Here is a 122668-nt window from a genome sequence, read left to right as displayed (position 1 = left end):
AACGGAAATTTATTGGTCATTAGCTGAGATATCAATGGGCTAAAACGAAGCCGACTTGTTCAGATTTCAATGGCAATAACGACGGTAATGCGATTGAAAGAGAGAATATAAAAAAGCAGGGAGCATTAGGCCAATGCAAACACTCACACTTTGTCATTGCACTGCGAGTAGTTGGCTGCTCGTTTTTCTTTTTCGTTTTTATTTTTTTCTCTCTTTCTTTTTTTAGTGCTGCCTCAGCATCAACAAGAGCAGCAACAACAATGGCAATGTGTCATGCTTGTTGATTTGTAAGGATGCATCGCAGCGTTTGTCAATTGTATTGACCGGAAAATCATAAAGCTCTTTGTGCCCGGTATCTGGCAGAGAGGAAGTCAAATGGAAGCGGCCGCGTCATGCCGTGGACCGACCTCGTCTTGGCCCTTGGTCATTTTGTTTCATCATCGCAGTTGTTAGTTCTTATATTATTTTTTTCTTCTATAAAGTCGGACCCTCCTTATGTGCGAACCGGAAATGTTGCCCAGCGCATTCAATCTTTGCTGCTCTTCGATTTTCTATTACATGATTATAATCCTTAATTTTTTACTTTATATATATTTGTTTTTTTTTTTTTTTTTTTGGTAGTTTTGAGTTTTGTATAAGGTCACGGCATGTTTCCGCCGCAAAAGTTTTTCTTTATTATGGAAAACTGTTTATAAGTTGACAGGCAGTAAACAGGATTTGCTCAGACGCAATCGGAAATGCTAAGACGCCGACCTCATCTCAAAGGGGTCGCTGATCGAAAAATTAACATTCAATTTCATGACAGGAAGTCAACTTTCTCGAATTTGTGTAGCCAACTGGCTGGGTCTCTCTCTCTCTTTTTTGGTTCTGGGTGCGTGTGGTCTGGTTTATAGAACTGGAGCAAGTGCAGCAATTGTGTCAAATATTATTTTAGGAGTGTCATGAGAAATTTTAAATAGTAAAACTAAAAATGTTAAAAGTGGACAATACAGTTTTGTAAGGTTTTTGATTATCCCCACCATATTAAATATCTTAATATGTATATATATAAGTATATTCTGGTTCAGAATATCAATTAGCCTGTCATTCGTAACTATTAAAGGTGGACATACTAAAATTGTGATGCATTTATATGCGACTGCTTAAAGACTATTTCCATCGATTCACAAGACGACTCTCGCTCACTTTCTATAGAGCTAGAGCTGAGGGGACGATTGGTTGATCTTGCAATTTGAATGCTTACAATCTTTTAGATAGGACACTACTATTTCGATTATGCTCCACTTTCGTTGAGCAAATGACCCATAAATGACAGCGCCCATATGAAAGGACACGCACACAAAATCATTTTGCTCGAGCTGAGTGAACGCCGGCCCATTCAGGCAATTGTCGGACCTGCCGAACCACCGAACCACCGACCCAAGCATATGGCAAGCGCTTATCCATTTATGAGTGCACATTAGCCATTATATGATGCCGTTATGATTTACGCCCCACAGTAAGCAGTAAGCCACCGAGAAACCCACCCAAACCACCGAACCAGTCCATAAGCGTCGTCCGGTAAGTGCCACCGTTGTGCAGCTAAGTGGAAACTATAGATAATATATTTATAGTTGCAGTGTGAGGTGCATTGTCTCTTTGTCGACTATTTTGTATATTAAAATGTTGGCGCATTGAAATTTATTTGCCGATTTCTTGATTTATGACTTCGCATTTCTTTTATTTCACCGGACTCGACCGCCTAACAACCCAACTACCCAACTGCCCAACTGGCCAACTGCTCGTCCGTCCGCTGGTCAACAAATGATGCGTCAGCGCTTGTTCATGCCTCGCCATGTGCCGCACATTAAAAGATACACTTACTTTGATGCTTGCCCCGCCACAGCCCATGTCCCACACCCCTAGAAGGGTAATCGCTTAATTGAATGCGTTTCTTTGTGCGGTTTCTCGTAGTTGCCGCCTGGGCTACCTGGTGGTCCCTCCAACGGTCTGTCAGTTGGCCAGTACGTGTTGTGGCCAGCAATGAGCAGATTTACGTTTCTGCATTAGATCTTGGTGACAATTAGGCCAAAGTGTTAAAATTGCACGCAGATAACGAAACGGCTTTCTGAGTAAATCAACTGTTCATTTAATCAACCATAAAAATACAATTTCATTATCCCAATATGCATCGCATATGTTCAATATTAAATGGGCTAAGTGAAATCAGATAGTTGCATTTTGAGGCAAAAATAAAGCAAACGGGTTTCGCATGTTTTGCAATCTTAAACCATGAATATGTATTCTGCTTAAGCTTAAGAATCAAAAATACAATATTCTTCTATATGCTTAATTTTCCGTAGCTGGACCAATACACTGTAATTGTGGGTGTCCTGTTAATATATTATAGTTGTAAATCTCATTATATTAATTAAACTGACTTCTCCAAGTTATTAAAGTAGACTATGAGCATACCATATGCCATATCTATATCCCTTCTTAAGCATTTATTTGCCGAAATCTGTATATATTTTTCGGAAAATACACTGCCCTGTGAAAAGGGACAGAATTTTCGTTCAATCACATTTACATTAGCTAAGTTCTTAAAAAGAAATAAGTACAATTTCATTCAATTTCGCGTAAGGATGGGAAGATTGTCATTTGCTCGCCTCAGATTTTCAAAGCTCCTGCAATTTTATAGCTCTTAATGAATAATAAATATGTGATTCACCCTTACCGTAAAATCCACTCCCGTCGGTGGAAAGTGAGGAGCAAGCTTGAAAAGACTTCAAATGAAATTTTTCCTCGATCAATTTGAAACCGTTTAATTAATAAATAATAAAAATAAATTAATATATATGTGTACTTTGTTCCAACCATTTGGAAAATCTACCACGCGTGCAGAAAGAGTGCGGAATAAAATTAATTTAAACCTTTTCTGAAATGCGATTAAAACGTGATTCACAAACTGCTAAAATCCACAAAATCCACATCTACCAAATGTGGAATCTACAACTTAAGCCTGGCAAAAATCGTGTATCATGCAACTGATGGAAGATGAAAGAAATAATCTGTTCAAGCTATAGTTAGACTGAGAGCAGAGCATCTGGCTGTCGGAAGCTGCCGACTATACCTTATTTAGTTGTGTTTTGCATAAGGCTCTTAAAATGGGAGTAATATTCATTAATCTGTGTGCATGAGCTTGTTCGTCGGACATAAAGTCGTTGGCTAACCAATCCCATAGCAGGATATTTGTTCCTGTCGCCTCTCGCTATCTCACTCTGTGGCCTCACTTTGCCGCACAGCAACAAACTGGCGGACACTTATTAGCCTCGAGTACATCAATCATCGGCTTGTTTTAATTTTAAAAAATCGCACGCTGTTCAGCGTATCGTCCTGTCGTATAATGTTGGGCCAGGCCTCTGCCAGGGGGTTGTTGTGCGCAAGTTTTAGCACTTAATTAAATGCCGCACGCCACCGCCCCCCGTTGGGCGTCGTCGTCGTGAATGGAATCCCGCCCACTGTGCAGCATGTGCGGTATCTCTTTCTGGCACAAGCGCCTCTATATGTATTCATGCGTGTGTGTGTGTGTGTATCCTTGGGAAATTTCCGAGGCGCAAGGAAATTATTGTATCATGCTTAAAGAACGCCATTTTCTTTTCGTCTGTCTGCTATGTTTTTCACTCGAATTCACTTGCTGTTGGGTTTCTCGTGGCTTGGGGCTCGTGGTTGGAAGTCGCTCAAAATTCAACTTAAGCTTCTTCCTTGTGGTCTACAGCTTGGTTGCCAAGGGAAACAGAGGCTGGGTGGGCGGGGCGTTACTGGCATGTCTGTCGGCCCAAACATGCTTATGTTGCGGACAAGATTGATCTGTTTAATAAGCAACCTTAAATTTTTATTATTAAAAGTGTAAGCCTTTTTTAATCTGCCTTTATATCCGCCATGAAAATGTTGTTATGAATACAAATTCCCTGAGCCCAGCAGGCAAAAAAATAAAAATTATGAATCAAACTCGGCTGAAAGCCTTAATAACAGCCCAGCAAAGACTTTTATTATGTATACGTGTAAGATACTTGCAAGAGCAGAGCTAATGAAATATAATGAAATTCCGTGGACTATTTTTGAGACTTGATCATGAACTGATATATTACGATTTACATATTTCACAATATGTGAAATATTTGAAGCTTACATGTCGAACATGTTTGCTATTCCCTTTTGCACATTTTGTAAGAAAACGAACTATCTAGTTAATTCAGCTAAAATCTTTTCATTCAGCTTAAGCTATAGAAGGCAACATTAAACAAAATTATGAACCCATCTTCGTGTAAAACGCATAGAAATAGGAGAGAATAGAAACGCGGTCTTAAATCTCGCATCAGTCTGAGGTTGTTGTCCAGACAAAGTTTTGCAACACATTTTTAAACCCTTGCAGAGGGTATTGTAATTTTGTCGTGAAATGAGTAACGCATAGAAGGAGACATCTCCGACCCCATAAAGTATATATATTCTTAACCAGCATCAACAGCCAGGTCGATATAGCCATGTCCGTCTGTCCGTCTGTCTGTTTCTATGCGCACTAGTCCCTCAGTTTTAAAGCTATCTTAATGAAACTTTGCAGAGCTCCCTCTATCTGTTGCACGCAGCACATATGTGAAAGCCAGCTGGATCGGGCCACTATATCATATAGCTGCCATAGGAACGATCGGTCGAAAATTAAGTTGTATGAAAAAACATTTTGTTTATCAAGATATCTTGACCAAACTCGGCATTTACTATTTTCCCGGTACTTCTTAGATAGGGGCGAAGCACTATGAGCATTATGGAAAGGTTGAGTCTGCAAGGGTATTAGATCTTTGGCGTGCTGAAGATAGCCCTTATTTCTCGTTTATTTTAACTTACGCTAGAGCTACGAATTTTTTTATAAATTTTTTTTAAGTCCATTTGCCGTTTTCTCCTTAGCTTACACGAGCTACATATCATTACACTTATACAAATTGCTTTGCAACGCACTTTGATGTACAGTCGAAGTCTTAAATACATCACAGTTATTTGGATATAAAATGTTTTTAATTTACAAAGCTGAAAACTGTGTTGTTTGTGGCCTTATTATCTTATTTTTCCTTTGTATAAATGAGATTGGGAGAAACCCTGAAATTAAGTCAACCAGAACAAGGCAGTTTTAATAAAAAAATCAATATTCAAACGAAAAACGAATAAATTTGAATATTCGCGCCAATTGGATCTGCGCATGCGATGTGATAATCACGGCATTGCCAACGTAGCTCAGTGAATTGTTGCCAATCTAAATTTAGCATAAAATCCCTTATTGCCTCCAGGTTGAATAAGTTAACGGACAGAGTTTAGTTCAAATTATTGACATGTCTTCTTTTTATCAGAAATCATAACAGATATCAAGCTTTGTTCTTAGAGTCTGGGTACGAGGTATTTCCCAGTCGGGCACTCTCGACTGAAGCATGCTTACTAATATAAGAAGATAAGACTGATAAATGAAACAGTTACATATACATATGAATATATATTCATCCTCTATACGTAGACAAATAAAACTTAGGATATGTGGGCTTCTAAAGCTGCAGGTGCTTGCGGCATTACCGAAATATTCCAAAGCCCTAAGTTAAAGCTCTTTCTAGAATTTTAATCCATCAAACGTGCGACTTTATTCAGTCAATTGTGGAATAAGTTACCGATTCTGCATGGTAGTATAACAGTGTGACCGACAGTTCCGTTCGGAAAGTATGTTCAGTTTAAATCTTGAACGATTTTCGTCAAATAGAGCAACTCGCATCGTGGAGTGTTAACACTTAGCCAAGACACACTTAATTTCCCTTCTCTCTTAACGAAAAAATTCGAATGATTATTGTAACGCGATAGTTGCTTTAACGAGCCCCTGATAAAAGTTATTTTAATTATTGGCCACCAATCATCGACTTTATTTACTTAATTTACAAGTTTATTGCAGTAGCCGCAAAGTAGTATAACAGTATGGCGACACATTGTTTCGTTAAGTGTGCGCAAGTCACATATTGATCGAATATCGGGATATATTGGCTCTCTTAAAATTACTTAACGACAGTAAAAATATGCTTCTTGTGACAAGAAGGCTCTTTTAACGAGCCCTTAGCCAAAGTTTTTCCTAGAATTATTATCCAGCAACCGTGGGACTTTATTTAGTCCATTGTGGAATTTATTACAGGTACTGAAACTAGTATAACAGTATGGCAGTTATATATTGAATGAATTTCCTACTATATAACAAATCGCATTGTAAAGAATTAACCCTTAGCCAAGACACACTCTGTATCGGACTTCTCTTTTAACGAAACCAATACCGTTTTCCTTAAACAAATAGCTCTTTTAACGAAACTTAAATCTAACCGGTTAGAACATAGTTCAGACACACACCAATAATTTGGTATAAGCTTTTGCTGAACTTAATTCAAATCTGGTTTTAAACAGATTTTTGAGTGTAACGGTATAAGTAAACCGGTGTAAATGGAGAAGGATCAATTATCCTTGAAGATCCGATGTCCAAATATCCTTTAACACTTGTGGCTTTTGGAACAAAATTGTATTGTCTATAGAAAGCGTTTATTTTAGTATATCGATTTGAAGAGAATAACATTTCCATACAAAGATTTGTTTGTCAACCGATTCTGCATCTTGTAAATGCATCTTGCATCTTGAAAATGTTCATAAAGGCCAAGATTTGAAAATATAGTCAAAAGAGAAAAATCTGCTCATACAAGAACTCAATTTTTGTCCGATCGCTTCTATGAGAGCTATATGATATTGTGATTCGATATTGCTAAGATGTGGCATATCGAGGTGGCATACTGAAACTTTAAAATTCCGAGTTTAAGTAACATTTTCATAAATAAAAAGTTTTCCTATTCGTACCCCTTTAAAACCAATAAGAAGTCTCTGCCGCCTCTACTCAACATCCATACTAGTAACTGACTTTTAATGAGAAAAAAAAACGATTAAAATAGCAGCACAGAAAAAAATACAATCGCAATTGCAATGCTGTTGATAGAATTGAATTGATTGAAAGAAGGCGCGCATGAATGTGCTATAGAATACTTGTGCATTCTCAAAAAGTCAATTGCATAAAAATTGTGGTTTATAATGATGGGTAACAAAAATTGGTTTCTTTACTTGATGTATGTGTAGCTACGAGTTATCAGCGAGGAGGTGGTGATAGCTATTAAACGAAAGATAGTTGATTTATATATATACTATTCTAGAAGGCATATATCAAGTTTAACTTGCTCAAAAATCAGGATCTCGATTTGATATCGGAGAAGGTTATCGATTATCGGATACAGACTCGTGCTGCGCATGGACTAGGAAAACCTACAGCTAAAATTTCACTCTCTGTCTCTAGCCCATATATGTTCTGAAATCCTTGCGTTCATTCATATAAACAGACAGACGGCTAGGTCTAGAATATATATATAGTTTATTTGGTCGAAAACTCTTCATTCTGCCTGTTACGTACAGTTGCACAAAATCATTATATACTTTTTACACATTTTCATTGGGTTCAGGAAATAACAAAATGTATATTGCCAGAGTATTATAGTCTGTTTCGAAATGGAAACCTAATGATATTAACTGAAGGCAGGAGGGATAAGAGACTCTGAGTGAAAGTGGCAACAATTTAATTAATTAATAAATTACTTATATAATTAAAATTTTAATTTCCTTCACATTTTTAGAGGCATAGTTAGCTGCACTATAGAGAGAAATAAAACCGCAATATTGCGCATTTTGCACATTAAAATTTATTTTGTAGCATTAGACAATTATTTTTTAAATTTTTTTTTGTATTTTACACATATTTTCACACACACAATTATAATTTTTACTTAATCAAAACTATGTTTTATCCTTTTTTTTTTTTTAATTCTTTTTCAATCCATTCATTAATTCATTTTTATGCTCCGTTTTGAAGTTGTATCAGAGCCATTTATAGTTTACATACAATGCTTGCAGTCGTTAGTCGTATGCGTGCTTATGCTAGTCAAAAAAAAAAAAATTATGTATATCTATATATTTATTCAGATAGGCATATAACATCTAATAAAAATTGTAGTAATTTTTTTTCTTTCTTCTGTTTCGCTTTTTGCTTTTTGGTTTTTGTTTTATTTTTTTTTTATACTTGAAGTATGCGTTGCTCGTTTACAAAAAAATTTGCTTTACAAAAAAACTATAGTATTATCCAAAGGCTTATTTATCTAGTAGACAATTACGAGTAAAATACTTGTAATTTAATTATTGTAGTAAAATCGCTAAATCTCTGACAAGTGAAGAACAGCTCGATTTGGAGCCGCCTGCGTCGCTTGCTTGGTTAGTTTTGCTTATATTTACACAATTTCACTAAAGTCGAATGAATTAAAAACTAAAGAAAAGTATATATATTTATCTCAACTCATTAGCCAAAGCTAGGCTTTAATTTCAGCTCAAGTTAAACTTTATTGAAATTAGATTAGCTAAGTGTGCTTTGGCCAGAATTTGATGACAACTTAATGTACAGAAACTCACATTTACGATAGCATATGTAGTATTATCCAAAGCCCGCAGCATGTCTGTGCAACTTTGCAGTTTATGAACAAGAGCTTAAGGTAAAAAAAAAAAAAACTAAAAAAATAGAAGCGTAAAAACAAATGTATTACACCTCGCTGCTCAATTGTTCAACATTTCTAGGATAAAAAAAACACCTGCTGCACAAATACATATGCCCAAATTGATGAGGAATACCACAAATAGGTATGCATGCCGCATGCCTCTATATATATATATTAAACTTGGGCCAGCAATAGGGTGTAAAAAGCGTAATCAATTTTATATTATTATCGCCCCTATATGGCGGGTGCAGCAAATGCTTTTAACATTTGCTCTTGGATTCCACATGAATTCGGTCAGCCAACAAAAAATCAACTGAAAATGGCGTATAAAAAATAATTGTAATAATGAACCAGCATATTTTTTTCGCTCCCTCTCTGCCCCTCTCAATTGCCGTCAAAAAGTAAACCCCATACAGGTTAACCCAGGTTACGTGTTTTTTTAGCAAGTAAAATGTAAAACGAAACATTTTTCCATATTTTTAATGAGTTTTGCGGTCAGAGAATGAAAATTCTATTTGATGCTGGCATTCATAATGTGTCCAACTGTCTCCGCATTTGAGCCAGGTCGCCTTTTAAGCATATACAAAAATTATCTAACGCCTGTGACTTTGCCTCAAGTGAGCGCAGACCGTTTGTAATCACCCTCTAATCCTGCTAATGATTTGTTCTTCAAAGTGCAAGGCTGCATGACAAGCGCATCAAGTTAAGAGTAATGAGTGGTTTTTGCCATTGAACCCCTCTGCCCAGCCCACAGGGCAATCGGTTCCTAATCTGTTATCCCTTGTCTCCTATACCTCCCTAGCTCTCGTGCTTATCATTGGCCGTGTCGCTGTTCGTCTTTCAATTCAATCAATCAAATTGCTTGGCATTTTTGGCATTGTACCGGGCTATCGGCCACGCCCCTCTGCACCGCAGCCCCTCAGCCACTGCGACCGTCTGTTCCAACATTCAAATCTTTCAATTTTTCAAAGCGGAAAATTCCTATTTGGAAGAGCTTGAATTATGAATTATTTATGTAGAAGAAACATTGATACAAATATTTTCAAATTGCTGACAAAGTCATCATTGTGTTTCTTCTTCTTAAAAAAAAGGTTTTTCTTAATCTTAACATTCTTAAAAATAGTATTGTTTTTAGAAATTGCACCAAACAATTTCTGTTTGTTGTATCCGTCATGTATTCTTTGCGTCATGTATTCTTTCAGTTCGAAGAACTAAATCGTTTAGATATTGATGCTCATTTCTCTAGATGAGAATTTAAATAGAATTTAAGAATATTATTTAATGTTAAAATAAGATAATTGAAAATTATATGATACGAAAGAGTTACAAAAATGCTCGACGAAAGTGAATGCTGGAACACGTCGTGATGGGAATTTTTCGGCTTCAATTGGCGCACTGTGAAAAACGTTGACCGCCAACGCAATATGGTGACCGTGCTAATTGTGAGTTGACAGTTTTCCCCCAACCTGATGGAGAGTGAAAAGCGTAAAAAGCAGAAATAAGCTACACTTGAACGCTTGAATGAGCTTGGTTGGGGCGATGTCGATGATGACTGTGCATCAAATTCATGAATTCAGAACGCAGTCCGAGAATCAAATTGACGTTGAAATATGTGAGTCTGTCCAATTAGCAGTTGTCCTCATCCTGCTGGGTACGTGGTTGGGGGTAGTTGCGGGTGGCGTTATTAAAAACAATTTAATTAAATGATTAAAACATCTCTCTACAACAACATCTCTCGCAACAACTCTAACAAGGATGAGCTGAGAGGGGAAATGCACAGAAAATCACTTAAAAACTGTTTTCACGCAAATTGCGGCAGTGAGTGGGCAAGGGGAAGGTCTGGGGAGAGGTATAGAGAGGCTAGCGTGCTGCACGTGCACGTGATGGATGGACTCTGTCTGCTGACCCACTCCCTGGACCCGGGCCTGTTACCCGGGAATTGCTTTGCGACGGCAACATCGCCATCGCCATCGCCATCGCCGTGTCACGTTCGTCATGCATGTAAATGAAGAAGAAGTTTCTGAAAGCCGCAAGTTAAGCAACAGGAGCCTGGCTGGAGCAGGGCTAGGAGAAAAGGGGAGGTTGACTATGTCGAGGCAACAGAATGCAGCTGACAATGTCCACTTGGTGGTCAACGTTTGTGTGTAAATTCGAGTTGTCGCTGTGGCTGTTCTCGTTGTTGTCGTCGTCGACGTCGTCGTCCTGGCACATGTTGTTCATACGCCACGTTGTCAAGCGTCTGCTTAGTGTCTGCACGTATGCGAGCTAAACATGGCTCTGGACAGCAGCGACTATTTATATACATATACATGTCTTCTAAGTGCTCTCTGCTTGTGTGTGAGTGTGTGTGTGTGTGTGTGTGTGTGTATGTGTCTGTCTGTGTCTGTCTGTCCTCTCATTGTTTTCGGCGAGGAACTTGCTGGCGATTTGGTTGGCAAACAGCAAAGAGGCCGAACGCCCAGCTGCCGGCGCAATTTGAGACAATGTTGTGAGCCGAAAGTGGGTGAAAAACAAGCCGAAAGAATTAAAATTACCTGGCTTTAAAGCCAAAAATGCATCTGAATGCGACACTCGCTTCCGGCCGGAAACGTGGCGTTTGCTATTCGTTTGCCTGATTGCGCCACGCCGTGTCCATGTCCGCGTCCATGTAGGTGTCCGTGTCCGAGTCCGTATCCGTGTGCATGTCCGTGTCGTGTCAACGGCGCCGCTGTGGCTGTGGTTAATATGCCAGCCATTGTTCCGTTGTTTTTGTCCACGCTGTTGTTGCTCTTGTTGTTGCTGCTGGTCACAATTGTTGTTGCTGCTGCTGTTGCTGTTGCTGATTGGCGGGCAATCCTTAAATGTCAATGGGACGTCATGATAATCACGTCTGGCGCTGAATTCCGTATGTCGATGAACACTTTGGACTCTTCGTTCTTCTGCTGTTTGCCGGCAGCGGCTCCTCCGCCCGCCTTACTGCTGGGCAGCACCGTCTGGCCATGCAACTGGCCGTGGCCCTTCTGTAGCTGCATTTGCCGCGTTGCAATGTTCGGTGGCTGGTGCTGTTGCAGTATATGCTGCTGCTGGTGCTGCTGATGTTGGTGCGCAGGATGTGCATGATGTGAGCGCTGTTGCTGCTGCTGCTGCTGCTGCTGCTGCTGTTGCAACTGCTGCTGCTGCTGCTGGTGGTGCTGCTGGTGCTGATGATGATGGTGGCAGATCTCCTGCGGCTTGACAACGGAGGCCACTATCACGCCATAATGCGACCGCTGGCCCATGCTGCCCACGCCGCTGTGCCGCTCCTCCAGCTCGAGCGACTCGTGCTGCGACGGTGCCTGCTGCATGTGCATTTGGCTGCGACGGGCCAGTGTGCCCAGCATCTGTGCCGGTGGCGGTGGTGTGGTCGCTGGCAGCGATGGCGACACGGCTACCAGGCCCGGTGCCGTGCCCTGCTCATAGCCGAATGTGGAAAAGAACCGCGGCGGCGGCGGCGGCATGGCAGCGCCCGCTGCGCTGCCACCGCCCAGCGATGATGAGCTGGACTTTTGTCTCATTAGCGTCGCAACGGCGCTAGGGCTGTTCGCAAACAGCGATTCCCTGTGGGGCGAAGGTAAGCAAAGATAAGTGAAACATTTCAATATTTGTCTTTCATGTTCCTTAAATAAACCCCACACCCCGTGCAGCACTCGTCGCACCGGAGCTCAATCAGTGCGTCTGTAGCGGGCACGGGTGCAGGGGGGGCTCCGCTCCCATCATCAGCCATATGGTCGAAAGCATGCGCGAGCCCCAAGCTTGAAGCAATACAAAGTCTGTGAACTGTGATTGTCACCAATATTCTGATTGTAACTGTTACTGTTACTTTTGCTGTTACTGTTTCTGTTGCTCTGACTGTTTATGTTCACGTTACAGATACTGTTACTGCCTGATAATATTATAGTTTATTCAGCTGTTGCTGAGACCGTGACAGTTACTGTTAATGTAACGAATGTTGCTTTAACTCTGTTACTGGCGCTGTTATCTATTCTGTTACTGTCATTAGTTAACTTTAGTTTTTTACGTGAGATTTTAAATGTTACCGGAACATTTATTGTTACTGCTCATGATGTTGTTACTCTGTCGAACCAGAGGTCTGTCTGCTACCTTACAGTTGCTATTGCAAAAACCTCTGTTGCCCTACGTGTGTCTGATAATAGTCCAGTTACTTTTACTGTTAAAAAATATATTTAGCCTAGGCTTAGTTAGTGATACCATTTTACAAATACTTTTTGTTGTTTAACTGTGACTGTTACTGTGTTGCTGCTGCTATAGAAGTCTGTTTACTTCGCTCATCTTAATGTAACTGCTACAGTTTTTTTTTTATTGAGTCATAGGTTGTTCTAGGAATGTATGTGTGCCTGTCACTGTTATCATTCATATTAGTGACTGTAACAGTGCTAGCCTCTGCGAATCATACGTATAAAGTATAAATGTTTCGGTGACTGATTTTCCAAGACCTGGCATATGACCATGTAAATTAGCGTCTATTTGGACAATGTGTAGAAAATCCTCTTCGTTAATGCTGCTTTATCTGACAATTGTGATTTTCATGTTGTATTTCGTGGCACTGACTCCGCTTCGGGTAACGCTCATCTCTGTCGCGCGTGCTTGCGTCATGTTTGTGATTGCTGTGCTACCTCGTTGCGCCCTAGACCCTACCTTTCCCATATGGGAGCTCTGACTCAGCTGTGTACAGATGGCTCCGGCCCAATGAAGACGCATGCAAATACAAATATTTGCATCGATTTGTGTTGTACAAGCATCAGGCACTGTGTTTTCGGGTCTTGTACGCGTTGTCTTGCCCATGCTCCGGCTCATAGCCATTTATATAAACGTACTGTCCCTTCATTCCATCATCAGCCGCCTCATGAAAACATTTTCATTGTTTTTGCCGTTTGCTCGTCGTTGACTTTGCAATTTGTATGATAGCTTGGGCGCGTCTAGTGTAATGCACATATGCTGATGATGATGACCACGCCAGGCCACGCCACGCCACGCCCCGCCAGGCCAGGCCATGTAATGCCAGCCCTGCCCAGCCCATATATCCCCAAAGTCCCCCATACATTTACCTCGTTTGACAGCCCATATCGCAGGCATTAACCGGTGCGGTCGCAATAGCTGCCTTTGTCATCATCATGTCATGCGTTCCCGTAGTCGTCGATGAGGACTCGCCATCGTCGCCATCGATGCCACCGCATAGGCTTGTTTGGGTCATATCTGGATGGCGACGTAATATGCTATGCTCCTTCTCCTTAAAGTCAGCCTTGCTCGACTGTGTAGATATGGGCACCGCCTCGCGATAGTAACGATTCGAAACGTCATCGAGAATTTGTAATGATGTCTGCGAATGCTTTTGTCTGCAATGCATAAAATCATAAATCAATCAATTAGCTGAAACGATCTACATAAGTCAAATCAATAAAATAGCTACAGATATGTAAATCAGCTGAGACTAATACGAGCTTAAAACCTAGCCCCTTTTTTAATTGACTGTACGAAACTGTAACTAACATTATTAAATGTTACTCTGGGAAAGCCAACTTTTAATTCGTTTAAAACATTTACAATTAGTTCAGTTCACCGGGAATTTCAAAGTCTTGCAAACATTTTACATATCTGCGTAATGAATGTTTTTCCTATTCCTTTTTTAAAAACAGTTCTCTTGTATTGTTGTGAAATTTGAGAATTTATACAATACCAGAATTGCTCTACATTTCCCTTAAAATTCTGGCAAATGAATTGGTTCATACTTTTAATTAAAGCAAGTAAGGAAATATTTATTTTTACTGTGGCACACATCATCTGGCGGTCATCATATTTCACCTGCAAACTGAAGTCTTTGTATAAATATTTAAAATGCTGCCTTCATTTGAAGTTGAAATTATTTACTGTCTTTGTTTATTCTGTAACGTTTTAAGCTCGCAGCTTTTGTCTTCTTGAATTGTTGTTTTATGCCGCAGTCGTTGGCTGCACACAAAATACTTTCGCAATAGGATTTTTAATTAGTCATGCAAAGCAGCTTCTTTAACCTTTTTTTCTGCCTTGACTAGTGCAGTTAATGTGCTCCACTTATTTTTTACGGTGAGGTGCGAAGCAATGTAGCGCAGTTGGTTATTCGGTATATACTCACCTTGATATGTTTTCGCGCGAGCGCGCCTTGGAGTTGCGACCCACCTCGTCCAGTTTGCTCTCCTTGGACTCGCGTATGTGCTCCTGGAATGACCAAGAAATGGCAGCGAAATGGCCACAGAAACCAATAAAATGCATGAGAAAGAAAGAAAGAGTGATAGAGAGTGAAAGGAGGAGAGAGAAAGAGAGAGACGGCAGCGATAACGAGATATGTATATACCCAATATATAGGTATAATAAGCGTAATAATAAATATTTTCAATTAATTTTGCGGGCCTGATGGCTTATGAAATGCTCTGGCTTGGAAGCGGGGCGCAGAGTAGCAGCGGGTAATGGGAAGCCATAAACAAAGCCTGCATTTCAAACTGTTTTAAGCAAAAGAGCTTGGTGGATGTAGCTTGGCTGCTGGCTACTGCCTGCTGGCTGCAACTGGATGCTGCTGCTGCTGCTCGATGTGTTGTTGCATTTTGTGTACACCGCGGCGTATGCGTAATATTAATTTTCAGCGCTTTAACGCTGGCTTCGGCTGTCAACTGGATAACGGGGCAGCAATTAAGTGCCCGCCACCTGATTCCTGATGCCCGACACCCCCTTCACCAGGCCATCCAAGTGCCATCCCCCGCCCACCACTCAAGACAACTGGCCATCGCCGCAGTCGATGTCATTAATACGCCGATTGTGCGCGTGGAATCGAGCAGCACTTGAGCGTGCATAAAAGGAAGCGTAAATACGCAAATACTACATAATAATGAAGGCGCTGGGTCAGGACACAACCGAACAGGGTAGGGTGAAACGGAGCTGTACGGAATGTAGCTGGCAGGGTTGAAGGGTATCAGGGCAGGTCGGGCAACTCGAGCAGGACAGTGTGCGGCTGCCAGTTGCTGGCAGTTGGCCAAGCTGAAGGAGTCCTAGCACTCCTTGCCAAGATTGCCGCATTGTGGTCGCCATTCGACATCATTCCAAACTGCATTCATAATAAAATATGCAAGTCAAACATTTGATCCACGTTTTTCCCCTTTTTCTCTCTCTGTTTATTATACAATATTCCATTTCCATTTTGTGTCCATCATTTTAAGCTGCTTGCAGTTTGAATAACTACGACTAAAACTTCAATTATAACAAAAAAAAAACTCCAAAGAAAGTAAAAGATAAAAAAACGACTGCAATTTTCAATTGATTGAAACTGAGGTTACAATATGCAAATCTCGCTATTTTATATATATATATTTATATATATATATATGTATATATATATATATTACCTTTATGGACTTTTAAAGTTTGTCTTTTTTGAGTAATTGGTATGGGTTTTTTGATTACCCTTGCGCTTTCGCAACGTATTTTTTCTTACGGTCACAACTTGGTTTAAGGTTTACTGTGTCTTATACCCTTGCAGAGGGTATTTTAATATAATCGTCTAATATTTTGTGGAATTTTCCAGATACGATAAGAAACTAAGCAATAATTTATCATATTTCAAGAATGATTTATCATTCAATGGACATCTATTTTTACGTTTAGTAGTCTGCAAGGGTATTCAAATTCGGCAGGCCGAAGCTGGTCAGTTTTCAAGTTGCACAACAGTTTTTGGCAGCATTTCCAATTTGCTTTTTATGCCCTGTTCAAAATTTGAAATAGCTTGTATGCCTTTATGCCTTTTTGTTGGAATAACGCATAAATAGTCGTGTATACCCGCGTTGGCGCTTCCCACCCAAGAGCGAGTCGAGTACGAAAACATTTTCAAGAAAATTTGGCGTATTCACCAAATTAATAAGACTAATGATGTCCTAAAACCCTTCTTATAAGCCACAATATAAGCCCTTTTAGCCCATTTTCATTTGCTTTTGGAATGTATTGTGCAGAGTATTGTGCAGTCGTTTCCAACTGGCTGCAAAGTTTTTAATTATTATTGGTTGTGACTACAAGTATTTATTAAATAGCTCTAGGGCTTATTGCTATAAAGGAAAGATATAAAAGCCAAAGCAGCATTTCAACATTTGAAACTAACTTTTCTTTTGCTTAAGAAATATGCGTTTGGAAATTACAAGTAAATAGATTTTAGTAAATGTGCGTGTGTTCTTGGTGTAGTTGTTGTTTACACTTTAAATAATTGTTAACCATTCACTTTGTGGCCCAAATCGTAGCTTAAAGTGTATTTGGCTAATTGGAATATGTATGAAACAAAAGAAATGCTACTCTGAATTAAAATCTTGATTGTGTGTGGTTCTGCTTCTGTCTGAAACAATTCATTTTGTTGTCTCAAATGTCATTTCACAGTCGTTAAATATGTTTTCAATAAATATCGCATTGAGTTCATGCGCATTTATTGTTATGCAATCTATTAATTAGGTAACTAACACGATATTCGATATATTGACGACTAATTTTACTTTATGGACTATCTAAACTAAATGCAGCTTATTTTTGTTTATGCTCATGCATTGATCATTATAATTTTGTAAATTTTAGAAGGGGATCCCTTAAGGTTTATATATTCTTGATTAGTATCAATAGCCGAGCTATTTTTTGAGCTTTCTCGGCCAAGTTCAGCTATTACGAGCTTCACAATTTTTCACGTAAGTTGCCACGCAAATATTATGCCTCTCACTTAAAATGTCATAATAGTTTCTTAAAATTGAACAGATTCTCCTTTAATTTATAAATTATAAAACGTAACGAATAAACATGAAGGTTGCATTCTGATCTTATTCGACATTGTTCAAATAAAAAGACAATTGAATTTTCTTTCAAGAGTTCCAGTTGAGTCGCAAGCACAAAAAGAAAATATTTCCAATTTTTGTCCGAATGAAAAAGGAGATGTAAAATACATCTCTTTAAGCGAAAAATACATTCAAGTCAAAATGAATTGAAAGCATTGTGACAACAAGGATTCTTCTGAAAAGAATTGTATATTACAATTTGTTGCACCTTTTAATACCTATGCTAAAGCAAGCCAATTGAGAGTTGAGTTGTCGGATGCGGGAAAAAGCGCGGGTCTCTTTTCACCAGAAATAAGCGTCAAATTTATCAACAAGGGCAATGACAGTGCGAATGGGGAAAATGAGATCGACTGATAGCAACCTGTTCCACGTCCACGTTTACAACTACAGAGGCCGCCAGAGAAAAGAGGGCTGTGTGTTTGTTCTTCTATAAAAGGGAGTGGGTCAGACGCCAATGTGGTCAAATGATTGTGTGTGTATGTGTCTGTGTGGGATTGATTGTGCAATAGCTTAGTCATTTAATGATGCACCAGCCATGCCCACATCTCTTCAGTGTCCAAAATGGCACGTGCTAAACGATCAAAGTTTTATGGCGACAATCTAGATGATTTTATTAAAAAATTTCAAGCCTTTTTTGGCTTTGAGCTTCGACTGATGCAGCTGGGCCGATGGCGGCGGCGGTGGCGGTGGTGGCGGAGGTGTTAGCTCTGGCAGTATGGCATCCGTTTCGGTGGATGTTGACGATGAGCACGCCGTGCCCGTGGGGGTGCTGCACTGCAACGAACTGGTGTAGGAATTGCTAGAGCTGGGCAGCTCCAGTCGACCACTGGTAATAGGCATGCAGTGGCCAGCGACCAGCACGAATTCATCATCCTCCGGCACGGTGGCACTGTCGCTGTCACAACTGAAGCCAATGCCATCATCGTATTCATCGTCCTCATCCTCCTCCTCCTCCTCCTCCTCCTCATGCTCCTCTTCATCCTCCTCTAGCTGATCCTGCTGCTGATGCTGCTGCTGTTCCGGCTGCAGCTGCTCGTCCAGTTGCTCTGGCTGCAGCTCATAGTGACAGCCATCGTCGTAAGCCAGCGTCTGCTCCGGACCATTGTTGCTGTCACATTCGTAAGCGTAATCACAATTGGAATCGCAATCATAATTGCCTCCCAGCGGCGCCACCTGCTGCGGCGCCTCAAACTTGCACTTTTGACTACTTCGGCTGCAGTCGCTTCTGTTGCTGTTGCTGCTGCTGTTCAAGTTGCTCTGCTCCAGGTCATTGTAATCTTCATTCGAATGCTGCTGCTGCTGGAGCTGCTCGAGCTGCTCGAGCTGGTTGCGCTGCTCGTTCTCGAGATTGTATGCGAAGTCGCACATGAAATCGTTTTGTAATCCCACGAAAATGGCGCTTTTTGGAGCGCCCAAGACAAAGGAGTCGATGTGATAGACGCTATCACGCAGGGCTGGAACATCCTGTGGATAAAACATATAGAAAACAGAAGAACAGAGAGAAAGACAGAGAGAGATAGAGAGAGAGAGAGAGGGAGAGAGAGAAAGAAAGAGAGAGAGACAGACAGTGTGTAGAGAAGATGGTGTGAAAGAGTTAAGTACCGAAGGTGGGAAAGAGAGAGATAGAGTGTGTGTGTGTGTGTGTAATAGAAAGAGTGAAAGAGATATATACACGTACAGACACAAGTGTAACGAAAGAGAAAGAGAGAGATAGAGAGAGAGAGAGACAAACGCGAGCGAAAGAGATCTAGAGTTGTGCCAATCTATGGCTAAATGTGCGTGCGTCTGTTTGTGTACGTGTGCGACAGAGACAGACCAAGACGATGACAGTGAAAGAGAATGAAGGAAGGAGACAGACATAGTAGCAGGCGACAGGATACAGGAAGTTGTGGCAAGTCTAAGAGTGCATCAAATAGTGGCGCATGCATGACGACTCTACCAGCAGCCACATCACACAACAAGCATATAAAGACAGTTATCATAAGGATGTTGCCACAAAATGCTGCAAGCCACATCGGTGAAATGAGCAAACCCGACAACATATCGCACCGACCGCAAATACCCAAACACAATCTTATGCCAAATGCTTTGGGAACCACCTAAAAAGCTTGTACAACCACTACAAAAAAAAAAAAAAAAAATAGAATATATAAAAAATGCGACAAATAGAAAGCGAAGCACCATAATATAATCATAAACGAGAAAAAAATTATAATGATAAGTTTTGCGACGCAACGAAGCTTGAATATATCCGCTTCGAAATGGCTTAAAAATATATTGAGACCATCTGCAGTAGCCCTAAAAAAATGATATATATTATTGCTCGACTCAGAGATATCCTGTGACTCGGGAGTTGGTATCCAACGTCAGCCAAATTTGGCGTCTTTGTTCCTAGAAAATTGTTGTCACAAAATCGATATTTATCGTATGTGTTCCATCTTTCAAGTCTGACGATAATACTGATCAAGAATGTATGTATATTAGTCTGCAATACAACATCTTCCTGCCCTTTACACTATAAAAATAATATCGAAAAGAACTTCAATATTAGTTGCCCTTTGCTATCCTTGAGCTAAGGTAATGTCCCTCAGCTGCTGAGCTGACTAAAAAGTGGACTTTCATATCAACGGGAGCTATCTGGAATCCATACTAGCACACATACTCACCAATGTATACGAACGAGTATACATGTATATGTGCATAGCATTTCTGGCTGTATTTTGTGCCCATTTATTGATTGGCTTCGGCTTTGGCTACAACTTGCATAACTTGCCAAGAGATAAGGTCATTGCGGCTTATCAGAATCTCAATTAAAACACACAAAAATCAAAAAATAAATACAAGTAAACAATTTTCCATCTAAAGGCTGACGACAGTCGCATCTAAGCAACCGTAGATGTACAGGCGAACTAAGAAGCAGTTTGATTTAAGGGATACAGCAGAAAATCATGATAAAAGCTCATAACATATTATTTTTACTTCCAAATAATTGGGAGTATTCAAATACGTATGCTAGCATTTAAATGCGTGCTACAATTTACTCTCAATTGTTTCAAATACCTTATTGATATATTATATTGAGGCATGCGGAACAGATGTATTTATTCGCACTGTTGCTAGCTTTATTTTCTTACTTCCATTTGTTAAATATTTGTGAGATACATGTAATTAATGGGCAACTTTGGAACTGGAATTGAGCTGCAGATGGAGTCTACAATGCTTGCACGCACACCAAGGCACACACACGCACACACATAAGCATACAAACACTTGGAACTCTTTTTGTACATAAAGAGACAGACATGATACATTGAGCCCTGGGCTCATATGATGATGGACGTCGTCGTCCTTGGGCACTCCTTGTTGAGCATTTTGTTTGCAATATTTTTATATTTGACTTGGCTTGAAATGCTCTTGAAATTTTCGTATATAAGTACCATCTGTTGTTGAATTTAAACGTACGTCTAGCAGTTATTCGGAATTTTCATTGTTTGACCTTTTTGCTTGACACATTCTTAAAGAAATTCCCATTACTTTAGCTCTAGAGAGCCAATTAGGGCAATATTCGTTGCGGCTGAGTTATTATTTTTTTGTGTATATATTGTTTTGTTTACAATAGTTAACTGTGATTTTTTCAAGTCAATCAAGTGTCATTCAACAGTTGCGAAGACTGTTTTTAGGTAAGATTCTTAAAACAAAACAAAACTTGTTCTTTTGACATACTCGTGAACGCTAGCTGAAGGGGGACTTAACACCCTTTAACCATTTTATAGATGAAAGTTATTTTAAATTGAGATATATGCAATACACCGTCAGTTGGTGTTGCCATAGACAACAGGGCACTCGCATTATGGCAAATTGGGGACCCAGCTAAATGTGGGTCAACATTGATCCGTTTTCTGGGAATACGTGTCCGCCTTCTGGCAATTTCTTTGCTATTTACAGGCCATCAAATAATAAGCTAAGCTTCATGGGAGAGCCCGGGTCGAAGAATATTAACATTATCTGATTATTATTTTACTGCACATCTTGGTGCGCGAATACAGTCAGATTGAAGGGTATGTTGAATTGTGAGCATACGGAGAGCCATTTTTGGTTGTTTCCACGCAAGCCACACAAAAGCCACACTTCGCGCTTAGTTCAGGTTCAGGCAAACAGTGCATGAACGGAAAGATAACTTTGAACAAAAAAAAAAAAATACATATATATTTCTGTTAAGCTGGATTGGATGGATACTCGGGTTGGTCTTTTCTTGCGAATAATTCAAATAAAATGTAAATTATAATCCCTCATGGTATCTACAGGGTACTTCCTCGCCGTTGCCACTACATAAACATGTTTTGCTTTTTATTATATTTTTTGGGCCTCTTCCTTCTGCTAAGGTTGAGCATGGCTGCAGTTGGTAGACGGCTGCGTCTCCCTCTGCGAGCATATGTATATATAATCGAATCACATATTTGGATTTTAGTTGGGGCTGTTGTGGCATTTGTTTTCAGTCTTATTAGTGTATGCATATGCCGTGGAAATTTGGAAAATTAAATTGAGATGCAATTAATTCGATTTCGATTTGGCTGCGCGCTGAGTTTGCCGAGTTGAATTCCAATTATTGGCGTTGCCTGCCGCAGCGTTAATTGAGCTCCTATGTAAATGTTTGGCTGCCTAATTCATAAACACTCGCACACACATACACACATACACTCACACGCTTATGCAGTTCTAGTTTATTTCTTATTCAATTCGATATTGGCCACAAAACTGGCGCATAAAAATCATAAATATTTGGCTCATCTCTTTTGAGTTTCGAATTATTATTATTCAATATTTGAATTAGATAAAATAAAAATTAATTTTGTCGTTATACCGCAATTGCAATGCGGAATTCTCGGCAACATTTCTATTCATTTTCCATTTTCCGTTTACGCATGAACTGTTGTTGTTGCTCTTTATAGTTTATGGCAAATATTTCACAGTTTTCCAATGTATTTAATGATTTCCATTTCGATTTCTATTTCGATTTCTATTTCATTTTTATCAGTTATTCGTTTATGTATTCATATAAAATGTATTTTTATGGACATGTAAAAGTTTTGGATCAACGCTTCACTGACTTTGCTTTGCATACAAAAGTTTGGCATTTGTTTAATTGGAATTTCCCACAGGTGGAAGAGGCTTTGTCGAGAGAGAGAGAGAGAGAGAGAGAGAGAGAGAGAGAGAGAGAGTTTAGCTCAAAGGTTCCCGAGTTCTTTGTGCTGTGGCAAAAGGCTTTGGGCATTTGAAAATTAACTTGCTCATCGCAAGCCACTTGTAAGAGAAAAAGCTTGTTACCTGCATGCAGCCGTGTTGCATGTGGTATGTGGGATGTGGCACGAGCATTCGTACAACTTAAAGGGTCAATCGCTGGCCAATTGAGCTCTATTCACAAAAATCTGAATGCTGAACTAACTTTCGCATTCAATATTTGAGCGATTTGATTTGATTTAATTTGATTTTATTATGCACACGTGTAATAAACTACATTCAGCTTAGTTTTTTGTACAACTCGTTGCGAAATATTTTGTATGCCACTGTGAATTGCAAATCCATGATTTAAAGTGTTTGCAGCAGTTTTCAGTCTGGATGGCAAGTGCACAGTGCGAGCAGAGCATCAAAGCAATGACAATAACGATATGTGCGAGCATTGAGTACTTGTGAATATGTGTGCAACTCTCTTGAGTGTCTACACACTGTCCATTTTTCGTATTTGCAAACAACATCGCTTTATCAACGGAATGGATAATAAAATATCCATAAGTAGGAAGTGATTCAAATCGAGGGTACTCTACAATGAATACACATGAGTGTGAGTGTATGTACGTATGTACGGAAATTAAGAGAGAGTGAGAGAGTGCGTCGAAGATGCAATGCTCTATAAACATATATAGCTATTCGGGGCATATGTGGTCGTAGCCACAGAATTCCCACTCTATATCTAATATATAAATATAAGCATTGATTAATCAATTTTCATTGAACTTATTCAGCTCTCAATATTACAACAAAATATGGTACACAAAAATAGCTAGGTGCCTCAAAGTTCTCTGTACAATTTGCTAAATAGAACCTGATACATATGCTCAACAATCATTGAACGTTGAATTGTCTGACTGACTGACTTAGTGAGTGTTGTCTGATTGACAGACTGATGGCCGGGATCATAGGATGACAATAGCAGCGCCACGCCCACTGGGACGCAGTGAGAAGGATAGAAACACCCAAGTGTTAAGTTAAAGTGCAGCATTTCAATTCGCATTAAGCCAAAGCTTTTCACTTTTCGCTTTTCACTTTGCCCATCTTACGAAACGTCGCCGAGTGGCATCCTCCACTGGGAGCTAAAGAGAGAGCTACAGCTGCTGCTACCCAACCACCCCCACAGCTGCCCGCCGCCGCAACCCCTCGCACCACACTCTTTGTATTATTTTATGGCCGTGGCTGTTTCTTTGCGAATTGCATTTCAGCTTGATTTATTTCATTTCATTTCATTTGGCCCCACTGCAACGAGCGGGCGGCCAGGCCGGGAAAATTGATGTGAGCGAAGAAATACGGTTAGCTACATAAGTTGGTTATTACTGGTTGCTTAAGCCAATGCCCATGACCATGCCCATGAACAGGCTTCCCATCCCCCCGTTGCCACCACATGCGCAACCACACCCACATCAGCGCCCACGCCTCATCACTTTGGCCCATTGGAATCTGTGTGCGAATTCAGTTTCAAATAAAATATTGCACTCCCAAATGCAGGGCAGGGCCCGTGTTAAGGCAGCGTGTATGTTAGATAAACTTATAGAAGAAGAAAAAGCTTCTTAATACCCGATACCGGGTACGAAACGCACAGACATACCCGTTCCCATGGTTTGGCTCTCAACACGGATGAGCGGCGTCTGCTCGGAAATGGCAGTTTTTCCATTACGTTGCTGACTGCCTGTCTGCCCCTCAAGTCTATCCCTGCCCCGCCCCCATCTCCAGCCACACACTCACTGTCACAACGCTTCGTACGAGCCGCTAGCCAATGCTGTTTCGCACTCGCTCTCGCGTATTACTTAATTTATATGAAATATGAAATGCCCGTTTGATACATGAAACAATAACAGACCAACAGACAACGAGAGTAACTGAGAGGGGGTGACTGGTGACGTGGGTGGGGGGGTGTTCGCGCATATGTAGTGCATAGGGATTTGAATCAACCATCAAATTAAGGTTAAAATGCATTTGTCAGATGGCGTCCTGACAGCAAAATTGCTAAAATAATAAAACTATCAGACAAACTTGTGTACATAAGTGAATGTACACATATAGACAGAACTGTGCTTGTGTGTGTGTGCGCGCATACATGTGCGTCGTTATTCTCGTAAGCTGTTTATCTTTAAGACGGCCGCCAAGACACGGAGTAGAACAACTGGCAGCACCGCAAAGTGTCCCCTTGCCACGCCCTTAACCCATATTGCCTCGTCTGTGTTGCCCATTGCGCATCGGAAGCAGCAACAACTCGGTTGCAAGCAGGCAACACTAAAATATCACTCAAGGCAATATTGTGTGTGTGCATGTGTGTGCCCTGTTGGCAGAGCAAATATGCATTGCGGCTGTTACCAAATTGGATGCAGTTATGGCAAGTGCAATATGCACCAAGGCGACGCTATCAAAGAGCGCTGCATTTGATGCTAAATTTAAGCTCAAGCTTGTCACAAAGCGTTCCGCCCACTTCATTGCGGGTTCAAAGTGCGAATTCGATGTGAACCGTAGTGCAAAAAGGGCAACAAAAACTTCATTTCAATTGTAACGCGCAAATGTGTTCTGGATTATGAGCCGATTCGGAAGTGCTTTAAAGATATTGAGGGCGCTCGCAACTAGTCTTATAGAAGACCTTTATAGCCTTATTAAAAGCTAAAACTAGCTTTGAGCCATTACGGCCAGTTTCGTATGACAGCTGACCTGACCTATTGCTTTTTACAAAAAAGGTTTTACCTCTGGAATCACCTTGTTAATTTGTATTAAACATTTTCCTTAATTAGTTAAATGTCCCGTCACGTGGCGTATACGCTATTTTTATAGTGCACCCTGAAGCAGAAATCTGCGACCACATAGCGACACGCGTGATGTGAAATAACATTTGTTTAACATTGTGAATACAAGTAGAAGTAATGTGCAGGTTGGGTAGATAAAGCCTTTTCATCTACAAGCAATATCCAACAAATATGTAAGATCAACTATGTTTTATTTTGAGCTACAATTTGTATTTTAGATTAAGACAATTTTCTTCAGGTTCGAGCTGTACTATTAATTTGTAACGATGTGCATAGAATCATCGCTAGTGCCGGTAGTGTTGCGATACTGACAAGCACATTGACAGCCAATATTTAGCCTTTTATTTATACTCTCCTCGTAGCCCCCCTCATGGCTTACAAGTTGGTTTTCGAAAATAAAGTCTATGGAAATAGCAGAGGGATGAAGAGAGGGAGAGAAAAAAATGTATTTATTAACGAGCGTTTGTAGATATGCCAAGTTTGGCGCTAAGGTCATAGACAAAAATACAGTCTGGTTAACTTTTGGGGCAGGGTTGCGTTTGGCAGTTGGTAGTTGGTTGGCTTAGAGCGGCTCTTGCTGCCAACAAAATTGCGTGGTGTGTGTACACACGAGTGTGCAGATACTTTTATCTGCAAGTATAAGCTAAAAACTAAGTGGTAAAAGAATTTTTGGTCAAGAAATTGCACAAAGTCTAAGGCCATAAAAAAGCAGCAGCAGCAACGGATAAAAGAATGAGCGGCATGCCGCAGGGGATGCGCGGGGCAATGCATGCGCGCTGCATGCAACGAACGACCCCAACTTGTAAACTGGGAAACTGTGGGATATGGAAATACATATAAAATATGTATATATACCATTTGTATACGAGTTTAATTTTGTAACCCTCTCCGTTCATCTTGCCCGACTTGTTGCATCAGTTGGGCCGTCATTTAGTGGCATATTAAAAGGCTATCGATGGTATTGCCGCAAAGCAATTTCTTTGTGGCTTGTCGACGCACAGATATCGCACCTCACACACACAAACACACACACACAAACACGCGCGCGCACACGCAGCCCCTCAACCGCCCAGGCAGTAAGCCGCCAGCTCATCCGTTGAACATCGATCGAGCTGCTGAATGATTTCATCAAATCCGCTGACGTTGAATTGATTTGATTTGATGTGCGCCTTGTGCAAATTTATTTGATGCAGTTTCATAAATGCGAGCGACCATAAAAAAGTGCGGAAGTTTTTACTTTGCGCCAACGCTGCCCGCTGCATTTGCCATTTTTATTTCCATGCCCATCGATGGAATAATTTTTCACGTTCTAGAAAACTGTGTGGCCTAGGCGGGCTGGGATTGGACCCGCCGCTCGAGGGCGACCTCCAAAAAGGTAAGCCACGCAGAGCATCAATGCACCTCCCTTTCACTCTCCAGCCCATTCTAATAGTCACACACTTGAACCTCTGCCAAGCACTCGAGGCGATAATCAGATTGCCAAGCTTTCCCCCCAGACCCTCGTGCCAACAACCGTCACCACTCCCTCGTGCAGGTGCACGTTTGAGTGTCAGCGTGTGTGTTTGTGTTTGTGTTCGTGAGTGTCTCTGTGTGTGTGTGTGTGTGTGTGTGTGTGTTAATTGAACTGTTCGACGTGCATAGTCAGCGCTTGTTTTACAATTCGGCTGGATATGTCAGCCTTTAAGAGTTGCAGGCATCAATAACCAGCAATCCAGCAGCCATCAGCGCCAAGCCCCACCCAAAAGCCATAACCCACCGCCCACCACCCAACGCTGTTTAAAGCTTCTGTCTTATTCGAGCATTAACCATACGACAAGTCTTCAAATATTGAGCGCTAGCTTTAAATTAATGCGATAGGTATGATTAAATATACCCATATAATCCATTGCACTGCGTTGCCAATTGATGCGGAAACTTTTCCACAAATTGTTGATTGCCATTTAATTGTGTACATGATTGTGGGCGTACCACTGTGCACAGTGTGTAATTCAATTAGGTTGCAAAAAAGTTTAAATTGAAAAACATCACACGGCCCATGTAATGGCGCCATTGTACATATGCCTTATAATATACGAGTAACCCGAAACCTAGACTGATGCCTTAATTTAGAAATAACGAACTGATTTCCTTTGATTATTATGATTCGGGCAATTTAAATGTGGCAAGTGCCTTGCTGTGAGATTGTATACTTCAATGATTTTAACATTTTTTAGCTGCCACAGATATATTCTCAACAAATAAGGATTGGCTTTCCAAGAACAAAAATAAACAAATAATAAATGTAAGACAAGACTCGTCTAATTGCAAGAATCAGTTCTAGTGCGCATATCTTACAGTGGGGGCTTTGTTGTGTACGTTCGAGTTTCTGCCCGATGCATATGAATTTTCATGCTGTCTGCAAAGCAACTTGTTTGGCTCTTCAAAACTCCTGTTGCCATTTGCATATTGCATGGATGATACTTGAAATCAATTGGTAAGCTTGGCAATAACTATTATTCCCATTATGAACAGATACAATTGAACTGCTTTGCGCACTGCATATCTGCTGTGAAATGCCACTAAACAATTTTAAATGGATTTATTGCCTTAATAGATGCTCTAGCCTTGTACTGTCCTCGCTAGTCCTTGAGCACAATGCTGCATTCATTGAATAGTTGGCTCAGTTTAAGAGGCCTCTCAGCTCCTATTTCATTAACTCTTGAGCACAGTGATGGGCATTTCGAAACAGTATGTGTATGAATACAGACTGAGTCTAGGGATACCCTGTAACAGACAAGATGCTTTTCATACAAAAACTAAAACTTTAATTGGCCCAATTCAACACACCTGAATACTAAACAGATAGTTCCGTCTGTATATTTATATTTACTTATATATATTTAAGTACTCTTTATTCGCCTACTAACGGGCACAGGGTATTTGCATGTAGCCAATATTCAAAGCAATTCGAGCTGAGGAGTTGGTAATTAACAACTGATATGAGCTGAAGTACGTCAATTAAAGCTCCAGATCTACATTTCAGGTCAGATTGAGAGCCAGTGCTAAAGCTAAGGCATGTTTGCTATGGGCGTGGCTGGCGAGGCAGCGCATTAGTAAAACAATAATAGGTTGCGTGATAGGAATCTTGTCGCCTTTTCTCGTGCCAGGACAGCGTCGATGCGAACGCCCTTTCATATACAGCTGGCAGGAATTTAATAGACCCGACGACGCGTCATCGTTGTTGACTCCAACTCCAAATAACATCCTTGCGTGGGACTGGTTTCGCCTGGCAGCTTGGCAGCGTGGCAGACTGGTAGACTCGAAATGTAAAACAAGAGACTTTGTCTTTAAAGCCCCACACAGACTGCAAACACTCCCCCCCCCAACCCCTACACACACACACACACACTGGGCCAATTCAAATTGTGTTTGGTAGCTTAAATTGGCCAAAAGGTGTTCAGCATTTGGTTTTACTTTTACTTTAGCTTCTTATATTCAGTCATATAGAAAACAAGCAAATACACACAAATCACAGCTAAATAGAAAGAGGGGGCGTGTCTTGCGGGTCGCCTGTTTAATCAAGCGGCCTGCCAACATCTGCGCAGCTGGTTGCGCGCCCTATAAACAGGGCCAGAACTACGGTTACGCCCTCACGCCCACACACACTAACTTAATTAACTTGTTGTAAAGCAGATGCAGTATATTTTTGGCCATGTCCAGAATGATATTCAATTTAAGCTCCAGAGCGAGCTCTGTTCCGGTCTCTGGTTCTGGTTCTGTTTTTCATCAACGCTAGTCGTCAATATTCCAAAAGTCAAAGTTAAACTGAATCTCTCTCGTACTATCTCTCTCTATCCATCTCTGTCTTGCGTTCTCGTCGCTTTTTGAGCTGGCTCAGCAAGTAATGCCCCAGGGAGCCACAGGGCGGCTGACGATGGCAGTGCATTGACAGTAAAATGGTTCCCAAACCATAAGGTTGCTTGTTGAGTGCCAAGAGCCAAGCAACTGGACCAGCTGGCCAGGCAGGCAGGCGGACGATATCAGACGAATTGTATTGAAATCGACAGCTAATGAAATGTTGCCCCAGATAGCAAACACGCATCTGCAGCGGGCAGCTGCTTCCCCATGGAAGCAGCTCCGTAAGCCCCAAGGCGAGTCCAACTAGGAGTCAAGACATTTGGTCCAGCTCTTGTCCTTTCTTATGCTAAGTGCCATAAATTGTAATTACAATCTGCAACACTGGCAACACAGCTCTGATTTTCAGAGTCAAGGTCAAACGGCTCGTCACGTGGCGTATACGTTATTTTTATGGTGCAGACTGAACTAAATATCTGTGACCACATATTGACACTCGTGTTGCGAATGAAAAGCACATTTGATCAATATTGCGAATACGAGTAAACGTTATATGCAGCATGGGTAGGATGAGGCAGATAAAAGCTCTCTTCTGCAAGCAATATTAAATATAGATAACAAGTGACCATACCCGATTCAAATCAAAGAGATGGCTTTTAAATTTTAATTATCGAAAAACTCAATTTGTTCCATAGTGCAGACGTTAGGCCTAATGAAAGCTGTGTTGTTATAATTATCATTGTACACATACTGGGCCTGTTTTAAAGTAATTTTCGTGTAACGTGTTCCCCAGTTAGAGCTTATTTTTATGATTTTGCTAATTTTGAATTAGGTCCGAGAGAAGTTGAGATACCCTGTAGGCAATAGACTAACGGGGCTCACTCCACGGAAGCTCCAGGAATTTGTTGTTATCACTGCCTCACTCAATTAAAAATGTATTCACAAACAACTAATGTGGTTATTGTCAAATAGTTATAAAATTCAAGTGTCTCCAATGCTTAAACATATATATAAATATATCGATTTGGGGATCATAAAAATCTTAATATTGATCCTTGTCTGTATTTAGGAGAATACTCTCTCAGACAGATATACGGGCTTCATATTTATACATATATACATATATTTGACGGGGTGAGAGAGGCCCCTTCTGACTGACGCATACCTTTGGAAAGTTGCTATACCTTCTTTGCTCATTTATAAAAAGAGGTATATAAAAATCATGCACATCAAGCGTACATTACAGTCGTACAACTACACACACGCAAACACGTCCACACACACATTTGCTGAGCATTAATAAGCAAAGCGAAATTTTGGGAAAACACAGGCTTTGTTTTGGTTACATTTTGCATATCTGGTCAGCTGGAATAACTACAAATTTTTACAATTTACATACATTAAAATTTTGTAAATTGTTTGCTTTTGTGCGCTGCATTATAAAAGAATTCACCGATATGCATTACCAGCTATAACAAAATCTATATAATTGCATAATTTTAACATTTAAAAACTATTCGCATCGACTAGTTTGTGGGCTCTACTCAGCTTGACACAGAATGCAAGGGGGTATAGGGAGGTAATATGCGTACTCATGGTGTGGGGGAAGGCAGTGTCAAGAGCGAGCAGGGCAAGCACAGCGAGTAAGAGGGCGTGAGTTCCAGAGTGTGTGAGCAAGGCAAATAGATTAAATAGGCAAGGACAAAGACACGCTAAACGGGAGTGGGGCGGGGAGCACTAGATATGCGCGCCGAGGGCTGCCTAATTACAATCAAGCAATATTACGATACTTACGCGTATTATCTTCTGATCCCGTATGATCTTGCGTATGCAATTGACGATAAAGGTGATGACCATGCCGCCAAGTATTAAGCCAAATACGATGATGATGATGACCACATGCTCGGATTGGCCAGTCGTTTCACTCTGTGAATACCACGAAACAATAACAATATATTATTAATTAAATAGACTTATTTTTCAATTATGATGATCAATGCGTTTATCTACAGCAGCGTTCACTTTATTTTCGAGTTTTGTAATTGAGCTACGAACTTAAGATGTAAATTTAAAAAATAACGCTGACTATATTCATATATACTTATAGTTTTATAGTCAGAGCTTAGTTAGTTTCGTTATTCATTTGTTTGTTTGTTGTTCATACCCATCCACATTTATATATAATAATACAAGGGAGATATGGAAACCAAAAAAATTATAAGCTCTCGCACATACAGGGAAACAGATAGACCTGGCTGGATCAACTGAGCTTGTGTTCCCAATTACAATTCCTTCTGTCTGTAACAGAATTTTGTACAAAACTATTATACCCTATTTGGCTATTATTTTTCTGAATGGCTGAACGTATAATACGAATTTTTTGCGCAGCTTGAAAATTGTATAAAAAGGTTGTTGGCATGGTTTAAATGACGTTCCATCATGTAAGTTTTTGCCGTTTGTTTTTCTTCTATGAAACAAGTCGACATATAAAATGACATAATTTTAATGGGTTACGTTTTTGTCCAATCTCTTGTATAGCCCACATGCACAACTAGCTTTAATTAGACGCTCGATGAAGCTGCTTTGGCAATGTAAACTCGATGAACACAATTAACTAAAAATCGTGCGCCAATTTGACTGTGAGCCAATTAAATAAACATAAATTGTGTATGCGCTTGATTGAACTTTCGATCGAGCCATTGGACCAATTATGAAGTGTCCAAAAAAATAATGCGATTTATTTGGTAATGCATTTACATTCGAAACCAAAATTAGTAACATCAAAAATCGCCTTATTTCCTAATTTGACATACGAAATTTTCAAATCAAATACGCTTTTTGTTCTCTAATGTTTGATACAATTAACGCAACTATCAAATTAGTTTATAAACAAACAACTATCATGGCGCAGGTTTAATTTTTCAAAAATAGTTACAAATGCTTGCATTAGAATGTAATCTGTGCCATTAACTGTAATTGCCAGTTGGATTCCATTGTATTACAATGGGACGAACCTAACATATGCGGGTGTGATAAATTTTTTATTTTTTCTCTTGGATTTTGTATGAATTGTTTATAAGTAGTAGGCAAATAACTTCCTTTTTTTTTGCTAGGTAAAAAAAAAACTTCCTCTTATTTATAGGTCTATCTTCTTGTTGCAGACGCTACATATCGGAATCGGATGGATCGAAAATAGTTCATAAAGATATTCTTGCTAAGACGATAACTTGACAAAACTCAGCAATTACGTGCCTTACTGTACCCCTAGCATATCTGCAAAACCGTCTCAGATCGGATTACTATATAATCTATTAAAAGCATATGTTGGAAAGTAAGGTTTTCCTATAAAAGCAAACCTACAAGGGTAAGTATATATTTTATTTTTGCGTTTACTCAAAACGTTACACAACTCCTCTCAATAACACAACACCCTTTACAAAGAGTATTCAAATTTTGTAAGTCGTAAAATACCCACGTTCAATGTTTGCCGAGTTTTCAAGTGCGCGAGAGAAGCTTCGTGCTGTTTTTCGAGCTTGAACAATTAGCTGAGCTTTACGATCGCAACAAGATTTACAACAGAATCGCACATTATTTGGGGGCAATAAAAGCCCCAAGAAATGCAAACTATTTGCCGCTTTTAACTTAAATGAGTCACAAGGGAATATGGTTGAGAGGGCTTTGCTTTGGCTGGGCTGTGACCCTATCAAATCTAATCATCTACACAATTGCTGAACCAACAAAAAAATAAAATAAAAATAGGAAAAACCAAACACAATAACAACAACAAGCGGTGACAACACAGAGAGGGAGTGGGGGGGCACGCCTCGAATACAAATCTCAGACTTTGGCAACAAAACTTATTTGGCCAACTTTATGTTTGTGTACGTGTCTGTGAGCGTAATTCTATGTGTGTCTGTGTGTGCGTGTGTGTGTGCTGCCACTGTGGCTGAACATAGTTAAAATAAAAGGCAGGAGTATGCGGCACATTCGTTTGCCCATAATTAGATGCATGTACGAAGTTTGGCCTACATAATGATAGGGAGATGCTTTTCCTCTTATATTTGTGGATGACTTGAATGGTTGAATGGGTAAATAGGTGCACGTACTACGGCCGGCTGTGTCTATGGGTGGGTGGGCTGTGTGGGTTTATGGTTAGTTGATTTCTCACTTACCGAACACTTCTCCTCGTCCCAGCGAAATTTACAATTGTCCCGCTCATTACACTTTAAATCGCTTGATATGCAGGTCGCGTCCTCGCAATCGTACTCGTCGTCGGTGCAGGCTGTTTTTTTGTGGTAGGCAAAAATTCATGATTAGAATTTAACTTGAATTGCCCTAAAATGATACAGTCGGCATCTCACCGACTGCGCTATACTCTGTTCGCAGTGTTATTACAGTTTAAATTAGTCGAAAATACTTTTCGTATACTGACTCTATGACTGTGATCAACCGTAGTATAGTATATATAAAGCAGACTTTATCCTTGGAAGTACGTACAGCAAGAACGACTGTTTACAAAATCAATGCTTGCAGCGGCAATACTCCCGTTAGACATTCTATAGGGTAAAAAAATGGCCATCAGCAGCAGACACAAAAGCAAATAGACATAATCTCAAGCACAAATAGTCCTGCAGCAACAATAATTGCAATGCCTCGGTAACTGGCAGCTAAAAGTACAAGCTTAGACTTCGGTCTCTGCCTCCTGCTCAGCTTTCACCATAGCCTGAGGCTCAGTTTCTTCCCAATGTCTCGGCTGCAGGCTCAGTTTTGGCTGTTACCTAACAATTGTTAGCCTTGGCTAGCACTGGGCTGGGAGTTGTTAACTGTAAAATGCCAAAAAGAGCTCTGGCAAAGTTAACACAATGCCAGGAACAAAGGACAATCGTTGAATGACAAAGGAGTGCTTAGCCTTTGGCAACAGGCGGCAATCACGCAAAACTGGGCTAGGAGGCTGACAAACAAACAGACAGACAAACAAACAGTTTGGCGGTAAATGTTAGTCTATAAGCAACAACGAGATACATACATAAGTAGTTAGCAAGACAAAGGCATGGACAAGGCCGAGAGACAGTTGTTAGTCAACAGAAAAGGAAAAAATAACTGACAGCCAAAAAGCCGCCCAAAAATCCATTCAAAGAGCCGTCGCCGTTTGTGGTGTTTGGGTGCAGCTGAGGGATAGCGTTAGCTTAGCACAGGATTGTCCAGGCTTTGCCCTATTCCATTGTCCTGCCACCACTTCTACTACTGCCGCTGCTGCTGCTTGCTTTGAGACGTTCCGTTAACACACGTGCCGCAAATTTGAAGGATTTGCTGCCGCAACCAACGCCACCGCCAGCATAACTTAGTGTGCGTTGAGTTTTGAAATGTTTGAAATGGCCTAGTTAAAATTGTAAACTTACTTCCCGTTCCACGGTCCCGGAATGCTGTGTACAGAATTGCGAATGTTGAATTAATCGCACTTTGTTCCGCGTAAAATCGCATGTGCAGAATGTTCGACTCCGCCGTAATGCTCTCGCCCGCCGAACCACAAAAGTTTTTCACTCTGCAAACAAAAAAAAAGAAGAATTTAACAAACGATGAAGAGGGGTAGAGGTTAAAAATACAGATCAAATAAAAGAAAACATGGCATGGCAAATATACAATCAATATTGGGGTGTAAAAATGCTTTTAGCTTCGTTTCGCAGCATCGCGGGTTAATTTAAAATTGTGCACTCTCATGCTTGAGCCTAAAACGAAAAAGCTAAAGCAACACCTGCAGAAAGCTTCGTAATGGGTTATATATATTTAATTTAGACATATTTTATCCTTTCAGAGTTCATGAATTTATGAATTATTTATCATATTCTATAACTCGATGATGACTTAGGTAATTTAAAGGTAATAATATTTGAAGAAACCAATCAATTTGGTAATCATGTTAAATTGCTAGACTACCTTATACCCAACTTAGTAGGTCTTAAGTTTATCATCAGTTTTCATAGCTTAGGACTATGTTCAGAATGTGCCAAGCATAAGCTTAAAATTGTGCAAATTGACTTTCGGTTGAAACTTAGCTAGGTTCACATTAAAGCACAATAAAACATTGTCATTGATTTGGTAAACTGGCTTTTCGCATCTATGAGCCCAAGTTTTGATTCTCAGATTTTGTACATTGTAATTATTTTGAAACAAATCATCTGTAACATTTTTCCAGTAAAGTCTCAGCTGCCGTTTGAAATTTGAGTTCATGGTAAAAAAAAACAATTGCAATGCCGGGCTTAAATATATATATAGAATCCACTACATATTGCCAAAGAATTGAAGTTCATTTGAATCTAATATACTCCTTATGTACGCTGGTTTTTTCGATCCACACCATGCCATGCCCATACTTGAGTGAATGTTTAGGTTGATATGTTGCCTGGCCAACACGTTTGCTAAATTGTTACGAAAAGTGAATTTAAATAGAAACCGAGGGGACGTCGGACAACAGAACCAAGGACAATATCAAAGGTATTGCCAAAGGCAATGGCAACTAGAAAAAAAGCAGAAGTAATTACCTTCGGTATGCCGACATTTAAATACTCTTCCATTCTAAATAAAGTGTCTTGGTTATAATGCATGTGCTTTTGAAGAGTCAAGAGCTAAGAATTTGACATATTTTTTATACTGATAACTGCTAGATGATGATATTCAATTGAAGAAGTGCCTTCAACATGAAAAGTAGCCTGCAGACATATGTGTCTTTCTCAGCATAGCTTTGCTGTTTGTGAATTTGAATACCCTGCGCAAGGGTATAACAAGCACCGGATCAATCGACCTGACCGACAAGACAGGCAGCCCCAGCTAGACGGCCAGTCAATCACATTGAGTGGTGCTGTCGTTGCCGTTGCCGTTGGCGTTGCCCCCGACGCCAGCATCGGCGACATATTCCCATCAGTGTGCACAAAAGCCGGAACCCTATAGCTGGCCCCAAAATCGAATGGCATTGCAAGAGTGCGGCTGAGAGGGAGAGAACAGGAGAGCTGGGACTGAGGCGCAACAAGTGGAAATATGTTGGCGTGTTAAAAGAGGGATGTGCCCGACTGAATGGCACATGGCGAATGGCAAATGGCAAATGGCAGATGGGTCGCCGTCGGTTGGTGGCACAAAACAATTCCAGTTGGACGAGTCAAAGGCGCCGCCGCAACTTCCGCTGTCATACAATTTACTTGGGCTGGTAATAAATTGAAATTTTGCTTTACATGCTTTGATCTTTACAGCGTTAGAAAATGCTTTTTGGCTGGCTTCACATTGTGGCGCATTCGTGAAGCGGAAATTGGTTTGTGGCACAAAATTGCGTATACGCCACCCATCGGCAGTCATTGGGATAGCTCTTAACTCTTACCTTAATGGCATTACTGTTTGCTCTGGGAATATATCCAGAAAGTTGGTCTCGCAGTCATTCGGCTTGCTCAGATGGAAGTCCAAAAATTTCAAAAATATCTTAAAAAGAGAGGGAAAGAAAATTGTTGTAAGAAGTTGCGTGTATATGTGACCAAAGTGAAGCCACACCCACCTTCCAGTTGTCTTTCACCTGTATGCGCCAAATGCAGTCAAGAGCAATCTTATCGCGTATCACCTGCTCCCTTATGTCAGCTGGGACATCTGTTGAGTTGATGAAGCCCTCGTAGCCGTCCTTCTCAATGGTGCAATTGAGGTCCGTGCTGGGCGCCTCTCGATTTCGATCGAGATACTCGTAGACGGCACTGAAACCTGTGTATTCGATGGTGTCGTCTGAATGGAAATGCAGCCACAGATACCGCTCTTTCGAGGTTATTTCCGGTGGGAAATCTGTGCCACAGAATTTGCCAATTAGTGTTGAGAAACCGTATTGTCCATCGCGTATCTGGAAAAGTCAGCGAAATAGCTTGAAAAACTTGATCAAAACTAAAAAAAAAAACTAGGCTAAAACTTGCAACAGCATTTATTCTTATGATTGTGGTTAGCAAAAGTAATTAATATTAATTTGAGAATTTTCTTTACGAAAAGCACCCTGTGGCCTGCCCGTATAAACACCGTTTTCTCATGTCATAACAGCTCGGGGGTTTTCTTTTGAAAGTGAGCAGTGTCCAGCTTGTAGTTATCCCGTTTTCACATGTCATAACAGTTCAAGTCCATTTATGTTGACAAGCTGAACTTAATCTGGAATTCATATACTTGTGCGCAACTGTGGCAACGCTGCATTGCCAAGGTGACAAACACCTCTTTTATAAGCATGGCTGGGCAGGGGTCGCGTAATTTAAAATGTCATTTACGACTGTCAAGCTAACTGATCTGAAATGCGATGCCCATGTCAAATTGAATCCGATGTGATTAATCAAGCAAATAAAAATGTATATGGCAAGGTGGCAACATCCACCGTGCTGATAAAAAGATATGGAATAACAAATGTTATCAGAGTATTATATATTTCTTATGTCATAATGAAACCTGTGACAAATTAAATCTAAAGCGAAATACAATACAATAAAAATATGCTGCATCACGTAAGCCAGTTATATCTTGATGGGTGACAAAGTTCATTCGAGCTAATTAGGAGATGCTTATGGACATGATGTGGCAAAGAGACAGAAGCATTAGCCTGTAATACTGTTAAAAATCTTCATAAATATTAACACATGCGAAATGCCTAACGCAGTGCCTAATGTAATTTTAATTAGTTTTTGCCGCAGACCGACAAATAACTTGTTTCGTTTCCCTTTAATATACATAACTGGCTGCGCGCCAATTAAAATTATTTTCTAATTATCAGCTAGCACAAAATGTGCAAAGTTTTATCATACATGTATGTGCATAGATGTGCGGATGTGTCGTTAAAGTTTATAGGCTGGGTTGGCGGTCACTTTTGAAATAGGGGGCGGCCACTTGAAAGTTGCTTGTTGAATGACGTTGCGCATACGACATGTGGGCGGCAGCTGCAACAATCGGCAAGGAACTGTCCAATGTCAACTTTCAATTAAAACTTTGGCAGATAGAGAGGGCCATTTTGTAAAAACGGCCATGCAAATACGTCTGCATGGAGAAATGCCAAAGGCTTGTCTGCCTGCCGCTGGCAAAATGTAAAGAAAACTATTCACAAAGTTTTTGCCAAGAACCGGACTAAGGTTTGTTTAGCTGCTGCTGCTCTTGTTGTTTCATTGCCTTTGCTTTGGCTGGCAACAACATTGTATCTATAATGCGAAGGCATTTTGTTGTTGTCCAATAATTGCTGGACTTACTTACTTCGAGAAAATCAAATTTGCACTCCTCCTTGGCCTCAATATTAAACGAGTTGCGAAAGTCCAGCCGTATGATTTGTCCCTTCGGTGCTGTAATTAGAAGCAAATAAACAGTTTATATCTTAAGTAATGTGTGCACGTAGTGATGAAAGGAAGAAAACGATCTGTTTATTTATTTATGTTGCCCCAATGTCAATCAGATTAAAGAAAATCCTCAGGCTAACAACAACAATTTGTTTAACAGACTTACTCTATAAATATGTAAAAATAAAAAAAGAAAACATTTCCGCGCTGTTTTAACACAGCCCTGAAGCCAACACACTGTGGTATTTGTGTCAACTATCACCTGTTTAATTACATATAGAGGAGCTGTCTGCAAACAAATTTAAATAACGTTAGGAAAACTCATGTTCCCGATTTAAAATTCGTGAAAGGTAGTGCATAATTATATTATGCTTTTGCAGCTGCATAACGCTATGCTAGCTCTAGTTAATCTCCGAATCTAATTTTTTTAACGGAAGCCATATAATATTTATAATTGAGGCAAAGCTTTTGGCACAGACTATGTTAATGAAACACAGCTAATGCTGTGTTTTAATACAAAGTTATATGTTCAATAGATTAAAGTTTAAATTTTCGATTCCATATAGTGTATACATATATATATATATATATATATATATATTCCCTGTCACCATCAACACGCTTGAAGAAATACCCAAATTTGTCTAGTTTTTAGTATTTTGGGGAAAGTTATATAAATGAGACTTTAATGTCTGCCATAGACACAATCTATGACAAAGGGGCCTTCTTTGACTAAAATCGCAACATGACTGCGATAGGGTATTAAATAATTGCTGGAGACAAATGCTCCAAACCGCTTTTGGAACACCGAATGAAAGGATGTGTTCTGCATAAAGCATATATATTCTTGATCAGTAACAACATTCGGTACACACATGTCCCTCTCTCCGTCTGTCTGCTTCTATGCAAACTTGTCGCTCAGTAGTAAAGATATTATCATGCAACTTTTGAAACGTCCGTGTTTCTATATCATAATATAAACATAGCATCGATTTGCTTAATATAAACTTCTTGTGCGATCAACTTATTTGTTTTTTAGGATATCTTGGCCAAACTTAGCACTTTTTAGATTCATTATGCTCCTTGCATGTGAACTAACCCATTTTAAAATCCTATTACTTTGTTATACAGCTCTCTTTTTCAAAATACTTTCACCGCTCATTATTGTTTTTATAGTAGTGTAGGAAAATGTTTAAATAATTAAATTAGCTAATGTCTAAAATTCATATGTCTTAAATAATTTGTTTTTCAACTAAGATGAATCAATATTTGGTTAGAATATTTGGTTATTATTTTTTAAGTGATTAGAATTCAGCACAATGAACTCTGGTGCTGAAAAGATGCGTCTGCGCCGAGCTGACAAATGGGTTAAACGGCTGATAACGACCGAAACCTTAGAACGCATCAATGGCCCAGCGTATAATACTTGAAAAGGCGCACGCACACACAGTAACCCATAAAAGGATCTACAGCTTGTGGCGGCAACCGGGCTAACCACACCAGGCTAGGCTAAGGCCTTCTTTGGTATACATAACATAATGGAAATGTAATGAAAGTGTAAATCACAGAGGTTTGGTCAAACAAATGCGATGTTTGTGCTAGCTCTGAATGTGAATGGGGATTTTCACTCTGATTGGCCTTGACACAAACACTAAGAGAAAATAAAATGAAAGAAAGAAAGCAGAGCTTCTATCTATGGTATAAGCGCCCCTGCTGCTCGGTCGCCCTGCCGGCGCATGTGAGCTGGAGCATCAATTTGGACTTCTGAATAGCATTTCCTGCCCACGCAGCTCAACACAAATTGAAGACTAAATGAAAAACTAACCACAAAGCTGGCAATGCCAATTGATAGACGAACACAAACTCATTGTAATTACATTACGCAAGCGTTTCAAAGAGCTGCTTCTGTGACCCAAAACTAATTATTTGCCATACTGTATACTACCTGTGAGGCACATACCTATGTGCAGGTCAGGTTTTGAATCAAATGGTATTTTAGACAATGCAAATGGAAAAAGATTTAAGCTTCTTATGTGCAATCAGCACTTTACAATATTATTCAATATATATATATATATACGTGTGTGCATTAAATAGCTAGCAGGTATGTAGCGGGAAGTTAATATAAGGTTGGGTTCTTTGTTTGTAACATTTAAGTTTTGAAAATCTAAATGAAATATGTCAATATTCCGGATCTATAAGGATCACTGTGATCAGCATCAGCAGTTTCTGCTATCTTTGTCGATACTTTAACGCTATCGACTTCGATTACAAGAAACTTATAACATGACCTTTTCAGATTTATTAGAGGAATTATAAATGAACGTACATATTTCAGATTTTTGATCACTCTTTCTCCCTCTATTCTCTCACTCTTTTCCTGTCTCGAAAATAAGATATTCTTATGGCAAAATTCATGTGGAGTCATAAATTGTAGAGGTGGTTGTTTTGTATGTGTCACAGTGGCCACAGTTCTGGATTTGAATTCCAAGCATTTTCTCTTTTATTCTTCTACGTCTAGACTACATATACCTTAATCTTGTATTTTTTTTATATTTTTTGTATGAAATGTGTAGAGGAAAATGCTTTAGAAATCAGTTGCACAATATTTGTAGTTGGGAATTAAGATGAATGAATTAACAGCAATTGACTTACATAACTGAGAAGTCGTGTATCCTTAACGCTTGCCACACACACACACAAGTACAGACAGAGATGAATGGGAGTAAATTATACACACACACACGCTTGATACTAATGCAGCCGCTTAACATTTGGATCGCTGGCATCAGACAACCGCCAACAGGCAACATGTTCGTACCTCCCTCCACCCAATTGGTCCTCAGCCACTGTCTATCGGCCGGCTCACCATATTGTTATGCAAATGAGCCTGCCACTCCCCATGGCAGTCAGCCTATCTTTTTCTATCTATCTATCTTTCTAGCTGTCTGTCTAAGCTAACGCACATATGTAAAGTTAATACAGGACGCAAGCACAAACACACACACACACACACACACACACACACACATATGCACAAACTCACAGAGTTTCTCTCTGTTACTCACTGAGACGCAGATACTGCTGAATCCGATGATGGTATCCGCTGATGCGTGCCTATAGAATGTCAATCACTTCATACTGTAGGTTTTATCTGGGCTGCTCGCTCCGCATGCAGTCATGTTGTTCGCATTTTGTCTTAACTGACAAATGATTTTGGCCCTGTTTACAGATAAGCGTCAAGTCAAAAGCCAGTGAAGCGCAACTAGCGCAAATATGACGACTGCGCCTTGCCACAGGAAAGCCAAATCCTAATCCAAAGCCAAAGCCAAACTCAAACCCAATCTTAAACTGAAACCCAGTCGCTGCGTCAATTCAAATCGCATTTGGAGGCCAGCAGGATAACATGCTAAAGCTTTTAATAGGAAGCGTTAGCAGATGGCTTTCTCCCTCCCGGTTCTGGCTCTGGCTCCCTAAATTGGCTGACTGACTGACATCTGAAATGTCAACACAATGGTTTTCGCGCACTGCATCTTGGTTAAGACTTGCAATTATTTGCAGTAAGTGGCATCAGCAGCAAAGTGCTTGCCATATAAACTTTAACGAGACCTTTTCCCACCCTCTTTCGAGCGGCATTCACATGCCACAGGAAGTTGGCTATGAACTGTCTTGCATAAAACTATATTCCAGCGATTGCCTGCAGGTTGCACTCATACTGCAGCATGTTTAAACTGAGTAATCATTTTGAATAAGATGAGTTTTCAATAAATGCCAGCTTCTGTGCACGACTTACTCATATCGATGTATACACATACTCATTTCAGAAGTGTACATGACAGTGCCTTCGATTAGACTGACACTCATTGAAGATGCCTATTCGCATTTTATAAATAAAAAACATTTTTGAATATAATGTGAGTTGCTTAGTAGTAATAAAACGAAAAACCTTGCTTAATAATAAGAAGAAAGAACGTCTCTCCATGACGCACCGAAGAACAAATTCCCTTGTAGAACTATTGCAAATATTCAAGAGCCATTTGTGTAGTTCGTGTTTGCTTAGTTTCAGGAAAATATCTTGAACATACAAACACTAATACATCGATCAATTCTTCCTATAGAGCTATATAATAGAGTAGTCAGGTCTTCTTAAGGTTTTGTCAATATGTAAAGAGCTTTTGAAACTTTCAAATTTGGTCAAGATATCCTGAAAAACAAATAATAATAACCAATTCAACCAATCCCCCCCTGCTATGTAAGCTAGATGATATAGTGGTTCGATCCGGTCGGTTTCTGCAACAGAGAGAAGGAGTTTATAAAGTCGAAAACATGTTTTCCATCCATGCTAAATGAATTTCACGAAAAAATTATAATACAGTTAACAAAGCTATTAAAACTATAAAATAAACTCCTGTCTTTAGAGTGCTACCTTTGCGTATTTGAACTTGTCAAGCTAAGTTCTTATCTGCCTTGTAGACTTGTCGCAAAGGGTTTTCAATTGGAATTTGTGTTCGACTATTTATCGAGTTATCGATTTACGCACTGCAAATAACATACAACATAACACAAGTATTCATTAAATGTGACTCACCTGTTATCACTCTCGTGCAGTTAATGTTCTTTGGATATAGGTTGGGATATTCGGGGCTGTAGAGCTCGTTCTTGGTGGGATCTCCCTCAACGAATAGCCTGCAACGGTCCACCTGATCCTCTTCTACCTGGCGCTCATAACGGCCCGCCCGCGGCGTCCGGAAAATGGTCAACGCCTGCTCCTCATCGTCTAATTGGCTTATGGGCGTGGCAAATGCTGTGCTGTTGGCGGTGGTGTGCACCTCAGCTTGGTGGTCTCGATCGCGTGCCTTTATTGTCAGTGGGGCCAACGTTGTTGATTCGCTTGGGTCGGCTGAGGGGGTTAGAAAAAAAGTTGGAAACAGGGCTTAGACACTGCTGTCAGAAGATGTCAGCTGGACTTATGCGAGATGCGTTTCGCATATTTTTATAAAATTTACGGGGTATTATCATAAAAATAATCATGAGGATTAAAATGTATGCCAGAATAGCGTTGCTTTTTATTAATAATGCGCATAACTTTTACTGCAACAGCGAATAAATAAACTTTTCGCTGCACCTATGCAGCAGCTGCAAACTTTACGCACTTGTGACGGCAACATGAATTATCCCACATCCGCCTTCCAGCTGCCAACCGTCATCTGCCGCCCACCACGGCCCATCAAATGGCCCCAAAAAGTAGGCAATGCACATTTTTAAAGCCTCAACTCTTTCAATTCGCACTCGCCTACACAAACTCAAACTGGTACTCGTACTCGCACTCATACTTGTGTATACTCATAGACTCGTTTAAGTATATTTGAACTGTCGGGGCAAGTAACAGTGCAGTTGCAGCTGTAACGCAACTGTAACTGTAACTGCGTCTAAACAACAATCGTTAAGCCCATGTAAAGTGGCCCAAAGCACACACGGCAGTTACAGCGTTTATATGTGTGTGAGTGTGTGAGTGTGTGTGTGTGTGCCTCGAGCACCTTTTTGTAGGGCATTGCCATTTGCAAGCCAAAATAGTCTATAGAGAGTGTAAGCGACCTTTAGTTGCTCTTTAAAGCAATAAATATGTGTGTAAGTAAAACTGTTTTTCATGACTGATTGATTGACTGACTGACTATGGAATGCTATGGAAAGGATCCTGTAAGCTCGAACTACAACTGTGGAAAATTAATGGAAATGGTTGTTGAATCTAAGCTTTCATTATCTCGGATCAGAAAGGCAACTTTTTATATATCATCCGATGGAAATTAATCGTATTATCTAAGAAAAATATAAATAAAATAATTATAATTGAAAGCATTTTAACAAGCGAAGCTTAATTTAATTTTATTTTAATGGAAATTTAAATTTTGTTTTAGATAGTATAGGTTCCCATTAATTCATTTGGGCCCGAATCCTGTAATAATTAATTAAATTTTCTCTTGTTGGCCTTTTGTTACCACAAAGTTCTTTCATGCTATGCAGAGCTGTGTGTGTGTGTGTGTGTGTGTGTGTGTGCGTGTGTATATGCAAGCGCCTATACTTATATCGTTTATGGCTCCTTTTGCTGCTGGCAAGTGTAACATGCATTTGCACAAAGTTTGAATTACCTCAGTATACGTTTTATGAGGCGTAGAGTATTAACGCCCAGTGGCACACACACACACACACACATGCGCACGCATATTAACAGTACACTCTCTCGGTGTATGTATGTGTGTGTGTTTGCGATTGCCAAAGTGTTTGCGCCGCATTATATGGCTGCTAGTGCCTAATGATGTAGCAACAAATTTAATAAACATATTAAGTGTTGATGTTTTTGTAATCGCACAGCCGGCTCCACCCACCCGCCCGCTACCTACTACGCGATGCCACTTTTTGCCGTAGGTTGATGTTATTGCTCTGTGCGCCGCATGTGGCATCTATGGGTTAATACTTGTTAAAGTATGCATGGGTGTGCGATAGTGTGCGTGTGTGTGTGTGTGTGTGTGAGTGGCATCCATTTGCCGTATGTCAGAGCTGCTTATTTCCGTTGCCTCTGCCGATGCTGCTGCCACTTGTCGTTGTTAGCATCATGCGACAATTTGCAACATAAATTAAATTAAACGCAATTTAATTTTAACAACAATATTAAATACTATTTCTCATATTGCTTTTATGTGCATATACTGCCAGTATGTACATATAAGCTATTGCTACTTGCATCCATAAATCACACGAGCAAACCGATTTTAAACTTGTTCTAAACTCTCCAATTTAAACATGCCTTATTTTAAGACTAGCAAAATGAAATGCTTGCGTCTATTTAATTTGATCCCATTATTATTAATGGCATGTCTATGGTGTGTGTGCGAGTGTGTGTGTGTGTGTGTGTGTGTGGTTGGACATGTGCGTTGTTTACATTGTTAGCAAAATTGGAGACCATTTAGTTGCCAACTACTTTGATGTGGGTTTTCGTCTATGGCTATTTGTGTGTTTTGGTTGATTGGATTTATTGACTACCTCTGGCTGCGTTACGGACAGTCTAATTAAATAGATGCCTGCATCTATTAATTAGTATTTCCATAGTCTTAACCATAAATTTTATATGATACTTTGGTATCTATACGTATACATGTAATATTTATATACCAATAAATATATTCATGATAATTCATGTCACATGATATTATGAAATTCGCATAGAGGAGTCATGTTCAACAAAATTAAATGCTCGATTGATTTTCTATTCAAGCTAAAAGTGTTGTCGACTCATGCTGGTTTTTAATACAATCTTGAGCAACTCGCTCAATTAGTACACAACTTATTAATGTATATAACTTTTAATTACTTATATGATTCTCAACCTGAACAGCTTGAGCATATTGTTCCCATTTATTGGAGCTGGCGCCCTTTCGTTAAGCCAGCACTGTGTAAGTTTCGCCTGCTCATTGGCAGGCTTAATGTTTGCTTCGGGCTGTTTGTCCTTTTTGGGACACCTCATCAGAGACTGTTCCTTGATGGGTTCGCACTTTCGCTCAGTTTGTGTCTTTAATTGCGCTTTTAAGTGTGACTGATTGTATTGACACTTGCAGCCCGGGCTGCGCTGGCACTTTATTGAATTGCCTCGGCAAAGAGGGAGCCGTAAATGGTATGCGAGGGCACAACCTGAGCAGGTGGCGACGCGAAAAGCCCATTTGCCACTATGTCACGGGAGCTTAGCAAATGTGTCTGGTGGTGTGGCGGCGGGTATCGGAGGTTTTGCGACTGGGTTGCTTAATTGTAAATTTAACACGCTTCACCCTACCGCCGCTCGCCCATCGCACATCGCTCTCGCCCCTCGCGCGTTGTCCGTCTCTACGCATTCCCTTGAAATGCCACACACATTGTCGTGGCCTCGTTATTACCGCACACAGCAGCTGCGCTTGTTCACACTTTTGTTTTAGTTGTAATACCCTTGTCGATCTGCTTTTGCGCCCATAAGTTTAACTTTCAACTTTTGGTATCCGCACCCACGCACACACACAAGCACACACACGCGTGCGAGCACACACGCACACACTTGATTTAGCCGCGCTCAGTCGCTGTTCATTTATATTCATATTTGCATGAGTGTGTGTGTGTGGGTGTGTGTGTGTATTGGTGTGTGTGTGTGTATGTGTGTGCGCGTTAGCTGTTTGGCATTTACGTATCTTAGCCCTGCCACGCCCCATATAGCCTCCGCTGCCGCTGGCATCCGCATGTATCGCTATCGTCGCCGTCGTCGTCGTCGTCGTCGTCGTTGTAGTTGTTGTTGCATGTATTTCATTCGCAGCAGTTATTTGCTTTAATACACTCAATAGACTTAACACATTTTGCACGCCTCACTTCATCCGGTGGCAGCGGCGGCGGCAGCGGCGGCGGCAGTGTAGGCAACACCGAAACGCATACCGCCCCTCGCTGTGGCACAACTCACCGCCCGCTGTTCTGTAGTTTTCTGCAATAAATTTTGCATTTTGCTTGCAGCGCCAGCGACAACCAGAGACAAGGAGAGGTTGGAGAGAGGGCGGGGCTTTGGCATTGCTTTGCCTGCGACATTCCATTTTTGTGTCAGACAGCTCCGACTCCAGCTTATACGATGTATGCATGTGTTTGCCCCTACGCAGCCCCCCTCCCCGCCCCCTGGCCGACACCACTCGGTAACTGTGACTTGTCCATGACTGTGTGCATATTTATAGTTTTGTATTGTCTGCTGCCGTCGACGCTATTATCCAAAACAAAAAAAAAAAAAAAAAGAAAAGCGAAACTCTTATGCGACGACGTCGAACATTTTATATCCTTGGCAAGACGTTCTGTAGGGACTTTCATTTCTGGCCCATATGCCAGGGGAAGCCATAAAATATGAAGCCTTGGGCACGGCAAACTGGTTTCAAGTCGATCTCATTCAATAATTCTTAGTTTTTATATTTCTCTAACCAGCAAATAATCTGAATAGGATATGGTAAAGGGTGGAAGTGCAAGTATATGAGGCAGATTATCAGCATTGTTGCAGTAACATATAAAATTAGGCTCTCGCGAGTTTTTACTGCCTGTAATTCTCAAGTGGTTTTGGCTCAAGCTGGGGAAAACGGCTGGCAAACCTAGAGTTCGGTAGCAAAGTCTGCTGGCTATACAAATGTTGACAATAATATTTTTTAATCATTTTATATGTAAATTAAAAGTGAATTTATCAAAATGTTTCAAATATTTTAATTGTCAAAGCAAACGAATCATTTTTAATTTAATTAATTTGCTTACGTCCAAGAGTTGCATTTCATATATTTTTATTAGAAATTTACAGTTTGACAAATATTCAAGTAATTCATATGGTAAAATAAATAATAACGTAAACAGTATTGAGTTACGTTAGCGAGTTGCTGATAGCAAGGGGTGGGGAATAAAAAGGCTTCAATGGGGAAAAGCAAGCCATTGTTAGCTGCATAAAATGAAACTGATAAGGACATCTGCAGATAAAGTTATTATTATTATTAAATGCATGTGTAACTGCAGCAGGAAAACATAATATCCGAAAGAGGATTGCCTGACAGTTGACTTTGGCTCCGGCTCAGCAGTAGCTGCCATAAGGGGTTGCTAAGTAAACAAATATTGTATTGTGTCTTAGTTTTACAGCAACAGCAGCATATGCCAAAGGACCTCCTTAACAGACAAGGATCTCTGTCATAAGTTACTAATTGGTTACGCTAGCAGCTGTTGAGCCAATGTCTGCTGCTAGTTGAAAAACTCTTAAACAAATTAGACCCTAATGCATATATATAACATAAAGAGTTTAATACTTGCATAATGAGATGAGAGCCAGAAAGCTTTCTAAAAATCGTGCTTGGCGTGTGAGGGGGTATATATTTGAGAATATTCTGCGTAACTCAGGAACGGAACTCAACATAGTTGCGGCATTTGCCATTTTCAACAATGCGAGCATTTAAGCTGGCAGCTTCTCGGCACAACACATGTCGTGTACGCCCTGTTGTCGTGCGTTTTGATGGATTTGCAACTGGTTTCGTGAAATGCCAGTTTCGAGCACATTTGATTTTTACATTAAGCATTTGAGGCTTAGAAAATCATTTGTGGGGGCGTCTGCCGTCGAGTGGACAACACGTTGCGGTTGAATGAAGCTTCTCGGCTCATAAATCATCAAAATTTGACAAAAATTTCACTGATGATTGATAACAACAGACATTCTTTAAATTGGCCAAACAAATGAATTTCCCAAGAATTCAATTTGTACATTTATTTATATAATATTTTATTTATATAACTTTGGCATTTCTCGCAGTTGCGACTGACTTTAAGACACGTTTCTGTTAAGCACTGCAAACATCTAAAATTGTCATATAACATTGTGTCGAAATGAATAAGACTATTTAACTATTTGACTAGCAGTAAATTAAGCATAATATATATTAATAATTATGAATTTCCAATTCAAATAGAAACTGCGTCAAAAATATGAACTGCTTGTCAAGGAGCATACACTTGTGCAATTAAATTGACTAGAGTTGCCTCTTGGTGTGACTCAGGGAGTTTCCGGGAATGATTACACTCCAAATTGGCCCCATGCTAACGCTGGGCAAAATTTTGTGCTCCTGCTGCATGCTCGACTGTGAAATGTGCACTGTGCAACAGACGAGTGCAACTGCGGGCCGCTACTCGCAATTAACATTGAAAAAGCTGCACTTAATGACTTGCGACTAAGAGGCCAAATAATTACCAGAAACAAACAGACAGAGCGTGGGTGTATAGATAGATATATAGGGGGGAGTGGAAGCAGCGAGCGAGAAAGAAAAAGATTTGCACAATTTATTGTTGTTCTTTTTGTAGCGCAAATACCTTCGTATTGTGCATTTCAACAATTTAAAGCTTAAAATACAAGAAAACAGCTAAAGTTGAATGCAATTACAAATGAAATGTTGATGTTCGCAGCTGAGCGAGAGCAGTTTACATTGTTTGCGATAAAACTCCTTCGAACCACACTTAATTAGTTTAGTGTGCCGCGCCAGAGTTCGAACTTCGGCTCGTAAATGTCAAAGGTTTGGTAAACGAGGCTGGACTTTGCCTCGAGCCTTCAGCCGAACCACTGAAAAGTTTTGTTGGGTTTATAGGCTTGACATATTCTTGGAAAATAGAGCAAAATTTTGAGTACACTTTTTTTCATCCCACTATTTTGGGAAAAGCCCAAGCTTAACTTTGTTAACTGCCCTTGTGCGTAACGCTTAAGGTGAATCCGCCAAAAACACAGCGATATGAATTTGTTACAAATTTTCACGGCTGACGGGCCATTATTTGTAAGTGGCAAGTACGTCGTTCAGAGGAACTTCAACAACATCATCGTCATCCTTAGCCTGGGAGCTATTTCTGCCGTGCATGACGATGTCGACTTCAATATAATGGGCCAAGCGCAACAATAACTGCGTGGCAAATGCGGCAGCCAAATGCAGCTCTAAAGTTTGCCAGCATCAAGAGAAGATGTGGATGTGGTTGTTGATGTGAATGTGGATGCGAATGGGGATGCGGATATGTGGCACGAGCATGGCAAACCCTTCTGGCAAAACGCCCCGATCAAGTGATTCCTTCATGTTTCTGAATTTCCATTTGCTGTTGTGCAGCGCCCATAAACAAAATCTGTTTTATTATTTTCGGCATAAGAAGCTGCCAAGTGTGGCGCACTCAGAGACGCACAAACTTGGTGGCAAGCCCAGCCCCAGCCGCAGCTCCTCTCTCGCACCATCTTGAGACTGGCTGTCACTCAGTTACGTGCTCGTTTCGCCACAATACAATCTGATGTTGCAATTAACAGTAGGACGTGCAGTCTGGCAAGTTTTGGCATATATTGTTTAATTACCCAACATCGACTATAATTTGTCATAAATTTAACAATTATTCCAGCTGATAATCATATGTCTGCCTGTTATAAGATTGACAGGCCTTAAATTATATAGAATGCTAAGGTAAAGTCACAAAGAGAGCACTCTATTGTTATGCCTGGGGCTCCCCAAGTGAGCAAGAGTTGAGGGAGAAGCTGCGCAGACAATCTCTTTTCCCCCTCGTATATTGGCTGCACATTCAGCAACAGCAGCTGCTGCTGGCGACAGTCTCAGCAGCCTGCCATAAGTTCCGAGGCTAACCTTTTAGAGGAGTTGGCCTGAACTGCAGGTTGGCTATTCACGAAGATATTGTTGATGGTTGCCGTTAGGTCCTTTTCAAGATATCAACTTGAACAAACCTCAGTGGAAATGTCCGTAGTTCCCAGAAACCGCACTTGAGCAACTAATATAAAAATATATTGACTGGATTACCGTTTAAAATCGTTTTGATTACATGTAGACTGTTGTTTGAACACAACCATTTTTCCTTTTTTATTTTAATTTTTCAGAGTTTTAGTGCGATATATTGCCCAGCTAAGATCAAAGCACAATGACACATCAATTTTTTTATTTAGTCAATTAACCCTTGAATCGGATTTACAGGGATACCGCAGATGAAATTGACCTGAAGCTATTATATAGCTGATGTTGCATATTAAACAAGGTAAACGGATGAAACAAACACAAACACAATCCTCTTATCCAGATATCTCCCAATTGAATTCCAATTGATTCGCGCAAAAACCAATAAATGTGCAGTATGTGCATTTATTGAATAAACCATTTTAGGAATGGTTCTGCTCTATTTACATAATTCAGAAAGCATTGAAGATTACCGTTTTGCTATTTGAGCTGGGCACATGTCAGCATTTCAATTGGGATTCAATTTAATCGGATTGACTAGGTTTTTTTTTTTGGCGATAAGCTCTTGAAAGTTGTAGGTAATATATTAGAAAATGTTTATTATGTACATCAATATGACTTTGAACCCAATTGTGGTTGTTTTGAGTGCTTAATGCGGGTACTTTTCTTTGTGTTTTGTGCATGACAAATGCAATTTACAATAGGGACTCGTCGATTCGGACAAAGCCCAGTGTCAGCCAACCCACCGCAACTAGTTGATCCGCTTGTCAATCTGTCAAGCCAAACTAAATATTTACGGTGGAATAATTTTCAAGTGCATGGCGACAGGATGCCAAAAATCAGCCAAGTGTATCGCATGGCTAAGTAATGACAGACCAAAGGACTGTCAGAGCCACAGACTCGATGCCAAACAATAATTTGCTTATGTTGTGGTAAAAGTAACTCTTTTTTTTCTTTTCTTCTTTTTGCTTCTTTGCACTTTTCCGTCGCGGCAAAAAATTTTCGAAATTGTTAAATTGAAATGAAATGCCCGACAATTGAATTGCGCCAAGCAAATGGAGAGGCAGGCTCATGTCAAAGCCAACGGCAATAGCAAAGGCAAATGGCAAAGCGAATACGAAGCGGCTGGCTAGGGTAGAGTGCAGTGTAGTTGATACGGCATAGAGGCACAGCAAAGCCGCGACAACGCCAACAACGACGACGATGACGACGACGACGACGATGATGATGATGATCTATTAACCCCAACTGCGTCCAAGTGCGATTGGATGGTGGAGGCACATGGCGTCGGACGTGTTGCCAGTGACGTGGCCTGCTACTGCCGATGCCACCGTTGCTGTTGCCATTTTAATTTGCGTGAAAGCGCAAAAAGATTTCAAAATTAAATCAGTGTGCGGCAGGGAGGACAACCCTTCCCCGTCAGGACAGCTAGGCGTGCTCACTGCAATTGAGACCAGCAGAAAACGTAGCGTAACGCACCCGACGGAACTCTTTTTAATACATATGAACTGCACTCTGCCCGAGCTCCATGAATGTTTCCATGAACCCAACCGCCCCCAAACACTCGTTCTATGTGTGTGTGTGATAGAGCCCAAAATGAAAATCTGTAGGCAAACAGTCAATGTAACACGGCAAATTTGATTTGGATGGGCTGCGTTTCACACTGGCTGCTGCTTTTTATGTCCGCTTGTTGAAAATTCGCAGCCCGCCCCCCATCTGAGTGACATATATCGAACACAACAGGTGAGCAAAAGTGCTACCAGCTGTCAGAATACTAGATGACACTGGGACTTACACAGCACAAAAATATGAATATCGAGCGTCAATGGCGACAAAACCGAACTGCTCGACATATACGCAATAAGCTCGTTACACGCGTAAATGGGGAAACTTTATAACACGCATATTTTATCAATTTTTAATGTGTTTGAGGTATTTAAATTTTAATTAATCATATTTTTTCAACAAAGCGGAGCTATAAAGGAAATGCTTGTATCGAGCATATTTTCTTAAATTAGTCAAAAATATGAATGAAATATATATATTATTTATTGCTCATAACAATAACTGAAATGGAATAATTGGTTACAAAAGGTTTAATTAGGTTTAAATATAACCATAACCGAAACGCAAAGTTACCCACAAAAGTGCCTAACTTTTGAGCTACTCTCAGCCTCAACGTACTTGTAAATATCTTTCGTGCAACCAATTTTGATTAGACGTCATCTTTTATTTTCATAAATATATTAAAATGAAATTATAAATTAAAGCAAATTAAGCCCGAATCTGGCAATTAAAAACGAACATGGCTTCAAAATATTCAGTTAAATATGTAATTAACAATTGTTCGTTCAATTGTTTCATTGGATTTGTGAAAAAATATGGTAAATCAGGGCTTAAAGATTGGGTTTAAGATTTTCTTAAAATTAAATTTACTTTTTTACCATTTTATATACGCCTCATCTATTTGCATGGTCGTGCATGGTTGAAAGGAACAGTAAGTTAAGGGTCTAGTCGTTGACTAAATGGGTACAATCCGAACTGTGGTGGCTATCCGAAGTGCGCCTTAGAGTACTCTAGGGTGTAGTCTAGGTTGTAGACGTTATACTCTCCATCGTATCCTATTGCTGGTCACTTCAGAGACAAGTCGGTTAGATTGAGTCCGCAGTCTGTCTGGACTGGAGTGTCTATTGAATTAGGCACAGACTGGAGAAACGCTCAGATCTTTGTAGTAGAGTAGAGTACTTTTCGGACATACCTGGAAGCGCCCGACACATTTTTTTTATAGCGCTTTGGGATACCCCAAGTCGAAGCGGGCACCACTATGTTCTTCTTAGGGGTCAGTCAGATGTCAGCTTGCGTGCTTTAAAACGAGCTAGTTCTTCTATAATGAACCCGTTTTTAAACACTATTAAGATCGATGTTTGCTTGTTTAGCGGTTGTTATTACCGATCCAACGTCAGCAGCAAAAGCACAGCTCATTTAGCAATGTTTACTCGTCAGCTTATGAAGCTGTCTATCTATTAAAAAGTAAGCAGACATAGAAACTGATAAATAAAATGCATGGCCAAGAATAATAGCCGCAAGGATTGAGTGTTACCAGCGAACTGAACAACGCCAACAACAACCAGAGCGCAGCTAAACAGTAGAGCAGAAAAAAATGAAAACAAACAAAAAGAAAAGCCAAAGAAAATATTACAAATAAATAAGTGAAGAGGACAGCAAACATCCTGCACGCAACACAATGTCCATTGGCACAGAAAAACTGTCTGTGGCGGGGACGAGAGTGTGAGGGGCGGGGATAGACGCATTGTTGCCAACTTAGATTAAAAGTGATAGCCAGCAGCGTTCGCAGCGTTCGCAGCGCGCCAATTGAGAAAGCAATCACAAAAATGCACTGAGGCCGTGGGTTGGAGAGATTGCAATGCAGAGGCGGCCTTCTGAGACTGGGAGATACCCTGTAAGCCGATCGAAAGTCTGCTCAACATTATTTAACAAGCAACTGCGAAGGCATACCCCATCTTTATGCACTTTTCAGAATAGTTGCACTATGGGACACCCTGTGTGATAATGCGCTTAATATGCAAGGAAAAAACCAACGATGATAGGGTGGGAAAACTGGAGAAAACGGGAAATAAACGGAAAATGGGAACGCGAACGGGATAAGCGACAAAAACTAGCGCGCTGGAGAAAAACAATTTATAATTGAAATCAGTGTCAAGACAGAGCCACAATAAGAACAACAACAATGACAACAACATTAGCAAAACAAGCTAAACCAAGAACAAGAACAAACAAGCATGTTGCTGCAAGCGGCAATGCCAATGGGGCAAGCGTTGCGGCACTTTACTCAAATGGCCAACAGCTGAGAAAGAGAGAATGGTAGAAAAAAGCGCTTTAGCTGCTGAAATTAGAGACAAAAATAAAAACACAAATTAGCTAATGTTAAATAAAGCCAATTTCGTTAAAGTTGTGCAAGCTGCTGCTGCTGCTGCTGCTGCTGCTGCTGCCGTTGCACGAGGGGCACTGTCAGCGACAGCGGACCCAGGCACAGATATGAGCCCCCAGGGGCAATGGCAATGCGTCCCTTCACAATTGGGTCAACTCACATTTGGAGCAAAACTGGCAAATGCGACGAGCCGTAAACAGAGAGAGAGGCATAAAAACAGCTTCGAATTTCAGATATTCTTAAATGCCAGCCAACTCTTCCAACTCTCGCTCTAAACGCTTTAAGTTCCATTAAATTAATTGTCAATTAGATGGTGGGCGGGGCGAATGGACGAGTGGCTGAAACTCAAAATAAAGTGGCATCAATAATTAAAGGCTCTGGCCATGAATGAGGAAAATATTGCTATGCAAAGTTTAATGTATTGCATAGCAAAAAGACAATTTCATCCCGATTAGGTAATAGATATATGTATATCTTTATATTTATGTACATATTTGTCTACAGCTTACTCGATGTCTATACGATGAATCTTTTCTACTCTTGCTCCTTAGTCAAGCACTCACTTGTTTTCTTTTTTTAGAAACTGTCTTAATCTTACATCTGATCTACAAATCTTAAACCCTTTCTCTCTGCAATCTCTTGTTAACACCCATCAAGTAATTGTGACCTTGCAGCACTTTTCTTAATGCAAATGGCTCATTCGATGTTGAATGCAGCTTAAGGACTTGGTAATGCACTAACTAACCCATTAACATGACAATATGGTCTCGTTAGAAGGACTAATGAGAATGAGTGCCGTTTCTCAATAGATATCGCTGCCACAGACCACGGACCAGCTAGCAGTTGAGATAAATGATGGTAATAAACACATATCTAACTAAAAGTTGTGGAGCTTAGAAACAATTAAATATAAATGATTGATGGACTTAAGCGTTATCCTGTTCCGCTCGCTAATGTGGTAACAATTTATTTCATATGCACAAACACAGTTTGCGTTAACATAGCATAATATGTACTTAAAAATTTAAAGTCAAATAGCTCTTGATTTGGCTAACAAAACCGAGCTTTAGGAGGGGCCTAATTAATGGACCAGGACTGGAATGGGAAGCACGTTTGCCAGTTTCCAATTTCAAATAAATATTTAAAGCCAACAAATAAATAATTGTAGGGAGCAGCAGAAATTGACGCTCCAGTTGATATCCAGAGGCGATGAACCGAATTTGTTTGTCTACTGCCTTTTAATTCGTTTGGTTTTCAAGGAAAACCCAGCCGGAACTCATTATTATGCAATGCAATTTGATTAAGCTGTTGAAAATGTTGTTGTTGGCATTTCAAGTTATGCATATTTAAATTGAATTCAGCTTTTTGGTTAGTTTTCGATATTCAATTTAAGTGCCACTCCCCCGCTTTAATGCCAGACATGACACGTGAAGGGCGAACCTTTTACATTTTTTTCTTTATTTTTTCTTCGATTTTTAGATTTCCGTTCAGATGCTCCTGTGACGAAGCTTAGCATCTTCTGAGGATTGCAAATTATTCCGGATCTGGTACCATTTTTCATGTCAAAATTATTTAATTATTGGTGAAGCGGAAAAAAAATGCAGACAGGAATGTTCAAAGTAATCAGCCTAACGTCTAACAGATACCTCGCAGTCACAAAAATATATAAAATATTTTAATTGTGCGTAAATTTGAATTTCAATTTCATCAGATATGTAGCTGACATCAGTAGATTTCCGCTATTGCTGATGTTTGATGTTCAATTAGACGTGAACATAAATTAGGTACAAATTGATAATACTAGTTCTATTTTTCAATAATATTTCCATACAAGTTCTGGTCAAGACCCAGGATAGCATATATAGCGCCCACGTTGATTGTGTAAACGTAAATGTATCCCAATGTGATGCTCCTTCTATTTTTCTGCTCTGGGCTGTTGTATTAAGGTCGTGTTTTTGTCATGTATTAATTTTCCGTCAATCCGGAATAGGAAAAACGGTCGGTCGGCGGGCGGCCGGCGGCCAGCAGCTGTTATTGTTATCCTGAAAATTCGATCTCGTCTCCTCTATCATCAGCGCCTGCCAGGGGCCAAAAGCAAATCTGAAGAGGGCCGTTAAGTGGGCTTAATTGTTATGGCTACAGTTGTGAGTGATGCTTAATTCGCAACCGGAATAGTAAACATTATTGCTTTTTCCAATTAAGCTTCTAAGTACATCGCCCTCGGTTGTGCCTTTAAAAAACATGTTGCCCTCCCGGAAAGCACTTTAAATAAATTAGATTTCAAATATCGAAAGGGCTCTTTCATTTCTTTTTATTTGTTTAATTTCGTTACATTTCGTACATTCGCAATACTTTTATTACGTTGTAATAAATGGCCACAATATTTGCAATTAACAAACAAAGAAGCCAATACATTCTTTTCCCAGCAATTTTTGTTGGGCAACAACCTTGCTAACCTTTGACAAATACCTTTCACTTGACAAGGGCAAATCTCAATTAAATTTATGGAGTGCGATTTAAAAATATTTACGGCTTGTTAATCCAACAGAAGCACGTATAAAATGACAAAATATTCTGAGAAATATTTCAATCAGTGCATTTGAAATATATGCAAACTCCGTCATGCACATGTGATATACATATTTGCAAACAATTTCTTTTACCCTTTGCGCTCATATATATTAAAATTCATTTAAGTGTAAAAATATCATATTTAAACCTCAACTGACAAGAATTTTTTAATAACTTTGACGTTTATTTTTTTTTATTATTGAGCTGGAACATCAATATTGAAAGGTCAGTTGTGCAAATTTATCTCTCCTTTATTTTTTTGCGTTTGTTTACTAAGTTTATTGATGAAATACTTGGACTTTATTCAAGGCAATATCTTTCATATACATTGTTGGCCAGAAGGCAGCAAATAAACTGGATCTACTAGTAATTAAATCAGTAATAAAAACGGCCAGTAGTGAATTTATCTCCTTTTCTTAAAATTTGGAAAATACGAAAATGTGTGTAATTCATGATTGAGCAGTTTATTGATGAAATACATTTACTTTATTCAGTTTATTTATTTCAAACTTTGGCCAGCAAGGAGCAGATAAATCGGATTTACTAAAACTCAAAAAAGTAATAATTGTGTACTTTTATCTCCATTTCTTAAATTTTGAAGAAAAAAAACGGAAGAGTGTTTAGCCCATGATTGAGAAATTTATTTTGGAAATAAGTACTTGTACTTTATTCAAGGCAATATTTGATACATTTTGGCTAGAAAATTGAGCAAATTAAAGTGGATCTACTAGTCCCTGAATCATCAATTCTGAAAAGATCAGTTGCATAATTCGCCCGCTTTTTGTTTTATTTTGGAAAATACGGAAAGGTTTTTAATTTATGATTGAGAAGTTTACTGGTGAATTAGTTGGACTCTGATATCTTTGCATATCTCCGACATATTGGACAGAAAATTTACCGGATGTAATAGTCTCAAATTTCTGCATAGCTTCATCGAATAAGCGCGGCCAAATTGAGTTTGTACCAAGAAAACTCTGGCTGTACAGTATTGCCACCTTTTCTAATTGTTTTTACTTACTTGACGACAAGCTAAACTTTTTATACATGAATATTAAAAAATTTCACTGAAGCCTATTGACGCTAAGTAGTAATATTTAATAAAATCGATGATTTTTATATTATTTAGCTTGCTATATGTATATTATATATATATTATGAAGAGATATATACTATATTTCGTTGACCAGAATTTGGCTGCTTGCCACATGCGACAATTTGGCAACGGGGAAAAGTTTTTCTTTGCCGCATGACCTTGACTGCAGAGAATGCAACTGTCGGCCATTTCGGTCACGCATACAAATACACATGCACACACATACTACATACACACACACTCACACGCACAGACGTAAAAAAAGTTGTTTGGCAAAAGTTTTGAGTTGTTTTTACGTTCGATGCGAAAATGCGAGTCAATTAATTACAGGCCAGCGAGTATAAAAGTATACCAAATCTCTAGCTCGCTTTCTGTCTCTGCCTCACTCTGTCGCCCCCTCTCTTTCAAGCTCTCTGTACGTGTTTGGCAGGTTACTTTCGGAGGCATTCAATTCGTGGCAGCTAGCTGTAAATAGAACGCCGCCACGGACTTTGGGCGATATTTTAGGGATGCCACACAAAAACCCCAAATAAAAATGTTTGGTTTTTATGCCGGGCAATTGGAGACATCAGCCAAAGACATGTGCCACAGATGAGCTGAAGCTCTCCGTCAGTCTATGTGTGTGTGTGTGTGTGTGTGTGTGTGTGTGTGTGTGTGTGTGTGATTGCATAAATAAGAGGGATAAATGAAAGGCTAATGAGGTCAAGCGGGCAGCGGCAATGGAATGTTTTATATTCGACACATTCACTTTTGCCCCCAGTCGAGAGCCACTTATCTCAATTGTTGGTCTGCATGTGTGGCTGTGTATGGGTGTGTGTAAGTGTGTGCGATGACTCTTGATAAGAATCGAGCTATGTTAGTTGTGTGTTTGTGTGTGTGAGTGGAAAGAGCACACTTACCATAAACAGTCTGGCCAACAATTAGCAGCATTAGCAGCCAGCAACTAGGCTGGGGCATAATTCCACATAACCATCTGCCGATGCTCCTCATTTTGTGCTGCGTCTGCTGGTGACAGTCCAGTTGTTGTCTTTGTGCTATCAGCAGCTACTGGTCCACCGCTTCACGGAGCCGCAAAACCCACAATGCAGCTGTAGTTCGGACGACACCTGCAGCTCCCCGGGTCTGGGCTTGCTAAGCGCGCACGCCTTCCAGCCGTATCTGTAATGGAAAGTTTTTATGAGATATTATAAACTCGACAAACTAGTAACCATACGTTAAAAAACATTGTCACCGTTTGGATGTAAGTTTGATAAATGTATGTTTAAAATGATAATTGGCTTAAGTGAGCTCTTTATTTAAAATAGTTGAATGAACTTTCATTTTGCTCGCTTTGCTGTTTTTGCGTATCTTTACGCTTGCTATTCCCAACAAGCTAAAGTTTCGACCAGCTTAATATAGATGTGTATTCATAATAATTTATTTTTGACTACTTTAACATTAGCTGGGTGCTTTTTCAGAATAACTTGGCGCTATTTAACAGCATCTTTTCATGTTAGCAGTATATCGCCTGAATATTGGGTTGAGCTTACTGCACGGGCAACTTGTTCGCTTTGGAAGCAGTTATCCAAATGGATTGTGCGCCTGTTTGTCTACGACTATGGAAATTTTGTGAGTACTTAACGCCACGAGCCGCTTGCTAGGGCAAGTGAAGCGAAAAAAATGTGAAAAACACAACCACACCATAACTCCTCCTCCATCACCAAAAAAAACGCACAGTTGAGGCGTGTAATCAAAGTGTCTGATATCAAAGCAAGAAAAGCGACGACGACAAAGTTATGCATAAATTTTGGACGCCAATTCGACTGAGCGCAAAATCAATACAGGAAATAAATTAGTTTCGGCTCAAAAGCCAAAAAGCCAAACGAAAAACAAAACAAAATGTAGGCGTGTTGTACTCAAATTCCGATTCGTGTGCGGTTGCGAATTCAGATTCGGGCACACGGCTACGGATTCGCAAAAGCGGCAAAAAATAAAACACGTACCAAAGGGCGCTGGTTATCTACTGACCCTGGTGGCATCAAGTGAATGACAATGTGCTGTTATTTTTGCTGTTGCTGTTGCTGCTGCTACTACACTGCGGTCGCACGACCATTGTTTTGCCAGCCTGTGCGCCCCTGGGGGCTTACTGCTGGAATGGGGAAGGCGGCTCTAGAGCCTAATAATAGCCGCACATAAAATTTTATTAGCCAGAGCGTAACAATTCAATTGGGTCATGCTTTATGGCGCCACTAGCCGCATTTTAAAACCAGCCATCGATGTGGGTCAAACGGCAAACGGCAGGTGCCGCGTCCACCTGTCACCAAATAACAAAGAACAGCCTAAAGAATAAACGAAAGTAAATAAACCCTGTGTAGTCACAATTGAACTCTATAATAAACTTAAATTCAATTTCAACTTCAATTCAAATAGGGAACTCGTAGCCAAACGACAATTGGACATAAATTGCATTCGAATGTTTGTATGCAACTCTTAATGCACAGAGCTTCGATCGTCTACTTGATTTTGCTCATGTGCTCCGCAACGTTTTCAACAGCCTCGTTTCTTTTTAAACAAAAATCAGCATCGCCTTTCTATGCAATTTTCAACAAGATGTTGATATTATAACTATGTATACATTCTGTTAAATGGTACATCGCCTTTGTATCGCCTTTTGGGCCAATTAATATTCGAAGAGTTCTTCGGCATGGACTATTGCTTGTCTTGCGCGAATGTGTCAAGGTTCTCAACCGTTTCCTTTGTCATCAATATGCAAATATTTATGCAGATATGTAGTGCTATCAATTTCACATAACCTATTGCTTATGCTTATGTTTTTCCATATGTTTATATCTTGGTCACCCCATCCTCTGTTTAAGCGAGCACAAATGTCTTGTTCTTTATAGCGCAGGCGACACCGCATCTGCCATAAAGTGTCGTAAAGTGCATTAGAGCGCACTTGGCACAACGTAGGCACACACACAGCCACACACACACACTAAACAAGAAAAGAAAAAGCCGGAAATCAGCATGTGAAACAAAAGCAATGCAGAGGCCGCCCTTGAAGCTGGAAAAGAAACGCCTGTGCATAAATATTCATGCGCCCACGCCCACAAGAGCCAACAACAACAGCACCTACAAGATCCGTCAGACCCAGCACCCAGCACCGTAGCCACCGTTGCCACCGTGGCCAGGGGCAACGGCAACTGGCAACGGTGCAAAGGCGCCGCTGATTCCGCATACTTTATGCCATTTCTGATTGTTTATTATTGCGACACAGAGAAAACACAGAACAGACGGTTTGTGGGATGGGCTGCATATGGAAAGAGTTCCAGCTGCCAAAGCAAAAGCATTTAAATGCCTTGGAACATTTATTGGCGTGTTTTACGCGCCATAAACTGAAATTCATAAACATTTTATGCACTACATGTGTAAATGTGTCTCCTCCGTCTACCTCGATGTTTCTGCCTCTGTCCGCGCCCCGCGTCCACTAGCTGCACACTGCAGCTGCATACATGAGCAATGCTCTCTGGACCAACAGGGGCATATTTGTAGCAGTTAGCCAATGAGAGCCCAATGCGAAAAAAAACAACCAAAGATTTCAACTTCGACTTCTGATTGCTCTTGCGAAAACAAGTGTAACACTTTTTTTGTTTACCAAGCGATCGTATTGAAAATCATTTACAATGCAGCAGTTGGGCTTTTCTTATTGAATATATTGGATTTTCAGATGCTAAGACTTACAATTAATTCAACTTATTTTTTATTCTACATAATTAAAAGACTCTACCTACTCACAACCTAAGTGAATATGCTCGGTTCGGTTCGATCTACACACTTGCAACATTTACCCAACGGGTATCCCCCCCAAAAAAAGGTAGCATACTTATGGGCGCAATGCTGCAGGCATTGCGAAAATGCGACATAAAAATTCATTTTATAGCTTGCGTTTTTATTGCCAACAGGCATTGTTTCCGCTGCTGATGCCACCAGCCGCAGCCACTAGGTAATTGTTACAAGCGTTGCCGCTGCTGCCTGCTTTTTGCTGCCGTTTTGCAGGTTTCACACAAAACGTTGCGCATACGCCACGCGGGCCTCATGCATATGCAAAGGCACTCGTGATCCGCTAACAGCAAGTGGCTTTCGCGTGTGTGCGTCGCAATGATAAGCGCATTTTAAGCTTGACTGGCTTCGACTGGCATTGCCGTTGGCCCTTGACATTGGCATTGTCTCCAGGCAATCGCCATCTGCCATTTGGTTATTCGATATCGCTTTTGCAGTCAATTTTGTTTCAAAGGCGCGATAATTGCCCTGCAGGATTTCAATAAGGTCAAAAGGGCATACCCTATGTATGAATATTTTGTTTTATAAATATGTGTATATAATTTTGTATATATATGTATTAATATTTATGCACCTGCCACTCACTCAATTGAAATTACGCTTTCGTATTTGGGACTCCACTTTTTTGCCATTTCATTGAGCACCGACCATGAAAATTGTTTTCATTTCCAATTATTATTTTTATGTGCATTCATTGTCTTTCGCCTTTGGCCTGCGCCTGGTGCCCACGCATGGTTTTATATCCCAATGCTGAATCAGCAGAAATCACAAGTGCCCTTCAATGTACTTGATTAATTTGATCAAGTTCTCCAGACAAGGGGCTAGAAACTCACTCGCCAACTGCCATAGCTGCCACCGCCCCCAACTCCAAGCATAATCTTGACTTCATCGTTATCCCAATTACCTTCCTTAGCATTAACAACACAGTCCCATCTTTGGTAGCCTTCCTTTCTTTTCACTTTTCCCATCTCTACCCATTGAAAGCTGCCTTCGCAGTCGCATGACTTCATGCCGCTTACGTGTCGCATCATGTGGGCTGAACAGAATTGAAACAAATTTGAACATGGCCCTGGCCATTGCGAATGCCACAACCTTCTCCCTGTTCTCTCGCATCTACATAAAAACAACAACAACAACAAGTCAAATCAGAACATCGGTTGGTGGCAGCGATGAACAAGGGAGCGGGCAAGAGCCTTTACAGTGGCAAAAAATACTGAAATTGTTAAAGATGAATACGTTTTTTTAACACCATTTAATCACATTCAAGGTAAGCTTCTCAAGTGCTGCCAAATTTTGTTTGACTAGTTTCGCTCTAAAAAAGAGCGTGTTGCATATGGACTAATTCGCAGCTCCGTGTTCCACTGTGCGTTTGTGAGGCGTTGAAATTAGCTCCTACTCCGAACTGTGTCCTGCTTCGACGTCGACGTCGACGTCGCCGTCTGTTCAAGTGGCGCTAGATAAATGCTGAATTCGTGTCTGGCAGGCGCCCAACATTATTCGTTGGGTGGTTTTGTATCCGTGGGTGGTTTTTGGCACCGCCCTCTCTCCGTTGTCGAGTTGGTAACACGCTTTACTGCACATTAAGACTTGTTTACGAATTTGCTTGTAACATGAAATTAATTTGTAAATTTAAAGGTTGCCAATGGGGCGCCATCAAGCAGTCTCCATTTCCATCTTGCGACTGGCAGCTGCCACAGTGGGACACGTGATGGTCCTATCAAACCACATGCACGAAATTTTAATTATTTGTCTTGCTTTGACATCGTCGCGACCAGGGCAACCCAGCCAGGGAAACTAACCAACCAATCATCCGCTGGCACTTTCTGGCAAGAAGCTGTTGACAAGCTGAAGCAGCGTTGCGGTTTGCCATTCCATATTGATTCATTTATATAATATAGTTGCAGTTCTGTTTTGAACCGGAACAATATTTTGTTCTATTTTAATGGCCACAAGTTTATACACAAATATATTACTCTCAAGGTAAACAAAATTTGCGGGAATCGTTTGACAAACTAAATTAATGATTGCCAACAGCATTCTTCTCAAGCGAACATAAAAAGAAAGATTGGCTTAAAAATAATTAATGCAATCGGTAATTCAAAGGCAGTTTTGGCAGCTCATCTTGAGTCGAATGATTCATTTGAAAAATATTTCAAGCTGTCAAATATTTCAAGGGATATTGTTGTTTAGCTCAACTAAACTCGAAGGATTCGTATTAAAATAATAAAATAAATAAGGCAATCAGAAATTTCAAGACTTTTTTTTCAAATGTAATAAAAGTTCTGCCAAAAATTGTTTAAGACCATTTTAACAATGGCAATTTAAGCACAATATATGTGGTCATTGAGCTTATGTCGCAAAGCATAATAAATCTGTCTGCTGCTGCTGCTCTTAGCTCTTGGCTCTTGGCTCTTGGGTTTTGGCAAGTCAATGTTAATTTAAAGGCTTTTGTGCTGAATTTCTGATTTAGCAACGACTTTTCAGTCTTTTTGTTTGACTTCATCATCGACGTTGAGTTTGATTTCATCAGCGACTTTGATTTGCGACTGTTGCTTGTTTTGGACTGTCGCTGATTTAAATTAAATTCACAGCAGCCAGTTACAACGGCGTCGGCGTCCGCGTTGGCGTCTGCGTGTTAATTCTCCATGTGCGCCTAAAAAGCAACGCCAAATAACAACTGCCTGGTTGGCATTTTGGAAACTTCCGGTTTTGTTGGTCGACCAACTTTTTGGCTTCTACAGAATATGTACAAGTTTATGTGTACATATACATATACATATATACATATATATATATATATATATATATATATATAGACATATATTGAACCAGCAGCTAACACGAGCCTGGGCACGCTCGACGCTTCATTAAAAGCGACTCACGACTGACAACTGTGCAGAGGGGCTTGGGCTGACGTAGTGCGCCGGACGGGGTGGCATCTCTCTTTAAAGCCTTTGCCCATTTATCAACTGATGGCCAAGTTTGCGTGTGCCGTGCATAAAAACTAACTACATGCCGTCAAGTTTTTGCTGCTGCTTAAGCTGCTGAAAGCGAACTTAATACATGAAACAAATCCCCAACGAGCGCCTTTTGGGGGCTGTGACAGCAACTTAAAATTGGCTGCTCGCTGGTGCCACTTTTTGGGCTTAAAAGCAAAGTTGAAGCTTAATTTGTAGAAATTCTTGAAAAAAAGAAAACACAATGAGACAAACGGTTAAATGATATTTAATTCATCTCGCCCTTAATTCCGAGGCGCCTGTCCAACAGGCTCCGGTTTATTTTAGGCTCCCTGTTCTCGGTTCTATCCACGGAGTAGTCGACCCGTCTTGGAGAGCCTTCGAGGCGCCCCTTCCATCTGGGAATCGCTTGTTCCTTTATGCCCCCAAAAGCCGCGTCTTATTCCCGGAGAGCCCCCGATTCACAGAAGTTAGTCCCGTCCCGTACAGCTCAGCCCGAACCGAAGCGTCCTCGTTTTCGACTGTTTGTCCCGCGGTAGAAGCGTTCGTCCCCGTCCTCTTCGCCCCGTTAAGTCCTCGATTCCGAGGCGTGCCCTCGAAGCGTCCTCGATTTCGCTCGCCGCGTCCCAAGATCGCATGCCACGATGTCAAAATTTCAACAGCAGACAATGTAATATAAGGGAAGACTAGCGGCTCCATAGCTCAGCTTGGCGCGTATTAAGTTCATAAATCATTAGACTCGATTGTAAGTCCAGGGCACACACTAAATTAATAAAGCAAAAAAAAAAAAAAATGCCCAAACTGAGCTCAAAAAAGATAATAAGCAATGAATCTCAAACGTGTGTGTGTGTGTGTTCTCTCAGTAAAATTTATTGCACGAAATACCTGATGCAGAAAGTTGTAATTTTTCATATACTAACACGCAAAGTTTGGTCATCCAAGATGCGAGAAGACGAGGGATTTGTAGCGATAATGCAGAAAAAATAGAAAGCATTTTAAAATAAATTGCAAATTGATGTACACTTAAGAACAGAGCCAGAAATTAAGTTTAAACTAGATATTAAAAAAGAACAAGCTTTATTTAAAAGCTTATTTCCTCAACTAACAACATTTTAGCAGCATTTGCCAGCAGGTGGTGAGTGTGTGTGAAATTTAAGTACTTCAATGAAAAAGGATAAGCTGCCTTGCTTTTTATTCGGATGCAGCACGCGGTACATTATGCAAGATTAATTTGTGATGTCGTTATAAACAAAAGCTTGAGCACTTTATAACTCGCTTCAACTTGTCTAAATGACGGCCACGCATTTGTGTTTTTTGTTAAGTTTATTTCACAATACCCTATAAGCAGCAAAGTGGCAAACGAGGAACAGAGAAACCAGCAACAGCCAGCGAAAATATCAGATTCGTCGGGGCAAAGGTAATTGGAGGTGGTCTTTAAACAGTCCTTATAATTAATTTATTATCCCCATTTATTTGGGTACATCCTCTTGGTGTAGAGGATATTACGTAGTCGCGCACACCCGACAAGGCGCATACTTTACTTTATATTTCACTGGCCATGCCAGACTCCTGCTTGTCCTCCTCACATTTTGCACATTTCAATGTGGCACACTCGTTCTGGCTTTGTCGACATTGTGGTCGGTTAGGTAATATGTGGCGCTTACGGGTCCAGCGGGGACTGTCGATGGCCAACGGCATGACCAAAGAATAATGTTGCATTTTATTTCTCTCGACAGTAATTCGCGCACGGAACGCGTTTTGTTCACATAATCGGATTTGCAGACAGCAGACACACACACATTTTGCCGTGTGACTGAGAAGTCACATTTATTTTTTTATATATATTCATTTGTCGTTATGCTTCCACTACACATATAGTGTGATACAGGGATGAAGAGAGAAGGCGATAGAGAAAAAGATAGAGATAGCAAGCGAGAGATTCACAGCTGGACTGCAAAATAGTTATATTACACGAAAATCCAATTACTTATCTGCAATTCAGAAGTTTTAGAATGAGAAATACATGAATATTTTCAAGCACTTCAAAAGCTGGCAGCAAAATTAAAGTATGTTATTTTGAAAATAATAACATTTATATATTCTGAAGACATTTTAGTAACACATCAGCCGGCCCAACTTTTCCTCTCAACGCTTGCTCTCATAGTGCTGATCGCGTGACCTGGCTTATGTCAAAAGTTGATAGTTACCTTAGACGAGTAAGATTTTATTAATATACTGATAGGTAATAAAAGTGCACAGGTGTCACAATTATAAGTCTACTTACACCTTTTCTATGTCATTCAAGCTTTTTAGCTTACACGATTTATGTGCGCTGGGCGCATAAAAAGTTAACAACTATGGCACCATTTAAAATGGTATAAAGGGAGAAGCGCACCCGTGTAAAATTCAATGAATTTTCAAATATGTATCAAAATTGGGCGCTTGCCCATTGTCCGGCTAGCTTGTGTGTGGGCAGGGATATGAATATGGAATTAAATTTGGTGGTGCATATTTATGCAATATGGAAAGGCGATGGGCAAACTGAAACCAGACGGGCAAATGAATACAATTACAAAGGTGTCTCGCCTGTCAGTTGCAGCAGCAAAGGACCGAGCGAGGACTCGTCGGTATCAAGGACTAAACAGGCTATCAGAGCCAGCGTTCATTCAATTAGCCCGAGTGTGGATATCAATCAACGCGCTGTAGTGCCCCGTAACAGCCATAGTATAATCAATGATGGTGTGTGGGTGTGAATGAGTGTGCCTGGGCCTGTGCCTGTGTATGTGTGCGCGGCTGAGCATTGACCACGGGACGGCGCTGTGAACCAAAGGTGGGCGCAAACGGGAGCAAGACAAAGCAAAAGCATGTGGGCGACGAGAACGATTTGCGGCGAGAGGGGAGAGCTTGGTGGACCACCTGCCGACCTGATGGCACATTCAGCACTTTTGCAATTGCAGGAAAACAGCATGAAATGAAAGACGAGCTTGGCAAGCGGCAAAACTGTTCTCCACTGCGCCCACACACACAAACACACACACACACACACACACACACACACACACACACACACACACACACACACACACACCCATATACATACCAATATACCGTCTCTTGGCCCCTATCCAATATCAACTTTTGTTATTGCGCTCCAAGCACGTCCCCTGTGGAAATTCTTGTTGCATTTATCAATTTGTTTGCACACTCATCAATATGTTACTATCTCGATATTAAGGTGTTTGCGTCTGTGTCTGCGTGTGTGTGTGTGTGTGTGCTCTTCATTAACTTGGTATCTTTTCCGCAAATGAGCAGCAACACTGCATGCCATAGCACACTTTGCAGCGATTTTAATTAAAGGACCATGTGGCAATTACTAGCGGTGATTTAATTTGCTAAACAAGGCAGTTGTTGTTGCTGACCAGTGCTAAAGAGATGACCTTCAGTATGTGCTCGATTGGCTAAGCGGCACAAGGAAAATATTGCGCATACGTCACGGATGCTCAGAAGCAAAGAAATTTATAGGCGCTTTAGAAAAATATCCACAATAGCCTGCCGCGCAAATTTTTGCTTTATTCGAACCTAAATCGAGCCCCAAATCCATTTGTCTAGTTTGGCCCGTCACGCAACAACTTTGGCAACTAATATTAGGAGTGCAAAAAGTAAGACCACCTCATACCCAACGCACTTAACGAGTCGTCGACAACAATGCCACGGAAATACAATACAATGCAAACCAAGTTCAAACTGGCCAACACAAAGAAAGACATAACAAAACACACAAAATCGAACAAGTTGAGGGTCGTATTTACATACACCTGCAAACGAGTAAATAACATTTTAATATTATTCATTGTTGTGTATAAGCAAAGCTTTTAACAGTGCAAAGTTAACTGCGAGATGTTAACAGTGGATTTAACATTCGCGAACAAATAAGGTGAAAAGTTAAATGAATAGAAATGAAATTCAAACGCAATTTGTAGCTGAGCAGAATAAAATGTCGCAGATAAACAACAATAGTTAGACCAACTAGCTTCCCACCCTATATTAATAATCCTGTCTCGGCAAATATATGTTATGCTAAGCAGGAATACAAGCTTGGGATGTGCGTTGATCAATCAGTCAGTCAGGCCAAACAGTTTTATATATAGAGATAGACAGATGCAAAATATTTCCCATGCATACATAACTATATGTCCAAGTACACAGGATATTTTCAGTAAAAATAGAGAACACAATTTTGTTGAACAAACAAATTTATGGTTGCAACTGCTGCAGCTTACTTGATTTTTAATTTATTTTTTGCACATTTAAGACTCATTGAATGCAATCCAGTGGCTATTGTATCTGTATGTGAAGTGCAGCAAATCGCTTGTTATTGTTGCACATAACACAATGCTGGTCGGTGCACAGCTGGCCCTGATCCGCCCCCTGCTCGCTGCCCGTTGCCAGGGCCCAATCCTCGGCTAACTGAGTGCTGTAACAGAAGTTTAATTGCTTGACTTGGCCGCTCTTTTGTGCTAATGCCGTCCAGCTTTGTGGCCTGTTGCGGGGGCACTCATGCAGTCGTGGTTTTTGTCTCGGATATACGCTCTCGCCGGATTGGGCGCACTTTACGCGCACTTGAGTCGAGTATTTTCGAAACTTTTGGCGAACATTTAAAGAAAACAAAATGCGAGGAGCACACAAAACGTGCCAAACGTGCAGCTCCGCAAATACAAATACGACAAATGAAGCATAAAAAAGTTAAGTAAAATGAAAAAGTGTGTGTGTATGTATGCGAAAATACAAGGAACCTATGCGGCAATTCGAGCAGTTTGATAATAAAAACTAACAACTTGCAAATTTGCAATGGGACATAGAACGCGAGGCTGGCGAGGTGGATGGCGGCAAGTGAAAAATGGAAAAGCTGCAATCACAACAACGACAACAATAACAACAACAACAACGTTAAGCAAAATGGCAACAGAAACAACAAAAAGCACAAGGGCAACAGCAATTATTCAACAATTTGTACGGCTGAAGTGCTTCAAACTTTTGCTCAAATAATGTGCACGAAAATTGTTGAATATTTTTTTGTCGAAAGTTAGAAGGTTTCATTTTTGGTCATTTTTTTATTTTTGGCCATAAAACTATTGAAAAATCTTTTTTGATCAGCCAGTAATTGCCACACGCTCTCACAATGTCTTTGTGCAGGTTAAAATGGAATGTACAATTTTCCTATTTTACTATGGAAATACATTTTATTACGATTTAACATTTTTACTCGACTCTGTGTATCAGGTTAATTAACAAGAAAAAAAAAACACAACACATTTTCTGATCACTGATAGGAATTTCATTTTGTAATGTTTTTCGGAAACAAAAGAGATGCCATGTAAGAGATACGATAGCGTGCTTCCACCTAGCTGATGCATCCCGCCATAGTTCAGGCTCAATTCAAACAAGTCTGCACGAAATTACATTTACAAATAGAAGGCCAAGCTGCCGCCCAATCAGCCTAAACGGTACGTTGCGGCCCTCTACACACGCCGTAAAATGCCCAAGTCTCACCCTGGGCAGCAGCCTCAATTGGCTGGCTTAAAAGACTGAACTGGCTTCTCAGCAACTAGTCGAAACTCAGCCTGTGTAATAAAATTCTGTTTTGCAAGGCCAACCTCAAACCAATATGAGCAGTTGGCATGCAAGTGTGCGGCACAGCCTCCACAAATGCAAATTCTGCAAGTATTCCAAAGGCAACATTTTTTTTTGAGAAATCGGTCATCCACAGAGACCCACGAGTACTCTACATCAGACAAGAAATTCAAAGATTTAACTGTAGCATCAGACTGGAAAACTAAAGCGCAGAAACTTGCTTCACACGAGCTCGCAGCTTGAGCCACCCGACTCAAGAGGAAGCAGCCGCAGGAGCTACCCCCAAGACTCCTCCTGAGGTGGCCAAGCAATGGTATGGTCAGAGTTGTCTAATAAAAAACTAGCTTCAGAAGGGCCTGCTATTGATTTTAGAGGATTATGAGCATTTGCTATAATATTGATCCGTAGGTTAGTGAAAAGAATACACCTGTGTGATAACTGCCCCATTAGTTGTTTACAGGGTATGACCTATTACCACCCAAAGCCCCATTGAGAGCCACCAGCTCCGCGCGTTGTGACACAGTTGTTGCCAGTACATTGTTTTTTTCTATGCCTCATTGCATTATGCGATCGCACTAATCTTAAGCTGTTGGGCTTGCTAAACCAGCTCGTTTGTTTGCCTGCTCAACAGTGCCTGTCCATGTTCCTGTCCACTTTCTTGTTTACAGATTTCGCAATCGCTTCTCCGGCTCCTCCCAACCATCCACCTGCTGGCAGGGCTTAAACTCAAACTTTGTCCAGCAGCGTCAGCTATGCGGTGATTTTGTTTTTCTTGTAAAATATGAGCTTGAATTGTGCACACACACACATACAAAGCCAATCAGCTTTGCAAAAATACACACACACGCCGAGCAACAGAGGGGGTGGTGGTTTGTGTGTGTGTGCACACATACAAATTTGCGCAAAGTTTTATATTTTCTTGCCGGCAGATTTTGGACAGCAGAAGAGTAAAAAAAAAACATGTAAATTGTAAAACCTACAAGCAGCCAGTGTGTGTGTGAGTGTGTGAGGGGAAGGTTAAGAGAGTGGGCAGCACATATGTCTCGGGTCCTGTCGGGACTTGCTCTTTCTAGCGTGACACTGAAGGTGTATTTGTCAAATGTGCACTCATTTTGTTGAAAAATTGAACTATATGCATGACTGCTCCACTGGCCAAGTCTATGCACCATGTGCGTGTGCTCGTGTGGGTGTTCGTAAATGTGGGTAAAGCTATGCAGATGTGAGAATCCTTTTAGTGTCTGTGCAGATTTTCCAAGATTTCCGGTCACTTCACTAATAAGTTTTACAATGTGTAGAATAGAAAAATTTGTTGACACAACGCCTGCACACACACACACACACACACACACAAGTACAGCAATGCTTAAGTGTTTGTATGCTTGTGTTTGTGTGTCTCTGCAAGTACTATGCTTAATTTAATTTCCATTTTCATATGTACACAACAAATTGCCATAGAGTCATGTCCTTGTTTGTCTTTGCGTTTGCGTTTGCCTTTGCCCCAGTCCCATCCCAGTTATCATTCCGGCCTATTACGGCCCAACAAAACTTTTTCAGTACTTAATTTGCACTCCTCGAATTCATTTACATGCGCTTGCATCAACTCCAAGAACTATGAAATTCCGAAAGACAACAGCATGCCCCGAAAAGAGAATTCGGCAGGCATACTGTTGCAGTCTGCAGCCAAGGTAATAAAAAAAATATATATATAAAAATATAAATAATGCTTCCCTCCATAATCAAGTAAGCATAGAGGCCAATCTTGGCAGGGCTTGAATAATATACAAAAATATATATCTTCTAGAAAAGAAAGCACAACAATTTCGGCTTAAATAATTGAATTGTTCAAATTAGCTTTGTATAAAAATTCATACAAATATTTCAATATTATTATTCATTATTCTAATAACAGAATTATTTGTTATGAATTTATCCTTTGACAAATGATGGCTCAGTTTGTATTCAGGTGCAGCTCCTCTTTAGATTTTTTCACTAAGGTTTGATTTATGGCAATTAAAGAATGGGTATATCGGGCGTATACATATACACATTCACGAACAATTGAAGCACTCTTTAATGTTAAAACCATACCAATATTTTTTTATTTTTAAATAACTCCATCGAGTTATTATGCAGCCTCAGTTAAATAAAAAGCAGTTAATATAAAATTTATTTCAATCATTTTTTAATCCCATCTAAGAAAAAATGTAATTTAGTCAATGGAACCCAATATTATATTTTGTATGGCACAAGAAAAAATTCAAAGAACATGAAAAATACCACTACGCAATGAAATTTCAGTATATAGTACTGGTAATGCGGAAATTGTTGAATAGACTGAGCTGTTACTGTTATTTGCACCACTTTTTTTCAGTTGGGTTTCTATATTCGTCATAACTCTCGAGAAGTTCGACCGATTTAAAAATGTTTTAGACCGACAGAAATTCAAAAGATACAACAATAATTACGTAAATTATATATATACATATATTTAATATTTTGGGAAATTGAAAAACTGGAATAAATGTAACATTTTACCGGGATTTGTTGAATTTTAAATTTCGGGAAAAGGTTCAAAAGGTTGGTAGACAAAATGTCAACTGGTTCATAAGGATACGTTGAAAATGCTTGTTAAAATCTATGAATAAACAACTTAGCTTCAGACTTCCAAGCTAACATGTTTGAACTCAAACTTAGGCTATAAGATCGGCATGTTCATGCAGACTGACGGACTTGGCTGAAACGAGTTGGCCGTTAAAGTAGACCAATAATAGAAATGGATAAACCCAATCGGGTCGAATAAGTCGTCCCTTTAAGTCAAGTCACAAATGCCTTTGTCAATTCGTTTCACAATTTCAACGCTGTCCCAAGAATACAGACATTTAAGCTTATGATTCCTCCAGCCCAACATATATTTGATAATTAATGGAATGGAACTTAAAGCATTTCGTGCGAGTGTAGAATAGTTGGCTGACATTTTGGAATATCTGAGTTTTGCAAAAAATAATCAGCTTAATCGAAATCCTGCTTGTTGAAATCGAAGAAGCTTGGTATAGCCAAAAACGGGAACATTATCAATGGATTTAATGAGCATGAATCAACGGAATGTCAGGTGAATTTACGACAGAAGGTAATCAAATCAAATGTTAAATATATTCAAACAATTGCAATATTATACGAACTTAGCCATGTTGGACACAGCACGAGCTTATAAAATCGTTTGAGATTGGATGCTTTGCATTGTGGATGGCAGTCAATGCATTATGACCACAAGCCTTATTCCAATTGAATCAAATGCTGCCAATGGCCATCTGCATTGTCTGCCGGTATGCCGGCCACACGCGGCGTATGACTAATGCAACAATACCTCAGATGGCACGTGGCATATGGCAAACAGCTAAATCGCGGCAATGCTAGCTATAGCTACACAAGCCCAGCGCAACCAGACGAATAATTCAAAAATACACAAGCAGCATAATTTATGCATTAATAAAAAATACAACAGCGAAACATTCGCAACAATTGTGGGCAAAAGTTGACCCAATCACAAACATTTCATTATTATTTTTGCGCTTTAAATAAATAACTGCTGATTGTCTAGCTGGCATATACTTATTTTGGTCGGAGCAGCGAATTATTATACTCTTAAAGGCATAAAGAGCTCGTGACTCGCATTGATAGTTCTTATGCCTGTTCCGCAAAGTAAAGAATATATTCATTTTGTGGATCGATAAAAGATGTTTTAATACAACTCGGCATTGCCAGGCTATTCATTCAGACTTAATGCTACTTGGCTGCTGAGTTATATGGACAACATTCTTCAGTTAAGCCTCCCGACTTATACAGCTCAGCTCAGCTCCACTCAATGTCTCAGAAGCTTTACAAATCAGTTGGCCAGTGTTGAGTTGCGAAAGGCAAAAGCCCTGCGCCAATACAGCTCTCTGCCATAAGCTGGGGGAAAAACATTGCAGCTAATAGCTAAAATTCTCAACAAGTTTAAGTTAAGGGGCAACATTCATAGATCAAAAATGCCTTGGTACACTAAACGCTTATCGAAGAAAAAAAAAAAACTTTATTACAAAATGTCATTGCCTCTGCGCAAAATTCTAATTAAAAGCTACTCGAAACTATCAGTACGGGTATCTAAGCTTCGTTCAAATCAGATGTTTTAATGTGTTTTGTTTTTTGTCGACGTGCATTGTAACTTTGGTTTTGTCTGTGCATAAATTTCAGCGGCCGAAAAAAAGGCGTTGCATAAATCTTTGCTGCAGCAGCCACATTTAATTACAAAACTTTTCCAAACTGTCGGACGTTATGGCATAGTTCTCGTCCATACAGTTTGCAACGTGCCAACTGTTTTAAATCAGCGGTATTTTGTGCCACAAAAATTATGACGCACACACACACACACACACACACTCGCCCCCGCAGCCGCAACGCTTTGGGCACACTGGCATTTTAAAGTGCACAGGATTTTTATCGGCTGCCAAATGGGCGACACTTGGCTACTTGTCCACTCAACTAACCAACCAACCAGCCAACCAACCGACTAACCAGCTAGTTCTTCAGCCGCTCATTTGTCCATTTGGCCTGACAATTTCTGGCGCAGCCATAAAGCGAGCTTTCCACTTATTTTGTACCGCTCGCAGCATTGTCCCGAAATCAGTTAACAGGCAATTTTAACTATTTTACAGACTGTGTTCGGCATGCCAAATGACCGGCGCCAAATGTCAATACCATCAACGAGCTAGGCGAGCCCAAGTCGTGAAATAACCAACAGTCGAGGGTCCGCAACGAGGACATCAATAACTGCAAATTCTTTGAGCTGATTTTGTTTCCTTCTTTTTTTCATTCTTTGGCTCTCCATTTTTTTTTTTTTTTTTTTTTGCCAATTTCCGTGCCTCTTTGCCAAAACGGAACGGTATTTTCTAAATACCATGACAACATCTAAAAGCACATTCTAAAGTAAGCTGATTAGCTAATTGCAAAAGCTCATTTCAAATAATCAAAGACAAAAATTTGCAAGCAAGTTTTTAGCTATTTTGAATGCAGGTGTTTCAAGAAAATAAAATGGCATTTTTTGTGCCCAATTTGTCTTATGCGAACTCTTATTTGGTGTAAGAAATGCAGCGCGTGCTAAAGACAGGAAAAAAAAACGGCATATTGCCAGTTTACACTTATTAAAAACATATTTAATTCATTTGCAACGCATTCTTATCAAAATTTAATATCTAGGCCACAAAAGTCAAATATGTTAATATGAAAAGTTCTCTTTTGCTTATGTGATATAAAATTTACAAAAGCCAGCACACGGAAGATTTTGTACCCTTGTATACATTTGCCTTTTAAAGATTTGTGAGAATAGAATAGATATAGAATATGCCCTGTAGGGTCGGAGACTTCTCCTTCTATGTATAACACGTTTCGTGATAAAATTGTGATACTCTCTGCAAGCCATAAATATTTGTAATGTTTAATGCGTCACAGAACTCTTAAACAAATTATTAAAGTAAATAATTTGCAGGCAAAAATATTGACTCTGACAAATTGTCTTACAATATTTTTATCTTTTTTGTACCTTTTGCTGCTGATCGGTAAACAAACGTAGTTAATTTGCTAAAAGCAAAGAGTACTCTGACAACTTGCGCCTGGCACTTGCCCACGCTGGACATACCAGAGATTTGCAAATAGTCGAGTATTTTCCGGCTGATAAGAAACTCAGTGGTTGGCTATAAAAACCGCCAAACAGCAGCGAGAAGACAAACACATTTGATTTAAACGCAGCAATGAATGTTTGTGAGTTTTTTCCATTGCTTGAACGGACGTATTCCCTTATGAAAGGATCATTCTGTCGATATTATTTTCAGATATAGTGTACCTGTTCACCGTTGTGATCGCATTTGCTGGCTCTTGTGCAGGGCATGCGCCGCAATCGGAGCCAGATGCACCAGAGCCCTGTATAACAACGCCACCTTGTACCACGACCAGGCCGCCATGCACCACGACCAAGCCACCCTGTACAACAACTCCGCCGCCTTGTACAACAACTCCCCCGCCTTGTACAACAACTCCGCCACCCTGCACAACAACTCCGCCTCCCTGTACAACAACTCCGCCTCCCTGTACAACAACGCCGCCACCCTGTACCACAACAAGGCCACCCTGTACCACAACAAGGCCACCCTGTATCACAACAAGGCCACCCTGTATCACAACAAGGCCACCCTGTACTACAACAAGGCCACCCTGTACAAGAACGCCACCTTGTACAACAACGCCGCCACCCTGTACCACAACGCCACCTTGTACAACAACGACACCCTGTCCCACAACAATTCCACCCAACAGTGATATATGTGTATGCCCCCCCGAATCGAACAATGTTTGCCCCGAATGCCCGAATAATCAAGAAGAGGCTAAGTCCCTGGTCACAATTCGTGACTGCCGTGGCTTGGAGGATGGCACGCTCTTAACAGATACCAGGCACTGCCGTCGGTACTACGTGTGCCGCAATAGCCGTGCAAGACGACAGGCCTGTCCATCTGGCCAATGGTTTGATCGCACCGCCAAGGTCTGCCTCAGTCGCTTTAAGGTGACCAACTGCTTGGCTGGCCGTAACTAAAAGTTTGGACAGTGAATAGCACCCTGTGCTTGAACATTTTACGCAAGCACTTCAATTCCGGACTATCTCATGCATACATTTTTTTTTTCTTTTTTTTCCGAATAAACTAAATACTGTGAGAAATACTGTTCCTAATTCAACTCAAATCCGCAGCTAGAAGCTGATAAATAGTGCCGTTTACTCGTCTATTAATGTCGTTCTGTTAATAGAAATCCTGGTCTAAGCTGACGATTAAACTGTCTGACTGCCAGAAGCGTCTGGCCATCCATAAGCTGTTCCAACTGACAGTTTTTGGGCAAGATGCCCTTCACGGGCTGCCATCAATTTGCCAAGGGGTGCGGCTGAAAAACGTTGAAGCTGTGAAGAACTTTCAGTCAACCAACAAATGGTAAAGGCAAAACAAGGCAATAAATTTGTCAACACTTTAGGCCAATAACCGCGAGCGAGAAATGTGAATGTAACTATAACTTTGACTGTCACCCTCTAAGCTTAAGTGTGGGGCCGAGCGGGGACCTAACGACAAGCGCTCTAAAGTGTGCTACAGTTATAGGATCTTTTTTTCACATATATATAGGCGTCAACTTTTGGGCGCCAGAGTGCGGCGTTTGTGAGTTGTTGCATCTGGCATTATAATGTTTGGCTTTTCGTTATACCCCGCAGCCATAAAACCGGGCAAAACGGTTGTGAAAGTTAAAGTTGTGAAGCACGCAGAAGAAGGCATTAGACATTTGTCCTTCTAGAGCTAAAGGGTCTTTTGTATCGCAGGCCAAGCTAGTTTATACATTCGATTGCAGCCATAACATATAACATATCGATAACATCTGTTAATATCGATTTTTAGACAAAGCTGAAGTCAAGCCACGGGCAAAAGGGTTGAGGAAAACAGCAAAATAAGTTTATATAAATGTCGATATTATATAAATGATTAATATCGCTTGTCATGCGATTTAAATGCGTCGTTATACATTGGTATCTAAGTACAGGGTGTCCTTCAGTCAGGCACTCTCCTAAATAACATGTTTCTGTTAAACAGACACACACACACACACACCCAGCGTAGCCTGGGTGAGAGAGCTAGTGTGATTTGTGCATTTGGTATCAATCTGAAAGCTTGGAAAATTGTGCGCCTGAGTTTTGGCAACTAGCTGCCTCCTCCTCCTCCCCCTCGAACCCACCATAAAAAACAACTTCAAAATGCAGCAAGCATTATCGTATTTCCGCTTGTGCTTTATTATTTTCGCGACTGCCTGTCGATTTTTGCTTTTGTTACGCTTTCGCTTCGCTTGTTTGCGGCATTTTGCATTTTTGTGGGTCACAAACACAAATCAAAAGCAATGCGTCGCACCCTTACCGGCAACCTAGCCCCACCCCCACCCCCTGAAACATCAGCCTCTTTTGCCCACCACAAGCTGTATCATATTTCACAAGGGCATTCGACGTTGCCTCTGCTACACTGGCATCCAGTCCCGACCATTGCCAGCGCAGTCCTCTTCCTGCTTTTTCCATTACCGAAACAACCACAACTTCAGCCAGAGACGATGTGCGCGCCCAGCGACCGGCTCAGGCTCCACTCGATTGTGGCTGAGGATATGGAAAAAAAATAACCAAAGAGAAGGACTGCATAAAAATCCGCGTAAACTAGCTTAAATGCAAAGTGGTGATTCTAAAAAAATGTAAGTAACAACATATACTTTTATTTTTTAGTAGACACCAAAGCTTGTTGCTTAAATTAAATATCCGGTGCCCTATATGCAACCGTCAAGTTTTTTATTTAGGCGCGTTAAAGCAAGTCAGTTCGGAGTGCAAAATATTCTTCGTCAAGCCCTCTGGACTGGAGCACAGAATTGTTTATTGCATTGCTTAAAATATAACTTTAGTTCGCCTTTCTATGCGAATCTCACCAAAAATGTAGACGCCTTAGCTGCCAGTAGGCATTCAGCTAAGGTCAATTGCTTTACATCAAGCTTAAATAGCCTTTATCTTTGTACGAACAAAAAAACACATACACACTTACACACATACACACTAACACGCAAACCACTTGCTGCGCACATTACGCAGCAGCTGTGCTCTCCCTCCCTCAGTCCCACACTATGAGAAATACATTCTTAAATAACTGCGACGCTAACAGCCAACGTCTTATGAAATTTTAAGGTCTTAGATATCGAACCCAAATGTGTCTGTATACGAAATCCCAAGGATAACTTGAAAATCGAGTACGTTCTTCTTCTTATACATAAAGTTTTTGGTTTTAAATTTTCGTAAGAACAGGGAAAGGAGAGATGTCCGCGTGGTGCTATGGATATAAATATATCGATTTTGTGATATATACATATACATATAGATATATATATATATATATATATATATATATATATATATATATATATATATATATATATATATATAAATATATATATATATATATATATAAATATATATATATATATATATATATACATGTGAGATTAAGTTAATTATTGCTTAATGTAGTTTGGATGTGGATGTTAAAGTTTGGTTGGGATTATTTAGCATGCTCAGTTTTCCAGATAATTACAAATGTTGTACCTATAAATTCCAATCGGGGCAGTTTTTTTTTGTAGTGCGTTAATTGTTGCATTGCAAGTTGCGCTAAAAACATGCCACAATTCGATATGTGGCACGCCTAAAGCCATACCGATGAAGCTCCCAGGGGCTAACATTGTTTTCATTTTAAATACCGTGTACTCATAAAAAGGCAAGCGGGTTTGCTTGGACTTGAGTGAACACAAATAAAAGCCATAATTAAGTATAAATAATTATAAAGCTTAAACAAACTGGTTATAGGAGATCTCCTAGTCGTGCCAGATTATGCTTGCTATTTTTATTATTTGATAATATATTTTTTATTTTCATATGCGGTTAAATGTAAAAAATCATTTGTTTGGAGTTTTTTTTTTTTTGTTTTATGATTCTGTGTTTTTTTTATATTATTTATATTGTTGTGTAATGTGTTTTTTATGACTGGTCGTTAGTGTTGGTAAGTGCTCTACAGACAAAACGCTGGCGCTTGTGGCGACACACACACACGCACTCGCCAGCAGCCACACAATTACAATTAAATATAATTGGTTGGTGAATTATGACACTTACCTTTAATCAATGCACTTAACAAGTGGCGTTAATCATACGCCATGTTGGCCTGAAGTTTGCCGCTTGTTTTGCGTTTTGTGTTTTAATTAATTATATTTTTATAAATTTTAAAAATTTGTGCAGCTGTTTGTGATTGCTTATCAATATATAATATATATGCATACATACATACAAATACTCTTCTCAGCACATTAACTTCAGTTTCATATAAATGTATATGCGAATATCAGCAGCAACAACAACTGCAACGGATTGCATTTTTAATTATGTAATTAGCACAATTCGCATTTAAGAAATTCGTGCGCATTCGCAAGCTAATTACATGCAATTAATTTATGAGTATAAACACGCGGGCCGAGGGCAAAGACAAATAAAATTAACTGGAAGTTTGTAAATAATAGAGCTTATAAATCGACATATGTATGTATGTTAATATATACCAATATCATGTAGCATCGGGCTAATGTAGATTTAGCATAGGGGGTCTGTACTATGATTTGCAACCATAAGATATTCAGGCTCAAGTCGAGTTTTTACCCTGAACCCATTAAAAATGTTGCTGTGCAAATATATGCCACAGGCAAACGGAAGCATCTCCGATCAGGATCAGCATCAATAGCCGAGATAATCAAGATATGTCCGACTTTCTGTCTTTTCATCCGTCCGTCTGTCCATCTGCATGTATGCTTGAAAGTGTCGATATGCAAAAGCCAGAGGTGCACTTGGCGTTGGTAAAAGAGGATTCAGGGTATCCGCTAGTCGGGTACTCCCGTCGAGAGCAGTCCTACTGGTTTGAATTAGTTAAATTAATTGTTAAAAATTCTTTTAAATATTTTATACTTATTTTGTTATAATTTTATATACAAAACAAAAAATGATTTGAATTTTTCATTATTTCCTTCCAATCTGAAGCAAGTTGAAATGTTGAAATATTGAAAGTGAAAACCTATAAAAATAAAGCTCTGCTGACTGAAGCAGTGTTTGCTCTTTTTTTGAGGCGTGGCCCGACTGTTTGGGAAATTAAGGACGAACTATAATTTTAATAATAAATTGAAAATTCGAAAAACCGAATATAACACTCTTATGGCACGTCCTTTGGTTGGCAAACAGCATGAGCAATAGATAAATAAATCAGAAAGAATAAACAAAAAATGGAAAACTTATAAGCGTAGAAATGCGTGCAGAATAAAATGACTCCCTGTGGCTGTAATATTTTTGGCTTTAATTGTAAATTGTGCGCTGAATTTTTAAATACACTCTTTAATATCTAAACTGTAACTAACTAACTTGAAATGAAGCACTCGAAACTATAAGCTTAAGGGCTGTAACGGATGTGGCAGGACGGACGGGGCTGTTAAATGGGTTTGTGCAGTCAAACGATCTGGCAACGTTGGCAACGAAGCAGCAGGCTGGCGGTCGGACGAGGAGGCGAGCCGAGGGGCAGCCAGGCGGCCAGGCATAGTTATTTCCATTATTAATTAATGCGACGCACTACTCAGGCAGACGGCAGACAACATTTTCACACACACACACATGCACATACATCCACACACACACACACACACACACACACACACACACACACACACATATCGCAGTTTCATCTCTATATATCGTACATATACCGCATACAGTTGCCGAGAAAAGTTTGCGCCATTTGCAAGTGAAAGTTGCACTCAAGTAAAATAGTTTGTGGATAAATTGAAAAACGTTCAGCGAACTTTTCACGCAGTTCATTTTGGCTTCACACATCGGTGTCGCAGCTTGCGCAATTTGCACCGATTTATACGCACGTTTTTACGTTTCGTTTCAAGTGCTTTTTTTCTTGCTTTTTTGCGCACATTTTAAAAATATACTGGCAGAGTCTAACAGATAAACTCAATTAAAACTAACCGTAACCAGCTGAACTAGTTCCGAATCAGTGTAAAAACAAAAACTTAAGCAGTGAAGCATAAGACGCGCACAGTGGGGCAAGATAGGCATAAAGCTTAGCTTCGACAAGCATGAGACTTTGCCATCAGGTTCCGATTAATACAAAATTAAAGTCTATTTGAAAAGTAATATTGAGAAATAGTTAATGTCATAGCAAAGCTTCAATAAAGCTTAAGAATATTTGAATAGTGTAGTAATACGAAGGGCTATAATATTGCATATACTAATTAAGATAAGCATAACGGATGTGCAATATTAAAAACGTTACTCAACACTGTTATCGATGACCTATTGATATGCAGCTGTTTACAGAATATTACAGAACAGTTAAAATAAGAGGCAGAGCATATTAAAGTTTATCGTAGTTCGGGTTTCAGTAACAACTAAATAAGGTAAAACGCATTTTAATAGCACATTTCCACCTAGGGAAAAATTACTTCATTTGTAGTATCAGCCCCGTATCAGTACGCGCTGATGAGAACCCACTGTGCCTAACCTTGACAATGTGCGTGTGCGTGTGTGTGTGTTTCTTCACACAGCTAAAGAAATCGCACTCCCATTTGACTATGTTGAAGCTCATGCTAAGCATTCAACGAACGGTGGCAAGTTTTGTGTCATCGTTGAAATTGAAAGGCGCTGAGATCTTAAGTGGTTTTTCAAGAGCGAACAAACGCAAAGGCCGCCAAGAATAGACCCTGCCGGTGGATGGTAGGGCATGGGGGCGGGGGTATAAAGGCTGGCATAAAGGGCGAGCGAAAAAAGTGAAAGTGAAAAAAAAAACAAAAATAAAAAAAATAAAAAAATAAAATTTGTTTTACACCTTCAAAAGCGGCGGCCAAAGAAACTAAGAAACGAAACTAAGCGCAAAGCAGGAAAGCATAATAAATAAAAATCATATAAAAGCAACAACAACAACAACAACAACAACAATTATGTACCAACGGCTGTTCTTGCTCTTGCTCTGTAGCCAAACACACAAGTACATATAAATTCTTTGGCAATTTATTATTAGAAAAAAAGCTGACGCCGAGGCCGTCCCACAGCAGCAAAAGCAACAGAGGGAAATCGAAAGAGTACAGCACAGGGAGCAGGCCAAGGGGGAGCCATCGTCGACATGCCTTGTTATACCCTAAGACAGCGCACATTAGAATATTGTCAGGCAATGTGTACCGCAGGGCTGGCATTTACAGTAATTATCAGCTGTGCATGTCTGCTCGATTCTTTGATCGTGCATATATAGAGTATACATATGAAAAAAAAGAAAACATTTACTCCAGGGTATTTAATCTTCGCAAACATAAATATAAACTTTTGCCATCAGCGCAGCACACGGCAGAGAGATGCACGCGAAGATTGAGAGGAAGACAAAAATATTTGCCCTGTTATTATTATTATTATTATTATTTAAGAGAAACAATATAAAAGTATGTATATATAGAGAACAGGCAGGCGCTTGTCGTGCAGCGAACGCACGACACACACACACACTCACACACACACGTACCTACACTCGCACACACACACAGCGTTGCAGACACGCGCGCCATATGCTAAAAGTTTGAGCGTCGCGTCGCGTCGCTGCGTCTCTTGCGGCGATTGGCGTTGCCTAATCAATATTTCATTTGGCACTTGAACCAAATACTTTTAGTTTGCTGCCGCAGAGCAGACGAAGGTTGCTGCCGACGCTGACGTCGACAGCGACGTCAACGTTAATGGTGACGGTGAGCAGCGACAAGGCGACAACGCCAACTTTAATCATGAACAGCTAGCTAAACACACTCACGCGCGCACACACACACACACATTCACATGCACATGCACACAGTAATTGATTTGTGTTTATATTTGGCTAATTTGGCCGCTGATTCGCCTGCAGCTAACTGTGGGGTCGCGACAGCAAGGCGTATGCGTAATTTTTTAAACAGTGCTTCAAACGAAAATCAGAGGGGAAAATCTTAAGGAATTTGTCAGACAAATTCATTGTAAAATGAGAAGTGTATTAAGCATGGGATGTGCTCTACTTTCTTTTAACATTCATTTTAAAAATTACATCATTTACAAGGGACAATACCTTCTGAATTGATTTGGACGTATACGTAATATCCATAAACACAAATGGATCAGAGATAAAGGTTCATTGGACATACAAATATTATTTTACCTAATTTATTATTATCATTTTGTATTTTGTGAATTATTTTCTCCTATTCATAATTACCGATTCAATAGCTTGAAAACAGTTTTGGGCTTAGCATTTGAATTGCTTTAAAGTAGCATTTTTAGCGGTTTGTATTTTTCGAACATGTTGTATTTGCATTTGTTCAGTACTTAAAGAAAATACCGCCTTTCCGTGTGATTTTCATAGACTCAAGTTAGTTAGCAAACAGTTTTGCATTATTGTCTCATATCAACCATATTTAAAAGGAAAATACCGAAAGTGGGTGAGTTCTATAATGTGAATGCTTTCAAATTTCTCCCAGGCAACTTTCTTTATATCTAACTGAGATACGCAGCTCAATAGCTCACTCGACTCGACTAATTGGCAAATATATTTCATTCCATCAATATAAAAATTACAGTCTGATTTGATTAGGGCATGTAGCAAGCACTTTGGCATTCATGAACTCACAGATCAGGCGCATAGAACAGAATATGGAAAACCCATGAAAATGGCTGATAACGAACCTGCGCTTGTGCACACGTAATTGAGTTAACAACGCATTTTCCTCGCTTAACACATTTTCTTTTTACAATAAAAATAAAATAAAATGAAAAAAAGAGGAAAGTAAGATAAACAGCACGAAATGCCGCAGAGCAGCAGAATGTTTCGGCATCGGCCCAATACAAATGGAATCTTTACTGGGAATGGATATGATAAATTGGGTATAAAATATATGCAGGTTTTTCTGTCCCTCCATATTGATTCTTTTTATTTGCCCTTTATATAATATATGTATGTAAGCTGCAGTTGCCTCTTAATAATACAAATTTGTGCTTGGGCAAATTGTATGTGTGTATATATGTTGAAACATATATAATATATGTGGCAATGAGAGCTTAAAGTCTTTTCACGGGGTATTATTTATATATTATTTTTAGGTATTTAGATTTAAATATTTTTATAATTTTATTGATTTCATTATATTTCATTAAATTTATCATTATTAGTTTTATTATAATTATTATTATTATTATAGTTATAATTATAATTATAATAATAATAATAATAATAATTATTATTATTATTATTATTATTATTATTATTATTATTATTATTATTATTATTATTATTATCATTATCATTATTTTTTTAATATTGTCATTGTCATTGTCATTGTCATTGTCATTGTCATTGTCATTGTCATTGTCATTGTCATTGTCATTGTCATTGTCATTGTCATTGTCATTGTCATTGTCATTGTCATTGTCATTGTCATTGTCATTGTCATTGTCATTGTCATAGTCATTGTCATTGTCATACAAAACACAATAAATAATTATGGTTTCGCCTAAAATCAAAGGCAAACTCGTGCTGAGTTTCTTGCCAAGAAAATAGTAAAAACTTTTTTCCATTTGATTTTGCAATCAAAGTAATGTGTCTTTGGGCAGGACAAAGATCTTTGGAAGCACTTTTCACATGGCTAGGGAAGAGGCAAAGTGAAGACAAGTTCGTTTTATATGTTCAACAGGTTCCTTCGCTTGCGGTTTTGTGTGGCCAAAAGCTGTTTGAGGCATTGCGCAAAAGTGCAGAGAAATTGCCGCTAACTAATTGCGGCTACGCCGAAATTCTTCAATGAGCCGTTGGTGGTTGGTTGGCGTGTCGGAGGGGGCGAAGGGTACTGAAACGGCGGGCCAGAAGTGGTGCAACTTAAATGAACGAACACAAAAAGGATTTCAATAAATGTCATAAATTTACCAGACGACTTAACAAATTGCAAACTGAATGAGAATGAAAATTGCTATGGAAATGAGAATGGAAACAGAGACGAGAATGGGAATGGGAATGGAGGCGAGTAGTTGCGGTTCACAAAGGAATCATTTTCTTTGTGCCACTTCCCCCACCCAGTTGCACATGCGTCTGTTTGGATTTTTGGTGATTATCGTTCGAGTTGCTGGCGGCTTTTTAAACGCTTTCGTTGCAATAAAAAAAAAAAAAAAAAAAAAAAACAGAATGAAAATCAAAAAGTAGAAAAAGTGTAAAACTTACCAAAAAGTAACAAAAAAAAATTGAAGAAAATAGGGAATGCCGGTAAAAAAAAAAAAAACAAGTATGTTTGCTGCGTTGCATGAAAATGGAAAACCAAAATGAAATTTCCATAAGTAAAAACGGGAATAAGAAATCAACGCATCAAGAGCTGAGAGCAGCCGAGATGAACCGTGTGGCAGAGCGGGCGAGGGGACGAGCGGAGCTGCGGCTGGGCAAAATTCAAAAGCTTTCACTTTTTAGCCAAAAAGAGTCTTCTTTTTTTTGTGTGTCTTCTGGTTTTTCTTTAGGTTCTTTTCATATTATTTTGCTTTTGCGTAATAATGAAATTAAATTGCTGTCCTACACACACACACACACACACACACACACACACACACGAACACACACATACATGCACACATTTACATCTATATACCTAGCAGATACGAAATGTGTGTGCGTATTTTTATCTTTGCCACTTTGCAGCGGTTTTCATATCTGTGGCAATTGCAAAATTGGGGCACAACAAACTGAAGATGTGCTCTGCAAATGCACAACTGGGCAGAGATTGTAATTTGTATAAGAAGAAGAACGAATTCATGCCAGAATATGCACGGTCACAAGTCTGATAACCACGCTCGATATCTCCTCTCTCTACCTCTCTCCCTCTTTCACTCACCATTTCTCGCTCTCTTCCCCTTTCTCTCTCTCTGTCTCTTTCGAGGTGCATGTTTTAAAGAGTATTTTGTCTGTTAGGCAAAATAATAAAACGATTTTTCAATCTGCGGCAGTTGATGGTCGGGAAATTCAATAAAATTTACTCAGACGCAGTTTGTAATATTATTCTTTTAATTTGTAGATTTGTATATTTATTTATGTGCTATAATAAATTACATTACTATATTAAATATTTATAATATATTTATTAATTAGTTCATATACCAATATAAATATTAGGTGGAAGCATCTCCGAACCCATAGTGTGAATATATATCTTGATCAGCATCAATTTAGCCAAGACGATCTGAAATTTTAATGCCCGCGCAGAAAGAGTTTGTTTCCGATAATCGATAGCTTGGCCCCATTTCAAGCAATCGATAGAAATCGATCTCTTAATCACTATCTATCATATACAGTATCTTTGATTTGCCTGCCGTTCCACCTAGCGATAGCTGCATTTGGTATTCGCAGAAGAAGGGCTAGGGTATCCTCTAGTCGGGGATTCTCGACAAGAGGCATTTTACTTGTTTCTGTATATATATTCATATTATGTTTGTATTGTATCGATATTTAAATTTGCCTTAAAGCAATCTCTTGACACTCCTGGAAGGAATGCCATCTCTTTAAGGAAATAAGGTTCAAATGTAAGGACACAACGTTCGAATTTCGGTTGAAAGAAACCGTATTGTATGAACTGATTTACAATCGATTAAAGCTAAATCGAATACAATACAATCGAATAAATCAACAGTTCATTAGACACAAGCATAGGCTCAATTAAATCATTCGAAATGCAGCTCATTAAGGTGCATACCTTGGCCTATTTGAATATGAAACACGGCCTAATCTACCGTTAACAATCGGGTATTAAAGAGCCAACTATTAGCAGTTTCCCCCTAACCCCCTGTTATTGCCCATGAGGCATTGTAATCAATTTTGACGCCCACATTCTTGTTGATTTGCTTATAAACTTGTTGCAAACTTGATATTTATTATTTTAGTTTGCCTTTGTCAAAATATTTGCATTGTATTACAAGTATCTGCATGTTCAACCCAACCCAATTTTATGATTTTATCATTTCTGTTCACTTTTCTTGCGTAGTTTTTGGCCAATGTAGGTCAAGAATTTACATAAATAGCTGCAAATATTTCAACCGCTGGCCAATTTTGGCCCAAGTTGCTTTGCGTTGGACTTCAGCGCAATAAAATTACCAGCGTAATCGGTAAAAAAAAAAAAAAAGAAAAATAAAACTGTTTTTCAAAGCGTAAAAAGTTCTAGCGGTCAAGCGCGAAAATACAAAATGGCGGCTGCGAACTGTAACTATATTCCCAGTACTCTTAAATAAACGCATGAGGCTCAGCTTGGCTTTAACAACTTTAAATAACCTTTGTGCAAGCAAAAGTTGTTGTTAACTAAAGAAGATTTATACAAATATCCCTTTTTTCTGAATCGGTTATTCCACTTGATCACAAATTTGTCTATTCGAATCTGCTAGATTTCAATTGTTGTTATTAAGATGAAAGATGATTTAATACTGCAAGAAGAAACACAAAGCGAGAAAATTCTTATTTGGGAACTGCGTGTGAAGCTATTTGTCACGCATAAATTTCCCGACGTAAACGAACCGCTAATGCAATTAGTTTTTAAACCGATCGCTGATTGGGATTAATATTGGGATATTGGGATATTTATCAATTTGAAGCTTATGGAGTTTTGTATTCAGTGCTCGTTGCGCATACCATATGTTTCCCCTTCGACGCTGCAGGGTATAAAGGCAAATGAAAACAACATGCGACATGAGACAACGCAACGCTGTGCGTGTTAGCCTTGAGCTACATTCGGCAGACAAGACAACAACACGCAAAATTGTACACGTCCATAATGCAAAGTTTGCGGCGAAAAGAAAATGCGGCAAATATAGGGAATTGAGCGTGTGCGAGAAGAACGGCAGTAGACTGGGCAGAACGAAACCTTCGTCAAAGTTGCCGTTATCAATATGTTGTTGCTATTTGTTGTTGCCTGTTCTTATTGGCATGAGCAGCAACAACAACAACAAGCAAACAAATAATAACAATAACAAATGTACACACACAAACACACACACACACACACACACACACACACAGAAATACATGCAGCAACATAATTTTTGTGAGAGCAGCTGTGCTGTGCGCTGCCTTGTGCCTTGTTGTTTTCTGCAAAGGAAAGTGGAACAGGAAAAGCAGAAGAAGGAAGAAGAATGTGTGTAGTTAAGCGACGAAGTGTGGTTGAGGGGGCCGTGCGAACGGGCAGCAGCAGAAGTTGATGGCATCTGTTTAATTTTTGCTGTTGTTTTTATTAATGAATTTTTATGCTCCGTGGGCGGCGGCAGAGGCACAGGCAGCGGCAGCGGCAGCGGCAGCGTCTGCTGCTTCTAGCTCTAGCTCTACCTCTACCTCTTAATATACCTCTTCAGCTGCTATCCTCTCTATGCTCAGCTGTTTTTGTTGCTCTTGTTGTGGTCGTCTTTTGGCTGCGTTTGCTTTTTACTTTTGGGCTATGGCTAAAAATATGTCTGCCAATTCGCTAAGTGGCTCAAGTTGTACATATATTTATGAATATGTGTGTGTATGCATGTATTGGCGTATGTATGTATTGACAGAGCTTTTTATATTGTTAACGTACGTATGTATGTGTGTGTGTGTGTGTGTGTGTGTGTGTGTGGGACTTCCATTTGAGTGCAGTCACAATAGCTGCCAAAAACTTCAGCATAAAATATATATGAAAATATTAAGTAGGCAGCATAGTTGGGCCGAATATTAAATACCCTTTTCCACAAGTATTTCAAAAGAAGAATATTATTAATAAAAATGTAATTAATTTTGTTAAAAAATGTCAAAATTTCCTTCAAAGGGACATTTCTGTGTTCGATCGGGTATATACAAATTCTTAGAAAACTAGAAAATTCCAATCAGGAAATCACCAAAAAATAATCTCAACTTAAATTTATAAAAATAAAATTCTATACTTAAATCAACTTAATTAACATTTCAAGCCAAAAGCCCTTTAAATATACTTTAGTAAATTCATTCTTGTTATACATACATGTATATAAACACATGCACGCATGCACTTGGTATTTTTAACGGTGCTTCACTGTATTCAAATGGCTTTTTGTCTTTGCCGCTTGCTTTGGCCAATTTCTAACTGTAATTGCCTTGCAGGGGCTCTCCTTCTGCTTCTTGTTGTTGTCTTTTGTAGTTGTTAATAGCTGTTGCTATTGTTGTTGTTGTTGTTGCTGTTCTTATTGACGTGGCGAACATGTGCGCTATTTTAAATTCGATTTGCACTCTTTTTGGCGCGCACTCAGTTGCCGGCTAACGGCATTGAGTCGCCGACAGTGACACACACTTGCATATTCCTCTCAATACTACATGACACAGCACAGACACAAACATAAAAAAAAATGTGAAAATAATAAAAAAATGTATAATATTTAGTTATTTTGGCTGTAGTTTACTTTGTCGCACTTTTGATTTCGTCTCGCACACGCGACATTCCTCTCAAAAGAAACGGACACAATTCCGACACGCCGCGCGCTACGTGCTTTTCCGTGTCCGTACACGTGGCGAACTCGACGCTTACTGAGGCTGTGGCCGCGCAGCTGCTGCACGACAGAGCGAAATGTACCGCTTGTCGCGTCCGCATCGGTTGCCTGCGTTGACACAATGACTCAGTCAGTGGCGGCCATAGCCCGGAGTCGTCGTCAGGCGCGAGCCACGAGCACAGCATCGCCGAGCCGAGGCACGAGCGGCGCCCGAACTCAAAGCCGAGCGCTGCACGCGATGCCTTTTGAGCTATTTGATGCTGTTATATTTTTGGCAACGTGTCGCTGTGTTGGCGCTCGAGTACATAAAATTTCCCCGTATTCTCGCTATGCAAGCGCATCGCCAATGAGAACGAGCAACAGCAGCATTTGAGCGTTTAAATGAGCAGAAATGCAACTGCGAGCGTGAGTGGCACTCAATTTGAGTGCTTTCAATGCGTTTCGGACTCCATGTTTGGCAGCCTTTTGGCTCATTTCCGTTTCTAGTGCGTAGGACTTCCGCTGTCTTACGGCCAAGGAAGTTGTTGCGACATTCAAGAACGAGCACGAACTCGATTGTGAGAGGATGAGAATGCGAATATCTGCTACTGCCTTAGTGGGGCATATCAAAAAATGTTCTCAGGATCGCACCATTTAACTCAAATGCGAACGAAGTGAAAATCCCAACTGCCGATTTGCCTTTGAGCCATGTTTCAAATGAGATCTTTTCAAATGGGATTTATATCTCGAAAGCAAAACGACCGAGGGATACCCAATTCAATTTAAATGGATGCAAGCATATATAATATAAAGTTTTTTGTGAAAAAATGATATTTTATCAAAAAAAAAACCTGTATACGTATATATATTGATATCCCCAATCGATATTGATACATATCTCATGTCGGGAAAACAATATATTTTATCGAGGAAAACCGTTTGCCCTGCTCCTTGTACCTTAAGTAACAACAAACACATATAAAACGCCGTTTTTAACTAATTTTCCTAAGAATGGGAAAGGTATTAAAAAGGAAATTCTCAATTTATCCCAATATTACTCCCGTAAGGATATAAAATGGGGAAAAGTAATTAAAATCTATTTTTTGACAAATATTAAAACCTATGTTCTTCCAGTTTAAATGTGAATATCCCCCATCGATATTGATGTATGTCCCGCTTTGGGAAAACAAGATATTTTATCAAGAAAAAAACAATTATCCTCCTAAATCTGCGCATCTGACGGACAGATGCTGCTTGGGTCCAGCAAGTTCTCCTGATCCTGATTCTGGAATTCTGTTAATTATATTTTGATTTAAAAGAGTCAATCAGAGTCTTTGTGGGTTATTTCTTACAAAGATTTGATTTACATTTTTAATAATTTTCCCAAATTGGAAACCAAAACGAATACCCTGTAATGCTAATGAAAAGCCTCACGAACGGGCATTTAGGAGGAATCTGATAACGTGTTAATGGAACGATTAAATGAGTATTACATACAATTCTCCGTTTAAATGGGGCAGATTATTTATCTGGAGTCTAAGGGAATACGATGGCAACCGCAGAACATTTAATAAGAATTTCTGCTGTACAAATTCAATTCTATCTTGATGAATGGAACAGGGCGAGGAGCAGGCATTTGAGCCGAACTGAAGCATGGGGCGGGCAGGAGAGATATAAAAAAAGGATTATCTGACTGAAACTAACTCTAAATAAGTCAAATCGGAGTCTGAATGACCGACTGCGCAATACTCTATTGCCAAACAGGTCGCAAGCCAATAGCTCGGCAAAAGTCCGAATGTGACATGTGTGTGTGTGTGTGTGTGTGTGTGTGTGTGTTTGTGTGTTTCACGCCGCCAGCTTCAGGGGCCGCACAATATACTCTTTGACGTTTTATGTACAGGGTAACAAAAGCATTACAGCAATTGAACTTTGGCTGGCATTGCAGTTTCCACGCAGCGCTGCTTGCCCGACGCTTTTCCGGCTCGGTCCGTTGCCAGGCTAGGACCAGAACAGAGCCGAATCTCCCAGGCAACTGAGCAGCTGAAGCGACTGAGTCGCCACCAGCCACAAGCCGCATTGTGCAACAAGAAAAAAAAATGGAAGATGGACGGAAAAAGCGAATGCTTTTTGCAGCAGCAGCAGTAGCAGCAGTAGCAGCAGCAGCCGCAACGATGGCTCGATTGTAGTTTGGACAACAGCAGCAACAACAACAACAACAACAACAACTAAGAACAGCGAGTTGCAACAACAACAACGGTCAAAGGTTGTCACATTCTGCAGCAGCAGCAGCAGCAGCAGCAGCAGCAGCAGCAGCAGCAGCAGCTGTTGCTCGTTTCAATAGGGATTTGGCTTGTTCTTGGCTCTCGCACTTTTACAAAGCTCATCTGCCTCCCGCCTTTCGCCCCACCCCCCATCCACCATGCTTATGCTGTTTCCAGTACATTTATGTCACATTAAATATTCGAGTGAGTTTCCCCCGCTAGATTATATTTGGAATGCCTCCGAGTGTGATTAGGGACAATCGAAGGGGCAGCAAAACAATAATAATAACAATCAACAGCAACAATCACAATGGCTGCAACGATGCATATTGCATTGCAGCTTCATTAAATAGCAACTAAGCAACGTATCTACACACACACACACACACACACACACACCTGCTCAATTAAGGGCATTTTGCGTCGAGCTGCAGATTAATAAACGCTTGTGTGCAAAATATTCTCGAAAATTATTAATTAATCCATAAGATACTTTACTAACTTGCATTGCAGCCATACAACTCGGCTCCAATCAGAGCACACACCCACACACACTCACACACACACACACACACACGCGCGCACAGACACAATTGTTGCCCTGACAAAGGACTCCGACATACCCTTGTACTCGATTGGTCACTCGAGAACGAATACTTACTATCGAGTAATTATGCCCTAAACGCAACAAAATTAGGCAATAGGGTATAACAAGCTTCAAAGAAAAGGTGCGTTAAATCATATGTACACAACTGACTGATTGACTGACTGCTTGATTGATTGATGCGTGACACACAGCCCAAATCATAAGAGCTTAATTCACTTACAGCGGTTTTTAATAATTCCACTCGCAAGTGTGGAAAAATGTGTGGAAAGCATTGATACATACATAGAAGAACCATCGACTCCAAGCTCATGACAGTTTTACTGTTGCTGCCTTACTTTAAATTCTTGGATAATTCCATTCGCACGTGTGGAAAATAGGTTGGACTAATATAAGTTCTTTTTTTTCAAGATATATTGAACTAATATATCAGACAAGTTCTCTATTTTTCAGTATATCTTTACCAAACCCAGCATTGACTAGCTTCAGAATTCTCTTCGCTTATCTGCAAGGCTAAACGCCAGCTAACCTCAGTGGAATTTCAACCTTGGCATTTTATTGCGAGCTCTGTACAGGTTATTTGCGAGTCGATCAAGTCTGTCTTTTGTGTGGCATTGCCTGCGCAAGGACTCTTGATTAATGAAATATGCTTGAAATGTCAGAATCCAGAGCTGTCAAAGGAAATTCATCTTTCCCGCTACGAAACTGCTTGTTGCTGCCGAAGCTGCTCCACGCCCTGCAGCTGGTTGCACTTCCAAATATGACACGAATTGTTTGAATTCAAGGGAAATATAATTTTTAGATATATAAATCAAGCCAATGCGTACATGGCTTTGTTCCTTACAATTCCACCAAACCCTTTAGGACTTCTTGCTAAATGATTTGATTCGTCTAGAGTTGGCTTTCACAACATTCCGAAAATCCACGCCGCCGGGTGAATATTGGACTTTAGTTTCGTTTAATCTTTAAACTTATTGGAAAGGTTATATATATATATATTTATATTTATAAATGCTTTCACTTTTAGCTAAATCCACCCCACTGAGTGGAAAATAGAGGAAAAAAGCTTTTGGTGCTCGGAATTAAATAAAAAAACGTCTTTCATGGATTATAAAACCGTGAGCCATGTCGATAATGTGTTTTTTTTTATATAAATCGAACGACAGCAAAAACCTGTATAGATGTGTGAAATTCACTCATTTGGGTGAAAATATAAATTTAACTTATTAGTACTTTCTACAAAAAATGGAAATTGTGACAAAAGTAATGTCTAGAATTTGAGGGAAATAATTCTTGCAATATCATATCAAAAGTCCTTTAGACCTCTCCTAGTATATTAAATTAAAGGCCAGCAAAATAAACAGCCCTCGTATTGCACATTATGCAAAAACAAAAAACAACAGTCTGGACATAAAATCCGAATGCATTGTAATTTTGCTCGAATGAGAAACAGAATACAAATCAAATTTTCAGATCAAATTATATGCCCATTTATAATGCAAGGCAGGCACGACTCGCCACGCCGAGAAATGGACCTCTGGTGCAGCAATTTCAAGGCTTTCAATCAAACGTTGTTGTTATTTTTTTTTGGACTTTTTTTTTTTTTGTTTTCTGTTTTGCGCATTTCGATTATTTTCGAATGGAGTTCATTATGCAGACATTCGGCTGAAATAGTGTAATCAAGAGCTCCTACAAAATGAATTGTCCCAAACATGGACTAACTAATGCAGGCGTCAGGTACATGTCCTATTCTGTCGGGCGGCGGGGCGGTGAGAGATTGGGGCTCGACAGCTGCTACTGCGGGGCAGGTCGATTCATAATTAAAGGACCCAGAGATAGGGGTGTGTGTCTGGCCACAGAACATGGCTTACGGCTATTAAAACAACAATGACAGTGGCCGCAACAAAAATAATCAAATATACACTGCGGCGGCCACTTGCATTGTTTATACTGTACGCAGCCGCCTCCCCCCCCCTCCCCAGCTACCACACCTGTGCGGCTGCATCAAATTGTAACCGAAAGTCAGTTTTGGGCCATGTTCGAATGCAGCTCGAAACTATTAAAATGCAATGCTGCATGCCACAAATAGACACACATACTACGCGCAGAGCACAACTAAATTTTGATATTGTGCGTTTCAAAAATGTATAACAGGAAGGCGTGAAATACGTGCCGCACAATTGAGGCCCGCAAAACATACCGAATCCAATGCAATCCAATTGCAACTAGTTGCATGAACAGTCCAGCCCGAATGCGGCTAATACAAACATGCCCCCAACATCAACATCAATTGAAAGTGCTCCAGTCGGGACTGCAGGACTCACATATACCCTGAACCCAGCCGATGCTGGGTTACAAAATATTATAGATTCATTCCATACACACACCTTCCTCTTCTACCCTTACCTATTGGAAATGAACTCTTGACAAACTTTGGTGTTGTATTATTCGATCTTAATCGAATCGTTAGGGCAAATTTTCCAATTCTAGAATCAATGTGGGGGAATCCAAAAAGTGAAATATTTCCAATATATGTAAGCAATGCAACAATTGGTATTAAAAGCTCTTTAAATCGATAATTATCGATAATTTAAAATTGTTGGAGTTGTCGCCAAAAATGAATAAACTCGTTTTGTGCAGGGCTTAAGAGAATGTATATTTGATTTAAGAAGCCTTTAGCTTTTGTAGTTTCCGAGATTGACGGACGAACAGACAGACACACACAGGCTGTTACATACATTTGCAGAAACTCATTATACTCTCTTTTTAAACACATTTAATGCGCTCAGGGTATACAAATTAGTAGCTTGCTACACAGGTGTCCTGTGACGCGTGTCGGAGCACCGACTGTGACTTACAAAATGCTTTTACAACCTGACAACTGAGCTTTATCACTCACACACACACCCACATACACACGCACACACTTGAATGCATACACAACATTTGCACCTCTGCCAAAGACTACTTTCTACTCGTTAGTAGAGAGTGTATTTAACTATGTATAAAATAAGCTAGACTACATTCACACAGTATACCCAAGTCATTCTCAGGATCAACAGAAGTTGAAGACTTGAGACTCCACAAATACTGGCTGCTATAAAGTAGCATTTTCCTAGCCAAATGTTTCACTGCAGATGTTGGTTTTTCACTCATTTTCCGTCTGTGCGTGTGAATCTCAGCCTTACTAACGACCTTATCGTGTCCGTTTGTCTGTCCGCCGAACTCGTTACCAAGATTTTGCTTGTAGAAACACAAAAGAACAAATACACTTGTGTTTTCTGAAAGATCGGACATTAAGCACCGATGTTAAGCAATTTTCCTGGCCTTTAAGGCATATTCGAATAACGCAATATCTAATGAATTAGGCGGTGTGCTTGAAATGGCATTGACAAGAGCGCGTACACATACTTACAGCATGCATTGTGAAGCCCATCGGCTGTCAGGTATGTTGTGCCACAGTGGTTGAAATGGCAAGCCGCAAGCTCAAATATGTTGCACTAACAGCCCAAGAGCAAACGTGGCAGGCAGCTAACAATGGCAACAACAGCAACAACAGCGACATTAGGAACAATAACAACAACGGCGACAATAACCAAACAGAGAGGTGAACAGTTTATCAACTATGTCTGACGGACTGTCAGAAACCGCAAATTGTTGTTGCAAATACAGTTGTTGTTCCTATTGTTCTTGTTGTTGCTGCTGTTATTGTTGTTGCGGTTGTTGCCGTTCCCGTTGCACATTCATTGACAGTCGACATGGCCTCGAGTGGGGGCAACCAGGCGCAGTTAGCTGGACACTGAACAGAAACAGAAACAGGACATCATCTGAAAATAAAAAAAAAAAAAACCAAATGCGAACCGCACGAAACACACGTCTACCGTGTGGACAATTTGTGAGAGTCTTGCAGAAAAATACTTACGTTCTTCTTTTATTGTTATTATTTACAAAACCAAAAGCGAAAAAATAAGTAGTAAAAATTTTTGCAGTTGGATTAAAGCGACAGCTTAATACTCTTTCACAGTCCTTTAAATTTAAATTATTAATAGCAGACTTTGCGACTTCCCCGATCGATCTCTAGAACAGCTCTTCAATAGTCTTTTTTTATTCACTCCAACTCTTAAGCTTTTGAAGATTTTAAGTTATGGAATTGCTTTTTAACCATTAAAAGCGATGTACTTCAAAGTATTTTTAATCTAGTAAGCAATAACTTTTTTTGCCTTACAGGAAAATAAAAGTTTGTCTTACGCCTACTGCCAGATGACGATCAACGATTCGTACGTGTGAATTTACAGGTGAGTGCATCATTATATATAACTGTAAAACCATCCATCCAAGCGTTTTTCCACCCATTTTTCCGAACGTGGCAGTGAATATGTCAAATTCTATCGAACAACAATTGACTTGATGGTAATCACTTTCAACTTTTACTGAAATTTCAGTACCACAAATAAATAGTTTACATCCGAAACGCTTGTACATTCGAGTTACTACTCACACACAGACACGAAACATATACAAACACATTTATACTGAATCGTCACTTAACCATGGCCATCATACGCACGGATGTCTGTGGGTTTTGACACACATACATAAATGTACATATGCAGATCTACAATGCCCTTTCCCTTAGCCCCTGGCGTGCGCCCTACGGTCCGCTGGGCGGGATTTTCAATTTGCGGCTGCTCGAGTGGCTTTTGGCAGGCCATGAAATTGTATGCAAAAATATTTTAATTGAATTGTCACCACGATTTTTATACCACGCACCCATTAATATACGCCAACTGGGCATAACAATATTATGCAAATGTATGTAACACGAAGCTGGCGTGCTCTAAACTGAATTTATTTATGTTCTTGATGCGTCGGAAAAGTAAAGCGAAGATAGTCAGGTTACAGTTTTCTGGCTACAGGAAAGTATTATTACTTTTAAAATGGGAATCGGATTTTTTAAACGCTTTGAAGTGTCTAACGCTTCTGGATGAAAATCTTAGATATTTACTTTGACTCATTTTGAAAAAAAGTCCGAGAATATACAGATAAAAAATTTGATTTGAACCAAATAATTTTCTATTCATATATTTCGGTTCAGGTTCAGGTTCGATAGTTCTCTATACAACCAATCCGATTTCAAAGTTCTGCTGTAAAACGACAATTTTGTAAGAGAGCATCGAAACGACGTCTATTACGAAATACATTTTGATTAAATGGAATATATGTAGGCAGCATTTGCTTGACTAAGTTCTTTCCTAACCAGGCAGCTACATAGTTCTGCTCAAAATTCTTTCATAGTGCTGTCAAAGTAGATATGTTTCATCTATATTATATTTTTATATATAGTTCAACGACTTTTTTTTATCGAGTATAGGGCATTGCAGAGTGAAGCACTTACGACTAGAACCTTCTTATATGGTTTCCTTCTTTTTTTTTTTATTCATGCACAACAAATTTTGCTCATTTCATTATTTGTTGAGCTTTTAACTTTAATTTAATTTTTAAATACCTCTTTGTTTTATTTGATGTTTAACGCTGCCATTGTTGCCTGGCATTGTAATGGTTGTTGGCGTCAGTATTGTTGCTGCTGCTGCTGCTCCTCCTCCTGTTTGTTGCTGTCACCATGAGAGTTGATGAAATATGCATGAGATTGCGCGCCATCAGGCCACGTAGGTGGGCAGTGGGAGGACGGAGAGTGGGCGGCAGGTGAACAAAGGCTGCCAGCGCCAATAATGACGGTCATGATAATGACAATGACACCGACAATGGCCAATTGTGTTGGCCAGAACGCCGCCATACCGCTACCTGGCTCTGAAACGCTAATTTAAATAACCGCTAAAGCGTAACCAGGCATGCTGCAGCAGCGATAAAAAGTAGCAGTAGCAGTCGCAAAGCATTTCTCAAATGCTGCCAGGGCTTGCCTTGCACAGGCATCCCATTTCTTGGACGTTGCTCATACGCCATGTGATACGAGCTTTAATTAAAAAGCACAGCACAAAGTTATTTTCCATTCTTAGAAAAGAAAACAAGATAGAAAGGCATTAAGTTACAACCGATTAAAAATACTAATAATTCTAATCGGACCCTTGAGCGCAGAATTATCTAATTAACATATGCTATATGTTATATGCATGTACTTCACATAATCGGAAATTTATAAAGCTAACACAGTTTATGGGTAAGCTGTTTCTTTAAAGATTCAAAAAGACATACAAAAAATTAAATGGAAATCAAATAATTCAATTTATTTCCATAAAATAGTTTTTCCAGACTGATTGATTGACTTATTGATTTGCCGATTGACTGACTAATTAAGGAACTGATTGATTGACTGATTTCTTTAGTTTTTGCTGCAGTTAACGAATGTTATGTTAGACGAAAGCGTTTGCATAACAATCTTTGGTTTAACTTCCGATAGGTGTCAAACTTATTTTGACAGGTTTTTATGTGAATTCAATTTCGATTACACACTTTTCGGGATATGAGTATCAACGGCCGCATACGCGAAGGCTGCATACTTTTTGGAACAAACATGTTTCACTGATTAGGAAAGAGGCCGAAAAATGGGTGAACAGAAATCCAACTGGGCCTGACTACTGTACTTTAGTACAGTTCACTCATCATATCGCTATCCTCTCCCAACTTTGAAGCACTTTGACAGACTTTGACCAACCAAGCAGATCTCAGTCGCCTTATAGCTCGTATTCATACTACAACAAGACTGTCTTCAGATCGCACAAGCTCTTCAAAACATCGATGTCTAACTAGGCCTTTGCCCTGAAGAGGCAGAGACTTTAGGCTAGTGTATGTTCGGCTTATTTTAATTGTAACAACAGCAGCAGCAATTGCCGTTTAATCGCAACAAACAGAGTTTTCGTCATGGCGGAAAATTTAATTACACGGTTTGAGAGCCACCGCAAATAGACGTAAGTGTGAGCCTAAGTTCCGACGCACCAAATACTGAATCCCCCCAGCCTTGGGCCCGAACTGAGCGCTGAGCTGGGGCTTAACACGCCACTGCGAGGCATGACAATGCGTGTTGCTGTTGTTGTTGTTGACGGTGTGATTACGTAATTACGCATGTAGTGAGTGTGCACACTTGTTGTTGCTCTAAATGTTGCTTTTATTTGCACGCCATGATGCTGCAGATGCCTCGCGCTGTCAACCCTCCACTGCCCCTCAGCCAACCCCACCCAAATTAAAGAAATGCCAAACGGGCTTAACATCTTAAGGCAGCTCATTCTGTCTCTCCCAGTGTGTGTGTGTGTGTGCGCGCGTGGGTGTGCGTGGGTACGGTGCGCGTGTGCGTGTGTGCTAAGCCCAAGAAAATTATGACAATGGCTGGGACTGCGGTTTTCGGGTCCTTGCCACCTGCGACTGACTGTTGATTGTCTGCGTTTGAAAGTTGTTGTTGTTGTTGTTTCTGCTGCTGCCTTTGTAATTGTTTATTTGCATATTTGACTGTGGCTGCTACAGATTAGCGTCAAGATTTAATGAAATTACATTTGAAGAAACAGAAAAAAATATTAAAACAATAAGCAGTATGCTCTAGTAAGGAGTGCCCGACTAAAAGATGCCCTGAAAAAGCCGTCTGTAAAAACGTATTCGCACCTTCTGCCTCACATGCACACACACACACGCAGCTGTGCTTCCTTAGGCCCAAGCATACCTCTACCTGTAAAGAGGAGCTCTTTTCTTCAATTCTAGTTGGAATGGCTGGAGGTATGGAAAAAGTAATAGTATACCATACGAGAACCTACAAAGCAATCTTGCTTTCTCGAGCCCTGAAATCTATCGCGATGTGCCTAGTCTTTAAAAGAAAATGCAAAGAATGAAAGGATATTTTACAAGTATGTAGCTTTACTTGCTTCCGATTCAGAAGCACTCGGACAATCTCCTGTCATCTATATACACTTTAAACAATAATACCCTTTTTAACAATATTTAATACATTCAGAGTAATATTGAAACATTTTAAGCTGCATATCGCTTGAGTCGATACACCCATTTCTGACTGTAAACACTTTGGGTATGTGCATGCCATTAACTTTACTGGTAATTGTAAACCACTGAACACCGCCAGACAAAGATGTTGAGAGGTTGGTGCGGTGGAGGAGGGTATGTCGCGACATCCGTTTGGTAATCGAAATACGCAGCAGTACGAATAGGACCACAAATAAGCGTACATGCGCAAGAATATCCATAGACTGCAAATACTCAGACATGCTCATTGGGTGCCTGGAAGCTAAGGCCGGGCAGAGGCCAACGGAACATCATTTGCATTCAAGGAAATGGTTTTGATTTCGGTTTTAGATACTGTTTGGTGGAGCTCCTACTCCAACCTCGAGCACCCTTGCCTAGCACTGGCGGTGCCTATGTTTCCTTCTTCTTTATTTCAGCCAAATTATGCAGCCACACAATATGCAAACTCGCTGCAGCCCTGTGCATATGCATGCATGTGCATACATGCATATGTTTATAAATATTTAATGTATCCCGACTGACCAACTGGCTGGTGATTACAGCCAGGAATTTGAAATGCTTACTGTGCTTACCTTATGTGTCGAACGTGGACGCTAAGACGGAGATTTGGCTAAGCAAGTGGCATGCAATGTTTCTTTTTTTTAACATCCGATCAGATCCCAACTCTTTCATTTCACATCTTCACTTCTCTACTACCCTACTGGGTGAAAAAAAAACGAACAACAGTTTGTGGATGATGTTTTGAGCTCAAACTCATTGCAAAGAATCTTTGAGAAGCTGTGTCTTAGACATGATTCACACTTTTCGCACATTCCACGCACTTTTGGTGGAAAATGAAAGTCAAAGAATTGTTGGTTATATATTTAAAACCTCAAAGCCCTACATATGAATCTAATGAATGATTAATAAATGCCCAAAATTTGTAGCAAAAATCTTGGACTCGATCCGGCGCGGAAATATAAGCTATTTTTTCTTACTTTTCCCTTAGCTGCTTCATTTGTTTTTAACTGTTTAAAAGAAATTTAGCTGCTGCTTTTGCACAATGCTGTTAGTTCGGCTGCTTTCTAGTTTAACTCGGGTATTCGTAGAGCTCATCAGTTGAATTTTTCTGCTGATTGAGCTATTTTTTGGCATCTAATAGACAAGTGCTGTCTATGCAGCCTTTTTTTGAGCGTGGACATCACCTCATTTACTTCTGTTTACTTTGAAAGGATTAGATCGTATTGCAGTTTATTAAACATCTTTCATATATGTTTTGGTATTTTATAAAGTTTATCAAGCGTTTTCTGCTTAGAGCTCCGATAACGCTCCTAATTTTACAAAATAAAATTCTTTAAAAATCATTTAGTTTGCCTCCTAAAAATGTTCGTAAGCACTGCAACCCCTGGCCAACAGTTGTTAATATCGGATGTCCCAAATAGCAGCGCGTAATTTATTGATTTTCATGTGAACTGACTAGCAAACATTTAGAAAAGAGCTAAGTACAAGTGCATGCACCTGTTTGTAGTATATTTGTTTTGCATACCCTGTATTTTGTACAGAAGAAGCAGCTTATTTTTTCAATTTGGCTTATGTAGCCCAATCGCCGCCTTATCAAAGCGAATTATAATAAATGACATCACACGCGTGATTTGATAAAACATATTTGTGGGATGTATCCATTGTTGCCTCAGCTATGCTTTCCCCTTTTCCTCTGGCATGGAGGACAACACTCGGCAAGCCACAGAATGTGTCTGGATGGGCGTGTGCAATTGTAAAAATTGAGTCTTCGATTCAATATAATCAGTCTTGTTATGGCCTTCACGCTCCGATTCGCAGTCAATGGCACAGTAGCACACGTGTAAGCCGTAGATGAATCTCTACCTTTGCATAGCTCTGACTGGTTGTGCGTGTGTATGTGTGTGTGTGTGTGTGTGTGTGTGTGTGCGTGCGTGCGTGTGTCTAAAGTATGTGCAAACAGCTGTCGTGTGTCTTCGGCTGGCATTCGCTGAAACGGAAACGGAAACGGAAATTACGTGCACGATGGCTGTCTACAAGCTGCGCCAGCGACAATTCATCGATGATGCTTTCCTCGCTGGCAAAATCCGTAAAAACAACATTTCGAAGCAATGGCAGCAATCAGGCCCCCTTCGACTCCGCCAACCCAATGCGTTCGCCGTGCTCTAGTTGCGCTTTAATTAAATCGCAAAGACGCGCCGTACATAATGAAACTCATTTATTATATATATGTTTCAATTTATATATATGTGTGTGCTTGTCACTAAATGTATTGTGAGTTTTAGCGGCGACAACTGCTTGGAATCACGGTTGTCCACTGTCCGTGCGGCGGTTCCAGTGTCTTTTAAATGCCCGTAAAACGCCAATGCAAATGATTTGCTCGGTTTTCAAAATTATGCAGCATACTTTTCAGCGCATGTTGTCATATTACATGGCATACTTAGCGAGGCTCATTAGAATTTTGTGCCCAACACTGACAAACTTTCGTGTCTGTCGCATGCATTTTAAAATCGAGCCCAAAATGTACGCTAAAGAACTTTTGGCGCACAGGTTGAGCAACTGCCGCTTGATTTTCCTTTTTTTAAGAATTTTTAATATATGCCATGGTTAAATTACGATTTTCAGCACGCGCCATAAAGTGTGCCCGTGGAAGGATTGTAGCGACTCTCTTATATATATTAATGTGTTGAAATTGCAAAGAAAGCGTTTTCTGAAGCTTTCGGTGCGTGTTAATGCTGGCAGCAGCAACAGCAGCTCGAGGGGCCTGCTAAAGAGTAAATATTGTAATTTTCATTATTCGAGTAATTTACGAGCGCCCGTTTCCGCCGCGCCACCTGGCCCGTAACTGTAAATGACACAAACGGCGAGAACATAAAGCATTCTTACGATTAAGCAACGGCTAACCCTTCACTGCGAATTCATTCGCATTCTGCCCAAACTATGCTACGGACTCCTGGCACCTTTAGCGGCAACGGGACGTATGAGTAATTTGACAGTGCGCACAATTAATCTGACGCTGTTTCACTTCGTTTCGTTTCGTTTCGTTACGTTTCGTTTCGCATGCCGGCTATTTAATTGTATTTATAAAGCACGCAATGGTGTGTCACGCCCACCGCCCAACGACTGGCACGAGAGCCCAGCTTCAATCCGGATTAGCAATCAGGACAGCAACAAACGAGACGCAAACAAATAATTAACAAAGACGGATAGAAAGAGAGTGTGAGTGCCCGATATGATGATACCCTCCTGCTGCCCAGGCAGCAGCTGTTCTAGTAATACTTCCTTCTTTAGCCCTCCACACACTCCGCTCACTATAACAAATGTGTTCTTCAATAACTTCTGTATTTACTCTCCGCTTCAACATTGCCTGGGCTAACAAATTGTTAAACAATTGTGTGCTTATTTCTTAAATATTTTTGGAAATCGGTTGGATGAATATAAATAACAACAAATTAAGTAGTTAGAGCAAACAGAAAAAAATTTGTCTGGAAATTGCACAATGAATTTAAGCAGTAAAAAAAACGAACTAGACTTTGAGTTTGAAGAAATAACAGAAGAATTAATTTATTTTGAGTTTAACATGCAAGAGCTAAGATTACAAGGACAAAGTCTTTAGCTTCAAATGGGTGGCAATGTCCATTAGATGCATTCGCATAAAAGGAATATATCTTTTTCAACGCGTACAGGGTATACATATATGAGGACAGGTTAAAGATTAAATAGCCTTGCGAAGCGCGTTATAAAATGCTCCTCAATGCCATTCAAGCTGCTGTATGTTAAAATATTTCAATATGAAATAATGTTTGGGGAACTGTTAAAAATTGAGAGCCTGGAGCAAAGGACAAATGTGAAAAAAGGCGGATGGATTATAAAACCAAGGTATTGGACGAGCAGTAAGACACGCCAGCTGATGCTGCTGGAAACGGAGACAATGTATTTAATGGGTATATGTATACATCGAGAGGTTGATTCAGGCTGTTTTGGGTCTATTGTGGGCGTGAGCCCGATTGTTGCAAAAACTCGTTCCTTTATTTATGTATTCATGTGTTCCCACACAATGCCTGCATATTATCCATACTTGACCTCATTCAAATTGCGCACAAATACAAATTAAAAAAAAAAAGAACAAAATATGGAAAATACAATTAATTTCACAATTTATGCGCACAGTTGGAATTGACAATTGGAATAGCTGCTGCAATATCAGCTAAATATGCAAAATTGTGACATTGTTGCATTCGATTTACGCTCAATAATCACACACGCACATACGCACACACACACACACCCACTCGCACACATGTACAAATAACGCTAACAAATCGTTTGAAACGATTCGTAAGTAATTTGAAAATCACTTGGGCTCATTGCAGTCAAATTTCATTTGAATTTCAAATGCAATTTTAATTATTGTCAAGTTCCATTAACTATCAATGAATGCATTTGCATCAAGCGCAATTCAACTCATTTTAAGCAATTTGCATAATCATCACGACAACAAAAAATAATAATAATAATGAAATGTGTTCGTTATATTGACAAAACCTATTTTTAATCCTTTTTTTTTTGCGGCGCCTGAATTAATACGGTGTCAATTTTTTTGTAATTTATATTTTTAATATGATTTCAGTTACAATGGATTAACTATTGGTTATCTCACTTGCAAATGGGTTGAACTTTTTCTAACAGGCCTGAATCTTAATTAAAGATTATGTAAAATCTGTGGCACAGCTTTATTGTTGCACTCGAAATTGCTTCACTGGGCAATACTTGCCCACAGCACAAGTACAGCTTCAAGAATTTGGTGAAGAGCCCTCTAGATTTTTGACTACTAGTTAAAAGTCATTTAATAGACAATATTAAATGACCCTTAAGCTGTGAGCAAATAAAATAAATAAATATTTAAAATGCCTTTAACAGTAAAAGAACAGCTGGCATTGCTTCCAATTATATAGGGAACTTAGCCGAAAACTGTGGACGATATCGATTTGTCTAGATTTACTGTGTGCAAGTAGCTTCTATAAAAATTATTATTTTTTATGGAATAACAGTTAACAGTTAAACTAACAACTACCTGTTACATAAAGCACTATATATTGAATACAATTTGTACTGACATTTTACTTAGTATTTGGAAATTCCTAAAAGTGGCCGGGGGTCAGTCTAGTGTGTGTTAAGCTTATGTAGTTAAGTCTTGAGGACACTGCAAGTTAGTAATATTGTATTTTAATTAAATGCAAGACTCCCTGGCAACCGGGCCAAATGACAGACATGCCACAAAAACGAAAAGAAAAAGCCTGAAGATCTGTCGTTCAATGGACATCTGAGCAGGACCTTGAGCCATTAAAGGAAAAATAGCAGCTTAATGATTTGAAGGGTCAAAGTTGGGCCATTGCTGGTCATTTCTTGGTACTGAAATGAGCCTGTTCTATTGCTTGTAATTTATGTTAAACTTTGCGGTTGCCCAGAGAGGCCAACAGGACATGCAAGTGGCCCTTGTCCATTTGTCTGTCTGTCTAGTTGTCTGTCTGGTTGTTTGTCTGTCTGTCTGTCTGCCTGGGCGGCATTTGGTTGTTGCTGTTGCTTAGTTTTAGCTGCTAACCAAGACTGCAACACAGTTGCCGTTGTTGCCGCTGCTGCGCGCACTAATTAACTGACTTGAAAAGTAATTAAGTCATTTGTCTGATTCCCAGACGGATTTGCCTCCGCCTCAGCTGCTGCGGCGCAAGTGTTTGAATTGTTTTGATGTTTTGTTTTGTTTTGTGTTTTCTGTTGTGTGTTGTGTGTTGCGGTTTCTGCTGCCGCCTTGGCTCGTTTGGTAATTGCTGACCTGAAGCCGTAGATAATCAAAAGTGGAAATCCTCCTCTCTACGCGCGCCAAACTTGTTGGGCCACAACAACCGCTCGACTGTGCGCCAGCCTGAAGCCAAAGCGAAGTTGACACTGTTCTAGTTACAACTTTTGGCAGACTTACAAGCTATGTGCCTGTGTCTGTGTGTGTGTGTGTGGGTGTGGGTGTGGGTGTTTGTGCTGCAATGCTAGTAGAGTTGGCGCTCACCTTGACATCAAACTTTTCCGTTAAGGCTATCAATTTACTTGCGCTGCTAATCCGACCGTTGAGATCAATTAGTGTGCACAGGCACGCAGCATAAAGTAAACTTCGCTTAGTATACATCCTCAGTCCCAAATTCCAGCCCCAGCCATATTATCGTCTTTAGCCTCACCTAGACCTCACCTGTCGACACTTGGCCCCTGCTCAGTTGGGGGGTTATTGCACACGTGACACTTGTCGATGAAGTTGTGAGTGGGTCGTTGCCGCTAGCTCAAGCAAGTAGTGTGCCTTAAATATCGGTGGCTTAGCTGGCGAAAGGTAATCATTGCCATTGACATGCTGCCATAGTTGATAAGTTTTGTCAAACCCAAATGCGTAACAACAAACAACCAACACAAAGAAAACACATTGTAGGCGCAGTGTTTGCCGTGCACACAAATCCAATTACTTCCATGTAGCAAATGGGTGTCAACTAATTCACGGCTATCAAAGATCGCGTTTTATTTATTTTTGCTTTTTATGGAGACCAAAATCAATAACTGAAATAATAGCTTACTAATAATTTTGTATTACCTCTTTCAGTTCCACCCACATGATAAGTTAACCTTGTTACATTCATAAAATACAGCCCATGGAGTAAACAAGACTTCACAGCTTTCAACGGAACATAAATCCGAGTTAAAAAGGAAACATATATAAGACTTTTTAGTAAAAAATTGTAGACTGACAGATACTCTATTCTGAGCGCAATCAGGGCTCTACTGAGGTAAGTGCTTGTTACAAAGGTAAGAATCATTTTATATGTTGAAAACTTAAAAGTATAGAATTTATTTTTCTGTATATATATGGCCAGCACGCGTACGTCCTAAATTGAAAGCTAATTTAAAGCTCTCTCTTTCTTAAATGCAGACCGCCCTTCTATGTGATATTCATGAACCAGATAATCATTATGCTTATAACTTAAGCGGAGTAATAAACTTCTCTTTATGAATGATATCAAATTTAGTATCAGATCATTTTACTGTTTGAAAAGACTTTCTTTAATGTGAATCGCTCATCTATTACGATTTTTTGTAAAATGTGTGCCTATTGTTTAAAGAGGCCAATATGTATAGAATTTAAATTTGGAAGTTATTTTAATACAAGTTTTAAACTCATGGGGGATCACTTTTGTATACAGGTTTTCATTACTCATACTTACTATATTTATTTTAACTTTATTCAAACTATTTCTTTAATGTGAATCGCCCTGCTTTGTGATTTTCATGAACCTGAGTACCATCAAATATGTGTGCTAATAATTTAAACAGCTTTTCACCACTTGCTGCTTATGTTAGTTTTTCTTTCTTTCTCTTTCCCCATTCTTATTTATCTAGTCCTCTCATTCAGAATCTAAGCTGCTTTCGCGCTAGAAATACATCAAAAGTTAGTTATTGAGCAAGGCAATATTCAGGAATAAACAAATATATATTAATGGAAAACATATTTTGATTTCTCTTGAAGATTGATTGAGTGGGCAGAAATGTGTGTGAGAGATTTCGGACCAGTTTTGTATTTTTTTTTTATGATTCTTGCTTAGTTTTGAAAATTAAAACTAATATTTTAACGTGTATTTAAAACAATTACGAATTATAATCATGTATTTGTTAATTGGCTTTGAGTTCAATTTTAAAATTGGCTTATAGGATGTCATTAGTTAGAAAGCCCTCTAATCCTGTTGAGGGCTTAAACCGGAAAGTTCAGCCCGTCGCCCAATTATTTGGGCATTGTTATGGACACAGATTGTTGCCAGTATGGTCTGCCCGCACCATATTTAATTTCAGCATGGCAAATGGCAATTAATATGTAGCAAAATTATGCGGCATGAAAATTGGCATGCGCCTAGTGGCATGTGGAAAACGGAAAGTGGCATGCGGCATGCGGAAAGTGGCTCAGGCTCAGACTCAGGCTCATTCCATACGCTGCTTGACCAAAATCCAATGCAAAGCGCATTAAAAAGGCCACAGAGCTGACAAAGTGCTCAACGAGCTGGACCCACTCTGTGGCTCGCAGCTGCCATAGGCCTCTAACTGAAGGCCCGAGGATTCGTTTGGTAGCGCCATTGTTCGCCAATGCTTGGGTGGCAAACAAACTTCCAAAATGCCAACGACGACGAGTGCCTGTTGATGAAGATGATGATGATGATGATGCTGATGCTAATCATGATGATGCAGCGGCGGCAGCTGCAAGCGCCATTGTTGACTTTGGACTCGACAGGCGCAAATTAACCGCAAAAGCCCCAGCCGGGTTTTGAAACGGGGTCGGAGTCGAGCACCAACACACGTGACATGAAGCGTTAAGCAGCATATGTGTGTGTGTGTATGACTGTGTGTGTGTGCGTGTAAGTGTGTCTGGGCCACAAATGCTGTTCATTACTTGAACTTAAACAATCGAATTAGCCCCAAAACAAACAGCAACACGAGCTGAGGCGTCAGCAACAAAGCGTCAGCTACTGCAGCTTCTGTAGCCGCTCGTCAGCTGCTAAAGGCTAAGCCTATGTAATTGCAATGCCAGCCCTGACCTGGCCCGACCAGACCCGACCTGACCTGACCTGACCTGACCTAAACGGGCCGAATCGACCTTAGTAGCCTTTCGAGTCATCGGTTTTGGGTTAACTACTGCCACCACTTTGGCCAGCGAAATAAACGTTGTTTATCAACTTGATTAGAATTACTTTTCAAGCCCCTTAAGTTCCGGTCATTACATCAACAGCAGAACAACAGCTGCCCAGATGTCACAAAACAAAAGCACTTGTTCACTCCGTTCAGTCTGGTTCTTCAAGCGTTCAATGGCTCGCTTGTTCATTGCATCCACTTGCCGCTGGACGTCAGGTACAACCAGCTAGATACTTAAGCCCGCAAGCGAACAGTGTGTCTTGCCAACAACCAGAAGCTGATGAGTTTTCAGTTGAAATAGCTTCAGGTGTACAAACAATTGAATTGTCCTTGACTTGAAACACAACTCTTGACTAGGTGTGATACTTAAACGTCTTTAATTATATAGTTCACACACAACAGTGCTTCTTTGCTATTAAGCGTTCTTCTCATCTATTAAGGCGACTTCTATTGCATGCAATAATATTTATTGATTTGCAACATGTGCTAAAATACACACATATTCATTTAGTAAGAGTATTATTGTGGGTCATTGTTGTTAAGGCTTACACAGTATTTAATATACTCTTGTAGTCTTGTCCGTCTGTCCTTCCGTCCGACTATTTCTATGCGCACTAGTCCGTGAGCCGAGTCGATCTAGCCATGTCCGTCTGTCTGTCCGTCCGTCTGTTCGATGATGAATGCAAGGATCTCAGAAGCTATAAGAGCTATAGACTTGAAATTTTAGATGTAGATGCTCCTAGTACCTGCGATAATCGATAACATACTCCGTTTCCAAGCAATCGATAAAAATTGATATCGATATCCTGTTTTTGGGGGCAATTTTGGTAAATAATAAGAGCTAGAGTCACGAAACATGATGTGTTGCTTCTAAAATAGAATATATATATATGCATTTGATGTTGGAAGAAGAGGGTTCAGGGTATCCCCTAGTCGGGAGCTCCCGACTAGAACCTCTTACTTGTTTATCATTTGTTTTATGCCTTACACCCATTAAAAATGATTATAAAGGGTGTGATTGTTTTGTGCGAAGATATTTATATATTTTCTTGATCAGCATCAATAACCGAGTCGATCTAGCCATGTCTGTGTGTCTCTCCTTCTGTCCGTCTGTCCATCCATCCGTCAGTCCGTCAGTCCGTATATATAAAAGCAAAATCTATATGAGCTAGAGACCTTGAGCGTGGTCCCCCAGTGTCCGCGCAGTACGAGTGTGTTTCCGATAATCGATAGCTTGACCCATTTCCAAGTAATCGATAAGAATCGAAAAATAGTAAAAATTACATTTTAAGGTGCACAATTTGAGTGGGAACATTTAAGGTAAGATATATAATATTTTCTAGTCGAGTTTTGTTTTTTTCAGTATAAATATATTATTAAGCTTCTGCCGTAAAAACGAAACAAACAGAATCCGGCAAATAATGAAGTGTTCAAATCAAATAAGTTACTGCACACTGGACCCAATCAAAATGCCATTTAACTTTATAAAATGTAATAATAGTTTTGTTTTACAAGCGATTTGCTTTCTTTATACTAAAAGAGCAGACAATGGAAACGGGTCAAAGGCTAAGCATTCCATTTAAAGACAATGCTTGGCTTGAAAGGCGAACGGGGCGGGGCTGTTCCGGCTACGTGAGCTGTCGAGCAGCTGACATATTGACTCATCAACTTAAGACTTAAGAACGGCGACAAGTCAAAATGGTAATGATAATGACAATTGCCGAGAGCCACCCAAACCAGCAACGACTAAACTCATTGCCCTTACCATGGGCGACTGCTACTGCCACGCCTACTGCTATTGTCAGCGGCAGGCTCGCAGCTACTGGCAATGTCAATACGCTGTCGCGGCGCGGTAAACAACGAAAAGCGCAATTTTTATGTTAATGAACATCATTTTTCTCTGTTTGCTTTCACTTGCGTTAAGTGTCGCAAATAAATTCATTAAAGTGGCATTTTTCAATTTTAATGATGAGGACTCCCACCTCCACTCTGCCTACTGTCTAGCCCGGCACCCAACCACCCAACCACACAACCATCCGCCGAGCTGAGCTCATTGCGAGTGATAATGAATATTCCGTTGGCATGGACAATGAATACAAATAGTTAATGCTCCACCGAATGAGTATCCATCCACCCACGTTCAGCTTAAATGCTGAATTTACAAATGAATTACGCATTATTTATTACTTATAACTTACGGTTATCATTTGTTGTTGCTGTTGTTATTTTTGTTGCCTGCACAGACAGCCAGCGACGCACTTTATGCTTTATGGTAATAAACGTTCTTATCAGCTCGTCAACTGCAAATTGTTTGAGTGTAATGCGAGTTGAGATTTAATCACTTTGATATTATTTTTAATGAGGCCGTATTGCACGAGTACATTGGGAATTAACCATTGTTCGATGTCCCCTTTTTACCTCCATCCATACCCATACACGAGCCGTATCTAGGCATTGTGCAGTTATGCAAGTGTATGCAACACGTTGTCGATCGAACTTCGTTGCAACAACAAACACAAAACTATATATATATGAATATATACTTCTGAACCTATGGATACTTTATTTTCTTGGTGATTTCGAATTTCCCTCAAAAGTATGCTTTTTTTCTCAGTGGAAGAAAAGTAAGACAAGTAACTCCCATTTTGAAGCTTCGGAGTATTATTTTTGAAATGTTTTCTTTTAACAAAAATGCTTGCTGAGAATTTGTGTTTTACTATGTGAACAGTGAAAACTGTTTACGTACATTACTATTAGGCGGACAACGCTTTTGGACGTACATTTTTTTATACCCTGAACCCATTAAAAATGGGTATAAGGGTATATTATTTGTGCAAAATCCAAATGTATGTAACAGGCAGAAGGAAGTATCTCCGAAAAAAATTGCTGCTGGGCCTTAAGCAAACCAATTCCAAAGAGGATTTGATCGTTCATAATTTTGGATCAAAGTTTTCATGTTTCATTTAAAATTGGGAAGATTAATGTTGAATGTCAGGCTCACGAGCTGAACCCAAAAGCAAGACATTGGTTTCCAACCAGAACCGAGGCAAAAACCATTTTCTCTGAATGTTTAGCTATAATTTATAATATATATTTAATAAGGGATTTTCAAAGGATATAAGCAAATCAACCGATATATAGGCAGCTGTTTAGAATGGAACATAAATTTATTCTGGCAAAATTGGAAATTTATGATTTCTAAAAAAAAAAAAACAAACGCGAATGTGATCAGTTTATCGTAAGCTTAAGGACTTATAAATTGTACTCAAGCAACTGGATGAAATTGTGTACAAGGCAAGTGATAATTGCAAAATTATGAGCTGAGTTGAGATGAGATGAGATGAGATGAGTTGAGATGAGGCTTGTTGCTGTTGTGCGCGACTTTTCCTACTTATCTTGCTGTGCAGTCAGAAGGAAATGTAAGCGGAGCCAGCGGCACAGCACTGCGGAGAGACAGCCGCCGAGACAGCCGGCGAGCCGTAGACGTATAAACCGTAAGCCGTAAAACGTAAGCCGTGAACTGTGAACTGTGAACCGTAACCCTTCGCGCACCCGCGTTATCCCTTATCTAGCAACCTACGCGAACCCAGTCTAGATGAGCTTACGCAATTATGAAACATTAAAAATACGCGCATATAAATCGCTTCATTTTTATGCGCAATTATAGCACGGCTGCGACTGCGGGCCGTACACGTTGCCCGGACCGCCGTCACCGTCGCCGACGCCGACTCTCAATTAACTTAATTCCCTTTTGCATAAACTGGCTAGGAGACTGTTGCTGATGCTGATGTTGATGCTGATGCTGTTGCTCATTTGGCCCGACGCATTCCTCATGTATTTTTTATTTATTTTATATTTCAACGATTATTCAGCATCACCCGCGCAAACTACTCAACCGTGTGCACTTTGGCCAAAAGTGTCAAATGTAAAGTGGAAAAGGAAATTCACGAAACGAATAGACAAAAAAAATTAGCTGGCAACGCGCTACGCACCATTGTGCCCGGAAGTCGAGCCACATAAACAAAATATGCAAAAACAAGAAACAAAAAACAACAACAACAATAAACTTGGATGGTATATACATATATATGTATTAAATGCTGTTACTATGGAAAATGCTTTCGTTTGGCTAATGCGATTTTAGACCACGGCCTCCAACTGCCTGGCTGTTTAGCAAGCTCCAACTTCCAGTTAACGGAACAGACACCGACCCGCATTTGGATCCGCCGTGTGGCGCTCTAATGGGATTACGACGCTGTCAGCGACAAGAATAAGAAGAAGATGTGGCAGTAGTTCACGTCGTCAGCGACTTTCTAACTGATTATCTGGCCAGGTTGACAGCAAAATTCAGCGCGGTGGACTGCGAACAAAAGCGGCAATCGTTCGACCGAGATGTAGCTAAAGCTGGAGACGATGGCCAAGACAAGACGTTAATATTATTATACGCTTTGTAAACAAATTATGAATTATGTTGGATAAATAGAAAAACTTAATAATAACTTGATTGCGGCATTTGGTTGGCTACTGGCTCCTGGCTCCTGGCTCCTGGCCAGTTGGCCTTAACATTCTCAGTGCTGTTTTCCCAAAATGCCCAAAATGGGTGACAACAACAAATGCACTGCACGAAAATGTTTCCAACATGGGCAAAGCTGCAAGCTGGCTTTAAAAAGAACTGGCTAAAACCTGAAAAAGCGAATCGACCACGAACCGAACCAAAACAAACATTTTATTTGGGCTTGAAGTATAAGATTTTCATAAAAGGAAACATAGAAATAAAAGAAATTTCATTTATAATAAATGAAATTTAAATATGTGGAAACCTAGAACCAAACCTTAAATTTTATAATATGTTAACAGTTCCACATTTGTGCACATTCTCGAGAGATTTGGGATATTTCTAAGAAATTTAACTAATCGATTGATTGATATACCTTAAAATATAACAAATTTCTTGATTTTATTATTGATTTCATGATGGATGGCAGTCCATTTGTGAATTTCGATTGTGTCCCGCTTAGACCTTAAATATTTTGCACAGTGCTTTCGTCCATCTTTATTTCCGGCTCTGACCAAGAATATGGTCTATGCCGGGCATAGGCATAGGACGAACGTGTCCTTGGGTTTCCATGGGTCTCTGGCACAGACTCAGCCTCGGCCGCCACCGTTGCCTCCACCTCGCCCTCCACCTCGGCGTCTATGCATGGTAAATGTGGCGGCCCCAGGCACTGGCGGCACGTTAATTATGGCACAAAAATGGCCAAATTGTGCTGGCAAAATACAAAATGCTTAGCGGGAGGTGCTATCTGGCGTCGGAAGGGGGCGTGTCCGGACGCGCACATTGCAGGTTGTGTTGCCAGCGACGACGACGACGACGAATGAAAGAAAATGTAAAAACAAATTGAAAACTTTTCCACGATATAAATTTGCATTTATTTTGAGCGCTCTTTGTTGGGTGTCCCTTGGAACTTTGGAACGGACTCGCCTGGACTGTCGGCTCTCGAAGCTCTCAGCTCTTGGGCGCTCTTCAGCTCTTCAGCTCTAGTATCGGCAGACACACTGTTAGCATATCAGGCGGCTTGTATATAGCTAAATATATACAAATTGCTTAAATCGAAAAAGTTTTGCTCCTTTTTTATATACGCGCACACACACACACACACACACATACAATGACTATACAAGAATATATATATTATATTTTAGCAGCAAATACACCTACGAAGGCAATAACTGAACTGAACCGAGCTGAGCTGTCCCCGTCGAATGAGAAATCCTGTGCCTTGTTAGCGGACCAGCTCCACAAAGTCGTGAATAGCTGCTTCAGCCAAATGGAGAACCTGCAGCAGCTGTTGTTGTCACATTGTTGTTGCCGCTGCCACTGTGCGCTACCTTTTTGAATATTTATGAAAAACTGAAACGTTTTAGCGCGCGGCCTGGTGCCCCTTGCAGCGTTTGTTCCCTTTTGTACCCTACGCACAATGCAGGCAGATAGTATGCCAACTTCTTCTGAGTCTTATCTCAGGCCATGTCCGGTTTAACTATCCTACTATATCATTACTTCTTTTCACTAGCCGTATTTTATTTGAGCCTAAGATTTTCGATTTAGCTGGCTCTTGGTCTTGCATTTTTTTTTCTTTTCCTTCACTGGGTTTTGGGTTCACCTATTTTATATCAAAAACCTTGTTTTAATATAAACTTGTTATATTGTATTTATATAGAATATCCATTTTTAATTTTTATATGTATTATATTATATTAAAATGTTTTAACAATTCTTTTCAAGAATATATATAGAATATATATATTATATTTTTTTTTTTTTTAATTTTTAGAATAGTAAAGAATTATATTCTATTTTTATATATATAAAATTATACTTAAGCATTATTTTATCAAATTATATCTTCTTAGGAATATTTTTATCATCCATAATAATTAATCATGTGGGGCCAAAAGTCTCTTGGTCTATTTTGGGGGTACGTGAGTAACTTATTTTATAATAAATAATAATTAATAGGGCTTTTGACAAAGAAGCTCTCACGATCTGCTGGGTATACGCAAGTAAAACATTTACAATTTTGCGTACTTGCCCTTGTGTGTATTTTTTTATGTTATGTTTGTTGGTTCCTTTCCCACTTGTTAGTTAACTAATTGTATTTTTTTTAAGTCCCTTCTGATATTGTTGTTGTTGTTGCGGATGCTTTTGTCGCGTTTCGTGTTGGTGGGAACCGCCCACGCACAAAAATGATTTAAGTGCGCCTTCATTAATTACGTTTTACCGCAGCTTTAGCCGCTGAAGGGAAGGGTGGCAGGCAAGTGTTAGCAGGTGGGCTGTGGGCGGTGTGCGGTGTGCGGTGTGCGGTGTGAGAGTGCCCCTGTGGCAGGTTGCAGCGATTTGCGGAGTATAAGTGGTTGAGTACGCCACCAGCCGTAGCTGCTGAAACTTTAATAGACCGTATTTCAGCATAATTAACACGGCAAGTGTATGAATGATGCATGACAAATCGCTGCGGGTGAATGATGCTGGCAACTCTGGCAGCGCCGCCAGCAGTCGGCAGACACCGACAATCAGAGTAACCACCTCCTCCCCCCCCCCCCCCCCCCCCCCTCCTACTGTGACCGCCCTAATAATTGCAAACGGTTAAATGTAAATTGAGATTAAGTTAGGCAACCCAACCCCTGCCCCACCGTTCGTTCTTGTGCTGCTTGTGCGTCGGCAACCGGAGCATTTTTAATGCACAACTTTGAAGGGTCAACCTTTTTTTCGCCAAATGATATGCGAATAGGGAATTGGGTAATGATAGCTGGAGCGTGTTCTGGCCCAAAGAATATTTCAGATCAAGTCTGATCTGTAAGAGACACCTGCACGAAGTGTGTCCAGTCTCGACTCTAGTCTGATTTGATTATTCCTTTGCTATATCGATAAAAGTTCAGATAAACAAATAAAAATAAATGAAAAAAAAGTGTGTTCTAGACGAAAGTGCCCGACTAGTTTATACCCTGTACTCCCTGAGCTCGTAAAATTATGTAAAGAACATTATTTGATATTAATACAAAACGTGCATAAGTCGAGAGTGCTCGGGCCATTAATCTAAAGTATACTAATTAACGTATGGATATTCAAAAAAAAAGGAAATAAAATTGTTGAATTGGTCGACGAAACAGAATACGAACGGAAACCGAAACAGCAGCATGTCCAAAACTATGCTATAGATTTGCAGCAACGCCTGTGACTACCCCTGAAAGTAGACTCTGTGTTTGGGGACACTTTGCGGCACACCTGAGCTGAGCAGAGCAGAGCAGCGCTGAAGAACCGGTCGCCGTTTACCTGACCCAATTAACCAAAAAGCTCATCGCATGGGAATGTTTATGAACGTGCCCATAAACAAATCCCGATCGCAGTCGGAGAATCCAGATCAGAACAAAAACCAGTCGAAGAATTTCTCAGCGTTTCGAGTTGGCAAATGCGATATTTCGACCGTATAATGCACGTCATCGATGCTTTGCTGTCCGATGTCCGCCGTCTGTAATTATTTTACTTTGCCAGCTCAAAGCAAATGCAAATGAATGCCATATCACCTGTCACTTTGGCAGATGGGGCTTAGAAATTTATGCATTTGCTGCGCTGATTTGTTGCAGCCGGCGAGACTCTACGCGGTTCTGTGATAGCTTAATATAAATGTGTTGCAATTGATGCTGAGCAGCGCATTTAATGCTGATCACAGCGCTGGATTAAACACACACGCTCCCTCACCCCCAACATCCTACCTCCCCGATCAGCCCAGCATCATGTCCGGGCAGACCAGAAAGCAACCGCTGCTGCTGTTCATCAGCTTTGCCTGCATTGCGGCCACTTTTGGACAGAGATTGCCACTGCCAAGAGAGCAGCTGCTGGCGCCCACCCTGCCCTTCGCAGAAAGCTTCGAGATCTTGGACGGAAATCCTGCTGATGCTGCAGCTGCCGCTGACGACGCGGACGACGACGATGGCGACAGCACGCAGCGCACGCGGGAACAGCTTAGGCAAGTGCTAGGGCAACAGCTGACTGGCGCTGTGGCACCGTTGACGGCGACGCCATTGGCGGTCCTAAGCCGCCGCCAGCCGGCCGTTGTGGCGCCCAGATCTGGCGCAGAGGCTGCACAGCGCTTTGCCGACTCTGCTGACGAGGAAGAGTCCAGCGAGGAGGACAGCGATGAAACAGAAAACGAATCAGACACCGACACAGACACCAACTCCGACACGGACACGGATACGGAAACGGACACTGACGCGGCACAGGAGCCACAGCAGGAATACAATCCGTATCGTGACAATTTTAACGACCGCAACGAGGACGGCAGTTACGTATTTGGGTGAGTCACCGCCAGCAGCCTATGCAACCCACTCGCTAACCCACTCAACCGCACAGCTACGCGCTGCCAAACGGCGTACGCCGCTGGGAGCGTGGCTTCTATTCGGAGCAACAGCAGCATGGTCTGGTGGTCGAAGGCTTCTATGTCCAGCCTCGTAATTACGGTCATACTGTTCAATATGAGCTGCGCTGCTATCGCGCCGATGCACATGGCTATCATCCACTGGCAGGTATATATATATATATATACTTGTATATAGTATATGCATATGTCTATATACTTATCCACACACAAAATCCAACTCCTTTCTTTCAGTGGAGTATTTGAGGCAGTCGCCTAGTGTGCGTCGTGATGAGTTGCCTAATGTGCGCTGTTTAAAATTTAATCGATAACACCGATAACGATAACACGAGATGTCTATCAATGTCTGCCCAGCTTCCAAGCTGAATTTTTTTTGTGCACGTAATAAAATTTAATAAAAATAAAATTGAAGTTTTAATTATTGGGCAAGATGCAACCTTATATATGAAATAATATTTAATAGTTATTATATAAGGAAGTAATTATAAACGTGCAAGCAAAACTTCGATTTTGTTGATAGTAATAATACATTTTATTATAATTATTGGAAAATGTATCCACTTAGGAGAAAACAAATGCCGCCCACCGTTAGTTCCTTTAATTCTTTGTTGCTTTTCCTATATTTATTTAAGACTTGAGAGTAGATTCTCAAATTTGTTAAATAATATCCATTAAATACGCGATTCTTTTCTGAAGTACCCAATGATATCTCCCTCATTGTTCCGCTCTCTCGCTTTAAATATCCTAGATCATATATACATATATCCTATCTTTAATGAAATGAGTATGTGCTAGCGTGCACAGCTGCCTGATGTCCTTTGAGTCCATCTTGTAAATAGATCCTTCAAATAAAAAACGTGAGCTAAGTGAACCAGTTTTCAATTTAGAGTTTGTTTCGCTGTTTGTCTGCGTGACAGACCCACGCGCCGAATATGCAAATAGACGACACTGGGATGATGTTACTTGTGGAATAAACAAAACTTGCGGCGATATTCGCCACAAAACTTGGCGCTCGTTTGTTGATTTAGGCAAATTTGTATTTAAGCAACAACAATAACAAGACAGCAAAAGCAGAAATAACAAGAACAACAAAATATATTGACAATAGAATAGCGGATGTGACAAGAACCACCCATACCCACATCCCACATCCCACATCCCACACCCCACACCCCACCGTCCACCCATCCCCTTAACGCTGACAGCAAGCGGCAAAAGACAATGGCTTAGAATTTGGAGCCAAAGTTGTAGTCGACAGCGGATTCTGTTGCGAGAGCCGCCGCACAAAAGGCGCCTCATCAACGCAACCAGCAACAATGACAGCTAACAAACCGTTAAGTGCCGCAACAAATCGCCAAAAATTGAAAACTGTGGGAATACGTATACACACGACGCCAGACGCCAGACGCAGGCCACAAAGCCGCCGAACAGCTACCAGCCCCACACAGACCCAAACAAAGCAACAGCGACGCACCCACAAGAAGAGATAGAAATCTCGGTCTCCCAAAACAAAACAAAAAACCAAAAACAAAAAAGCCAACCCAAAAATAAACTAAAAAAAAAAACACCAAAATAAAATTAAACAACGTTATACAGTCACCAAAAAGACAATAAGAACAAATAAACAGTGTTCTAAAATGCCATTCGAATTTAACTGGAAACGTGGCTAGAAACAGGGCGCCAAGCACAAGGAAGTAACATCTTGGGCCAGGGATGGGTAATCGTAATTAAAGTCTACAAATAACAGCTAAGTAATAATGATGACCATAAAAATAATAATAATAATAATAATAATAATAATAATAATAATAATAATAATAATAATAATAATAATAATAATAATAATAATAACAACAAATAACAAATTTTAAAAAAATCATCAGAGCTGCGAAGAAGTCGGTGGTTCAAATTGCAATTCGAAATATTCGAACTCTGCCTTTGAAATGCAGTTCGTAATCCCGATTTTACATATTCTTGAACGAACGCTTTTATAATATTACATTTTACAAAATATAAATATCGATTCGGGTTTCGGCTCGAATGTTTTTGGGGCAATAAGTTTGATTTGGTTTATAGGTTTGCAAGTTTATAAGTTATGTAAAAATTCGGAGAGTATTCAAAGAAGTAGTGAGACAATACAAAATATATTTTATATTTACAAATCAAATTAAAGTTGAATATGATAGAATTGGACTTAATGGTAGACTAAGATAATTATATCTATAATCTAAGTCTAATTCTAAATCAAATTTAAATCGTTTTTTATCTTGGGATAATTATGTGTATAATCATTATTTCATGACCATCTATAATCTTAGTCTAACTACTCCATGTCTACTTCTGGCATAATCAAATTTAAGAATTTAAATTTCTCCTCTTTAAAACTGAGCTCTTGGATCAATTCATAGCTAGCTTCGATTAAGAAGTTATATTTGAATTCTAGCTGAATAAAACTTATTTGTCTGACTGCTGCCGCCGTGAATAACACGCAAGCCTGAACTTAAGTCAAGTGACGCTGCTCTATTTAAGGCTAGACGACGTGGGATACCATGTACACAGCTCTGAAGTGCCGTAGTACGAAAAAATCCTAAAATCCTAGAGGAAGGACAAACAAAAATCTGGAAGACATTGTAGGAGGTGGATGTCGGACAATGAAGAGAGCAGGCAAAAAATGATTGAAATACAAATAGTTAACGGACAATGCGAGTTTTCCACCTGCATCTAGGGGTGGCCGATGATGTACTCTGCACAACTTGATGATACCCTCGTTTTAATCCATTTTCGATGGATACAGACCGTATATTGGTGGCAAATAGCTGGTGCAAACTGAAAGCTACAAAGCAGCTAAGCGATGCGCCATGTTGGTGTTCAGTGTTCCCGGTCCCCCTCTCTCATTCTCTCGGCGCCATGCTCTTGGCTGCTGTCTTGGCCTTGAGGCGATTGTCAACTGACTAAACATGTCCGTGTCCACGTCCATGGCCGTGTCCGTGTCATCCTGCAGTCCACATCGCGTAAGCAGTAAAACTAAA

The 122668-nt window shown here is 40.0% G+C and overlaps 3 protein-coding genes and 1 long non-coding RNA gene across 6 annotated transcripts; 3 read left to right on the top strand and 1 right to left on the bottom strand.

Annotated features, from left to right (window-relative positions):
- Positions 1–7790: 7790 nt before the first annotated feature.
- On the bottom strand, positions 7791–91304 carry Neto (Neuropilin and tolloid-like). Of its 3 annotated transcripts, none has more exons than XM_032439826.2 (12): positions 90678–91301; positions 59496–59754; positions 43297–43608; positions 38629–38714; positions 36923–37252; positions 36752–36849; positions 34785–34927; positions 33558–33667; positions 31180–31311; positions 14776–14858; positions 13715–14002; positions 7791–12206 (listed from the first exon to the last, which is right to left on the bottom strand). In XM_032439826.2, the coding sequence occupies exons 2-12, from the start codon at positions 59584–59586 to the stop codon at positions 11474–11476; spliced, it is 2406 nt and encodes an 801-aa protein (XP_032295717.1). In that variant the 5' UTR covers positions 59587–59754; positions 90678–91301; the 3' UTR covers positions 7791–11473. The 3 variants fall into 3 exon arrangements, with proteins under 3 accessions (XP_032295717.1, XP_070065017.1, XP_015026331.1); XM_070208916.1 differs by lacking the exon at positions 90678–91301 and adding an exon at positions 80755–80801; XM_015170845.3 differs by lacking the exons at positions 7791–12206; positions 13715–14002; positions 14776–14858 and adding an exon at positions 16048–18958 and having other exon boundaries at positions 90678–91304.
- LOC138911195 (uncharacterized) lies at positions 32551–108814 on the top strand. The gene is made up of 3 exons (XR_011416588.1): positions 32551–32749; positions 98251–98318; positions 108635–108814. It is a non-coding gene; the product is annotated as an uncharacterized lncRNA (long non-coding RNA).
- On the top strand, positions 76729–77745 carry LOC138911367 (eukaryotic translation initiation factor 2-alpha kinase 2-like). Its single transcript, XM_070209989.1, has 2 exons — positions 76729–76796; positions 76868–77745. The coding sequence occupies exon 2, from the start codon at positions 76995–76997 to the stop codon at positions 77349–77351; it is 357 nt and encodes a 118-aa protein (XP_070066090.1). The 5' UTR covers positions 76729–76796; positions 76868–76994; the 3' UTR covers positions 77352–77745.
- Positions 108815–118521: 9707 nt separating the features above from the next.
- Positions 118522–120032, top strand: LOC6637071 (uncharacterized). Its single transcript, XM_002060450.4, has 3 exons — positions 118522–119558; positions 119615–119787; positions 119874–120032. The coding sequence occupies exons 1-3, from the start codon at positions 118900–118902 to the stop codon at positions 119948–119950; spliced, it is 909 nt and encodes a 302-aa protein (XP_002060486.2). The 5' UTR covers positions 118522–118899; the 3' UTR covers positions 119951–120032.
- The last annotated feature ends 2636 nt before the right edge of the window (positions 120033–122668 follow it).

Source organism: Drosophila virilis, chromosome X, assembly GCF_030788295.1.
Source record: "Drosophila virilis strain 15010-1051.87 chromosome X, Dvir_AGI_RSII-ME, whole genome shotgun sequence".
NCBI classification, from domain to species: Eukaryota; Metazoa; Arthropoda; class Insecta; order Diptera; family Drosophilidae; genus Drosophila; species Drosophila virilis.
Note: the sequence above shows the minus strand (reverse complement) of the source record. Positions and strands in the feature narration are given on the sequence as shown.

Coding starts and splice junctions, on each gene's coding strand:
- Neto (XM_032439826.2), bottom strand. CDS start 59,586: ATGAGGAGCATCGGCAGATGGTTATGTGGAATTATGCCCCAGCCTAGT. Junction 37,253..38,628: donor GCAAATTTGATTTTCTCGAA/GTAAGTAAGTCC, acceptor TGACTTTTCCAG/ATACGCGATGGACAATACGG. Junction 14,859..31,179: donor GGGATCAGAAGATAATACGC/GTAAGTATCGTA, acceptor TGGTCATTCCAG/GAGCACATACGCGAGTCCAA.
- LOC138911367 (XM_070209989.1), top strand. CDS start 76,995: ATGCACCACGACCAAGCCACCCTGTACAACAACTCCGCCGCCTTGTAC.
- LOC6637071 (XM_002060450.4), top strand. CDS start 118,900: ATGCTGAGCAGCGCATTTAATGCTGATCACAGCGCTGGATTAAACACA. Junction 119,559..119,614: donor GACGGCAGTTACGTATTTGG/GTGAGTCACCGC, acceptor TCAACCGCACAG/CTACGCGCTGCCAAACGGCG. Junction 119,788..119,873: donor TGGCTATCATCCACTGGCAG/GTATATATATAT, acceptor CCTTTCTTTCAG/TGGAGTATTTGAGGCAGTCG.